The sequence below is a fragment of the Aulostomus chinensis genome, chromosome 15 (assembly GCF_037954235.1).
Source record: "Aulostomus chinensis isolate RoL2024-O1b breed Wild chromosome 15, RoL_Achi_v1.0, whole genome shotgun sequence".
Lineage (NCBI taxonomy): Eukaryota > Metazoa > Chordata > Actinopteri > Syngnathiformes > Aulostomidae > Aulostomus > Aulostomus chinensis.
Genome location: NC_141334.1, coordinates 17,970,285 through 18,110,553, shown reverse-complemented (window position 1 = coordinate 18,110,553; position 140,269 = coordinate 17,970,285). Strand labels below are relative to the sequence as shown.

The window sequence follows — 140,269 nt, the reverse complement described above, 5'->3', positions numbered from 1 at the left end:
GTTAGGAATGTGATGATTCTCATCTATTATACACAATCCAGCACACACCCATCTATCCGCCATGATTTTGTTCTAGCTGGCAGCACGTCCTGTCCACCCAGGCGCCGCCGTGAGGAAGCAGGGAGACGTTCTCATTTTCCATTTCATAAATTGAATATCATGAGTCACTCTGACCAGGTATGATGGCAGTGAAAGGCTGCTGCCTGCTGGTTCATCACGACACCCCCCTCCCCCTCTCTCTCTCTCTCACACACACACACACACTCACACACACACACACACACACCACTGCAGCTCCCTCTACAGCTCTGCTGCTGTTTGAATGCAAATACGGCCACGCTGAGGAGTCAACTGTTTGACGCTGAGGCAGAAACACTCGGTTGATCCTTCCTACCTGCAGTATTTCTGTTTTTGGAGAAGGAAGATTTGAAAACCGAGAAAAACAAAATGTGCTCAGACTCCCCCTTCTGTCTGCTATAAACCAAAGAACACAAGCTAAAATATTCACCAATAATCATTCATCATACATGTTATCTCTCTACAGCTGAGATGTGAGGACAAATGATCCTGCTGGTCTGAAAGATCGGAGAGGATGTGATCTTGTAGCTCAGGATTTTCTGACCTGCTTTTCTGTTCTTGCCTCAAATGTCTCTATTATATATTATACTTATGTATAATAGTATAAATACATGTATCACTCATACAAAGCATGAAGATAAGAAGTCATGGCTGTGAATGAGTTCAAGAAAAATTATTTGAAAAGAGCTGAACAGCTTCTTCCAGTGTCTCGCTCTTTAGGCCCATCCATCCATTTTCTATAATGCTTATCTGTTGAGGGTCGCGGGGGGGGGGGGGGGGGGGGGGTTGGAGCCTATCCAAGCTGGCACTGGGCGAGAGGCGGGGTTCACCCTGAATGGGTTGCCAGTCCAATTGTGGAGCCATCAATTAGGAGCACAGCATCTTGCTCAAGGATACTCCAATATGGTCCATGGGGGAAGTGAGGATCAAACTTGTGACCCTTCGGTTGCTAGACGGCCACTCTACCTCCGAGCCATGCTGCCTCTCTGCAGGCCGTGAACATCTAAATGCCTGAGTCACTCTGGTCATCGACAACGTTTCACATCCGTTCCTTGAATCAGATCTGCTCCACAACTGAAAGGCCTCATCCATCCACCAGGTTTCATGAAAACCAGCCAGGCAGTTTTTCCACAATCCTCCTGACAAATGGACAGAGACACGTCAACTCCTTGTTTAAGTAATAAGTGTAAATGTATAAGTACATGTATGAAAAAAAACAGGCGGAAATACTTAGTCTAGCACAGAATGTACAGTAGTTTTCTGTTTTCTGGATTTAAATAGCAAGGAGACTTTAATCAGAGATGAAATTATCCAGCAGATTTTTTAAAAAAAAAGCCTTTAGTACCCGCTCATTTTTGCTTTAAGGGCTTTTTTTTTGGTGGTGTTTAAATTCATCCCAGGATTTTAACAGGAAATTGCTGTACGTGTCGAAAAGAAGAAGGGAGTCTCATGTTTTTTGTTGTTTTATTGTAATCATCATTAAGTTTGCCTGGCAACCGTGACGTAAGAAAGCGTGACAAAAGATTTTCCTTCACTGTACATCGAAATGGAAAACAATAACAGGCAGTTATTTCTCGTAGCTCCACTTTATTTATGACTTCGTTTGAAGACAGCAGACAATTGCCTCAACTGTTTTAGCTTCTTCTTTTTCTAACTTCAAATTATTCTGGGCAATGATAAACGTACAAACCACTTCTTTTTTTTTTTAAATGCGCATACTTTACAGTGACATCATCATCTGATAACACAACTTGTTTCCCTCCAAGAACATAACTAGTCAACCTTCACATTTGAGGATTGCATGTCTTGACAAATGGGTCTTAACTGTGCAAATTAAACTGTGCAGAAATGGAATTTATAATAACCCAGATTATAAGAGATCTTCACCTTTAGTTTTTTGCAGTTAAATTTGTTTTATTCACCAGAAATTCAGCCTTCACTCTGTAAATAAAACGCAATTGATTGTTCCTCCACTCCGTCTGGTAAAATGTCCTGGTAATATAGCCTCCATACTCCTTATCACGTCATACTTCACTTCTTTTACGTCTCAGCAGTACACGCTGAGTCTGCTTATGTCCATATACAGTATTATTTCCACCGAAAGAAAAAACAGTACATGAATATGAACTAAAATACAGTTCATCCTCACAGATGAGTATTTTACTTTATTCTGATGTTAAACTGAATGTGATATTTCTATGTTACACTGCGCAAGAACACCATGCAGGTTTGGACGTTCATAGTTAGAAGGATCTTTGCTAACATTCTTTACAAAACAAATGCAAATTAAAGTTAGCGAAATGAGTTTTTGTTAAAATTATACACAACACAACCTCAGACGCACACACTCATTTGTTCTTTGTGACTCCAGAACGCAGAAAGAGCCGGCCACAAATATCTAGCTGGAAGCAACAAACTAAATAAAACTTTTCCTGGTTCGGTGATTGTTCAGCAGCACAAAACCAGAAATGTCATTATTATCTTTTTTAACCCAAATCAAAGTGTTTGCGGATTACTGAGCGTGATAAAGAATATGTGGATTTAAGTGGGCACACTGCATTTGAGAGTTTGGAAATTGACATTTTGGGCAGTTTTGCTGTTATTAGTAGTTGGTGCGCCGTTAGCTTTAAGCTCATGTACACGGCTGGCTCTTCCTGCTTTCTCAAAACACAAAGAAGTGATGCAGGAGTGAAAAAACCAGCACTGATATCTTAAGACACCAATTTGTGATGATCTGAAAAGTAAAGTAATACTTTTTAGGTGAACTATTGCTTGAATTTAACCATATTTTTACCATTGAGTTTGTGGTTTTTATGAGTGTTGAGCTGGACAACAATCTGTTGAGAGAAGTTTCTATTATTTGGCCACACTGTCGACATACATGAGAAGAGCAGAATATCAGAAACAACTTTCTTATATAATGTACTCCTCTATAACACCAGCAGGGTTGACTGTATATGCACATACATACACTGTCTAGATTTTAATGTAAATTTGTCACACCATTGTTGTATATGTCGGGGGTCTAATCTCTACAGGAAATGCATTCCGGAGTTTGGTGGCCCTGAGAGTGGACAACGTGGATGATGGAGGATCATAGTGAGCCTTAAAGAGTTCCGTTCTACTGCATATATGAAGGTCCGCTCCAAAGAGTGCTTGAAGTAAACAAGTAACTTTAATAAGACGTGAATTCTTAAATGAACTTAGGAGTGTTAAACTCTCCAGATCAATTCATCTGTAACAATACTCTTCATGTTTCTATATTTTCTGACCCCTGCTGTGACCGCAGGTATTTTGAAGCAGGTCAGTGGCACAGTTGTGTCACCTCTCCTCTCTATGGCAAAGTGCTGTGACGTCTCCCGAAGCTGGTGAAATGTCTGCCATATATTTTTACACCAACTCACCATCTTTCCCAAGGGAGCGAACGCTGCCAGAGCAGCCCGGCGTGCAGGCAGGGCGGGCCCTCACCTCTGACACCTTCTCAAACAAGGAAGGAAGGAAGAAATATCAGAGACTTCCCTCTCTTTTTCTTCCTGTTTGCGGGTTCCTATTAGCGCTGCAGTGACCCATTAAAATGACCGACAGATTCCTGATGGATTGTTCCTCCTCCCTGGTTGAATGAGGGTGAGAGCTGCAGCCCACCAGTGCAGATCAGCTTCACCTTCTTCCATATTTTACACTGATTTAGGCGAGAACTCCATTTTGAAAGGGATATACGGGCAGGCTGGTGGCACGATTGAGCATAGTATTAATCAGTGTGCACACACACACGCGCGCGCATGCACACGCAAACACTTGTTACACGTTTATAAAGATAAAAGGTGGTGGATTTTGTGGAAGGGCAGAAATATGAGATTGTAATTGATGATCTGTTACTGTCTCTTATCAAATGGCTGAATTACCAAATTTCAGAGATTCACACACACACACACACACACACACACACACACACACACACACACACACACACACACACACACACACACAGTTTGTCCAGCAGTTTGGGACACTGCAAGCTTCTCAAATGTCTGCTTTCCCTTCATTCAGCCTTTTTGCTGGTGGCCTGAAGGGGACAAGGGGGCTTCTCTTTCCCCTGCTTCTGCTGACTCTGTGCTGATTTGAAGTGAGGAGTGATGAACTCTTCAAAGAATTCTGCGGGTACTCTGAGGGGTGAATCACTCTCAGCTCCAGTTTATCTGTCCCTGCCCACAAACACCCCCCCCCCCACATACCCCCACCCCCTGCAGCCACATTTGTTTGTTTGTTTGCTTGTGTGATGTGCTGCAAGTGGGTGTCCTCATTCTGCCCTGAATGATGTTGCCCAGTTGTCAGCTTTTTTCAGCATCAGATAGCCGCGTGGATGTTGATCAGTGGATTTGTCGCATCACACAAACCCAATAAGACACTGAAGCCTGCGGGGTTGCGTTAGAAAAGTGACTGTATGATATAGATCCGCGGCGGGGCACGTGAGATACGTTCCGACTGGACGACTTCGAACTGTTGCGACACACTCTTAGAAAAGACAGAGCTCATGTTCCCGCCTGCAGTTTCTATCTTTAATCTCGCACAGGAAATAGAATATAGAGAGTCTATAGATGCATTTTCTCTCAGGTGATGTGCAGTTCTAAAAGGGAAACCCTGCATTCACACTCTCCTGTTCATGGATGGATGCACAGAGAAACATGCGTTCACAGGGCCAGACGAGGACACACACGAGCAAACACGCATGCAAAATTAATAGGTAACTTTCATTCACCTTTTAGCCACATATAGGATGCTTTATATAAACTCTGTCATAATAGGTTGATGGAAAAAAATACACAACCAGGCTAATCACACATTGCTAAAGGAAAATACACTGTTTATCAGAGAAAATAATAAAGATTTCAGATGATTCATTCTATGAATCGTGGGTTTTGACATATTTGGTGTTCAACCCTGCAAAAAGCACCCTTTTCCCGAATCTGTCCCATCTCGTATTTTTCCCACAGCCATGTTGGCCTTTGTACAAGCATGTTTGGGTTTTTCTCTCCCTCAGATCAGCGGCTCTCAAAACATAGGCCCCCTAGATTATTAATATTTATGATTCACACATCCTGCCGTCAATTATTCTCCTGAATGGGATGAGATTTTGTCACAATGTAGAAAAAATGAGATGTTGTTTATTTATAAAAAACAGGGCGCCACTGACGGGGCATTATTTTGCGCCTCACACGTCCTGACTTTGACCTTTGACTCTGTTGATGATGTCATCAATCGTACAGTGTGTTTTCCACCTCACGGCATTCCTGACAGCAATGTACAGCAGGTCACGTAGACAGAACTGAGGCATCTTGCGCAGCTCATTAAGTTGCTTTTTCACTGTGGATGGAATTCTTAATTAGATGTGTGAGAGCCTGTGAGAGGAGGAACGGTTGTGTTCACCCTCTATCTTGTCTAGATCTATTCTCATAGCAGGACGGCTGCCAACCTGCTATAGTTTCCCTCTTAATTTCCATATGAGCCCCATTATAACAGTCAGATATGTTTGCAGGACTGTGATGACCAGTGACAGTAAAACACCACAGTTTAATCTCCATTTTGAAATGGTTGCTCAGCACATCCCCTCATCTGATGCGCTGAAAATTCTGTTGTTAAAGTTTGTCAAATCAACACGCGATGCATTATGGCGGAGAAAGAAATACAGAGTGTGAATGTGGATGGTCAGCTTTCATTAAACTATTTATTGTAACAGATGGAATACAGTTTGGCTTGGCACTGATGGCTCCACTCGGCTAGCAAAGCATAATGCTAAGCTAAACCAGAGATGCTGAGTGGGAACAAGGCAGAACATGAATCCTGGATTATCATTGAGCTGTGTGATACTGAAGGAGAGAGGGAGGGGAGGGTCTGTGGAGGTAAGAGCAGTGTGTGTGTGTGTGTGTGTGTGTGTGTGTGTGTGTGTGTGTGTGTGTGTGTGTGTGTGTCAGCACCATGCCCTTCATGAACTACTGCAAAGTTTCATTAGTTATAGTATTATGATTAATCTTAAGAAATAATTAGCCTTTTAATTTTTCAATTTTTTTCTGGAAATCTTGCCCCCCCCCCCCCAACCCTCACTTTTGGAACCTCTAGTTTAGTAGTTTAGTATAGAATCTGAAATAAAACATTGTACAAGAGGGCTGAAGAAAACAGAACTTCATAACCTCTCATTCTAATACCCAAGTCTTTAATGATTTAAAAAAAGATAGACAAAATATGTATATTTGTGGGCTTTGTGAGTGTTTTTGGTCTATTTTTTTTTCATTTGCTTTGTTATAGTTTTGTTTTATGTCTTTGAGGAGACACAGGTGAGTTCCTGTCCCTGCTAAGCTAAGCTAATGCTACTATCGTGTTCGTTCACCTGTGAGGAGGGTATATTCCTCTTTGGAAATGTACCAAGAAAAACGTGTTGACACAACAACAAACATCGTTACCATTTGAATAGGTTTTCTGTCAGAATACAGAGAAGTGACAAATAAGCTCATCATCCAGATGAATAACAAAAAAACTCAAGATTTATGTCAGTTACACAACGGACAGTCAGGTAGCATGAAGAGGCTAAAACGACATTGGCTACACAAAAACTAGCTTCAGAACATTTTAAAACCACAGTGTGTGTGTGTGTGTGTGTGTGTGTGTGTGTGTGTGTGTGTGTGTGTGTGTGTGTGTGTGCGCGCGCGTGCGTGCGCATTTCCTATCTCTCACCACATTGTTACCATGTTGAGTGACGGCACACCGACATTACTGAGCTCCAAAAAAAACAAAACAAAAAAGGTCCTACTTTCCTCGTTGGATCCTGGTCGTTCTCCCACTTGAGAGGTTACGACCTTCCCCACTAACAATGAACTACATCATTAATACATAACCAATCATCGGCAATATTTTCATCTGATGCCAAGCTAAAGAGCAACATCTCTCACATCTCCTTCCATCAACGTCCATAACGGCAGGCCTGCCTCATTCCTGGAGAACTGACCTGTTCTAATAAATTCTAATAGGCTTTCGACAGCAGCTGTGAATGTTAGCGCACGGCGGAGGATGGATTAGTGTTCAGATGACCTGCAGCGCTGCAAGAGGTTCATTACAGAGTGAGATAAAAAAAAAGAAAAAGCTGCATCTGAGGTTGATAGATTTCACCAACCTTGCAACCCAATAGATTGACCATTAATTATGTATTATCAAGAAGTAATGAATGTTCTGGTCATTGATCAAGGCCTGCACAAAACTGGAGTATATATCTTCAAGAAAGAAATGTTGGTAGCACAAATGTAGCAGTTGTTGGTTTCTGGCTGTGACATCTAGAAGGAGGACAGAGCGGCTCAGCTATGGAGCGCGACACCAAGGAGACGTCGACCACCTCCACGCTCACATGATGATGTTATCACAGTGTTTGTTTTGCTGCAGACCTGAACTGTCAACCCCAACCCCCAGGTCTCCATCCCATTGTGTGAGGAGGGAGAGGGTCACAACCCCACCCGCCACAGGATAACATAGATGGCGAGCGCCTATAGGGACACAGGGTGAAGGAAGGTGACATCACATACACTGGGCCCAGAGGGCAGATGTGAGATAGACACCCAGAATCTTGTTTGCTTTCAGGCCAGGGGAAGTTGGTGAGTAAGCGAATTGGAGACAAGAAAAACAATACATCATCAGCTTATTTCATATCGTTCAATAACGTTGACACATAATTGAGAACCTGACACCTGACAGGCAGCGCACTAATGAAAGGTCCTCCCTCTGCGAGTGCTCAGCAGCTGCAGATGTTCCACTGCGGTTCCTTTTTGTGGGTGGTCTGGGCACCGAGCCTCAACTCTTTCAGGATTACTCTCCTCTTCCCATATTCTATTAGAACCCTTTCCCCCACCACCACCACCACCACCATACCCCCGACCGAAACCTCATGTTGACCACATCCTGCAAGTGTGTGTACGTGTGTGTGTGAGTGTGTATGTGTGTATTTGGGTCTTCTACGTGGTGTCTAGTCAAAAAGATCTCTATACATAGACTGACCCATTTAGTTCTGAACATCATGTCTACATTTCCTTCCATGTCTTCAAGGTGAAGATAAGAGGGGACAGGCTGCAGGTCCTGTTGTGTTAAACCATTGTTGATTCAGATTTATCGCGCTGGACAAGACAAGGTCAGATACCTCACTTCGAGAACTGTGTCAAGGACCTTTCTACGCATCATTTGTTGTGTTTACAGGCTGGATTGGTTATTTATATGCTGGTGATATAACACTTAACACATATGTCATCCCAACGCAGACGAGGTCATGTTTTCACCTCAGTCCATCGGTCTGACTGAACTGAAATCACTGCTCATGAACGCCACCTCATTCTTGCCTGTTATTTGCAGTCCCACTGACCACTCAAGTCTAGAGGACCTTGAAGCTGGCCTCCGAAAATGAACCTGAAGGCACCTTTAGGTAAATTTACCCCCCCCCCCCCCGACAAAGTGCAGGTATAAAAAGATGGACTGCAGATGCCTCTTCATCGGATGAAGACGAGAGCCTGCGTCTTGTTTATGTGTTTTCAAACAGCGTCCATAAAGGTTGAAATTTCTCATTGACAGAAGTGAAATTCTGGGTCAGACGGGTGAGGTTTTCAGTCTGGTCTCATTGATCAGCCTCTTTTCTATGTGGTTTTATTTTTAGGAGCAGATTTGAACATTTGAGCCTGAAATAGTAAAAATTACCCAACAGTTAATTGTTTTTTTTTGTCTGCTGGCGGAGTTGCATGTCGCATGTTCCCACTCACGATCTGAATGTTTCGAACTCAGTACTGAAATAAGACATAAAAATGTAATAAATGCAAAATACACGACTGAGACGTTGTTCTTTCGTCGGGTTTTTTTTGTTTTGTTTGTGGCTGTACGATGTAACTGGTCTGATGACGTGTGTGAGGCTCCCGTACGTTTAAGTCGCTGACTTTAACTGACTGGGTTGTTCAACCTGAGGTCCTGCAGGCTCTTCAAGAACCAACTCAGTTTTCACAGTTTACATGTGAAACTTTCACTTGAACAAACACGAATAAAGTAACTTGGTTCATCGAACTAGTTTTTATATATATCTTGTTTTTATAAAACTAACTGCGTCACAGTTTTCCTTCACTCGCATCCGTTCCTGCTGATATTATATTATATATCTGATTAATTAATTTTTTAAGCTGGAATCTGCGTGTTCTCCTTCTTGCAGGACTGTATAACGCTGGGCAAAGATAATTTAATGGAGTGGACCTTTTTTTTTACATTGACTCAGCACGTAAGCAATTTCTAAAAACATCCCTTCAATGTCTCTTTTAATTTCTGTCAGGGTGTGTCATTGAGTTGGAAATCTGAGCAGCGCACACTTCCCTGCTCTCTTCTCCTTGAGCATAATGAGAAAATCTCTCTTTGACTTTCCCAGACTTTCATCAAGTGACTTGAGTTTTAGTAAATTCCCTGACTACGTGCTCAATATTCCGTCAAATGATCTGACGTGAGGACTGCCAGCATGAAACCACAGGAAGGTGTTGATATATAGTTTGTGTGATGCAGCCTTAGAAAGTGGCCAAAAGGAACACCTTGTCCACTCTGGGACAATGGGAAAAAAAGGTCATGGAACACAAGCATTCAAAACAGAGTGGGACAGGGCTGGGAGGGAGAATACGTCTGCTGAGTCAAGCCAGACAAGTTGTCTGTGAAATATGGCTCGACATGCCTTCTACCGCACGCTGTATAGACCTTCACGCTGCCACTCGCTGCAGCAGGCTGGTGTCCCTGCAGTGCTCTGGCACCGACTTCTGAAGATCAGCCTCTCTTCACAAGTACAAGAAATGAACCGGGAAATAGTTTGTGGCATTGATACTTGAAACAATAAATGAGTGGGCTGTAGTAAAGGAAACTAAACCTCTCAGAGGTTCATGAATAGAACTGCAAATCGGCGGTAGTTTTACTGACCAATGCCGCTGTTTTCGAAATAGATTCTTGCAGAAGAAACAAAAAGGCCTAAAAAGTAAACATCCTGTCCATTTTTGCATTTCCTGAGCCTGATGTGTGTGTTTATGTGTGTGTGTGTGCGTGTGTGTGTGTCCCATTTAATCAAAGTTATTATTTAGAGAGAGTGATTGGGTTTTAGTTTGTTTTTTTTCATCTGCAATTAGTCCCGTCTCAGATTCGTATTTTTTTTAATGCATTTGGTGCAGTCTGATATCACATGACTTAGCAATATCAGGCTAGCTTGCTGTGTCTCTTAGATTAAATAATGTCGTTGTGATCCTGCACGTGTTCAGAAACTTATCAAAAGTAAATCAACTCGGGGGACATGTGGATGTTTATAAAAAAGGAGGAATTCTTCACGGACTGAAGAGGACATGCTTTTGTTCGATTATCTGTTAGCAGGAAAATGCAAAAACTATGAGGCCAAGTCCTCCAACCAAACTGGGTTGAGGAGGGTCGCACGAGCCAAGGAAGAACCCACTGAATTTGGGGACAGAACTGTTTCACTTTGTGAAAAAAAAAATTAAAGAAAGGCTTTTGGCTGAGTGCAACTTAGCAAAGGTATTTAAAGGTCTGATTTAAATGTTTTACTTTTGTCATCATCTACCAAAGGACATTCTTCCCATCCGCACGCGCTGAGAGACGCGTCCTCTCTTCTAGGAGAGGAGAGGTCAGTCTTGGCTGATTGCTGCAGCTCTGAGTCAACACCTGCTGTCACGTGAGCTGCTGAACACTGAGAATTCCACCAGTCTGTGTCACGCACTTTTTCCGAGCAAAGGAATGTAAATGTGTGTGACCGGGGTGCCATGAGAACCGGTCCCCCAGACATCCTCCGTGTCTGTCTCGCTCCTGCTATGCCTCGCAGTTACTCAAGCATAGAAGCAGGAAGAGGGAGTTGAGTGTTTGATTGTGTGCGGGAGCCAAACACTGATCTGAGCTCCTCCAGATCACTGCTTCCCCACTAACACATCATGTCATACACTCTAAAATATACCAACAACAATGAGTGGGTCCAAATACAGTCAATGACTTCGACCACTCAAAATAAAATACCTCCTTCATTTGTCAGTTGTGTTTCGTGTTATTTTTCGAGGTCATGTTAAGGAATGTGACCAGAGTCGGACAACTTTGATGACGACAGACGTGGAGAGCAGGAACACTGGTTTATTTTCTCAGCTGAAGACTCCCTGGATCCCGGTCCACTCTGGAGAACACTGACCCTCACCAGGAGCCCGGACCTTGAAGCAGAACAGCCTTCGCTCTCAGTGGAAAACAGTTCAGACTGAGGGTTTGATGGGAACTAGAACTTGTGGTGATGAACGACCAAACAATGTTGTTTCCCTCCGTTCCAAAGCACCTGTCGGCCATTTCTAACAATGTTAACAATTTCTCTATATTCATGTGTCCCAGTTGACAGTGTGACAGTGCACCTGTGTGTATGCTGCCCTGACACTCATAGACAAAGACAGAAAATTACTATAAATGGATGCTAATGCACCTGATGTCTGCAGGGTGTGGAGACGGGGACACTGGGAGAAGGTGGCTGTTCTGTCAGAGAACCTATTTGTCACTAAGTTTCTTTCTTTAGCTTTAACAAACTAGATCTCAACGAGGGCAACGAGCAGCAAAGTCCGCTTTTTGCAGTTTCACGGCTTTGCACTTCATGTATAATGATGTATCGCTGAGAATGTGTTCAGTTTCATAAGAAAAAAAAATGAAATGATCTAAAATGATGTTTCTTTTGCACGTATTCAGGAAAAAACATACAAAACGAGTCCTCTCGGGGTGCTATAGAATAACAAAAAACAATGCGTATTGTAGTGTGTATGTTCACTTTATCTCCTCTCGTAACACCGTCTAAATATCATTAGAGTAACTAAAGGAGGGCAATAATCTACTGTCTTTTCATGCCAAACTCCTGTTACTCTTCTATGCCCTTTGTATTTACCGTCATTCACACTGGTCACTGCAGCTCACTTTGATTACGGTTATCGTGCCTTTTATACAATATTTTCTATTTGTCATTGTGTGTGTTTTATAATTTCACGTGTATTTTCTTTTTATTGTTGAAGGACCAACGATGGAAATGAACTGTCTGCTACATTTGGTGCACCCATCTTTTTATTTCTAGCAAACAACTAATGGACAAGTGCAGACTCTTCTTTTCCAAATAAATAAAGTTAACTTAATATGATAGAACCCCCCCCCCCCAAAAAAAATAGAAAACAGATCACAGATCATGTGATCTCTGGCCCCTGCTGATGCTGACAGCGTGAGGACAGAGTGTATCTCAACACTATTTTCTGCTTCTTTCCAATCAACTTCAAAGGGACACATCCTGTACTTTCTCTCAGGTCGATTAGAGTGCGTGGTATTTTTTGGCCGTGTGGGGTCCAGTAAACTCCAGCGTTTTTCACACATTAGATGACCTTGTGTGCAGGTCAAAGAGCGTTAACACTTCAGTATTTCTTCATTAAGTGCAGTGACAGTGTGAATTATTCCTGCAGCACCTGCTGAACGGAGCCCCAGCTGCCTGGAGTCGCTTGTTAAAAAAGGGAAACCCTCAGTGCTGCATTACATAAGTACAGATCAGGTCAGTGTATCGCTGCACACACACACACAGACACACACACACACACACACACACACACACACACACACTCTTCTGTCATAATACATGCTGTTGAACATGTTCGGGAAAATGAAACCCCACACCATACACCAACCTCTGCTCTCCGCGCTGAGCTGTTCCCTGGTGCTTCAGCGACGCTGCCAGGTTAAACCACCTCCACACATGCACATCCCTCCTACATCACTTTAATAAGTAAAGGTGCAGCCAGCTCCTTTGTCTTGCCTGGGGAGGGGGGGGGGTCACTGCTTCACATACATGTGAGGTATATATTTAGAATGGTTGCGCATAACGGTGGGTGTTGCGTGGGAGGATGTGAAGAGTTACTTTTAACCCTGGAAGCACTGACCCATGTTGGCCCAAACCAAGCACACACACATGGGCTCAGGTGTGTCAGCATAGACGCACGTGCACCCGCGCGCGCACACACACGCAAACACACAGTCGTGCAGAACGTGAGCAAAGGAGATAAACCCCACATACTCTCGCACCTCAACACAGGAAACCCCAGCATGTCGACACAGACCTGCGTGGTGCTGCATTGATGCATTATTCACTTTTTGAAACACGGATTCTCCTTTTCACAGTTTTGAGAGCTTTGGTGGAAACAAACGCATTCAGCAGAGCACATCCACTTCACAGTCGCGATGTGTTCGGAAGCTGCAGCCGGCGGAACACTTTGATCTCAATGAAATGCTATTTCAGCTCCTCTTCTGGAGCGTTTTCAAGTATTCCTTTGTTGAAGAGGCAGGTGAGAGATCACTCAGCGGGGGAAGCCCTCTTCTCTGTCTCTCTCTCGCTCATCAGCATGCATCCCTTAATTGCTTGCACATATTCATTATTCACCTCCCACAGGCTTTGAATTATTCAACACTCGTATTTCCACATGAGAACAATGAGAAATGCCAGGTTCTTGTCTTTACGATTCTCCCCCTCGGGCTCAGCCTCATGCAGCGTTGTCACTGGAGCGCAACGAGGACAAATAGGAAGAAATCATCCACCTCAGATTCATTTCTAGCCTCAAGGTGTCTGAATGTGGATGAAACTGAAGCTTGTTTTTAATCTTTCGCTGCCAAGCCAAAATCCATCATTAGTACCTCTAAACTCCAGAAGCTCTGCTCATGAGCTCATGAAATCAACAGCATCCCCTCAATACTTTAAAATATCTGCAGTGCTCTATTTATAATAATTCATTATGTAGTCTTTTGATTAATTATTAACAGAAAATTTTGCAGAAAAATGAGGGCAGAAAAAAAAAATCGCAGTGCACAAAACATCATGAGGCATCCATATTCTCAGACAAGGTCACTGACCTCTGCCCTCAGACAGTTAATGGTTATCTGCCCTCCGCCTACGCAGGTAGCTGTGAAAGCCAGAACAGAGAGGATATTGAAGGTGTTTGCCTGCTGCCATCTTGAAATTAGTCCCTGCAGAAATGAACCTGCTCCTCAGGGTCGACTGTGAAAGAGCCGTCAAGTAGTAGATCTTTTTTACTCCGGACAGGGAGAAGATTGCAAATTAAAATCGATCCCTGTGTGGCTGCAGCTCTCACATCTCACACCGTATTATAGTGGCAAGACTCGGCTGTCTATGTTGCCGCGACCACCAGGAGCAGCACGCACCAGTCTGCTGTTATGTCATGTGTAAATAAGAGAATATCAATGCCGAGATGAGATCTAACACACACATTCACAGATGGCAAAACCTACTTTCCTCCTTGAGTTCAAAGTAATCTCTCCAAAGCTGCAACAGAAATAGACAAACTCACTGAAGGAAAAGAGACTCGAATGTGGAGCAGTTCTCTGCTGAGGTGGTAGTGGTGGCTCTGCAGGCTCTTGATCACAGCCGGTGTTTTGGCAGTGTGAAACCCTGGCACAGAGGGAGACGCAGTGGGACTTAAGAGATGGCTTCCTACTCTATCATGCATGCGCCCACACAATCAATCTGCCACCACCGCTATCATACCGAGCTTCCCTGGACCCTCTGTGCAGCTACAGCCTCATTTGGGCTTCCTGCCTCTGGCTTGCACCCATATGGAAGAAACCAAATATCTTTATTGTAATAGATACTTTTTTTTTTGGAAAATTCTCTCATGCACCACCAAAGAAACAAATTTCTTCTTTGATCGAGCAACAGAAACGTGTGCTTTCAGCTGTGAGCTGGTGAGATGAAAGACTATCATGCTGCTTCCGCCATCGGAACCTCTTTAGCAACACATTTACACGTCCATTTATAATGTTCAACTCGTCTCATAATCTATTACAAGCTAAAATTGGACGCAATGGCTCATTAACTCATCAGCCAAGAGGGCATTATCTGCTCAGCATTTTATAACTCAATGAAAATGTCATTAGGTTTAATTATTTTCTTTATTACAACGAGTCGGCGCTGAATGAAGTCTGTGCAGAGGATTTGAAGGAAACAGGAAAGCTGACGGAGAGTTGCCTCTGTGACCGTTCTCACCTTGTAACACATGTTCACTGGGCACACTTTGGAGCACAAGCAGAGAGCCAAAGAAAGCTCTCCTTCCTCCTGAGCTGACTGATATTGGCCAGTGAGGAAAAAACTTGATCTAATTCAAGAATAGCCTGCCTGTCCGTGGACTGAATGAGTTAGTTTGACGCACATTAGCTATGATTGTCAGTAAGATCAAATTCACGGTCTGCATCGCCTGTGCCATCAAAATGTTTAGAGTGGACAGTTGGCAAGGAAGCAGGATGCAGAGAGCACAACAGGAATCATACAAGTTCATCCGCTCTACACTGGAATTAGTTCACTGTTAGCAGGTTGATTCGGTTCAAAATGAAGATTTGATATGCTTTTTTTTAAATACATGAACAGAAAAAACTTGATTGATAGCACGTAAAGGAACGTGCTAACTTTCTGGGAATTATTTGTCATCCTCCACAGAGCCAAACTAGAAGACAGATACCAAAACACCAGCACATTGTATGGCCAAAATAAACTAGGTAGCGCCATGAATAGTAGTGGACGGGAAGTATTAGCACACCTCTGTCTCATCCATCCATCCCTCCATTTTCTTCCGCTTATCCTGGAGCCTATCCCAGCAGCTATGGGCGAGAGGCAGGGTTCACCCTGGACAGGTCACCAGTCCATCACAGGACCAACACATAGAGACAAACAACCATTCACACTCACAGTCACACCTACGGTCAATTTAGAGTATCAATCAGCCTCGTCCCCTCTTGATGTCTTTGGACTGTGGGAGGAAGCTGGAGTACCAGAGAGAACCCACACAGGAACAGGGAGAACATGGAGACTCCACACAGAAAGATCCTGTGATGGAGCTGGGACTCGAACCCAGAACCTTCTTGCTTTGAGGAGACAGTGCTGACCACTGCACCACCGTGCAGCCCTCTGTCTAATAAACTTTGTTCAAAATTGATCTTGGCCTTCCTTAAATTTTAGAAGGGTTGTGTATAACATTCACAGTGAAGTAACTATTCAAAATGATGAAAAATTCCAATTTCTGAACAAAAGATCATCAGAACGACTTTTCTGCTGGTGCAGGGTTTTGATGCAGCGCCTCACATGTCTTCTCTAACATCAGCTAACAAAACAAAATGTTAATGGGCAACTAAAAGAGCAAATACTACTGTTCATCACGGCCAACTTTGTAAGAGAGGGTGAGGAGGGTTCCCTCTGGACAAAACAAGATCCAGAACCTTCTACTTGATATCTTTTCAAGCATGCTAACACTTTCCATCCGCAACCATTCATTGCGTTATGCTAACAGCAATGCAGAAAACCAGCAGTAAGCGGGTCGGGGGGGGGGGGTCCTCTGGTGCAGCACAGAGGCAATTAGCAGACAAGCAAATTTCTCCAAAAGTTAGAGTGCTCCTTTAGCTTTCTTTTAAGGAAGATTATCAGACAGATATATTCAGCTGTTTAGCTTTTGATTGATAACATCATGCCCTTTACACCAAACAATAAAAGTCATGCACCAGACAAAGTGCTGGTAAAGGATGTAATCATGCTCTGGTACAGTTCATTCCCCAAAAAGAACAGAGACCAAACTGATACCTAATCTTCATGAGGTTATAACATGTCCGATAATTAACAACACTGAACATCGATTGAGATAAGGATTAAACAAATCATAATGTCACAATGCACGATACAACTTGCATCTTGTACTTTGAGCAGACTGCTGTACTCTGCACTTTAAACTTACACTTAAGCCAGCAACTAACTTAGTTTAGTTTCTGCTGATCTGGAGTCTGTGGGTTTTGAGGGTTTTTTTTTTTTTTGAGTGGACGACAAACTAAATTTGACATATTTTACTGACCAGTCAGTTGAGTCAGAGCTGACGCCGTCCCTCTCCACCGTTCACCACTGATGCACCAATGACAGGATTGTGAACCACAGATCAGCACATTTCCAGCTTTGAGGAACTGTGCCCCCCTTTATTTTCTGTTTCTTGCTCACTTATCAATAATGCAGGAATGAACACCCTTTCTTTAACTGTAGAGCAGACTGCGCTGTGTCGATTGCTGACAAGAACTTAACTGTGAAAACAAGTTTAACCACAGGTCAGCTATGGAAATACAATAACTAGCACCTAAAAGTGACAGGGATGGTGAGGGGAGATCCATGACAGGTTTGAGCATCATTAGCTGCTGTGGAACCTGAAATAACTTCAGAGAGATGATGGTCAAAAACACGTCTTTAATCCGTGGTGTTTTATCCACATTTGTCTCAGCTTTCAGGATTTCTTGAGCAGACTATTGCATATAAAACAAACCTAGATTTGCTATGTTATGACTGTACAGTACTTCCTAATTATTGCAATTTACAGAACTGTTAGCTACCTGTCTGAAATACCAGTGACAATAACTGACAAAGAGACTTTGTAGTAATTATTGACAGGCCTTTGTTGTTTCAGTGTGACCTCTAACACCTTTTTTACTCAAACCAAGTCATGACTTCTTTTGTCGTGCCTGTGTGTTTTAGCTGCATGCCCAACAACACTGATGCACACATTATTTACACGAAGGAGTCTTTTTTTTTTGGGAAAAATGTAACTTGTACATGCAATGACGAGTGACATCAGACCAATGATGGCGGTGTCCTAAACTGCTGGACAGTGTGTGTGTGTGTGTGTGTGTGTGTGTGTGTGTGTGTGTGTGTGTGTGTGTGTGTGTGTGTGTGTGTGTGTGTGTGTTTGTTTGTGTGTGTGTGTGTGTGTAGGTGTGTGTGGCTGATCTGAGCAGGTTGTTGACGTCCACTCAGAGTCATTCTTGGAGCACATCAGGGCCGTGGGAGTTCTCTGGATATTTTTTTCCAAGATTTTCCAAAATGTGAAAAAAAAAAAATCATTTTGGGATGAAAACATTCACATTTTATATCTTGTGAAATGACAAGTCTCATTCCAGATTGTTGCGGATTTGAAGCATTTTGGGACGATGTAGGATGAGTTACGTATTGCACGATGAACACAATATGATGATCATGAGATGGGAACTGAACTATGATTAACAGCTCTAAAAATAGATTCAAAAGACTTTCGCTTTGAAAGATTCCAAATGAATCAGTGGGGAAATGACCTGAGAGAGACTTCACACAGGAAATGAACAGTGAACTCTCTATTAACCTTGCAGTAATTTTAGGAAGATGGCAGCACTCTGAATTGTTTGGATGAGTTTGTCAGTCTGTGAACCATTTAATGACAAACCTGCTTTATTGAAGATGCACGGGTATGTTTAACTCTGGTTCCAGAGAGCCAAACTTAAAAAAAAAAAAAAAATTCCAGCATTAAATTCTGTTGATCTGATGATATTTGTGTCTTGGGAATTTCAATAAAACAGTATGCAATTTAGGAGACGGGACTATTTTTGATTTAATGAAAAAACCCGCTTCCAGGGAAGGAATCACAGTAAAACATTTCAGAGTGGAGTCGTGAGGTTAAAGAAAATGGTAGGCATAAATCTGGAGAGTAAATAAATAAATAAAACAGCCCCCCTAAAAATACTTTCTGCCTCCTTCTGGGATGAAAAAGTTACGTGGGAAAAGAAAACATACAACAATTTGTGACAATCAGGGATAAGAAACTTACCTGAACAACTTATGAGCTTTGTAAACTAAAACTGTTTGAGTCTACGGTGTTAAAGCTGAACTGGACACTTGTACAATTCACAATCCGTAAAATGTAAACAGAAAATGGAGAGTTGTGGACTTGAGCAGTGGAAGAGTTGAGTATCAGTTACAGACAGAAAGGAAAATCCCTTTAAACTACAAAATAAAAGGAACTTACATAACGTCAGGGTTCTAATCACAGTCTCAGAAAATGGCAAGAAAATAAAAGACTCAGTCTCAGCTTCTTTTGTGAGTTTTAACCATCATACTCTGTCACTTGAAGTGATACTTCACTCAAAAAGTATTTTCCCCGTTCAGGTTCTCACAAAGCGGTGTTGGGAGCTCACCGAGACGTTCACTTCACAGCTTCATGTCCATGTTCCAGCCATGTCCATTTAGCTTGATGCTAACGGCGACTGATGGCTAATAACAGCAAAACTGTCCAAAAAAAACTCTCAAGTGCATCTTTTAATATAATCCAGTAATTCTTCAAACATTTTGATTTGAGCTAAAACCAAACAAGCTGTAACATTTCTTCTTCTTTGTTGTACGGGGGAACAAGCCGGTAGCAACTGAATGTTGGGTGCTGAGATGAACTGGCTCAGAACCGAAAGGGTTATAGTTGATTTGTTTTTAACTAAAAATGATTTTTTTAATGTGAATTACTGCACAATATGGCTGGATAAAGAAGATATGGACTATATCTAATGATGTAATGACATTTTTGGACAGAGACGAGGTTCCCATTAGCTTTGAGCTAAACATACAAGGCTGGCTCTCTGCATTCTGGAGTCAGAAAGAAGTCATGCAGGAGCGAAAAAAGTCTTTGTGAACTGAAGAACTCAATTTGTGAGTAACTGAAAGGCAAAATACACTTTTGGGGGGGTGAAGTTGAGCCTTAAAATCATGGCATATTTCTCTCTGCACATACACAGAATAGTGCCATTACTTCTAGCAGGACTGGAGCGTGCTCGACAAGTGAAGTCCTGAAACAACGTTGGCAAGACAAGGGGGAAGAGAATATTGAGATAGATCCAAATTTGTGTAACACACATCATGTGACATTGTGTGATTCATGCCAACACACACACACACACACACACACACACACACACACACACACACACACACACACACACACACACACACACACAAAAAACAATGTGGATTGTTTAGAGGAGCTGGATTACTAGAAGGCCACAGCCCCCCGCCCAACTCACTCCCCGTCCCTCAGAGGTCATTCGGGTCACAAATTCATTGTTTGTCAGCTTGTTTGTTATTACACAAATGAAAATTGTGTTTTAAACACTAAATCACATTATAACCTCATGACAAGAGCCTTAAAGTGCTGGCCACTGCGTTATTAGGCTACTTCTACTTGTGGAATAGTGACGATATTCTTGATACATATTTCATTAAATGACCACAAACTGGGGGTCAGTGAGAGTTTACAGCTGAACACTGACCCGGAGCCCCTGTAGGATCTCGGGCTCAGGTCAGCTCACTACTGGGGTGAAATCAAATCTAGTGAACCGATGCTTGTCTGTCTGGCGCCATCTAGCGTCGCTTTTGCGGAGTTGCAGCACAATTGAGCGACATGGCGTCTAGTGAGTTAAATGAACAATCATGTTATTAGAAGAGTTTGTTCTTTTGGATTTTTTAATCTGTCCTCGGCTTTTCTTTGACTAAGAGACCAAATGTGCTGTTACCTTCAGACACGTCCTGTAAACGTGCCTGTTAATCTGTTAACTACTACTACTACTACAACTACTACTACTACTACTACCACCACCGATAATAATAAACATCTTATTATGAGCCTGTCATGAAATCCAAGGACACCTTATACATAAAGACCGAGTAGAAATACAACGAAATACAAGATAATCAGATGTGGACATGAAACAACGAAACATCCGTTAAATATGAACAAACAAACAAACAAACAAAAACTTGTTCAGTCTTTCCCACTAACACAGATTAGGAGGCCTGAACAGATTGTGAACAGAAGAAGAAGAAGAAGAAGAAGAAGAAGAAGAAGAAGAAGAAGAGGAGGGGGGGCAGGTGTGGTGATGGAAGGAGGTCAGAGAGGCACGGAGGGGCCACTTCGTGAACGCTTTGTAGGTGAGAGGTTAGATTTTTTATATTTTTGTTGTTGTAAACTAGTTAAAGGAGAACTAACAGCCCCCCCCCCAACTGGTTAGGCAACAGAGGTGCTTGCAGTATTAATTTAACTGCAAATTTACGGATTAATACGCATTAAAACATTGCAGCGGTTTTTGTCTCACATGAACTGATTTCTTTGACCCAAGAAAAACACATCTTGCGGTGAAGTAGATTCCGACAGCCTTTAAATGCAGCATAGGCGCTCTGCGGTCACGTGATTTCCGGGTCTGTCATGTGACTGAATCAGCAGCAGTAACGTGTGTGGTGCAGCTTCATGAACGAACCCAGGTGGTTTTGAACATGTTTCTAGCCGGGGCGGCCGCCGTGCTCCCGGTGCTGAGCCTGTGCGCGCTGTTGCGGGACGCCGCGTGTATGCCGCGCACCGGGATGCTCTTCCCTCGGGAGTCCCCCTCCAGGGAGGTGAAGGAGCTAAGCGGGGTATGGAGCTTCAGGGCGGACAAGTCCCCAAACAGGAACCAGGGTTTCGAGAAAGGCTGGTACAAGAGCCGCCTGGCAGAGGTGAGCAGAGCAGCGGACCTGCTGGTTGATTTAAAGTGACTTCAAGTCCAAATTTGCCGGGGTGTGAGACAAATTTCGCCTTGAAATCATTTATTCAACCTGCAAGCTTTTTTTCTTGATTGTAAATGAAACAGGCGTCTCCCAGAAGATAAGAGGATGTAGAGGCATCATTGTGGGGAAAGAATCTCGGCTTTTATTTCCATTTGAACCAAAAGTGGCTTGTCCAAAATTATTCATCCCTTCTCAAGAATCAAAAGAAAAGCCTTTGTTGGCTGTTACAGCAGTCAAACGCGTCCTTTAATTGCTGACCAGCTTTTTGCTTGCCTCCACTGGCATCTTAATCGATGAGCTCCAGCTCTCCTTGCCGTCAGCCTGATCTGTAGCCCCCTCCACAGATTCAAGTCAGGACTCTGGCTGGGCCGCTGCAGAACGTTCATGTTTTTGTCCGCTAACCATTTCTTCACCACTTTTGTTGTGCGCTTTGTCCCTGGAACCCAGCAGTGTGCGGCGTCCGTTGGACCGTCTGCCTTGGGACGTTGCCACCAGCAGAGCCCAGATTCACCAGGATGGCCTTGGTGGTGATCCTTGGGTTCTGCACCTCTCTCACTATCCTCCTGGCCAGCACACGTGTCACCGTCCTCTGAGATGTTCCACGGTGTGGAACGTCTTGTTTTTTTCATAATACTTTGCACTGTAGCCACTGGAACTTGAAACATGCAGCTATGGCACTATAGCCCTTTCCTGACCTGTGAGCAGCCGCAGGTCCTCAGTGAGCTCCTATGTGTCAGCCGTGACCGTCCACAAACCAACAGCAGACAGCTGCTGTTTTTCACCTGTTGAGTTGACGAAAGCAGCTGTTCCCGATGGATCCGGGTGTCTGGGACGCTTAAGAACAGGCTGGACTATTTGGATGGTCAATAGCTGTGGATTTTCCCTTCGACTGTGACAGTTTGCAAAGGGAATGGATCATTTTGGACATGGACGTTGGACTTTTTGTTCACATGTAAATAAAAGCTGACAGTGAGGCCTCTTTTACATCTTCTTATCTTCTGGGAGACATCAAGAAAAGAAAATGTGGGGTAATTTTGGGCTTGACTGTAATATATATACGTGTGTGTGTGTGTGTGTGTGTGTGTGTGTGTGTATAGATGGATGGATAGATATATTAGTATTTTATAAAGACAACAGCAGGAACGAGGTTTAATCTTTTATTTCATCACCCTCCCTTTGATTATCATGTTCTGTGTTGCTTTTCATCACCATGGTGAGTACAAACCTGATCCTGAAACTAAAAATCACATAAAGGATTTCTTCCCCGTCTTATCCTGCGTGCGTTAGACGGGCCCAGTGATCGACATGCCGGTTCCCGCCAGCTTCAATGACATCACCCAGGACAGCACGCTGAGAGACTTCATCGGCTGGGTATGGTACGAGCGAGAGGTGTTGGTGCCCACCCGCTGGGTGGCTGATGAAGGAACCAGAGTTGTCCTCCGGGTGGGGAGCGCTCACTATTACTCAGTGGTGGTGAGTGTCCAGGATCCCCCTCATCCTGCCGTCACCTGTCCCAAATGTCCTGGCTGTCACCGTCTCTGTCTTTGCAGTGGGTGAACGGCGTGAAAGTGACAGAGCACGAAGGTGGTCATCTTCCCTTTGAAGCGGAGATAGGAAGAGTTATCCGCCAGGACCCGACGACGCCCGTCAGGATCACCATTGCTGTCAACAACACTCTGAATCTGCACACGCTTCCTCCAGGAATCATCCAGCACCTGGACGACCCCACCAAGTAACCCCTGCTCGTCTCATTCTGTCCGCCATAAAACAGCATCTACAAACACATGTGTTTCTAAACACACGCGTGTAGATCTTAGGACCGTGGTTCACTCCAAACTGGATTAGAGAGGTTACATTAGAAAGAACACAATGACGTCATCACTGACACATTAACTCTGATTGGCCGATGTGTGGAAATACATTATTATTTACGTTTTATACCTTTTTAAAAGTAGATTCCTTCCAACTGTGAGTACTTCAACTCTTAATCCTCTATTAATTAGTACTCCAACTACTTCAAGAATTGTTTGGTTTAGATCATATTTTCTTTTTCAAGGAAAAAAAGAAAAACTCTCCCATTCCATCTAATAAGATGTGAATCATTTCTAGTTTCTCTCCGACAAACTGATTGATTTGTGGACATCAGAGGACATCATATTTTCTGACAGTCTATTGATCAAACAACTGATCAGTCAACTGAGAAAATAATCAAGAGATTAATCAGTAGTGAAGGTAATTCATCATCTTATAATCCTGTTCAGCTCTGGTACAGCATTCAGATGCTTCTCTCATGTATGATAAGTGGTTTATGGTTACTACAACACGCTGAACATGCCCCATTTATTCATTGAATACATTCAGTTTTGATCAGTTCTGCTGACAGTAATCAATCTGCCTTACGAAGAATGTCGTTATCGGCCCCCAGACCCCAGCATCGGTTGGGCTCCTCCCCAGTTTCAGCTCCTGCTCATAGCTTCATAAATGCGCGCAGGAAGCTCTTCGGTGCCGTAGAGGTGGATGTCACGATGCAAACATGACCAAGGTGTATCTGCTCATCAGGTATCCTAAAGGCTTTTTTGTGCAAAACATCTACTTTGACTTCTTCAACTACGCCGGGATTCACCGTCCAGTGCTGCTCTACACCACTCCTCAGGCCTACGTGGATGACATCACTGTGGTGACCGACTTCCTGGACAGCACAGGTGAACGAACACAACTGAAAACAACAAAACAGCTTCGCTCTCTTCTTGTCCGTAGATGGTGTCCACCCGTATTTCATTTTCCCGCTGCAAATGTGCCCTCAAATACACATCAAGAGTCCAAAGAAAGCTGGAGTTCACATCTGAATTTGACTTTCTCAGCATTTATGTGCATTTGAGCTTTCAGTCTAGCATTCCTGGTATTAGATGGTGTCTCCTGCGTATCCCAGGTCTGGTCAAATACATGGTATCCGTCCGGAATGCTGCCACAGCCTCCTTGAAGGTCACCTTGATGGACAAAGACAGACACTGCGTGGCGTCCTCCAGCGAGCCATCTGGAGTGCTGAAAGTAGCAGATGTCCGACTCTGGTGGCCGTACTTGATGCACGAGAACCCGGCTTATCTTTACACAATGGAGGTGAGATAAGATGTGGGGGGGTGACTCGCTGATTCAGGTCACGTGACCGCCGCCCAGGGTTATCCTGAGAGCTGCGAAGACGAACGACGGGAGAAAATGATCATTAGTCATAGATCATTAATTCTACACCCGGCTGCAGGTTTAAGGAAGAATAAGACTGATGCACGACTCCCGGTGGTTTAGAGTTCACTGAGCGTGTCGTCCATCATTCTTGAGTTGATTCATGCGTTATTTTACACCTCCAGTCAATTTTACAACTTTCTTCTGTTTTTATTGACATTCAAGCAGCTCGGCTCCATTCAGCACCCGTGGGAAACTATCAGAGAGGGAGAAAAACTGCACCGTTAAAGTCCTATTGTTATTATCCATGGATTCAATGAAGATTGTCTCATCCAACATACGTGATTTTAATGGGGGGGAAACCCACGCAGGCATGGAGAGAACACGCAAACCCCTCGCAGAAATGACTGGAACTCAGGAGGCCAGAACCTTTCAAGCCCCTCAGTGCGAAGCAACATCTGGACAGTCTGTCACCGCAGGACCAGTCTTGGTCTCACGACCACTTTTGATTCATGCGTGAGCAGACGTCCGGCTTCAAATGCAGCCAATAATTGGACCGGTAACCTTTGAACTCTACTAGAATCTTCAACTGTCACAGGACGAAGACGGCAGCTAATTCATCTGTCATTACATTTGACCCTGAAAAATTGCACGCGCGAACAAACGGGGAAAAAAAACACACACACACACTCCGCTGTCTGTAAATACCGCAACTAGAGCCCTTCTGAGACGGTGTCCTGGCTCAGGTCTCGAGTCTGTCCAGCCCTGCCTTAGTCTCAGTCTTGCTTTAGGTCACGGCCCCAGAGACGGTCTCTCGAGTAACCAGCTGACATTTTCAGCGAGCATCTGCCTCTGAAGACTTGGAGCAGCAGGATTAACAGGTTGAAGGAGGGTGTTGCTAAAGTAGCTTCATATTTGGATCCTGTCAAACCTGAACAGTGGAGGATCTTCAGCTGCAGCCCTGCAGTGTGTTCAGTACACCACCAACCTAGCTGTAACCCTCCACGAGACGTGTGGGATCTCTACCTCCTGCTGGCTTGCCCACAGTCCCTAGAACTGATCTCTAGTCTCTGTCTCAGCATTACCTGCCATCCCTCCCCCACCTCCATGCAGGCCCCTCGTGCCTTGCAGCAACATGCAGACGTTTGCCTCTCGCTACCATCAAGCCTCTCTCTTCTCTCTATGAGCTAATAACGTGAAGCGACTTGATCTTTGACTTGACGGTGTGTTTTCTACGCTGAGTGTCGGACGCGCCATCATCCTTCTTTTGCTGTGAGCTGCAGTTTTGTTCAGCTGATGGTGTTTCTCATCAAACAGCAACCATCACTTCCAGTCTCCCAGTGAAATAGAGCCTGAAACAAATCCTCTAGAAGCAGAAGTTCCAGCCCACTGCAACTCTTCCCACTTAGTGGAAAGATTTACATTTATAATTTAACCTGGTTGCTGTTGAACCAGATTGTTAGCTTCAGTTGCCTTCGTCTTTTCCTCCTCCAGTGAGTTGGAAAAAGCTTTTAAGTCGAAGCTCACTTGTAGCGAGAGAAATTATTATCGTAGTGTAGAAAGTCATATAAAAGCGGGAGGGCAAGTACGTGTTCAAAAGATTTCAACTTTTACAAAGACATTGAGGTAATTACTGTTTAGTTCTGTAAAAGCATCTTTTGTAAATAATGGGAAAGTTCGTTGCCATAAAGTTTTAAAGAAGCCTTTATTGTTGTTATTTGATGCAAGGGTTCCTGTCTGTATACCAGGGAAATGTGATTATGAGTATAGTATATTAGTATTACTATATAAGTATTACCAAGTGAGTCTTGAAGTAGAAAAGGTGCAGAACCATTCTTGAAGAAGAATGAGCTGAATTAATTTTATATTCAGCTCAGCCTGTAGAGTTGAAACCTGAGATCTGTTCTCATTTTGACTTTCCTGTCAAGGTTCACTTGACGGCAGCTGATGAGAGATCAACGTACGAGGACTTCTACGTTCTACCGGTCGGCATCCGCACCGTCAATGTCACCAGCACCCAGTTCCTCATCAACAACAAGCCTTTCTACTTCCACGGAGTCAATAAACACGAGGACTCAGATGTGAGTACCAGCAGAGGGAAGCAGACACCAGCAAACACACTCGATCCAGCATCTAGAGCAGAAAACCTGGATCCAGATCAGTAATCAGCTCTTCATCTGTGGTAGATCCGTGGTAAAGGTCTTGACTGGCCCCTGCTGGTCAAAGACTTCAACTTGATGAGGTGGTTAGGGGCCAACTCGTTCCGGACCAGCCACTACCCGTACGCTGAGGAGGTGCTGCAGATGTGTGACCGCCACGGCATCGTGGTGATAGACGAGTGCCCGGGGGTGGGCATCAAAGACATGTAGGTGTCATGGCTCGATCCTCTGGGTGTGGCGGAGGGGGGGTCGGGTGGGTCGAAAGCAGGAACACCACAGTAGACTGAAGACCCTGGACACCGAGTTAGGACTGTAACCCTCCTGTCATATTCAAAGATCCGGCTGAGTCACAGATCGGACTCCCACTTGTATAAATCCCAAAAAAGCAAAACTGCATTTTTATTTGTAGAATAAATTGAATAATACATAGAAGAGTCACAATCTTAGCAGGCTTTGAAGCAAGTAAAGAAATGAAAAAAAATGTGTCAGCTTACAAAAATACAAACTATTGATCAAGTTTCTGGGATAATCTAAAATTAATGGAGGTTAATGTCCTGTGTTGTCCTTTTGAGAAAGAGAAAACGAACAAAAGTAGATAAATTTAAGAGAGTTCCAGTGTGTTTTGGTGTAGCTGGAGATTTATTTCAGTTCAGTCTCAGGAAAACAAAGACGGGAGTGTTAAAACGTCTTTGGATAAAACAGCTGAAGGCTGTAACTTTTGTGCCACCGGTTGCTGCTCTCGCTCGCCAACGTCCCGACAGGTCGATCCAGAATTCTGCTCTTTGTTTCCACTAACATCTTTCAACCGGCTGTGTCTTGTCCAACAATGTAGTCGCAGCTTCGGGAACGCCTCCCTGGCGCATCACCTGGATGTTATGGACGAGCTGGTTCGTCGGGATAAGAACCATCCCTCTGTGGTCATGTGGTCAGTAGCCAATGAGCCGGCTTCTGAGATGCCCCCTGCTGGATTTTATTTCAAGTGAGTACTTAAAAAAAACAAAAAAATTCTCTCTAATGCAAATGACTCTGCAGTGACATACTTGAGCAAACCACGTGGGTGTGAGGTCATTCGCTTCTTGAAAACGTTTTGGTTTTTTTGCAGTATTACCTCATTATCCACGGCTGTGCAAAGACTGCCTGGTGTCCCGAAAGGAGTTTAATTGGAGAAAAAAAACAAAATGTTAAACTTCCCGTAAACACTAAAGAATTAAACGTCCCAGCAGCTGTCAATTGAAGGTGAAGGTACTGCTGCTGAAATGATTCACACAAGCTGACGGCAGGAACGGCAGCTGCTTCACTGTCAGGGCGTTTGTTTACTTGTCTGTTTCCTTCATCACGTTCATATGGAAGCACTCTCTTCCCTCAGTCTTAGCTCGTCAGCGTCCTCATCGCTCACATGGTTTTCATATTTGCTGTATTTCACCACTTCTGTGTCAAATAAATCAAAGCAAAAGAATGCGTTTCCTATCCGTCACAGCTCAATCCGGAATGTAGACATGAAGCTCCCTGAACACAAACACCTGGAGCCCAAGGCTTCAGGAAAGTGTGTGTGTGTGTGTGTGTGTGTGTGTGTGTGTGTGTGGCAGGTATTCCTCATTTTATGACAACACAACATTGTTCAACACTGTCACATTGTTGGGGTTCTCCTTCCTTGTGGGGACAAAAACCATGTAAGGGATTTTAACTCATTTTTAGACTTGTTTTCAGGGAAGGTCAGAATTATAAAGAGGAGTGAGTCTCCAAAAATCAGGAAATGAATACGAGCCACTAACACGAGTGGTTGTACGTGAGCAAAGAGAGAGAGAGAGGTGTTGGCAAGATTCTAGGACACCGCGCACCAGTCCTTTGTTCCACTGAAGTTGTGGCAAAAGCATGATAAGCTGAAATCAACAACATAACATAGCTCATAATTATAACAGATTGGTTTGCTTGTAATTGGGCTTTAATTAGATGTTTGTTTGTTTGTTTTGCAGAACAGTGATAAATCACACCAAAGCTCTGGACCCCACCCGACCGGTCACCTACATCACCAACAGTCACTATGACAGGGACAGAGGGGTGAGTAGTGTGGTGTTGTCACTTGGAACATCTCTGGAGCAATAACACGATGACTTAAAATGAGCCTTAAAATTTAAATCTAGCAAGTGTATACCTGAGGCGACCAGTAAGACCAGTAAGAGCAGCGTTTAGGTCTGCCTGATTTGACTTACTGTGATATCATACAGATGCGAGGTTTTGCGTCACTACCTCTTGATTCTGAACGTGTGGGATCAGCAGCCAGCTAGCAGCTTCTGTCCCTGATAGCAAGGCTACAGTGTTTTCTGCTATATTGGTTATTGGTGATTGAAAGCCATCAATAAATCATAGGTGTAATTCCTCTGTACTAGAAGAGCATATCTGCTAGCACGTGGTGGTGACCGGTGGGAGTCTGTCCGTCACGTCGCCAAGAAGCATCGAAGCCCAAGAAAGGAAACTCCAGTGAATTTTTTTTTTTTTTTTTGACAACAGTGCGCCATCGCCATTTTGGACTGAATGAATCCATTCAGCTCAGAATAACGTGTGGATGACACACAAGAGGACCAAGAAGCAAATGTGGCCAGTATTGTTATGGATGCATCTCTCTGTAGAACTCCTAAACAGAGATGTAGAGGGGCAGTGACAGACCACATGGATAGTGTCTCTGGCTCAGTACCACAAAAGGTACATGGAACACCTGTGAAATAAATGATGTAACGTTCTAAAATTAATTTCTGTAATTGAGTCTGGAACACTGAGCTGGTAGGTACACCACCAGCTGAAACCCTTAAACAAAAATTCCTTCCTTATGTGTTTGTTTCTACATTTCATTCCACTGATTTTTAATCTAGAGCTCCAACTCCGTCGAGGCCGACTTGGCCTGAAAGGTTTGAAGTGTAAAGGGATCCAAAATTCCTTCAAATCACAAACATTCCTCTGAAATATCGAAGGAGTTTCCTGTAAGTGCTGCACACCGTACCACTGGGCTTGACCGAACGTTCTCCTGCTTTAATCTGGCCTTTAATTAATCAGATGCAGCACCATGTGAAAGATAAGAGAGTCAAATGGGAGAATTTTAGGGTTCACATTCCAAAGCTTCTGATGAAGCTGGTGAATCCCTTCTAATGGTTGACAGTCTTCAGCTGGGAGGAATGTCTTTTGGGGTGATGTCAGTAGTTTCAAAGCACTGATTAGCGCACAGCCACTTGTTTGTGTCTGGCCGGGTGAGTTTAGCATTCACTCTTCATGTAGCTAGGAGTTTGACTTCTGCTACTGCTGCTGTCATTCAGAGCCAGAAGTGAGCAGGAAGTTGGGCCTTTGTTGTAATGATGTCATGGAAAAGATGGAAAGATGCATCAGTTTCATGGAAGTAATATCATCTGGTAGAAAGTTATGTGACAACTGCTTCAGTATGATTCCATGAATCCACATAGAATGTGTTTCCGTGTGTTACGAACAGGAACGTTTTGGGAAGTCATATTTGGGTTCTGTCTTGTGTGTCCAGGCTCCCTATGTGGATGTCATCTGCGTGAACAGCTACTTCTCCTGGTACCATGATCCAGGCCACGTGGAGGTCATCCCCATCCAGCTCAAAACCCAGTTTGAGAACTGGTACGGGAAGTACCAGAGACCCATCATCCAGAGTGAATATGGAGCAGATGCAGTGTCAGGGCTTCACAGTGTGAGTATTCACCCTCGCACACACAAACCTACACCAGCCAGTTCCTGTTAGGATTTCGGACATTTCAAACCTTCAGCAACAGTGTCACATGTTGGCAGTGAGAGGTCGTCTTTGACTCTCCAGGACCCGCCCGTGATGTTTACGGAGGAGTACCAGAGCGTAGTCCTGCAGAGCTACCACAACGTGTTCGACCAGAAGAGGAAGCAGTACGTCATTGGCGAACTCATCTGGAACTTTGCCGACTTCATGACAGTGCAAGGTACCTGTGGAGCAGCTGCAGACCTCAGCGACCTGTAGAACCAGAATAGTTTTCTCTGCAGCACTTCTGAAAATCAGGAAATGCTTTATCGTTTTCTGTTGGGAACTTCTGATGTTGCAGTTACTCCACATGCAGCCGGGGAAAAGTGAATTCCACCCATTTTCTGTACCGCTTATCCGTTAAGGGTCGGGGGGGGGGGGGGGGGGGGGCTGGAGCCTATCCCAGCTGACATTGGGTGGGAGGTGAGGTTCACCCTGGACGGGTCACCAGTCCGTCACAGGGCTATCACTAGTAATTAGAGGTTCAGTATCTTGCTCAAGGATACCTGGACAGGGTCACCGGGGGAAGTGAGGATCGAACCAGCGACCTTTCGGTTGCTAGATGGCCACTCTACCACTGAGCCATGCGGCCCCTGGGAAATGTGAGTTAAAGAAGTAACTATTAATGATAGTAATAGAACAGGAAGTATCCTGCTTTTTTTTTTTTTTTTTTAAATATAACATCAACACCAGTTGTGGTTGACGCCATTGAGCGGGGAGATAACACTCAAATTGAGTGCAACATTTTATTTGGCAGCAGGTGATGTGCTATGCTTCAAAGCCATGTCAGTATTCGATATTCCCCTGATATCACTGATACGCGGTTGTTGTAGGTCACCCATTGCAATTCAAAAAACAAAACAAAAGCAAGAAGTTGTTACGTCATTGTCACCTAGAGAATTTCCCTCCCATTCTTGTCGGCAAGAGTCACAATGGGTCATCCCAAAGTTTTCCAACCTAGCATGCTAGCTTTCCTCTGACATAGGTGACGAGTTGGGGCGGACAAACACGAATGATCCTGTGGTGAAACGGGTGAAGCGCGACTCCTGTAAGAATCGGTTGCGACGGGTGTGCACGCAGCTTTCCATTTGTTTGCAACGTTTCAGGGTGTAAAATGTTTCATCTTTGCAAGGGATCGCCATAAGACGAGTGTTCAAACACCCCAGAGCGTGAATTCTAATATTCTATTCTAAACCCTAGCACGTTTGCTCTCGTGCCACCAGCAGGTTGTTTCTTTAAAATGTCAGGATCTACCTGGACTGGCACAAAATTCTTGGTTCCCAGATGATTGTGTGTGTGTGTGTGTGTGTGTGTGTGTGTGTGTGTGTGTGTGTGTGTGTGTGTGTGTGTGTGTGTGTGTGTGTGTATTCAGATGTATCCGACCATTTTTAACCTGTTTTCAAGGCTCCGCTCTTGTTGTTCCTCTCATGTCTGCAGAAGTCACTCGTGTTGTGGGGAACAAGAAGGGTATCTTCAGCAGGCAAAGACAGCCTAAAGCAGCTGCTTTTGTCCTGAAGGACAGATACTGGAGACTGGCAAATGAAACTGGAAGACTTCCTGTATGGACCAAATATCCCTGCCCGCTCTGAAACCCACCAATATGGAGCTCCGTCCCATGTAAGCCCCCGTCTGTTTAAAAAAAAAAAAAAAAAAGCTGGTCAAATTCTTTTTTTCATGTCATTTTTCTTAACTCTTTTAAAATGGAACACTACTTCCTGGAGAATAAACAAAACTACCAACAGTATCAAGTGTTTTTTCCGCAGCATGAACATTTATTCACAACAGCTCCCATGCTAGCAGTTGGTGATTTATTTCTCCAGGGCCTCATCCCTCGTGCAGTCCACCAGTTTAGCTGCTTCATACAGTTTCCTGTGTTCACACCTTAGTGAAGAGGGGAATATCAGGGGGTATTTTCCTTTACCATCATGAAAAGATCTCTTAATCAATATCACCAGGCGATGCAGCATCAAATCACAAAAACACTGTAAAGATTTGGAGATCCGCCGTGATCCCCCTAAACCAGCTGCTACTTGGTTCATTCCATCATCCTCACCACTGAGAGCTTCTGAAACATTCTTGTATGCTGGTTTTAGCCCCCCCCCCCCTTCCCCCTTCTCTAAACAAGTAGGTTTTTAATGACTTCAGTTGTTATCTCCTGCATCACACAGTTCACCTCAGTAACCGTCGTTTTTGTTTTTTCATCTAGTAAAACGAACCTCTCGTTGCTGGTGAGTTCTGGCCTGGTGACGCTGGTGTAGGAGAGGATTGAGGGTGCCTACGCGGTGCCTGTTCCGCCTCCCGTGTGCATCAAAATTACCTGAATATTTTTAATTGCAGTGTGACTTTTGGAATCAAGTATCATCCGTGCAACCGACTGATTATCTCCTCTATTTCTGGTTCTGTTCTATTTCTGGTGTGTGCGTAACGAAGCATCTTTCACCATAAGCACATATTTTGTTTAGTATTGGGTTTGTTTTTAGACACCATCATTAAAAATGGGTCAGTTCTCTGCTAGTTTCAACCAATGTGTTTTAGCTTTTACTTTTTAAATTTAACAGGAGGAAGATGACTTACGGTCAAACTGTCAATGTGAACAACAATGCTGAATCTAAATGTTTATTTTTTATAATCATTTGAAAAAAAATACTTTTGATATACGTTGAATAAAATGCAAAGCACACAATCAAATAAAAAGGATTCTTTTGGAGTTAGTTTTCAATCGTTCAACAGTGCAGTCTTATACATTCACGGTCATGAAAAAGCTGGAAAAGTCATGGAATGAAAACCAGGTCGGGGAATGAGTTTCAAAAATAAATGAAGCCAGAACATTTTTGAAAAGCCAGGTACAATTCCTTTTGAGATACCTGAATGTTCGAGCATTCGTGGTTCAGTTCAAATCAACTGAGAAAAATCGTTTTTGGTTCATATTGATTTACTTTGACACTTGGTTATGCTTGTATCAAACCACTAAGCTTGTTATTAGTATACATGGCTACACTCAACACCTGAGAAAAGATGTTTCAGAGAATTTATGGTCCTCCGAAAGTCGTGTCAACTTAGTGGTAAAAACGTATTTACCAGTTTCTCCTGAAGTCGTCGCGATCAGTTTGTAAAAGGACTCGGCCTTCTTGGAGGGTGAATTGACAGCTCGTTGTTGTTATTGTGGTGTTTTGACCAATCAAATTTCGCTGTCAGTGTCAGGCTCAAATCGCATGACTGGCCCAGATCAGCTTCAACAAAATATATTCAAGTGTAAATCAATAAATATCCAAATTGGCAGTTGTATGGCGGTACATGCTCTTTATACTCTTGCTGAGGAGCATAACTGACTTTGTGTTTATGGTCGCTGTTACCTCACATGATGATATTTAGGGAACTTCAGCAGGAATTTCTTTGAATTTCACCCCCCAAAAAAAAATCTACTGTGATTTTGGTGGTCAGAGGTCAAGGTCCCAGTGACGGGTGTACAACCAGACTGACACATTTCTTATTTGATTTCCGGAGCTGTAACTAAGAGTTTTAGTTGGTTTTTAGCTCTGGTTGTTACTGCAGCTGTTGTCAGCCGTCAGTCACCATTAGCTTTAAGCTAAAGAGACCTGGTCGGTTATTTCTGCATTCCGGAGTCACAAAAAAAAATGAAGAATAGGGGGAGAGGGGAGGGAGCTCAAGGCCCTTATTTTTGAATACCTGAAAGGCAAAATACACTTTCTGGCTGAAGTGTCTCTTTATTGTACCCACACTTCCCCGTCCTGCTGACGGCAGCTGCATCATCGTTTCCACTTCTTGTTTTTTTGACCAGCAATTGTTGATTGTTCCTTTCATGCAGTGTTTCCAGACCTCTTAGCTGCCCTGTTGTTGGAGGCCTGCTACTAAAGGGTGATGAGCAGGCAGGTCATCAGGTCCATCAGTGCTGAGAGAGGAGCTTTAAAACATCCCTGCTGAGTACAGAAGAGTTCATGTTTCTGGGTGGATTTTACAGTTCATTCCTCTGTTCTGCCCCTCAAACGGTTGAGAATTTTTTCATTGATAGATAGATAGAATATATGGAGGTGTCCTGTTCAAGGGAGTCATGGGTTTGTCAAACCAGCCAATGAACCCTCAAGACAAATACTGAGGTGAGAGGCAACTTACCACACAGGCACTTGAGGTCCCTCCTGTCAGGAATTTGAAGAATTCAGTGTGTACGCTAGAACACTGGATCTGTTGTAGTAGCCGCTAGAACAACTGGATCTGTCGTAGTAGCCGCTAGAACAACTGGATCTGTCGTAGTAGCCGCTAGAACACTGGATCTGTCGTAGTAGCCGCTAGAACACTGGATCTGTAGAAGTAGCCGCTAGAACACTGGATCTGTCGTAGTAGCCGCTAGAACACTGGATCTGTCGTAGTAGCCTCTGGAACACCGGATCTGTCGTAGTAGCCTCTGGAACACCGGATCTGTCGTAGTAGCCGCTAGAACACCGGATCTGTCGTAGTAGCCGCTAGAACACCGGATCTGTCGTAGTAGCCGCTAGAACACCGGATCTGTCGTAGTAGCCGCTAGAACAACTGGATCTGTCGTAGTAGCCGCTAGAACAACTGGATCTGTCGTAGTAGCCGCTAGAACACCGGATCTGTCGTAGTAGCCGCTAGAACAACTGGATCTGTCGTAGTAGCCGCTAGAACAACTGGATCTGTCGTAGTAGCCGCTAGAACAACTGGATCTGTCGTAGTAGCCGCTAGAACAACTGGATCTGTCGTAGTAGCCGCTAGAACAACTGGATCTGTCGTAGTAGCCGCTAGAACAACTGGATCTGTCGTAGTAGCCGCTAGAACAACTGGATCTGTCGTAGTAGCCGCTAGAACACCGGATCTGTCGTAGTAGCCTCTAGAACACCGGATCTGTCGTAGTAGCCGCTAGAACACCGGATCTGTCGTAGTAGCCGCTAGAACACCGGATCTGTCGTAGTAGCCGCTAGAACACCGGATCTGTCGTAGTAGCCTCTAGAACACCGGATCTGTCGTAGTAGCCGCTAGAACACCGGATCTGTCGTAGTAGCCGCTAGAACAACTGGATCTGTCGTAGTAGCCGCTAGAACAACTGGATCTGTCGTAGTAGCCGCTAGAACAACTGGATCTGTAGTAGTAGCCGCTAGAACAACTGGATCTGTAGTAGTAGCCGCTAGAACAACTGGATCTGTCGTAGTAGCCGCTAGAACACCGGATCTGTCGTAGTAGCCTCTAGAACACCGGATCTGTCGTAGTAGCCTCTAGAACAACTGGATCTGTCGTAGTAGCCTCTAGAACAACTGGATCTGTCGTAGTAGCCTCTAGAACAACTGGATCTGTCGTAGTAGCCTCTAGAACAACTGGATCTGTCGTAGTAGCCTCTAGAACAACTGGATCTGTCGTAGTAGCCTCTAGAACAACTGGATCTGTCGTAGTAGCCTCTAGAACAACTGGATCTGTCGTAGTAGCCTCTAGAACAACTGGATCTGTCGTAGTAGCCTCTAGAACAACTGGATCTGTCGTAGTAGCCTCTAGAACAACTGGATCTGTCGTAGTAGCCTCTAGAACAACTGGATCTGTCGTAGTAGCCTCTAGAACAACTGGATCTGTCGTAGTAGCCTCTAGAACAACTGGATCTGTCGTAGTAGCCTCTAGAACAACTGGATCTGTCGTAGTAGCCTCTAGAACAACTGGATCTGTCGTAGTAGCCTCTAGAACAACTGGATCTGTCGTAGTAGCCTCTAGAACAACTGGATCTGTCGTAGTAGCCGCTAGAACAACTGGCTTCTGTCGTCTGATCAGCCACCAACAAGCTCATCTGCTCTTGTCCTGTATATCCAGTCAGAACTACATTATTTTATCATGTGTTCCAACCTTCAAAGACGAATTCTACACATCAAGACATCGAGCCACGTGTCTTCTGTCAGCCTTCCTGCCCTCGTTGTGACGGGACTTGTTTTTTGAGAAGCAGCTTCTGAGTCCATAGCTGTCACGCAGAACACGTTTTACGGAGCTGATAGATTCCGCAGAAAAACTCTGACTGTGCTGACAATACAGACACATGGAAGACATCCACATCTTGAGGTAACTCTTGCGTTGCCTGTCATTAAATAAATACTGATTGAGGTTTTTGCAGTCGGAGGATATTTCAAACGGAAGGTTTTGGCACTGCTTCCCATCTATAGGGGAGACCAGGGACAATCTCTGATAACTGGAAAGTCATTTGTTAAGGAATATCCACCTCTGTTCAGCTGAAAGAACGTATTAAAGCAATTTTATAAAATATGGACAATTGTTTTCAAGAGGGTCTCAAATAGCCATAAGGCTTTCCTCCGCTCCTCTGTTTATATTTTTACTTTCGAGGTTCATTTCTTCACTTTTTTTCCAGCCATTTGTCGTCTTCACACATTCAACGTTATTTTGGTTCAGGCAAATAACTTAATGACAGGTCGTGTCAGAGGGAATGTTTTAATGGTAGATCATTTCCACATGACTATGACACAATTAAAAATGTTCATGTTTTCCAGTTTCCCTTCATGTAAGCTGGATTTGAGCCATTTTGATTTTTTTTTTTTTGCATCCTCCAACCATTCATGTAACACTTTTCCATGTAAGAAAATACAGCATTTTAAAACATATTTGGCAATACAGAAGCAAACCCAGTAAGTTTTCCTCCCAAGAAATTGAATTTAACATTTGATGCTGACACATGGATTCCAAGCCCTCCAACCCCTCAACTTTTTTGTTTTTTTTATATACTAAAATAACCCATTATATTAACAGTCTATACAGCTAAAGGGCATACTTAATGATGACAAAAGAACATTACAATCTTGCAGTTGAAACAGAGTGCTAACAAACATGTCCTAGCTAGGTCAAATAAGGAGAATTTTAACACGGAGTTTCGTAATTAAACGATTGGCCGTTAATTTGAAGGGGCTTTTTGATTGGACTGTAATTGCACCAGATATCAAATCTTTGGGAATGACCAAATTTATCAGATTACATCTTCAAAAGGCAAGCACAAGTGCCCGTTATCGTTCTACATCTCCAAGGCTTTTACTGTCTTTTGCTCAAGGCCTAGTGATCCAACAGAAGGCACTTTAGTTGGCATTGGTGATGCAACTAACATGGCAGTTATACCTCAGGGCCTAAATGAATACTTATGAAATGCAGTATTAATCCTTGTGACCTTTTTTTTTATTATTATTTCAAATTAAATCATCACAACATTGCAAACCTTTAACCAGCCCAAGATTTTTTTTTAAACTTCAGACCTAATTTCCAAATTCCTTCCCCATCGCATCAACTAGTGTAAAAGCTTCACTAGGCAGGCTACCTAGTACTGTAGTTCAACCGTCTTTACCCACAGGACCCAGAATTGTTGCCTTAAAATCTTTAAAGTTCTGTCAGTTTTACTTGTCTGTCTTTAAAAAAAACAAACAACATTTTAATGTGCAAGTGAATCCATCGCAGACTTGTCTCACACCAGTGCACAGACTTCCCAAGAAAGACCAAAACAGTGTGGTTGTGATCTCAAAAGTTGAGATTAACGAAAAGAACCTGATGCAAGTTTCACAAGGCAATACTGTAGAGGAGGAGGGTCGTCACGGTGACATGCTAAGAACAAAACAAACATGTAAACCATTCTATTACAGCCCGTACAAGTGGCTTGCATGTTGTTGTCGGTTTTCTCCTCATCGCGTCACCCCGTTTCCAAAGCGATCCCCAGTGTCTGCACGGCGATTAAAAACACCAAATCTGAAAGGTCTCAGGATCGCTGATGTTGGTTTACACACCAGAGTGACATCTAGTCTGAGGTACATCACGTCAGCCACCACTGCTGCTGGGACTCAACCCCAGCATACTGACGTGAGCTGGGCTAAAATATCATCATCCTGACACGCTACGCTAAAATATTAATCTTCATTAAAAGAGACGTTCAACAGATTCCCAAAACAGCACTGTGACAAGCTGATGATCGTACGTGTGTTTTTCAGTGAATAAATACATAATTTCCTGCTTTGAGGAGTGTTTTTTCCTTCAGAAATTGTGACGTACCATGGATTAACGCTTTGAATGGCTTCATGGTTACGAAGGCACAACTGTTTTATAAACAGAACAGGGAACACTTTGGAAACCGTGTGTGTGTGTGTGTGTGATCAGGAGTAACATGGACCAACAACATGCAAGGACAGATGAAGAATTTGACAGTATCATAGGGAAAACAAAGTCAGCTCACTTTCCGTTTTCATACGCAACTAGTGACTTCTTTAGTTCTTACAGAAAGCGCATCACTGGAATTACTTAATAGTCGCTATCGTCAATACTTGAAAGTTCCCTCAACTTGACCCCTCCCCTTACCCCCCCCCCCCCCCCACACACACACACACACACAAAACACAACTGGCCAGGACAAGCTTGAATGTGATGGAAGGTGAAGGGGCGTGGCCTGCGGAGACCAGCGATGACTGACCGGCTTCAGCACCACAGATGGATCACGTTACAGTTCTTTAGACAGTGTGTGGAGGACTGTTGCTTGAAAGCCAGGGAGACGGTGTACCATGCATCTAGGAAGGATGCTTTAAATGGTGGGTGGAGAGAAGACCGTTTCCCTTCAGTAACCTGGTGGATTTTCCTAACAAAGCCACTGCAAGCTGTGGTTCCCAGGACCGCAGTCCACCTCTACCAACTATGTTACATCAGCTGCTCATCTGAGAAAACTATCAGCAACCTGGACATCATCCCCATCGACTCCATATGGCTTAGCACACACTTGAGATATCTTGAAGAGTCTTACGTACGGTTACGCTTGTGCCGTTGGACACATTTCCCCAAATTTTGTTTGTCCACATCCTGCAAAGTGAACAGTAACTCAGCTTGGCAACATCACCGTTACTGTTTAATTGACATCAAATGTACAGGCCCGGACAGACAGTGGACAAACAGCCAGATGAGCGGACGCTGCCACTCGACCTTTGAGCAGACAATCACAGTGTAGCAGCCTTCGCTACTTCATGAGAAACACTTCACTGGTATCGGAGTTTACAAAACTGATCATAAAAATAAAGCCTTGGACCTGTGACAGCAAAATAAGAAGAAAAAAAAAACAAAAACTGGTGTTAACATGGCATTTGCCCCACTACAAGTAAAAGAAAAATATCAAATTAACAATCCTTTAGGCACGTAAGTCTTTATGGATCCCACTGGTGTGGTGGTCAGGAATGCTTTTCACACAAAACGCGGTAGAGTGTTGGTGCTTTTATGCAAATGTGGTGAAAAGAACCTTTTAGTTTGGAGTAAAACGTTTGTGTCTGCGGCTTCAGGTGAAACAATAACCACTTATAACAAAGGAATCCACGCTGCACCTTCATCCTCGTCCGCCTGACTGTGACCTCGGATCACGGTTTGTTCCAGATTCACTGATGTTTTTTCCCTTGGTTTGTTGTTGTTGTTGTTTTTTTGTCAACACTAAATCACAATCTAGCCTGGAATATTGCTCAGCAGCTATTTACAGAGTCGCGAAACAAGACTGATCTACACACGATATCTCACATTGCCCTGTGTTCATTTTAGTGGTCCTCTTTAAGAAGAAACTTACTACAAAGTGTAAACATGGGAAATTAAAAAACAAAACAAAACAAAACAATTCTGTAGAAACATTAATCATTTTGAACACCACCCTTCCCCCCACCCCCGTCCCCCAAATTGCCCTTTAACCTCATCTGCAACCTGCTGCATAACCTAATGTTTGTTTCTAATTCTGGGACCCCTTAACTGACTTGTAGTGCAGATCTGCTGTGCAGTAACAGGACTTTCCTACCTAGTTCAAGTACACACTTCCATGTCCCACAATCCATCTTGTTCACACGTGAGCTGCCCTCGTTGTTCTGCATCGTGACCTTACGCCTCTGATAACCCCCGATGTAAAAAGAAAATTAGCTTTCACTTATAAATCCTTCCATGTTTGCGATCAACATTGAGATGTCAGGCCCAACATTTAGGTTAAATTTCTTCATGTTTTTTTCTCTTTTTTTTTTTGGAACACACAGCAGAATAAACATTGTTTGGAAGCAAAGGTCTCCTGGTGGCAAGTCAAATGTTCAGAGGTCACATTTCTTTTCTCTCTCTCTCTTTTTTTTAATTTTGTTTTGTTTGTCGCTTTTTTCCCCCTCCTTGCCGTTCTTGACAGCTTTAGTCCTGTTTGGCCTGGAGCTGCTGCTTCCAGGCCTCATTCAAGTAAACCAGTCGCTTGTAGTTGAGAATAAAGAGAATGAAGTTCAGCGCATATGTGGTGATGCAGATGATGCAGAAGTCCTTTAGGACAAAGTAGAGGATGTAGCCCAGGTAGAGCGAGCCCACCACCGACAAGATGGATGTCGTCATGAGAATAAGGGCGGCCATTGCACTGACAGTCATTCCTACGGCGAGAAACAAAAAGTAACTTTAAAAAGACACGATTTTGCAACACACAAGCAGCCTAGTGAGTCGGCTCTTTCTCGGCCTCCAGACAGTTCTCTTTTTATGTGATCGGCCCCCTCGTGATGACAGTCAGTTTCGATCCTGGGTAGATGGGTCATGTTATTGGTAGTCACATGTGGGTGCAGTCAGAGCTCCCAGCCTCACTTCATGAATGACAAAGGTTGCACCAAGTTGAGAAACTATTCAATTGGGATTGTTTAGACTGGTAGAGAGACTAAAACCATTTGTGATCTTAGAGGGAATTCGTGTCGTTCTTCTCATTTCCGTTGAAAAACCCCACTAAAATGATAGTGGTGTGGTTTTTGTGGAGCTCTGAATCCCACAGAAATGTTTTAGAATGCGATGTCTAGGCAGGACATCTCGGCAGCACCACAGTGATGCATCTGAAATGGTATTTTGACGCATAATCAGACTAATCAGGCATATGAGAAATAAAGACCAGATTCTAGTCCTCACATGTGCGGACATGTGAGGACTAGAATCTGGTGCCTTTACTCCAAAGATCGGCTGACTTCGTGCACCGATCGGATATCGGAATAACGGTGCCGATCCACACACCCATCCAGATTCCGTTCCATAGCTCCGCTGCGCTTGCTTTGAAATATACATTTCAATGTAATCCACTGTTCCCCTTTTTAACAAGAAGACGTTGCTGTGTGGTTTACTACAATGATATCAAAGAGAGAAGTCCTCTGGTGTAGAAATCCGTTTCAGCAGATGTGTAGCGGATTGGAACTGTGAAACGGCAGATGGGTGCACCTCAAACACAGGGAGGACACGCTTCTTTGCTTCAAAGGTCTACAGTGAAATACAATTTATCCATTTGGAATAAAAGTCTAATGGTGTAAGATGAGGACTGTGCAGCGGAGCTACCTGATCTTCTTGGTCTAGTTCGCAAACCGGATTGATGAACTGATGTTTCTTTGCAGCACGAATAAACCGAAAAACTGCTAGAGAAAGATTCTCATTTCTCCCAGTTTAACGAAAGTTTCATCAGGAATTAGTGGAACAACAACGTGGACAATGTCTTCTTATTGACAAACAAATGTTTTGTACAGTTGGTTGACAAAATGCGCAAGTGCTTTGGCCAAAGGTGCCACCTTAAGGACACCCACAACTTAGTTACCTGGCTGAATTCTGGAGGAGGCAAGTGATTCTGCACAAAAGCCCAAGGATAGTTCCAGTATCAATGTCATCATGTCAACCAACTGTAGCTGTCTGCTTATAAATTTGAACACTGGGGGTGAATTAAGTTGAAATGTGTTGTGGGTAATGACGGCGTCGGGGGAAGGAAGGAAAACATGGAATAAAAGAAATGGAAAAAAGAGGAGTTCTTTGGTTGATCCATTATGGCCGAGTTATTTGGAGTGCAGAGCCAATCTGTGCTTTACAGCTTCTATGTGGGCGTCGCTCAACTCACGAGATCACGATATTCAGTTTAATCCTCGTTTAGATCCGAGTGTGTTGAAATAAAGGATGTTATTCATAACTTCCTCGTCCAACTCTCTTCCTGACAAATAATTACATTCGAAGAAAACTACACTGTTCAAAGCTGCCGTACACGAGCAGACGGATGAGGCCTCGCCACGGCACCGATTTCATGTGTGTGAATATTGAGTCCAGGGGAAAAGTCAACAGTGGACCCCAACAGTGGGCGGATATTAATCAAAGATTAGACTCTGGCTTGTGCAGACTCCAGAGTCATGCGTGCTCACAAATATTGGACGCGAGAAGCTGTAGGAATAATGGAAGTCCTGAGACGGAGTGGTCTCGTCTTTAATATGGAAATCTCGCCCCGCTGTAGCAGTATGGCTGGACTGGGCTTCTATTGTGTCGATCAAATGAGTGGTTAGTGCTGCGGCTAAAAGGACCTCTTGTTCTGCTCCAGCGCCAGGTGGCCAGGCAAACCTACGGGCCACTCGGCAGGCGAACATGTCAAACCCGCATGACTGAGTCAGCAATATCACCGGAGTGCTGAGGGCATAAGAATGTGACTGGGAACGAAAAACCTTCAAATTAGAGAAACAGGACCGACGGGTGAGCAGCAGCGGGGGTTTTTTGTCAAAGAAATCTTTAAGAAGCACCTTCTCCCAGAACAGCAAACATCACCTGGGGATCACCTCACCTACCGCTGCTAGAAATGAACTTAACTGTGAATAAAAAGAACAAATAGCCTATTGGTTGCAGTTTGGTTGGGTGATTTAAAAAAAAGCAAACAAACGATGTGCCTGATATTTATTCACAGCCACTAAATATGATTTAACAGTCATGTGAGTCAGGCGGTCAAATATAGCCTTGGCAGAAGGTTAACTGTTGTCTCGGGACAAGTGGAGCTATGTTAGGGGGACCGGTCACCTGAATCTCCAACACCACAAACGGGTCACTCCTAATAAGTTGATATCTTACCTAGTAGAAGCTGAAAAGCATAAAAGACAATTCCGTAGACACTGTTTGGCTGGTTCAGTGCACTGTCATTTCCAAAAATTGAGCCCAGCAGTCCAAATCCTCGACCCCACCTGAGAAACACAAAAAAAACATCTGTTTAAGGTATACAGAAGAAAAAGAGCACAGTGGATCCACAGGGAAAAAGTGAAAAAAAAAAAAGATTAAAGTAGCATACAATAAATCAAAGGCCGAATAAATCCAGTGCAGCTGCTTCAAGAAATATAATACACAATCAGTTCTCAGTGTCGCGGAGCTGCAACAACTGAATACTTCAAATTAACCTGCAGGTTTGAGTCAGTGTATTACAAAATATCACAAGTGCCGAAGTTCGAGCGGCGTCTTCAAATGTCTTGTTTTCCTGAACAGCAGTCAGAAGCGGGAAATGATCAGTTTGCGATTTAAAAGCATCAGCGCTTAATTTGTGTGTCAACGGCTCAGTGTCACAGATCGTGTCAGAGAACTACGACATTTAAATGCACAACGGTCACAATCAAGGTGACATAACCCCAATGTTACCGTTACACTTCTGTTAACGTGGGGTTGTCACAGAAGCCGTGTCATCCTGGCCTGTTCACGCTATTTTTAAATTAAACTTAGGTGACACACAAGCTGCCACATTCCAGCTGGTACCCAAAAGAAAATGAAGCTTTTTGCCGGCCGTGAAGCAGTCGGACGGTCTATCGATTGAACATTTCCACGGCAGGTTTACGTGCTGATAAATTTCCTTTCAAGAAGGCCACGCCGGCGAAAAGATAAGAGAGTATTTGTATGACTTGATCCCAAACTAGCCTGGAAAAGTCCAACGTATCCGGCAAATATACTCATTGCTCGATCGCATGACACACCTTTCTTATATTCTTCCTTTATGTTGCCACTAATTTGTGATCTCTGGGATTTACCATGACTTGGACAACTGAAAATGGTCAAATAATTAAAAAAAAATAAAGTGTTGCAGTTTCTGTTGTGTAGCATAACATTGAGAGAGAAGCTCGCTGGTTTACCATCACTGTTACTGTCTTCAGGACAAGTGGGGGTCACAGATAACTTCATGCGTGTGTAGAAGGATGTGACGTTAAGTAATCTCATCTAATTCTTCTCTTATCATTTTTTTTCTGCAAACAAAAGGCAGTTTCAGGGGCTCTAGTTTCAAGGCATTTAAAGAGGCGTGAAGAAAGGAAGCCTTTGAACCGATATAAATACAATTTATAGCACCACAAACAATGTCTGCAGCCCTCGATGGCACAGCGATGCCACAACGATGGACAGAGGTCTTCACAAATATTAAATCCGGATTAAGTATCATCAAATACAAAATTGATGCTTTGTGACTCATTCTGGATTACAACAGCAAGACTGTCTAACACAGACTGTCACTGCTCAGATATGCAAGTAATCCTAGATAGGTTGCATTCCATTTATACTGCGTTATTTCGTCAGGCCACAAATGGTGAGTTTCAATAGGTGGGGTTTTTAATCATAATCGCCACCACACAAACACTGGTACGGCAATTACACAAATATGGTTTTATACTTCAAATAAAATATTAGTAATGCAAACAGAGGTTATTTCCAGTGACTCATTGACAGCACAATCATTGTTTAGAGTCCAGTAACTGATTTATCTGGTAGTCTTATAATCCTCCGGCACCAGATGATAGTGAGGAGCAGCAGTAAAACTTTCAGAGAGCCAACACTGTTCTGGTCCCTGCGTTATGAGCACCGTCCAGCTAACAGGAGCTCACAACTGAACCTCTAGGTATGAATGACGAATGACAGCTAATGACAGCAGTGTGACAGCTAACGTGGTTGCTAGCTTAAGGGGTAACAACTTAACCTTAACTATCAACAATGAGACAGGTAACGAAATAACCAGATGTCCCGGCGCTGGTCAATGCAAGATAGCGGTAACTTACAAGCTAAAGTTGCTGTTACAGATGGGTTTCCATTGACAGACCTGAGTAGGACCAGCAGTTTCACCTAAGATTAGCATGTCACCGTCCACCGTTTAATAGTACTGAGGCTTCTCCATTGATAGCTAACAGGCTACTAACGTGAACAAATGGGCTGTGTTAGCTCATGGTTAGCCAAATTAGCTTCGTCGCGCTCGATAGCTTCTCGTATACTTAATAAGGCTAATAGTTAACCTATTTCAGACAAGAATCAAGTAGCTCTAAACAAGCCAGCGGGCTTTGCGGTTAGCTTGAGTGATAGCGGCTAGCCAGCAAATGTTAGCAGGGCATTTGACAGTTAGGAGCGCGCAGCCCTTCCCAGATTGCTACAATAGCAGTCGGCTTCATTGAGCGCTCTTTGCTGAATTCAAATTACCTTGAGCTGAACACTTTTGAACAGCTGATGGAGCTGCTGACGTCGCACATAGCCTTATAACTCGGATCCCGACCCTTTTCCCTCTCGACATGAAAAGCATAAAGAGACAACAGTATGCCCAACAGGCAAACTAAGAGCCTGGCTATTCTTTCCCACCGAGGGGTGGACACTCTCAGGACGGGCGCCGCCATCACTCCCTGGCCTAGCTGGAGACACGCATATACGCAGCTAGTCCGCCGCCTATGAGACACGACTGCGACGTGGAGACGCGTCAGGACGCGCCACACCAGGAGGGGCGGGCCGCCGCCGAGCCCAGGAACAAAACAGTCAGCCAAACATGTCTGTGTATGCGGACAAGATTTACCATGCAGTCTCATGAACCATTGTCTGGCCTCAGACCTAAACATGTCCATGAGACGGCGGTGTTGTACTGAGCTCCTAACAATGTTCTGCTAGCAAACTATGTGACTACAATATTCACCGGGGTTTGTACCCAAATATAAAGCGGATCCACAGTTGCCTCACCCTGGAAGATGTAAAACTGAATTTCATGTAATTACATTCCTTTTGCCCAGATTGATTCGAACTACTAAAGGTCCAATATTTACTCCCACACAGGACAAGTATGCAGCATCAGCAACATCGTTATTATTACTAAAAGCTGCACGGTGAAGCAAAATGTCATCCAAAGAGGTGCTATATTTGCTAAAGGTTAAAAAACAACAACTCCTAAATGAAGATATTCCAGCATAAAAATGGTTTTCGCTGCAATATGAAACCAGGTTTATTTTCATGACTGATGTTGTTTCTTTCGTCATGCAAACATCGCGCCATTAAAAATAAAGGAGAAACATTTAAATATATATAGTGTTTTGCAAAAAAAAATGATACTCTAAATTACTTGTGAGTAGCATATATGTAGTGGATATGTAATTAGATAGACTGTATAGTCGCTATTTCCATATGCAGGAGCGGCACGGCTCTGATCACGTGGGCGCTTGTATATAAACACACGGTGACATCATCTGTTTACTCGCTCGGAGTTCTGCCTGCGAAGAACCGCTGGTTCATCTTGATCCCAAATGGCGACTGACATGGAAAGATTCGTGTCGTTCGAGGAGGCACATTATGATCAATACGACTACTACAACTTGGTTGAATACTCGGGCCACGGAGGCAAAGGGAGAACCAAGAGGGAGATGGAGCTGAACACAAACCGCCATTGCCCTGCTGGACACGAGAGAAAGATCGCGGGGAAGTATCACAACAGCGAGGTGAAGCGCAGGAGAACCAAGAGCGCGTCGTCTTGATCGAGCAGGTAATAACGCGTCTTTTTAAGTTTGCGGGTTGTAAATGTGGTGCACCGTCCAAACAGCCGTTCTCAAACGGTGCTAAACTAGTCGCCGCCTTGGTATTTACATGAATTTTGCCGTCTCGTCAACAGTCACCTCCCATTAATGCGAGGTGAACAACGCCTCCGTTGTTCTTGCACGGCGAAGCAGGTCGTGGTGTTATTTTAGATCCCTTTCTGGTAGGTAGACAGGTTTTATTGCACCTATTTAAGAACACAACAACGCAACCCTATTTTTGTTAAGATGCAATAACTGGCGTAGTACTTCTGAGCCTTAAAATTAGATCAGTAACTCAGGCCAGCATAGTCAAAATCGATAGTTAACTGAATCAGGGAAAATTACGTCAGTCTTTGGGTGAAGAATAGCGTTTGGGTGATGCGTTTGCTTTACAAACATTTGTATGATTTAGCGGGAGAAAGGGAATTAATTGAGAAAATAAAATTCGAATCAATCAATGTGGAAAGCTATTTTAAGCACCTGAATTGAATATCTGCAATTCCATCAGGGCTTCTTGACCCAATAAAATATGATGTAATAAGTGGTTTATCTGAAGCTCAAAACAGCAAAATGATTTATGGGGATTGTTCTTGTGATTTCCACACAGAACTGACAAATGCTAGACTTCCCATGTTGACTGTGGCCAAGTGTCTCTTCCTTCCTTGACCCAGTGACTGGAGTTCTTTGACAGCAGGAACATTTCCAAGAGTCCTTCACGAGACAGCTCTCCATTCCACACTCCACCCCGGAACAAGATCTGCCTCTCTCAAGTTACAGCTGTGCAAAAGTAGTTTGTGTTGAGATTTATAGGTCAGTGGTGTGTGTGTGTGTGTGTGTGTGTGTGTGTGTGTGTGTGTGTGTGTGTGTGCTAGATAAAGATTTATAAAGGTTAAATATAGTCATTTCTGTTGGTGGAGAAAATATTATTCTGTATTTTAATTCAATAAAATTTATGTTGACCAAACTGTCTGGTGACAAATTATTTTTATTTGATTACTTGCATGATATTTGCAAGTAAAACTCTGGTTAACATTGGCTGCACTAACTGTGTAATAGTTTATAATTTCTATTGGAAAAAAAAAAAACTTTCCTTTCCTCTCTAAAATTATTAATAATTTTCTACACTTGAGAGGGCCCACCTCTGTTCCTACTCTCTTTGAGTTCTACTGTGCTGTGTGTCCGTTCATGATGACACCCAGCGCTGTTTCCATTTTTATCCTAGAGAAGCCCCAGGATCCATTTTTACTGCTGTATGGATTTGAATTTCATTTGACCTAATGTAGACAGTAGCAGCAAACCATGTCAACCCGATACACTCAAAGCTCTTCTAAGACATAAATAGTAGACAGCAGTGGAAAAGTAAAAATATCAGCAGCTGGGGGGTTGTTGAATGCAGTATATTTCGACCCCATCAAGATACGTAGAATAAAGCTCACCTCTTATTTTGAAGGGCAAGCTGCCCGGAAGTAATGTTACGTATTTCCACGTCGGTCTCGCAGTCTGAGGGAGTTAGTCGAAGAAGAAGTTAATCAATTTAGCCATCATTTATTGTTTTTGTTGTTGTCGGGTTTGTTTTTAACAGTCAAGATGCAGATATGTAACGTGTGCAGCGAGGAGACACCAAAATACCGATGTCCAGCCTGCAAAATAAGATAGTAAGTGACTTAAATAACGTTAATTTCCAGTTTTTAGCTTTACATTTATTTGGCTAGCTTTTTCCTGAATGTACGCAGAATCGCTGACGTGAACACAAGCAATCTTGACACGGTGGATGGCATCGTAGAATAGGATTTTTTTTTTTTTTTTACCTGAGTAGAACAGTAAGAGTGTGCGACCTAATAAGTATAGTGAGTTGTAGCAGTGTTATTCAGACAGAGCTAACGCTTAAGTACAGCTGCGAACACAACGTTAAAACTGCTCGTAAAAACCCACAGGCGTCCCTGCGTCTCTTTAACAACGGAATGTTGTAATCACTAAGTTCATTAAGGTAAATATGGACCGACTGTCGAGATGTACAAATTCCCATGAACGTCCCTGAAGTTGCACACGATTCACGCTCCACATGTGACGGCAAGGCAGGCGGGTCAAACCGTTCAGCGATTTTATTTTGTAGGTAAATTTGATCGTGGGATTTCATCACTTAATCGTAAATTTACGTTTATCATTTCACTTACTCTTAGTTTGAATTCGGTATACACGTGTTTATCACTTATAGTTAAATCAACCAACTCACTCTCACTCAAGCACCAGATAGATTTTAACTGAGGTGGCCGGGAAAGTAAAACTATTCATAAACACGTCTGGACATTACCGATGTCGACAAATGCCAAAATTAAAAAAAAAAAACACAGACATACAAGCACACACATGCAGTCATGCACAGATACAGATAGAAATACAGCTATAGAAATGCATACATGTGAAAATACACGACCAAAATGTATTTATGTTTACTATATTTCTACCTCACAAAAAAAAAAAATCAATATGCTTTTCTCCTTGTAGTTGTTCCTTGGGCTGTTACAAGAGGCACAAAGGTAATTGAACTTGATCTCTTTAGCTGTGTGTGTGTGTGTAATGTGCGATGCGTGGGCGAGTTTTGATATTATTTCTTATTTCCCTCCATAGACACTTGCCTTCCTGTGAGGCAGACTGCGCCCACTGTTCCTGAATCAAGGGATGCTTTCATCACCGGTAAGTTTCCACCACCAACCTTGTAAATATTAAGTGTACAAACCCAGCAGCGACACCACAGATGCTTACAGTCTTAACGCGCGTGATAGGACTCTGGATTATTTCAAACATTTACCTTAATTATGATTAATGAACCATTATTTTATACACGTTACAGCACTGTCCTAATAGTTCTGACAAGCGCTGTACTGGATATGCTGAACGCCTAAGGGGGAGTATTAACGATATTAACTTTTATGAGCTAGCGGAATTAAAGCTAGAATTTTCCGGTGCGTTGTTTGAAAAACCCTTGTCTCTGCAGAGCTGCTGAGCGAAGGCGTCCTTCTGAATGAAGAGGACATCACTGATAAAGTGCCCCTGCAGAGACTCCAGCTGTTAGGTACTCTGGCTCCTTTAAACGGTGAATTTCCTCCGTCACCGTGTCTTCATCCACCACTAACTGAGTTTTGAAGAGTCAGATGTGAGTAGCTGATGTCTTCCATCTTATTCTGCAGGCCAGTCAAAAGACCTGAGAGATCTTCTTTGTAACCCCCATCTGAGACGGTTACTGAAGTCCATCGACGGTGCTGACAGCAAAGAGGAGGCGATGAAGGCTGCCATGCAGGAGCCCCTGTTTGTGGAGTTTTCAGATCAGTGTTTGAAAATTGTAGAAAATGAAGAAAAATCCGGGGTATCCAGTAAAGACGGGGATTTGTGAACTCATGCCAGCATTCCTTTCTTAAATGATCTTTTACTACTTTTGGAAGGTACCCACTTTGTATTTATTTTTATATCAACTTGAATAGACAGAGAAACACATGTTTTACTACAGGTTTTTTTTGTTGAACTTTCAGTCCAGTATCACAAAGAAATGCTAAACCGTGTAAATTGTATGACATTTATTTCAATAAAAGAGTTAAATATGAGCACAATTCCAGTTCTTGTACATGGATCTCTTTGTCGCGCTGTTGGTTTGAGTATGAAGATTCTAAATCGGATACTTCTGTTATGACAAATCTTTAAAATCATCTACATCTGGAAAATGAACTAGTGGAATAGATCCGGGGAGCAAAGATGATACGGGGGGTTCAACAGAGCAGTCTGTGGCTGATATGAGGACAAGTATCAGTGGACAGGAGGTGCTCCGACCCTCTCAGCGCGCTTTTTTTTTTTTTGTGAAAAACAAAAGTTATTCATTTGTGTTTTACAAATAGAAAAATATCTATAAAATCACATTTGTTACGTTTGTTATATCATTCAACACTGTAGTGTAAAAAGTTGGTTCAACAATACTTGGCTCGCTTTGGATTTCAGCTAATAATCAACATAGAAAGCCCCTTGATCAAATACTTTGCTGATGTGTGTATTACAAATAAGAAGCAAACTGAATAAACCCGGGGAAATCCTCTCCCTGTTTATCACTGTGTGGTTTTTAAATGTGCAATATGTGCTTTAAATGTGCAATAGTGGCTTGACTACATCTAGTGTCCACAGCATGAAGTACACTCAAATGTTCGATGCTTTCTGTTTTAACCACCAGTGTGTTCTTACACCCGAATGAATATAAAACATTACATATAAATTATCAAAAATAAATAGGAGGTGAACAACCCGTTAGTGATTTGTGTTGATTTCTAGACAGGCACTTGTCATGGTCCTACGTGGAAACTGAGATAGAACTGACTCCTTTCTAACTTTGCGACGGGTAATTTTGTATTGACAGGCAGACACAAAGATGTATTCTAAAAGCAATCCTGTGTTTGTCCTGTCCTGCAGTGACATCACACCCCCTTCAAGTTTTTTTTACATGCGGGACTCACACATTCCCTAAAACTTCCCTGCTTCAGCTAAAATCTGAGGTGATCTGAGTCAGTAGGGATGGAAGTGAGCTCCGTGCTAGACCTGGTGCAATGGTGCACATTCCAAGCCTTTCCACCATTGTGTAACAGAGTGAGATGAACTTTGGCATTATTAAAAGTCAACAGGAGAGGTATGTGATCAGTTTAAAGCGATATTTTGAAAAATGCATAAAAAATTAAAATGGTTCCCTCTGTGTCAGATTTAAGATGCTGCTTCACTACCAACACAACCCAAACAAATGATCTGTGTCCATGACCTCCAGCTTTAGCGCCTCTCTCCTTACAGAGTTTTCTCCAGCAGGATCTCGTTGAACCCCGTCACATCGGTCTTCCTCTCTGGCTGCCTGTGAGCGTAGAGAAGTGGAGATCGCTGGTAGTGCAGCTTTACAGATCCCTGAGGAGGAAAGAAGACAAGTTAATGAGACCATCCAAACAAACCGCTGACAAAAACTAGAAGAGTGATAGCATTTCTGTGGCCTCACCCTGGGTTGAGCCCGTATTGAGGCGACCCCCTCTGTACACTGGTTGGTCTCCACCTTGTACTCCCCTCTCCTGGAGGGCAGGTTGAGAGAAGCCATCATAGACATCATCTTCTGGAAACCTGTGGCTGTCAGAGACACGGTGATGGATGGAGCCGAGGCCAGAGCCAGACCCATGGGCCATCCTCGCACCGTCACGGGCTCCTGGATGGAATCGAGCTGCACCGAGCCTCGCTCCCTGACAACAGGGTTCAATTCTGGCACCTCCTCCTCTGCCAGGTCCTTTGCATCATCGAGTTCCACTTCAGCCAAGGATTTCAGCAACACCTTCCACAAGAACCAAAGTCACTTACACATTATTATTATTACTACTACAGTAATATTCATGACGTTGCATGAACACCTACACGTCTCACCCTCCAATTTCTCCACGTGCTCTGGATGAGCCCCGCCGCTCTGTCCCATCTCTGGATCTGCCTCCTGACAAGCCAAGAGCGCACCGCTACAAAGCGCAGAAAACACCTATCTACGTCATTCTGGAAGTTTAATCTGTGTTTAGTTCACAGCAACATGGAGTGTTCATGTGCTAATTGAGGCGGAAGTATCAAAAGAACATGATTAACAGCTAATCAGATGAGCTGTTGCTTCTGAAGGGATAATGAATGTACAGACTCAGCCAGATGGTTCCTGTGGGCTAGACAGTCAGGTCAGAGCCAGCAGACAGAGATCATACACTTACACCTGGCCAGGTCATCAAGAGTTTATACCTGCTTGGATGAGAGTGGCAGACTGACGCCGGGTGTTGCGTCTACGGCGCTGGTACCGCATCCAGCAGCACTGAATCGAGAACGCACACTGAGAGAGGATCTTCTTCCTGTGATCTTCCAGCAAATCGAGCTGTGGGCCAGAGCCAGGCAGGTCAGCGTTCCAAAATAAGACCAGAACAAGTCACTCAACATTTACAGGATCCAGTAAGAACCACACAAGACTTTAGAAGGTAAACTCGCAACTTATTATTCTCCTGCATTTATAAATGGCTCACCATTGACTGGGTGAGAAAAACCTTCGTGCGTCCACAATGCACCAGAGATTTAAGTTTTTCACTGTCAGAACTGTGTGAGGGGTCAGAAGTCTGGCTGTTTAACACCACACCGAGAAGCTTCTGTACTTGTTGCAAAAGAATGTCACTGCTGTCAGCCTCCACACCTAAGACAGAGAGACAGTTGGGAATGACAGAGTCAAGGACTAGAAGTCTGCCTACAAGATCAGTTTTACCACGTGACAGTTTGAGCGTGAAGCATGGCAAAATCCTTCGGAATCAACAGCACAGATGGCACACATCCACACGTTATGTTTCATGTATTCAGATCTTAATAACATGAACATAAAGAGATGAGAAGAGTCGAACTGAACTGTGGCAGCATTCGGGATTAGTGAGCTGTTTCCTTAGACACAAAAGACGCATGTGAACAGTGAGTTAAGACCACAGCAAACTCAAGCAAGACAAGAGACAGTGGAGAAATAAGAAAAGACATGCAGAGCGACATGCAGACAAGCTGGTGTTTACCTGGAAAGTTCAGAAGAAGTTTGGTTAGAAATTCCAATTTTTATACACCAAATTGAAATGTCCCAAGGAGAGCAGAGAACTGAGGGTCAGACTGACTAAGAGAACAAGTGAAGGTGAAGGAGAAAAAACCAGAAGACCTAAAGAGAAGAGAGAAAATCACCGTTTGCTCACAGATGACATGCCAAAATTTACCTTTAACTGGATCCAGCAACAAATTGAACTCACCAGTATAATGAGCCTCTGACTTGAGCTGGGAATATCTCAAAATCAGTCCATAGCGTTGGATAAAGCTTTGGAAAGCAATCCTGCAACGGAAATGACACGTCAACCAAAACACAAGAGAAAGACAGCGATATATGAGTGAATAAGGGGGAGGTATTTCACCGTATTGGGAAGCCAGCAGCACTAATATGTATGGTCTCCACAATCCCACAGGCCTCCAACTGTATGATCACCTGGCAGCAGACAGGAAATGACATCATCGTGTTTCACTCTCATGGAAAACATCATCTTCACATCACCAGTTTAAAAAGAGAACCTACCTCCTCTTTTTTGAAGATCAGAGGCTTGCAGTCGGGATTGGGTTTGATGCAGCGTGTGTAGTGAGGAGTGGTGGCATGGAGGATCCTCATCAGGCTCTCCAGAGAGTTCTGCAACAACATCATCATCATGATCATCAATGTCACCATGACAACTACGAGTCCCATCAAGCTAACTGGTCTTAGAATCGTCAGTCAACTCCCACCTTGAACTTGGAGACGACGGTGACTTTACTGAGCGCCTTGCTAGAGGAATTGTCTGTTTCCTTGTCAGCAAAGATTTGCTGAAGCAGCGGATCATCAGACTTCTGAAGCAGGCGGATGAGCTCTGGTTGAACTGGATCCTGGATCACAACAAAAGGATCACAACAAAAGGATCACACCCAGCACAGACAGATTGGCCTCTGGTAGCCCTCTACTGTAAATTAATCTACTGCACAAACCTAGCCGGTCATTAAAATCTTCTATTGTACAAAAAGAACAAATTAACTAATTTGTCTGACCTCAATATATTGCCTATGTGCGTTTGTTACAAAAAATGTCACCAACATTTTTTAAATATATCTTTATGATTAATTGAGGGTGGCACGGTGGTGCAGTGGTCAGCACTGTGGCCTCACAGCAAGAAGGTTCCAGGTTCCAGTCCCGGCTCCATCACAGGATCTTTCTGTGTGTAGTCTCCATGTTCTCCCTGTTCCAGTGTGGGTTCTCTCTGGTACTCCAGCTTCCTCCCACAGTCCAAAGACATCAAGAGGGGACGAGGCTGATTGATACTCTAAATTGACTGTAGGTGTGACTGTGAGTGTGAATGGTTGTCTGTCTCTATGTGTTGGTCCTGTGATGGACTGGTGACCTGTCCAGGGTGAACCCCGCCTCTGGCCTGAAGGCCGCTGGGATAGGCTCCAGCCCCCCCCCCCCCCCGACCCTTAAAGTCTGGTTTATGCTTCTGCGTCGCGGCGACAGCGTAGGTCCTACGCAGTCATTGAGCATTCGAAGTTCTGCGTTGAAGGAACGAGTTGCTCTGCAATTCACCACCAAGGCGCTAGGGGGGTGTGGCTGTGTCTTTGTATGGTTTCGGGGGGCTCTTGTCAGATTCCAAAACAAAACTATTTACAACAGAAAGTCATGTGCTTTTCTTTGAACTACTGTTTGCTTTCATGAATCAAACTGTAAACTTTGAACATGACAAACATGACTTCTTGTGACCATTTCCTTCCAGAGACGCACGTATTTGTCGCGGAGGTTCTTCCACCTCTTCATGCATTCAGCGACCTTCTCTGAGCGGACCAATCACACTCCTTGACGTTCACGTCATGACATGTTGACGCGACACGTAGTCAGGATTTTTTGGAGGTGCACGTCAGGCTATGGCGTAGGGTCCGTGACGCAGAAGCATAAACCAGGCTTAACAGGATAAGCGGAAGAAAATGGATGAATGGATGGATCTTTAATTGATGCAGGAAATGTCATATTGTCATATCAGTGCCATTATTTGGCAATAATATTGTTAATCACAATCATTTTAAATCATTCACCAACAAATTTTACGGGGGCAGGCCTATTGATGCACACCTTTTTGTCCACTGGAAAAAAAAAAAATTACTAATTTACTTAAAGTGAAACTTTAGAGTTTATTTGTCAAACACTAACAACTGCCAGTGTTCCAGCAGCTCTATCAGAGTGATCGTATCTTTTTTTCTTTCTTGCTAGATGACACTGAACTTCATTAATTTTTACCAAGGAAACAAGGCTCTTTGTCCTGGAAAAGTGAGCTAAGAGTAGAGGGAGTACATTTTAACCTAGAAAGGAAATTAGTTTTAATGCTGTCAAGCCTGCATTAGACCAGGGGTGAAATTAAGACTGGCGCAACACTATGTAACAGGTGTGAGTGGAAGACGAGTGGACAGATCTGAAGACAACCTTGACGAACTCAGTGTCCTTACACACCTTGTTTTTCTCCACCATGCCCTGTATCTGGTAGTTGACTCTGCCCGCGTAATGGGCCACAGCGAAATGTGGCACCTTGCTGAATTTATCCCAGCTTATGCTGGCGTTTTCGCTGAGCTCCTTCTCCAAACGAATCCTCAACATCTTGGCGTCTGAGACTCGATTGAGACGGCTCTCCTACAGGCCAGGCAGGTGAAAAGAGTGAAGGAATACATCACTGTAAAGATCAATTTATACATTTAACAGATATAAAAGTGAGCAGCACACCTCGTCAAGAAGAGAAAACACACTGATGGGGCTTCCTTCCAGGAGATCCAGACAGCTTTGATTGTCTTGGTATTTAACAAAGGACCACTCCAACCCCTCAGACACATATTCCTCCTGGGAGAAGCAAAAATAAACATTTATATGCAAATTCAAAATCCAGTTTTCAATTTACAGCAGAGGCCAGGGAAGTTGTTTTCCCATCAAAAAAATATTTGATAAAACTTAAAGGAGCCTCGTTCCTATCTGAGCCCCGATTGGTGCGATGAGCAGTGAGCCATCAGAAAATGAAGGGATCTCCACATAGAAAAGTGAAGTCAATAGACGCTACCTGCTGAGCTCTGAGATAATGGGCCACAAAGTGCTGCTGGAGCTTCTCATTGGCGTAGTTGATGCACAGCTGCTCCAGACTGTTGATCTGGAAACATTCAAAGCCATACACATCCAGGACACCTGCAGGAGGAGGTCTACGTCAGCATGTGAGACTAAATCCTCTCCTGCACTGATTATCTGTCCATCATCTGATCAATTAATGGAGTTGTTGTGTCCCAACGGGTTTGTGTTCTAAATGGAGAAATAACAGAAGGCCTGTACCTATGAAGTTGCACCAAGTGGACTGGTCTGCACATATGCTGTTGTTGATAAATGTAACCAGCCATTCAAACAATCTGTTGAGGAGAAAAGAAGACATTCACTGTAACAAAGAGCTTAAAAGACATTAACAGACGTATCACCCTCGCTGTGTACTGTAAGCAGAAAGGCATGATGGTTTCCCATTTGAGTGTTTGATGACAGCACAACAAAAACAAGCTCCAGCACAAAGGACAATGTTATCATTTGATGATAAAATCCTCGTTCTTACTGGGCGTAGATGACCTTAGCCAGACAGTCCCTCCTCATGCTGCACTCCGCCTGGGAACAGGGTTTGAGGACGCTGTGCTTCCCTGCCTTCAGCATCCTCACTCTTAGACAAGTGTGAAGCTCCTCCACGGGGACTCGCAGCAGCTCTGCAGCCCACTGCACCGACTCTAAAACCCAGGGAGCAGAGGGATGAGTTGCCAGAGTCGTGGAATTTACCGAACAACTTCCTCTGGAGTCATACTGTTGGTATCCATGTCAGCTTTACATATGATAGATGAAAGATGTTTGATGACACCACCTTTGCACTGTTCTGTTATGTTACAAGGTTGCGATTCATCTGTTGGACAGGAGAAATTTACGTTCCCCAGGTGGAGAATCCCTGCTAATATCTGAAAAACATCAGTGCAAACAGAGAGGTAAATGTTGCAAATAAAAAAGAATCAAAAATAAACACTCAACTAGATTCAAAGTTGAAGCTCAATACTTTACCCTGAATATCTGCCTCTGCCTCTCTGCGTGGAGGCCCAGTGTGATCATCGCCTCAACGGTCTCCTGAAAACAATCTTCTAGATAACATTCAATGACAGCTAGTTAGTTGAGATGGTCTCTGTCCAAAAATGAATCTTACAAAAACATTGAAAAAAAAAAAATTCAATTCAAAGAAAAAAATAAACACTAACCCTCTACTGTTTTTTTAGCATTTGGCAGCCAATCAAAATGTTGACCCTGTGGCATCCTCCACTCCTTCCTCTGCTCAGAGGAGGCTCCCTTCAACATCTGAAAAACAAGACGCGCTCATGTTAAAATGATGCACATTTTAAACGAGACTGTTGACTTCTTTAAATATTTGTTTGATGTTTAAAGAGTAAAACTTTACTTAGAACAGTCACCTGGTAAAAGATGTGGAAGTTCCTCTCATTCGCTGGCTGGTAGGCGACTCTGGTCTTCTCCAGTAAATACGTCTGCACAGACGCCCCCACTAGCAGCTGGCGCCTTCATGTGAAACAAAGGTTGAATAGATTTACCTGCCCAGCAACAGTCACTAGCTCATGATGCAGGAAGTGCAGTTACCCATCAAGTTGGAGCTGGATGTACTTTCCAAAGCGGCTGCTGTTGTTGTTCCGTAGCGTGCACGCGTTGCCTAAAGGGAGGATATGTGGGTGTTGACTGTGTGTCCACCAGAGTCACTGCCGACAGACAACAATGATCTTATCTCACCAAAAGCTTCCATGATGGGGTTGGAGTCCAGCACCCTCCTCTCTATCCTCTCCACTGTGTCCTGGCTCTTCACCACCGAGGACGAGGCTGCCACGGTGGCGTAGTATTTCATCAGGCAGCGCGATGTCCATGTCTGTAAAAACATTTTTTTTAAAAACAAAACTATCTTGCACAGTAAGTAGACTAGATCTCTACCTGACTAACTAATCATCTGCCACGTAAGTCTTTCTACCACTGTTGAGTACCATTTCAGGATTTTTTTCCCTCCCCCTTCTGTTTAGACTCTCTTACATGACACATTAAATCAAACAGCAGATGATGAAAATGTAAGATAGACTCGTCACTTCCTATCAGCAGCTTAAAAATCCCTTCCAGACGTATTCTAATATACTCTCACTGACACATGCAGGAAATACACGAATATTGTTCACTTCAAAGTTCAGAGATTTTCCTCAGTAGCACATGTGCACTGGAGCTCTCAAGCTTCATCACATTTGTGTTATATATTTGGACCATGACTTGTGACTATAATATATTTGATTACATTTTCAATTGCAGTGGGACAATGCTCTTGCACTGAATGACAAACATTAAGAAGAATGCAAAGCACATTTTTTCGCTGCCAGGTACTAATCAGCTGAGTCCATACACGATAAACTGTCAGATATTCCAACTTCAGTTATAATAGGCCTTGAAGTGGTTTACCTTTCCAGCGCCGCTCTCACCACTGACCACCAAGGACTGATTTACTGGCTCCAACTGACCCTGCAGGTTCCTGTAGGCTTGTTCCGCCACGATAAAGACATGTGGTTTGGAGTCCTGTTGACACAAATACAGTTTTATTAAACGCTGCTCATCCTTGGAGGTGAAGCCTCAAGAAGATTCTGGAATTCAATGTGTACACATGACGAGAGGTAAACCACTACACTGATGACATTGTGGTTCTGCGTTGTCTTCCACAACCCATAATCTATCCACCACGGTGACCACGTAAATACCTGAGGTTGAGCAGCGCAGTGATATTCCTTCATCACATCCAAAGAGTAGAGGTCTGGAATGGGTTGGAAGGGGTTAAGAGCCACCAGGGTGCAGCCAGCATGGGTGTAAAACACCTTCATGCTGTACCTGGCCTGCAGGCATCTCAGCACTGTCACAGAAAAAAAAAAAAGATGACATATTCTTGAGCATTAAAAGGATGTATTTTCCTTCCTGCCCTCAGTTCTGCCACTTAAGTTAAACTTGCTCCCTATCGTTGTGTGCACTGTGTTAATGCTGCGTTTATCAGCCCAGCACATTTTATCTTCATGTTGGTAAATCCAGAAAATGTGGCAACCCAAGGTGACATAGGTTTTGTTTGTTATGCAACAAGTTCAAGACCCATTGACACCAGCAGATTTATGACAAGTGGATGAAACACATAATAGACGGATGATTATTAAACAACAGGGCATCACCCCAGAGCCTCCAGTGCAGCTCTTCTTGTTACCTGTTGATGGGGTGACTGGGTTGACTTTGGTGAGATCATCGTAAGTGTATAGTTGGTCTTCATCAGCGAGGAAGGCCTGAATCTCTTCCTCCAGCGAGTCATTCAGGCACCGGTCAGAGGAACAGACTTTCTGGACAAATCCTTTCACCTGTGAGGATGAGGTGGACACATGCTGAGAGATCACCTCCAGAAGTAAGAGCACTGATGTCATGTCAAGTCACAAAAAGAGAGTCTCTGAATAAATCTCCTCTCAACACAACAGGATAGTAGATCTGGATAAAGCACACCCTGCAGTATGAATACTGTGAGGTGAAAGAAGTGAAGCAACGCAGCTGAAATACAAAAACTTGAGAGCTAAAATAAGCAGAAAGATGATGAAAGTGGAAAATGTTTCATCACTGGCATGTGGGACAGCTGAAGACTCCAGGGATATTTAAGATTGTGAAGGTTTTGAAGATTTTCTCCTTGCATTGCCAAAATAAATCTAAATAACATTTTAACAAGCACAAAACTGTGTCAAGGAATTTGAGGTCATTTTTTTCCTGTCTATCTGTAGAAATGTACACAACACATCAATTTTATGCGACTCTATAACGACTCTGGTAGCATTCCCACAGTAAAGTGTTTAATAAAAAAGGTCCTCGGACAGCTGTTCATCACAAAACGGCCATGAATCAAGTCCAACTCTCACATAGCGTTCATCACATCGGTTTATATGACAGCCCCATAGTCTTAAGCAGATAATCGCTGGATGCATTTCTGCAGAACCACATGTGGCTCAACGTGTCATGTTAAATCCATTTAATCACAATCACTTCCGCCTGACAAAGGGAAGTCTCCTTTATCCCCGCAAGATCACGTGGATTGAACCTGCTGCTTGTCCAAAGACCGTCAACAATCAGGTGCAGGGACAGATTTAATCCAATAGAAGTTAGGTAGCCTACATTTGATCAGTCTGTACAGTCATTTAAACCATGGTAATCTGTTAACCATTCATAGAAAACATCTTTGGCACACAGGTGGACTCAGCTGTTGTATAGAGGCATCAGTATGTTATACTCTGGTCTCGCAAGGCACTAGATGGCTCTGTATTATAGAGAGTTAGAATATCAAGTATAGATAGAACAATCCCTGACGCCTGATCATCTTTCTTTTCTGCATACCGCACTCAAGTCCAAACAAAGGCAAAGAATGTGCAACGTTACAGCCACATTTAGACCATGGTGAATGTGAATGCATCACGTTTAAGTTGCAAATACAAGACAAAAAGAGCATTACCGCAACTTGCCAAGTTTTAAGTCACCTTCTTCAGCACGTGTTGCTGTTTTTAAAAAGACTGAAATTAGTTTTGCTATGTTTGATTAAAAAAAATAAAAAATAGTCATGAGAGGTACAGCTGTCATTTTCACCTGACTGTTCCGACACTTGATTTTGTGGGGTATCTGACTCTTTCCTTTTCACCACATATTCAGTCAGTGAATCTGGATATCACGATTCACAATACTTTGAGGATATGAGATCACAATTACAGGATGCTGGACATACATCTATATACAGCCCTGCAATACTGGGAATCATTTCCTCCAGGCACAGGTATGACTGCCTACATCTGCAGCAGTATCAAATATATTACTTTCCTAAGTCATTTCACGTTGTGAATATGAACCAGTCAGTCAGAACTCAGCCACAACAGGTTCTCCACGTCATAAACATTTACAAACCAAAAGACTTGAACGCCCACAGGGAAGGTCCCGACCCCTTGTTGGAGCTTCACTCACCCTCGTCCCCTCTCCCTTGCTGTAGCCTGCTCGTCGGTGGTTCGTGGAAGTCATTTGTTAGCCGTGACAGTCAGCCGAAAACCTGTGACAAAACCTCTGTCTTTATCACCGCAACGCTACGCTGCTCTGTAAGGAGCATTAGTTGTTTCCATTCGTGTCAGAAATTCCTCAAGGACGACTTCCCCACACCGCCAACCGCCTCTGCGTCCAACCGCCTGGCTCCCACTGTTCCCGCCCTCTTCCTGGTGACGCCATGACGTTTTACGCAGCGCATTTGGAGTACGGCGCTGAGCGCTTACCAACTTCCAGCGTTCTTTTTCTAAGGTTGGGGGTTTCGTTTTTGGACTTACATTACAGATAACTATAACCATTGGATAAACAACATTGTCCTCGGTGAGCTCTTCACCATCCCGTGGGATCATTTATTTTAAAGTGGTCGTGGTTGTCAAGAAAATACAAATACTACCAAGGAAAATATGAATACTACTAAGGGATGTCCCATTTAACACAATTGTAATACAGTTAAAACTTTTTTTTTCTCCACAGGGATAAAATGGAATTACATTATATTTGTGTGTTTTCTAATGAAACTCTGACACATGTCCTCTGTAACTGCTCCATTCTTTTATTTTGTCTAATTTGAAAGATTTCCCTCCATTTAAACAAGTTTACCAATCTCCCTTGATGAAAAATGTTATTTTCATGCAGTTTGGACAGTAGTTATCAATCTAAGTAAATATATGGCATTCATGATTAATTTGTTAATAATGGTAAATATTTCTTATACCTATTTCATAAACCTAAATTGAAAGCAATACATGGATATTTAGAAACATAAACTGACAGTCTAAAATATAGCTCAGACTGCAAATCTGTCAAGACTTCAAAATCACGGTATCAATGAATTTAGCTTGACATTTGTAGGTATAGTAACCACTGAGCATCCCCTTACCTTTTTTAAACTATTGTTCTGTGATTGAACTTTAAGCTGAACGAACAAATACATTTTTAATTTAAGCTTTAACACTGAATTGTTACATCGTGACCTTTATTTAAGGTTAAAACTACAATTTTAAGGTTATGTATGTTTACTTATCCTTTCAGTCCATCTTATCTCCATGTCATGATATTCAGTTCATCAGCTTTATTATACATGCATAAACCATAACCGTTATATTTATTCAAATCCATAATTCACATAGTAATATTTAACAATATTTTTGAAACGCTCAAGCAGGCTAATCTGGTGAGTGGGGAGTTTTCAGAAGTCCTAGCTTTCCTGAATGCACCATGTGACAGAAGACGGAAGCAAGCGTTTTGGGGAGTTTGGGGTCTGCAGGCTGTTGTCCGTCTGCGCTGTAAAAGTAGTATTTCTGTTCACCTGCGATACAATCAAACCTGTGGTAAGTACAAGCGACAGGACACGTATTTAACTCACTTCGTTCACTTCGTGACGTCATTTACCGTCGTTGTGTCACATCCAGTGATTTCGCTGGTGTTGGTTAACGCTTGTGAGACTCCAGGGGAAACGGCATTTTCATGTTCAATGTAATTTTCAATTTATTTCTTTTAAAAAAGGGCAATGCTTAATAGGCATTCGCTTGTGAACATGCGAGATAATAGCGAAAGACGTTTGAATATTCCTCCGAAAATGTGCTTGTAAGCTAAGGCTAATACTTAGAGACTTGCTTTATTGTCATTCAACAAACACACCATCCGTGCACATATCAAACAAATGTCCTTGCTGTTGGCGCACAGGGTCGACACGTACAGATTTGTCTACACGGTTTCAGGTGACGTTTTTGGGAGGTCATCATTTGCAAAACTTGGGGGGCTTTAAATTTGTAGTTCAGCTTTGTTTTATATCCGGTATTTAGGCTTCCTACACTGCTGTGAATTCAGCATGGATGCGCTTTTCAAGTGTTTTAGAAGTTGTTTTTAAAATTTTTAATCTAGTCTCCGGTGTGTCTGACATAGCAAACGACTGATTGCGCAATCATTTGTGTTTTGCAGGTCATGTCTCAGAAGGAGCTGAAGGAAGCCTTCATCAGTAATCTCAATGGGACCAGTATGGAGGAGGTGGCAGTGGGTTCATTTCTCAGCCCCCTGTGCGTCATCAACCGAGGACTCGTTCTGATCCTTCACCATCAGGCCAGAGGGCATCTTCCTCTTCCTCTTCCTCTGGTTTCTCACCTGCTTCTAGATTTCTCCGTGCTGATCCTTCCCCTCATATTGTCATGCACTGTACTGAGTGACGTTCTCCACCAGGTGGTCCTGAGTTTTACCGTGGCTTTGACTTGCGTTCTCATCTACATCTACCGGACCAACCGCCAGACCTCCTTCGGCACCTTCCTGCAGAGCCACGTGCGGTTCAAACACATTCCCTTTGTGACTATCTTTAGAGTGATGGTGAATGTGAAAACAGCCATCAGTATTCTCGCCGTAGACTTCAGAGTCTTCCCGAGGCGATATGCCAAAACAGAAACTTATGGAACAGGAGTTATGGACTTTGGTGTGGGAGCTTTTGTCCTTGCGAATGGCCTGGTGTGCCCGGAGGCCCGGAGGAAGGACTTCTCTGGATCCAAGCTGAGTTATATCTTAAAGCAGCTCCTGTCCGTCTGGCCCCTGGTTGCTCTGGGTACGGCAAGGCTGGTGTCTGTCAAAATGGCCGGCTACCAGGAGCACGTGACGGAATATGGCGTCCACTGGAATTTCTTCTTCACACTAGCCATCGTGAGAGTCGTGACTTCGATGCTTTTAGTTGTTCTACCTGTCAGCAAGTCCTGGCTCTTTGCCCTTCTGATCAGCGGCTCGTATCAGTTGGCTCTGGAGACGACGGGGCTTAAAGCTTTCTTGATCCATAACAAAGACAGAGGGAAGGACCTGCTGCACGCTAACAAAGAGGGGGTGTTCTCCTTGGTGGGCTATGTAGCCATCTACATGGCTGGAGTTCAGATTGGACTCTACCTGATGCAGCCCAGATCCCAAATTCGAGAGTGGCTCAAAGCCATTTTTAACCTCTGCATGGGAACTTTAGTGCTGTTTGCTGCTTTGTGCACCTGTCAGACACTTGTCGAGCCAGTGTCTCGACGCTTAGCCAATCTACCCTTCTGCCTCTGGAGTGTTGCTCAGTCTCTGCTCTTCATATCATGTTTTGGTATCGCTGACATGATTTTGCTCTTTTACAAAAGTTCATCAGGCTGTCACTCTGTACCATCATCCTGGAATTTATCTGAATCAGCCGCTGACAAGCAGACAGACGAGACGGAACGAACCTGCCTTGTTCAAGCAGTCAGCAAGAACCAGTTGTTATTTTTCTTGCTCGCAAACGTATTGACCGGACTGACCAACTCGGTCGTGGACACACTCAGTTGTGACAGTTTATTTTCAGTTTGTGTTTTGATGGTGTACATGTTCTTGAATTGCTTTGTGGTATATGTTTTAAACCTCAGTGGTATAACAGTAAAATTTTGGTAAACTGCATGTGAATAATTTTTGAAGGGTTTAAGTGGCGCCACTTGGGAGAAGAATTGAGGAAGATTAAGAAGTTTTATGATCCGTGGTGATGAAGATGGCAGCTACGCGATGACTTGAAGGTATGCCGTTACCTCCTCTCACTCCCGCTCTCATGAACGTGGTATGCATCCACTGCACAGTGCCAAACACTCCACCCAAATGAGGCTAACGGGCCACAAATGATGTATATTTAAGTTCGAGGTATATTTATATGAATCAGCGCGCGTTATATTGTGTACATCTGCTCTGTCTATGTTGTTACACCATGATTTGTCAATTCTTCTCGGAAAATAAATAACTAACATTGTTCATTAAAAAAAAATTAAAGTTTACTGGAAGTAGAAATGATGAAAAAGATTTAGCAAGAAATGAAAAGAAATATATATATTTTATTTAATGTTACTTGATAGCTTTATATGGATGATTTGATATGACAAGAACAGTGAAATGCTTTATCTCTACTGGACCAAACAAATAATATCAAAGATGCCGTCAGTGGTCTCTAAATAGTCGTACGACAGGTTCTACCTAGTGGTGAAAGTGGATTAAAAGCCTTGCCGGAACTGTACGCACGCGTTTAGCGCCGCCGCCACCAAAGTTTTATGGTTTTTAATTGGTTTTGGGTGATTTTTATTACAGTTTTCGGGTGTCTATTCCCCACACAACTGCAGCCCCCAAAGCCCCACAGTCACACCTACTGTCAATTTAGAGTATCAATCAGCCTCGTCCTCTCTTGATGTCTTTGGACTGTGGGAGGAAGCTGGAGTACCAGAGAGAACCCAGCAGGAACAGGGAGAATGCCTTCCTCCCACGCGTTCAGAGTGAAACCACCTTCAGACGTCGGGTTTTTTTTTAAATTTAATATGGGATTTTGACAGCTCCCTTCTCCTCCTTTTTTTAAACGGAACTCCGTTCCGGCCGTAAATATTTAAATTTCCTTTAAAATAAAGGGATTATGAAAGAAGAGGTTTGTTGTCGACTTATTTAGCGATGTTATCTTGAATTGAATTGCAGTCTCAAGGAATATCACATTAATATATAGAAGAGGAGATTAAACTCCAATACACAGGTTTGTTTCCGTGGTCCATTCTTCTCATATCTACATGACTTGAAACAATAAAGTGAGATGTGATGGTTTCATGAATCATGGCGAAACATCAGCATGCAGCAGCCCCTCATAAAGCTCTGCAATTTTCCATCGCTGGGGTCGCTTGTATGCAGTGACAAAAGTGAAGGAGAATCGGATGAAGCCCCTGGGAAAGATTGTTCAAGTGTAACGTCAGTAAAGTAACTGCCAGACCACCTGGAGGAGCAACGTTTCATGAGTTTTTTTATTATGTTGATTTGTTTTGAAGAAAAAATGAATACGTTCCTGGATTTGAGCAGGGCCCCCACACTGCCCAGTGTTCGGGTCCTAACCAGGAAATATTTTAACTTCCCAATCAGGCACTGAGCTGAAACTGCTTCCTTGACTGGGCGGTGATTTGGTACCAGAAAAATCCCAAACAAAGCATTTGTTGATGACTAGAAATAAAAAGTGTGAACCCAATAGACCCAAGCAATCCAAGCTTCAGAAGGTATTTGCAGCATCAAATGATATAAGATGGGCATATTTCTAAAGTTACATGAAAAATACATGAATGCTTATTAAAAATCTTACTACTGCATGGAGGAAATAATGTCATATTTGGAAGCATGGACACCGCAGGGAGTTGAACCCCATTCCAGTTGTATGGAAGTACCTCTACCAGTGTCTTTTGCTTTTTTATGACATTTGGGGAAAGAAAACCTTCATTAGCAACAGCATTTGATGTTAATATGCAAATGTCTATTCTGGTGTAGGAGGAACTCACAAGTGTGTTAAAGCTACATAGAAAGGTGTGTGTTTTGTTGTTGAATGTCATTAAAATGGATGGAAATATGCTGTTGCAATGAAGGAAAAAAGAACCCCTGGAGTGCTAAAGGAGAAGATTTTGGAGGACTAAGTTCTTGTAGGTTTAATGTGTTTAAAACATTTCTGGTTTAATATAAAAAGATGAAATAGAAGTCAAAGGTTCTATTCATCCCCTTCTGCTACTGATTGTGCTAAGCTAACTAGCAGTGAGCTGGTCTCTACTGCAGGACACAAATGTGTCTGTCTTCTTGTCCTGCTCTTTTGATGAAGGGCCATAAAGTGTATTTTCTAAAATGTTGCCATGTTACATGCAGGTGTGTATTTAGCTTGTTGCCATAGTAACATGCTAAACATTACTTACCTGAAGAGACCTGCTCCACCAAGGCTACACCCAGATATAAAGGCTGGTCTACCTTGGTCTCTTTGCATCGGTCTCATGAGTGAACAGGGTCAAGCATCGGCAGAAGGACCCTGACGTTGCCTGACCACACCCCCGCGCAAGATCTTGTTGCCACCCGAGGAGAAGAGAGGGATGAGGAGGTGGGGGGGCTCTCACGCTTGACTAGGGAGGAGAAAGACAATGCAGGGTTGAGTTTATTCCCTCATCATCCAGCATCCTCATCTCATTAAAAACATCATTCAAACAACCGACACTCCATCCATCAATCAAATCCACACTTTAGTTAGGAGTTCCTACCTGGAGGTCCTCTGTCCCGACATCCTCTGTCCCCGTCATCAGCCACCAACACCAGTGACCTCTGGGTCTCTGAGGTCGTGGACTCTCCGTGTCCCGTCCCAGTCTGCCTCCTCCTGTGCTCCTCTCTCCACCCAGAGGTGGGCTGTACCCGTCACCTCTGGGTCTGTGAGGGACTGGATCCTGCTGGGTTGATGTCTACAGCTGCCGGTGAGCAGCTGAGACCAGCAGCTTCATCAGGATCTTCATCCCATCGCTGTCACTCAGGTGAACCTTCACAAACACCACACTCAACGTAAATGGACAAAAATCAACACTGGACTTTGAAGACATGAACTTTTACTGTCAACTATAAAGAGATGCAAGTCACATTTCCTGCTGCCATCACCACATCGGGTTTACTTACGCCATCTCTGCACCACAGCTCACGGCGTTGCAGGGGGAAGTGCTCAGCAACAGGCACGTACTTCACACCTGAAATAAACATCACAATCACTAATCATTAGAATGCCTGCACAGATCGTAGAGACACTTTTGGTTCTGCAAAAGCTGATAATGTGTTTTTGAAAGATGGCTCAAAAAACAATGTAACTATGGAAATGTGACTTCCACAAACTGTAACCAGCAAAAGGCAGTAAATCATCAAATACCAGTAAGTTTGATTTCCTAGATACGTGCAGGTGTTTCTGGATGAACACATCAACTGTCACATGCAACTATTAACAAAGACTTCCTATTGATCCAGAAAAGTAACATGATTCAGTTCCACTAATCAGACACAAAGAACCCAAATCCCTCAACCAAGAAAAATCACAAATAAAAAAGTAGCCCAATTTACAAACGTACTCACCCATTCGTGCAGCCACGTGCTGAAACTCCCGGCGCAGAGCTTCCTGGTGAGCCACGTCAATGTTGAGACGTGGAGGGAAGTCAAGAACAAAGACCTAAAAAAACAGCAGATGAAATCAAACTGCTCATCGTACACATTTAAATATTCTCTATGCATGTCTAAAAGTGTGTACAACCTACCACATTTAACCCTATGATAAATGACTAAAAACAAACAAACAAACATTAAAACCAGCTACGTACATTCCTCCAGCGCCTGCAGACGGAGGTCAGGAGCAAGCCGAAGTCTGCTCCTGCCTGGCTGATGGTCCTGCTCCTCGTCAAATTGTTGCTAGGAGCCAGGAGGCAGACGACCTCGGGTGAACGGGGCACCACAGCGTGGAGGACCTCAGTCCTCAGCTCAGCGGCGCTGGCCCCTGGTGTTGACATCACACCGAAGGCCAGTCTTCCCTCAGGCATCCTAACGAAACCATCAACGACTCCTCGCAGGTGGGAGTCTCCAACGATCAGTCCAAACTGAAACAAAACAACCAGTTGCTTGGAAAAATAAACACTAAATAATGTTGACTTGGACTGATTTCATTTCAATTCCACATCACTTCTACCTTCTGGTGTGGAGACTCCACTGGAAGGATCAGCTTGTGGCTTTTTCCCGTCAGCTCTGAAACTGGCCATTTCTGGACAGCGTGCCGGTAGCCAGTACCGTAGCCTGTCAGGAACCAGTGGAAACACACAGATTTAACTAGGAGACATTCTTGGTAAACCAGGGCTTCTACAAACAGGGAGTATAACAGGCACCTTAAATAAAAGCAATGTTCCATGGAGTCGCTGGTACATACGTGCATCATGGTGGAAGCGAGGCTCCTGTGGCTCCCAGGTCACAGTTGACCAGGTTGTAGCCCGAGAGCGATGGCCACGGCCACGAGGCATCTAGAAGAAGAAGCCCTGACATGAAATAACTCAAGCAATCACAAAAAACTTGTTGATGCGTTTACATACTTGGTCCAAACCAAGGAGCCACAAGAAGCTACGTGACAATCACCTCAATCAAATCAATATTCATGAACCTGCATTTTAATATCATTCCTTCTGAAATTCTTCATGATCGCGCTTGTAGTGCTGCTTCTTTCACAAATTACTACATGCCATCAACAAGTCACGCTCCTGCATGTCTGTGCAAAAAATATCCCTGATTACAGATGGTTGTTTTAGAGAAATCTGCAGAGTTTCACCAGGAGCCACACATCAGCAAATCAACGGCAAGAAAGAGGCTCATCATCGAAAAGGCAACGCAATGTAGGCCCGGTAATCTACTGAGACCAAGTAGGATTCTATAGCATTGAGAAGGGTTTAAAAACAACATCCTGCTGGCACAACATGCTTGTACATTTTGGTGAATTAACTTTGTATTAATTCAATAATATTAACTTCAAACACAGGGGTACACTGAAGAGCAAACACACTCACCAAAGTCAGAACAAACCCCAACCAGCATTAACTTGCATTCGTATTTACGTTCTACATACATTCCTCTCTGTTATTGACTCCGTTGAAAGACGAAGTCAAGCAGTGTTGTCCATTATTTAACTCTACAGAAGTTCACATCTGTCCTCCCGCTGCCAGCCAACGAGAGAGAAGCGCTTCTCCCTCCATGCGCGCTTTAGGAAGCTGGAACTGCAGAGGCTAGCTAGTTAGCTTCGCGTAGGTTAGCATTAGCGCTGGAGTTAGCACAATGGTTGATGTGAAGTTCCAAAACCAGTCGGTGCCTCTGTTGTTGTATAAGAGTTCGAATACATACATTTCTTAAATCTTTTCAGCCTCTTGAAGTGGATAAAAGTTTTGCTTTACTGGGCGCTGTTTTAGTTTGAAGGTGCTCGGTCAATCACACAGTAAAATAGCTCTCATTGTGTCTGATTATAAAATTGCATGAACACGACGCTAAAATGGAATCCTAATAAATGCAAGAAAAAATCGTTGAAGAAGAGGCTGTTTTTCGACAGTTGTTGAAGGCGCGACAACACTCACTACTGGCATTCACAGTGCTAAGCTAACCGACAGCTAATAGACTTTAGCAGGTGTCTCTGGGTATTTGTCTCCTTGTTTGCTGGTAGGATAGACAATAAATATATATTTCTCTCCAAAAATACTTTGAATGGCTTCATTATGCTAATAATTCTTCACACAAACATTTAGGGAGCTCTACACACTGGATGAGATCCAAGATTCGCACAAGCTTCTCAATTTGTTAGCCACTTACCTTGTTCAGAAAGGGTTTGGTGCTGAAGAGAGGAAGAAATAGCAAAGAATGTCTCTGTGTCTCTCAATCGTTTTCAACCAAGGTTGAAGCAAAGAAGTAGGACACTTCCCGAGCTTATATATAGCAGCTGAGTTCATAAACAAACAACTAATGTCATAGCCAATAGGTATCAAGAATCCCCGGCAGCATCCGGTGGTTTGGGCGGGGCTTACCTCCAGGGGGCGGGGCCAGAAACATGGCAGGAAGTATACATTTAAACAAATATGAATCTGGAAATTAAATGAAAATTCTGTTTTTCCCCAAGTCAGAAGTTTACACAAACAAAATATATATATAAATAAATATTTTGGTCAGTAGTCGATAAATGGATACTGAAGTAAATTACTGATAAACCAAAAGAATTTTTCTCAAAGCCACATATAATTTCAGACCGTAGGCTTGGGATTTGAGATGGTTTTATATTTTCTTAATGATCTTTCCTCAAGTCCTGGAAAAGTTGAGGAAAATAGTCTTCCCAATAATCCTCCAATAAAAGTATAAAATTTCACTATATTTTACGTTCACTTATAAGTTATTCTTATGTGTCAACAAATGTTTTGGAGAATGAACTCTACGTCACTAACAGTGGTATTAAAAGGATTTTGAAATACATGTCCTAGTGTCGAGATTTTTAAAATAAATTCAAAATATTGAATTTATTCATTCTAAACTCTCTGCCTCTGCGATGGCTCTCATTCATCCAATTATGGTGCTTGCTTATTCTAAAAAAAGCAGTGCAATAAGAAATAAATAATCTTGAATAGAGTATAGAATAACGAACTCCATCGTCATCTTCCGCTTATTCCTACACATTAAGGGTCGCGGGGGGGCTGGAGCCTATACCAGCAGCCTTCAGATGAGAGGCGGGGTTCACCCTGGACAGGTCACCAGTCCATCACAGGACCAACACATAGAGACAGACAACCATTCACACTCACAGTCACACCTACAGTCAATTTAGAGTATCAATCAGCCTCGTCCCCTCTTGATGTCTTTGGACTGTGGGAGGAAGCTGGAGTACCAGAGAGAACCCACACAGGAACAGGGAGAACATGGAGACTCCACACAGAAAGATCCCGTGCCGGAGCCAGGACCCGAACCCGGAACCTTCTTGCTGTGAGGCGACAGTGCTGACCACTGCACCACCGTGCAGCCCAAAAACGAACTCAAAATTGCTAAAAATCTCTTTGTCTTTCTCTCTCTCTCTCTCTGATATATATATATATATATATATATATATATATATATATATAGGATCATATTTAAACTCCCCTCCCAACTTTACAAATGTAATTGCCCTATTTAGCCACAAGAGGGATGTGTTGTACACTCCAACTCTCTCAAAGTACAGTTTAACTGCAATTAACCTACAAAAGGGTTTTGTTTTTTTTTTAAAAAGGAATTGTAGATCACTACACAAGTGTTTTCCAGTTTTTTCTTTGACCTCCATCATAGCAGGAGGGACGCATCCTTACACCCACTAGATAACTCTCGTCAGTATGAAAGGAAGCTGACTCGTCTCTCAAATCTCACACGCACGCCAAAGATATTGGGCAAATTGTGTCACAGGATCTTTAAACAGTCAAGTCAGTTTTGTCGGTGTCGCGTCAAATCACAGCAAAAGTTCTCTCAAGACTCTGACAAGTAGAGCAGACAGAACAGAGTAGAAACCCTTTATTGTCATTATAAACAGGACAATGAGATTTGATGAGCATCTCCATTAAGGTGTACACATAATTGGCACAATATAAAATACTGTACAGTATAAATATAAAAACACAGTAAAAGACACAAACAGAAAAACAGAACATTATGAGCACAGATTTGAGTCCAAAAGGGCGACTGAGAGAGCATTAAATGATAGCGGTAGCTGATGTCAGGTGGTGCAGTGGTCAGTGCAGTTTACATCAGAGCAAACTGGAGGTCAGCATGGTGACAGCTTTGGGGAAGAAGCTGTCCCTGAGTCTGTTTGGGTTCAGAGTTGCGGGGGGCTGGAGCCTATCCCAGCGTCTACGGAGTTCGGAGGAGCGCCATATCCTCTCTAGTTTTTGAGGTTTTTTTTATTTTAAGCTGCGTGGTTTCAGAATTGTTCCAAGGTGCTTGTTTCCTTGGATTCATAGTCTTCTTTTTTAATGGGGAAGTAGAGTCCAAAGTTGTTCCAAGGATGCCTGTTGCTCTGTCAATAAAAGGATCACTTTGGGAGGGACGAAGGTACACAACACGGTCCACTGTTAGGATGGAACATGACAATGAATTTAGCACCAATAGAATCGCTTCCCTAAAGCTACGGCGTGATCAGACATCTGGAAACTACATTTTTCCTTGGTGAAATGTAGTCAATTATTTCGGTGGTCAGATAAAAGTTCTGAGTTCTGTGGAAATACAACCAGATGTTCGTCTTTCAAAGAGCAGAGGCGCTCCCATTCTTCTGAGGACTCTCCACACAATCATTTCCACACTTGGTAAAAATAGATAATAACAATAATAAATGATAAAAACCTCTATCAAACATATGTCCAGCATCATTTCTGCTCCCTGACACTCCTCTACCACTTCTACTGGACCGTCACAGTTGAAGCACCAACTGATTTAGCTTTTAAATCTCTACATAACATCTAATATTTTAAAGTCCAGCTGGTGAACCTGAGTCGCCTTGGACAGTCGACCCATCAGCTGCTCACCACAACTGTTTATCATGGAATACAGAGTGTCCATGTCATCCTCCACCATGTGACATTTTCTTCATCATCATGACAATCTAACAGTTATCAGGTTAAAACATGAAATTCACGACTGAATGAGGAAACAGAAGTTGGAAAGTTTCATCAGAACTTCTTGGCTCTTTAACTTGTGAGTGAAAGGCTGCCAAAGAACAAAGGACACCTCCCTTTTACAGCAGTAACAGAGGAAACAACCACAGCTGTCACGACCCCTGTCTCCTGTTCCTGTTGTACTCCGTGGTCGTGTCCTGTCCTCCTGTGCTCCTCCCTGTGATGACCTCACCTGTCTCACCTGTGTTGATTGCACCACCTGTGTCTCCTTTCCTCCAACCTATTTAACCTCTGTTTCTGTTTGTCTGTGTTGGATCGTTGTTGCTGTCAGCGGTCTCAGTCTCATGGTGTCTCCCTCCACGTAGTGATGGGTCGATGAGGCGTCATGAAGCGGTTCGACACATTGACGCACTGTGTTGAAACTGTGTCACTGAATACTGACACCTGCTGGACTTTACACATCCCTGCAGGCAACCGACCTGACAGACTGAACTGACACCGATTCGATGACCGACCAGGTCCTAGGATATACAATCATATTTTAAACATTTCAAACTTTTGTTCAGGTTGAGATGAATTACCAATTAATTTATAATAGAACCCATTTATTATTGAGGGGCAATCAGGATCAAACTTTAAAAACTAAATGTCATAACTAGCATTATTTCAAAGTTTTATTCAGGTTGAGGTACCAATTAGTTTATGCACCTTTCTACACTGACTTGTTAGAGGTGGGAATCACCAGAGGTCCTTGATACAACACCACGATACCCAAGCCACTACATTACTGCCATTTTCAATATTTTGCAATGAGAGTATTGTGATACGATATCTTGCAGCATGATGTGATTTATTACCCTTTTTCAACTTGAAATTATATCTAAAGGAAAACTATCTGAATTCATCTGTTTTATAATGTAAAAGAAATTGAAGTGAGATGAACAAATTGAACTTCATCATTTTATTTAGCTGACTTGACAGTGTTTTTACAGTCCAACTTCAATGAATACAAATGTGGGAGGCCTGGGCCGTATTATCAGCTATCACAAGCATTTTGAACAATACAACTTGAACCAAACAAAATGCAGCTCCTTCACCAGATGGGGAATTTTGTGAAGTGAATCACTGTTAAATTGACAAAAAATAAAATCAAACATTGGCATCCTCTCAAAGTACAATGTGAGGCTGTTTGCTGCTGGCCTTGGGGCCGACCAGGTTCAAGGACACTGAATGTCTGACTGTCAGAATTCCTGCTCAACATAACCTGATGTCAGAGTGGTCCTCTGTGCTGTGACAAATGATGAACTGGACTGAGCCGGACCGCGTCTGAAGGATCACAAGTACTGTCAACAATGCAACTTGACCAAAAAAAAAAAAAGAAGAAGCTGCTTCAGCAGCTGTAAATTACTGTTAAATTGAAAAATAAAATAAAACATGCACTTTTACATTAAAATACAGTAAATAAACTGTGCTGCTGTTTGCTGCCAGCCGTGGAGCTCAAAGTTCAAAGGCATTTGGCCACTGAACGAACGTCTGCATTCTTGCTCAGAAGGAGGAGCTGATCAACACGTCCTGATGTCAGAGCGCTCCTTTGTGCTGTGCCAGTGTCTCCAGCAGTTGAGAGGACTCTTTCTGCTGGGACGCTAGGACCTCGGATATGGAGGTTTCTTTTTGCCAGCATGGCCAGTAAAGAATAGACGTGCTCCTTTACTTTCCACCAGTTCAGTGGGTCTCCTCCACGCCCCAGCGGTGTGACCCCCTGGTGTCTCTTCACCTCCTCTACAGCTATGGCAGATCATTTTTGAGTGTGGCTCCTCCAACAGCTCCATAAGTCTGACCAAGCAAGTCTACCAGCCCACAGGATGCCTTCCTCATCTTGGCTGGTATGGCAGAGGGTCTGGGACCATCAGGTTCCTCCTGATGTTCCTGGGCTTCTTGTTTCTGATGGTCTGCTGCCTCTTTTGTTCCTGTAAATCACACAATACATATCTTAATATATGCAGCAAACAAGTTTGAAGACATAAATGAGCTAGACAGTGGTACTTTTATCTCATCGTAATACATTGACAGTTCATTTCTATTTCCTTAAATCTTCATTACTATTAGACTACAGAGGAGAGGTGTTTCTTTTTTTCCAGGATGGAAAACATTCAAGGATTTTTTTAAACGTTTGTTTGCCTGAAGGGTTCCAGCCTCAGCAACCAGATTTCCTCTGTGGACAGGAACGGTCGGCCACTTCCATGGACTTCAAGGCCCGGCATTCCCAATGTCCGTGTCATTCAGGGCAAATTGATCCGTGCTGTTGTTCCTCACATTGGGGGATGGCTGCTGCACGTATGACGGGCTGTTGGTCGAGGAACCGCTGGAGCCTTTCATCAGCTCTGTTCCATCGCGTGCTGCCATCAGTCTTGAGCTCATCTACAGGCACTTCCCACTTCTTTTTCTGATTCTCTCTAGAGTGGTTTGCCACCGTGCGTCTGTCGAGAAGAGCCAGTGCTGCGACGCAGTCTCCCTGGAAGCCCGGCTGCGGCTGACAGGTTTGACGCCCCTTGAGAGGCCAAGGTGAAGGAGTGAGCGAAGAACTTCACATGCAGGTATCCTGCTGACTGCATGACAACGATCATGTTGGACCCGTTGTCTGCCTCAACTACAAAGTTTTTTCCGCAATCCCCCACTTGTGTGCCGCTTTTGAAAGCAGGTTTACGATGTTTGCGCCAGTGTGACTTTTATGTGCGGCTCGTTTCTGCAATCCTCCGTGATAAGATGTGCGGTTACAGTCACGTGTGAATCAACTGCCCGCGACGTCCACGCATCACACGTTCATGCAACTCTTTCTGCTGTTCGTGAAGTCTCCTGAACCTCAATCTTAACCTCTCTGTGCAGTTTGGGAAGCGGTGTGTCGGTGACATAGGGTGGCCATACGTCCGGATTTAGGCCGGACAGTCCGGAATTTAAATGCCTTGTCCGGCGTCCTGTGCAGCCTCAAGCCGGACGCTTATTTGTCCTCCTTTTTGGAGTTGCACTTGAAGGAAACGCTGCAAATCATCCAATGATGTAAGACTTTCAGTGATTGGTTTAAAATATGATTGGCTAAAAGCGGTGTCACTCAATTCCCTGATTTCTCATTGGTTGAAAATGTAAACAAGCCGCCCCCTGTTCCCATGTGTTAGCCGCTATGTCGTCTTGTTTCTAAATGTTAGCATGCCGAAAAGACGGACCTCATTCAACGCGGAATGGTCAAAGGAGCTTACATTCATAAGCAAAAGTAGCAAAGACGATCTGATGTGTCGCTGTGATGTGGACGTCAGCACACGTGCTGGAGCGGTATCTGAAACTGTTTTCCAAAGCAGATGGACCACTTGTGAATCTCAGGAAGGTCAGCTCCTACATTTTCTCCATCCCATGCAGCAACGCACACACAGAACGAGTCTTCTCAATGATGGCATCTGCATGGAGAAACGAGAGGAATCGTCTGGATGTGGACAGCGTTAAAGCAGAGCTCCAAGTTTGTGTCAACTTCACCTTTCCCTGCACAAGCATGTACCAGAAGTTCCTTGGAAACAAAAAACTCTTGGATGCTGCCAGAAAAGGCCAGAAGTATTTCAGATAGAGGATCAATTATTTGGTGAGTACAAAATTATCATCTTTTGTTTGTTACTTGTGTACTATATTTAATTAAACAAATATACACTTAACACTTGTAATGCAACATTTTGATTCTATGCATGGGCTTTATAGTTAAGAAAGGAACTTCTGCATGGGCTTTATGAAATGAATATGTACTAGATTTAAAACAATACAGATTTTTGAAGGTTGATAACAGTATTTTTGCTATGGTTTTAGTTGCAGTGCAGGCTTGGCTATGATGAACCTGAAGGTGCTGTTGTCTCCTGAGCTGCTGCAGCAGCTGAAGGTGGATTTTGCTGAGGGCTGAGGCCATAATGAAGAACAGGAAACTGAGAACAGGAAACTGAGAACAGGATACTGAGGACAAATCAGTTAAAATACAGGTGGACTGCTGCACTCACACATACATAAACACAAATATGTTACATTTTTTACACATTTTTCAGGTCGATATTCACCTGTTACATGGTGTTTTTTCTCAGTCTTTTGTTGTTTACATAAAACAAATGTTCTTTATGGTTGTTAAGACCTGGGATGTGTATTTTTTGCATTAATTAATTTATTTCTTATGTCAATTTAATGCCAAATATGCTTTCAAAACATGTGCACTTGAGGATTTTTACTTATTTAAGAACTGGAATGTATTTTTTTAACATTTATTTATTTTTATGTAAATTTATTATTTGCACATTTCAGACCATACATGTTCTGCTGTTCTGGCACTGCACTTTGAATGATGAACGTATTGAATAAATTCAAATAGTGTGAACAAAGACCTTTCACCTTTCACTTACACATAGACATACATCATGATATATGATAGATAAAATTGTCTTGTGATGAACAGCGTACCTCAGAATCACTGTGGTATTGTAAATTATATTGTAGTGGGTAGTACACTAGAGTTGTATGTTGCGATTTTTCTTTTCTCACTAAATGCCGCAAAGTGTCCTCCTTTTTGGTGTTGTGGAAATGGCCACACGGCCTACGGTGACATCGCGCTGGGACGGAGTCACAGAGCAGGACTCTAGCGTCTTTAGCATGTAGCCGAAGCCTTCGTTTTCCACAACAATTTAAGGCATGAATGTTTTCTTCTCCCCTTCCGCCCTTCGACTTCAACCCCCCCCCCCCTTCCCATATGAAGACAGCAGCAGCATGTAGTTGACTGAATAATTGATGTTATGTCCAGCATTGAAACGTTTTTTTAACAATAATGATAAAAGATCCATACTTACCTGTATCGACACAGCGTTGTCACGTAAAATATCGCGATACTATGCTGAATGTCCCGCCCCCCATGTCTTCGCCATGATATTTTTGCCATATCTTATAGTTCTCTGACCAGTGTGTAGACCCTCAAGTCCTCACAAATACATTATTTTTTGAAATGGGGGAACATCATAATAAATCTTTAAAAACAGAAATTAAAGGCTCAATTGCCACCACTCCTCCTGGGGTGGTTTTATACCTGATACTTCCCACCAGAATTTTAGAACTGAAGAAGCTTCTTGGATGAGAGGCAAAACGTCTTCACGAGTCCAGTTGCCTAGTTTGACCTTTTTTTGAGGATTCAAATGACAACATCTATACATTCTAGTCAGTCGGTGTTTTGCTGACATTTGCTACTCTACAACACAACAAACCACATAGGGTCAGAGTTGGAATAGCAGTAATTAGAGATAATTCATGTGGTCCTACTCATTGGAAAATATTCCATAATGTTTTCACACTAACAATAGCATCAGAAACCTGTCAGAGGCTAAAGATTCTAACTTTAGCTAGCGAAGTTAGAGAACGTTAGCTTAGCTGTCCAGTAGAAAAATGGTGATCAACATGGCTTCTCAACCTGCTTGGACCACCTTAGAAATGCTGAACCAACACCCTGACCCTTGTTTTGCTCTTTGTCGGTCAATTGGAGAAATATTTTAGCAAAATTAGACAGTTTTTATGGGGGCCATTTTTTTGTTTCCATTAACACTGGGAGACAGCTATTAGATTTTAAGATCTGGGGACAAAGCGAGTATTTGTAGATTCCCATTTTTGCGCTGGAAAAAACAACCTACCGAACCACTTACCTGTTCATGATTAGAAAACAGAGAGCTATTAACAGTGTGAATTACAACATTTCAATTTAACAAAATTCTAATTTCATTTCGTCATAGAATTTTTTTCCATCTGACATTTATGCAGCTTTGCTGTATCTAAATTCGATGAAATTCTCCTTAATTTCTGACTCATCATACAGGCAAGCCTAGTTAAACCTCCAGACTCGTTGCTCCAGAGTGTTCCACCGTGGTACCTGCCAACCAATCAACCCCATCAGTGTGAACTAATCACCCCAGGGCCAGAGTGGACACACCAATGGAGATCCTTGTGTTCGAACATGGTGTTGAACAAACTGTGACTCGCACAGAAGTACAACAACTTAACACCACTTGGTTTAGGTCAGGCCTGATGTTCCTCTTAATTATGCCTCTCCAGGTCACTCCGTCATTGGCCACGTCAGTATTGAAGTCCCCCACTAGGACAATGGAGTCCTCAGTTGGGGGGCACAGATCAACAAACACAACCCACTTCCATATGTTTGAAGGTAGAAAACAGGAATTACATCATGACTCCTTTATAATTAAACAATCCAATACAAAATGATGAATATCAGGGTTTTTTTTTTTTATAAATAACTATTTACAAAATTCACATACATTCACAAACACTGAACTATTAATGGACATCGGACACCAAATGAAAAGTTCCATGTTGTCCTTCTGGTCAAAGATGAAGAAAATGGGGCCCTGACTTTGTCCCCTCCCCTTCGTTCCCCTCATATGTGGCCAGGTCAGGCCAGGTGTTGTCTCCTTCCATCTTTGGTATCCTGGGTTGGACTGTGAGCCCCAGGAAGAGGTGTCTGCTGGGCTCAGCTCCACAAAGGCCTGGTGAAAGTCCTCCATCACTGGTGCTTCCTTTTTTAGAAATGAAATACAATGGAAATTCATGAAGACAATCTTCTAATAATGATAATAGACTGGATCTGTTCTGGTTGTCACATACACATCTCAGCAGTCCAGTCCAAAAGGGGGAAATTAGGTAGATTATTCATTCAGACATATTCAAACTTTCACAGGTCCAGCCCTAAAATCTCTTACCTGGTCCTTTTAGTGAAGAGGTTTTCCATGTCCGTCTCTCTGAGCTGCCTCCCAGACCAGGACCCTTGAGCCTGCTGCAGGTGTTGAGCCAAAGCTCTCACAGCTAAAACAGGGTCCTGGGTTTCCTGAGACTTGGGACATGGCTGGAAGTTTTCAGAAGCTCGATCTCCTTCTTCAGGTCGAGCAACTGTTTCCTGTGAGCAGAGGGTTTCACCTTCATCCTCTCATGCTCTTGTCGAGCCTGGATTTGTGCCAGCCTCAACGCAGATGCTGCCTCAGCACGTTCGGCTTCCTTCAGCCGCGCTTCTCCGTGCTGATACATTTCAGCAGCCTCCTGGCTTAGTTTCTCCCCCTCCTTGGCTTTTTTCATGACCTCCAGGGCCATGTTTGTCACGCTCTCTTTCTCTCTGTCCAGCTCCTCTCTCTGTTGCTTCAGAGTCTCTCTCTCCTGTGCCACAACCATCTCCTTCTCTCTCAGCTCTTCAGCACGACGCCTCAGTCCCTCTTGTTCCTGTGCCACTCTGCTGGCCTCTTGTTCAGCCTTCTGACGTCTTTCCTTTTCCTTGGCATGGAAGTTCTTCCAGTCTTCTGCCAGCTTCCTCTTCTCCTCTGCCCAGTCTTGCATCACTGTCCTGTACTCTGCTGTCACTTCTCCAAGCTGCTGCTCACTTTCACACAGCTGAGCTTTCACTTTTTCCAACTGGGCGGAGACATCGTTGCAGGTCTCACGCAGTTGTGTGTTGCTCTGGGCTGCCGACTCCTCAAGACACTTCACATTAGCCTTGTGTGTCATTTCCAAGACTTCTACGTCCTTTCTATGCTGCTGCTGGACACTCTGGAGCAACGTCTGGCTCTGGTCTCGCTCCAGTTGCAGAGCTTTTACCAGTTCCTCCAGCTGGAGGATACGAGCCTGATCCACTTGTCGCTGTTCAGTCAGTTCCGTGAGCTTCGACTGCATCAGCTGCTGTTGTTCTAACAGCTGCTGCAGATTTAAACAGCTTTGTCCTGGAACTGCTCCCTGGGCGTTCTTTCCTGTGGCAGGAGAGGCGTGATTGGTTGGGCTGGGTTGTTGGTGGCTGTTGAGGAAAGGAAGAGGCTTTGATTGTTTGGCCGTGTGTGTGGAGGTCTCCTGGAGGAACTCTCCGGCATCGCTGGCAAGGAATTCTTCCAGCCGGTGTCTTGTATTGCGAGATCGAGTAGAGGTGTTGTGTCTTGGTGCTTTGTCTTGGCCGACAGTCTTCCGGCGGGGAACGATCCCTGCAGGGGTAGCAGGGGACTGACCAGGTCCACTTGTAGGGTTGTCATTTGACAGAGTCTTCTCTGAGCCACCCTGACTCCATTTTCCTGGCAGTTTTTCTTCATCCTTAAATAAACTATGAATGAACTCATCTGAAGCTGTCAGACTCTCAGATCCCTTCTGGTTGTTCGTAGCAGGCTTGTTGGGGCTCATCTGGAAGCCACTTCGTCCAGTATTCTGAAAATAAGTTAAAGAAGGACAATAAACACTCACTGCTTGAACAGACTGCATAAATATTATTTGTAACGAGTATATTTCACTTAAAGTACACTTCAATAAACGAGATGTTAGTGAGAACAAATAGAATGTTGCTTTTTCTCCAGGTATCTTTGTCTGTCTGCTAACATGGGGGTTTAAATGGGTCAGAATTACCGGGCGCAGCTGCCCTGGCAGATTCAGCTTGTCTTCTCCGTCCTCTCTCACTTGTCCTCTGGAGACCTCTGGCTTTGTTTGTTTGGCCGTGTGTGTGGAGGTCTCCTGGAGGAACTCTCTGGCATCGCTGGCAAGGAATTCTTCCAGTCGGTCTCTTTTGTTGAGGGATCGAGTGGAGGTGTTGGGTCTTGGTTCTTTGTCTTGGCCGAACACACTGTCATCATCCATCTTAAATCTGACAGTCTTCCGGCGGGGAAGGGTCCCTGCAGGGGTTGCAGGGGACTGACCAGGTCCAGTTGTGGGGTTGTCGTTTGTCAGGGTCTTCTCTGAGCCACCCTGACTCCATTTTCCGTTTCCTGGTTCTGCTATTTTTTCATCATCCTTAAACAAATTATGAACAAACTCATCTAAGGATGATAGACTTTCAGATCCTTTGTTCTTGTCCTTCATAGCAGGCTTGTTGCTGCTCAGCTGGAAGCCATTTAATGCAGTATCCTGAAATGAATTAAATAATGTAAGTTAACAGTAATAACATAAAAAGAACTGTATTCTTTGTGTGTGTGTGTGTGTGTGTGTGTGTGTGTGTGTGTGTGTGTGTGTGTGTGTGTGTGTGTGTATGGGTCAGTATTTACCGGGCACTGCTTCACTGTCAGATTCTTCAGCTGAGGCTTGATTGTCTGCTGTTGTCCAGCAAAAACCTCTTCGGTTTTCTTCCCTCTGTCAGGGGTGGGTTGCTGGTGGGTGTGGCTTAATGGACCCACATGTTCTCCCAGGCCTTGAGCCTTGTCCTTGAGGCCTGGCTTGTCAGCGCTGGCTGACTTGTCTTCCTGAGGCTGTTTCTTAAGGCTTTTGAAGACCTTCTGTTTCACGTGGCTTTCAGGTTTTGTGGACCTTGTGGAATTCTCATTCTCAGGTCGAGTGGAAGTGTTGGCTTTTGAACCTGAAACACGAAACAGCCTATCAAGTAATTCTTTATTGGGACCTCCAGGTCCTCTCTTCTTGCTGCCTTTGGACATGTTGAAACTTTGAATCAGTTGCCTTCAAAGTTGTGTGAGGAACTGTTGATCCTGCATTTCTGGATCCGTTGTCTCATACATGACATCACAACATCAGAGGTTTTGCTGTCACCTGCCAAGTCAGTCTGTGATGTCGTCTGTCATTTTTCTTCACTGACAAATCACTGCCAGTGATGAGTCAGCAAATTCTGACACAGATGTCTCACCGTTTTGGTGAAGTAATGCAGCGTTTTAAATAACGGTGTTTAAGCAGCAACTGATTTACTTTTGGTTGTCCCTTTTTCTCTCTCTTGGTCCTCTGATGGTTTTGTTAAACGCCAGTAAAGTTTCTCTTCGGTCTCTGACGTCCTCGACCCTGGAGTGCAGATCCAGGCTCATTCATTTTTCCCTGTCCCAACTGTGTGACACCATCATACCAGTTTATCTCAAGCTTTAATGTTGCTGGACCACATGTGAACACATAAATCTGACATTGAACAAGCCGTCCCCAGTGTAATTATATGTGTGAATAATATGTGACAATAACTTTCTTTAACACCTTTAACAAGTGGAGTCTGCGTATCTTCCCTGTGCCTGCAGTGAATGAAGTGATTTATGAGAGTGGTAAATATAATCTATGCAAACTGTATAAAATTAACTCGATTATTGTAGTCAGCCAAGGAATTACAAAGTTATGGGTAAATTTGACCTCTTCACGAATATTAACAATTGTTCGTGGAAAAATAGGGGAAAATATCCCCCAAAGTCACCAGTGCTGTGCTCCAATTGCGCATTTGTCAGACTGCGTTTTTTTTTCAGCGAGCAGGACAGAGACCTGACTGATACCTTCCTGTTGCTCCCGCTGCTGTCGAGCTGCAGAAGTGAAGGTAGCTATTTCCATACGGCTATTGCTGTGGATAGCGTGAATGCAAGTGGTACATCATGAAATGATGAAATACGCCTCGTCACTTGTGTTCGGCGTGCGTCTGTGTTACGTGCCATGACTTGAAGTGAACGTTTGAATCCGTCCCTGGCGGCACCATGGCTGGTTTGCCCGGACAAGTCGCTGCTTGGAGAAAGAAACATAACTCAGGGCTCTCAAGTTTTGTGAGATTTTACCGGCCACGACGGGGATTTTGTTGAGGTGGGGATGGATGTCTGACAAACGACGCATAAATTCATTCAAACAAAAATATTTATTGACTTTTTCCTGTGTGTTCACACCTAACGCAAATTCGCACAAACAGTTTCCATTCAAAGTCTATGCAAATGTGCGAATGATGCGAATTTTCAGTCGAGCAGGTGCGAATGAGGTTGCGAATTCACGAGGCGAAATATTAGCCATTTGCGCAAGTTGAAAATATTGAACTTTGGCGAAAAATTCGCGTCAAGACAGCCAATCAGCTTCGAGGATGTCCCAATGTCTGCTGACTGTGACTGACAAGATGGCGGACAAGCTGATTGTGGCAATGTGTGGAAAACCAGGTGCTATATGACACTACGTATCAAAATGACAAGAACCAGTTGAATAAATTGGTGTCCATTCGTGAAATTCTGTCACCGATCCTAGCTGGCAGGTTGTCAAACTGGCCAGTCGTCATCCAAAAATACCGCTTGAAGCGGCGGTTATCCACACGGAGCCCCTGGAGGAGCTCGGTTCACTGAGCGGTGAAGTTCACCGAGCTGAGCTCGCCTCTACATGGTGTTGATAACCCAGATACCACGGCGTTTAGTTTTCCGACGTATTTCTGCCTTCCACGGCAGGTACAACGCAACAGTTCTGTGAATATTCATGGTGAAATGACGGAAAGAAACGTTGCAGGAAATACTTGTTACTTGGGCAGGAGAGCAAATTAGCGTATTTGCGTGAATGACGCGATGCGAAATTCACATTCGCATTTGGTGTGAAAACGGCGTTACATTTCACATGAGCATTTTGCTGCTTGTGTATGTGTGTTAATTCAGTGTGTGTGTGTGTGTGTGTTAATTGTAAGAGTTTGTGGCTTGCTTTGAGGCCTTTAGGTCAGGGGTTGGTGGCTCCTGCTTGTAACACTGGCTCTAAACCAACCATTTCTTGGTCTTGTTTAGACCAACCATGGAGAACACCCTCCCAGCATCAGCATTTTAATGTGGGAGGACAAGCACAGATGTGGCGATCTTTGAAAGCCTTCCATACTGCCTCAAACCGCTCACCTTTAAAAAAAACTAACCAAGAGTGTCTATTGCTCCAATGCTTAGCTTTTCTTATGTTTTATTGATTATACACATGGTGTTGCATAATATTTCTCCCCTTGCTCTTTGTTGAGGAAGTACTCCCCCACAACTCCTCAACACTGATGGTGGCAGGTTCTTTGGGCATGGGGATGTCCATGAGCTGGTCGTCCAGGAACTCCTCGCTCACTTTATCCTGTTCCTGTGGCCCATGGAACGGAAGTAGTTCCAGAAATTTTAAAAAAAAAAAAAAATCACCATGTGTGAAGAATGAATGAATTTTTTTTGTGACCATGATAAAAATTGAACTGAATACTTAACGTATTAAATATGTGAAATCCTGGAAAATGTGGAGACCCTTGCCTGTCTACAAAGTAGAGGCATCTTCCTCCCCACACTCATTCCTCTGCTGGACATCAACAAATCCAGCATGTCTCAGAAGGGCCTCATTGAAGGGGGGTTCTTGAGTCCATACTCCACTGCCCGTACTAACTGTAACTAACCCAAACCCTAAAAAAACTTAAAAACAACTTTATTTCATTCGATTTTATTCATTAACAACATCTCTTCACACATTTCATACACACTCATTCCACAACCATGTCATTGATGTTTATTGCTCCAGAAAACACATTGGCAATCTTGGATGGCTTTGATGAACGCCAATGGGGACACAGAGGCATTTTTTAGGATGGATGACATCCATGTGGCTGTCCGTCCTGCCTATCTGGATGACAGTCACGACATGTCGTTCAAATACGACACCGATGGAGTGGTTTTGGAGATAAATAAACTCCATATGCTTCAGGCAAGACTCCACTTCCTCTTTCTACCTGAGTTTTTGCCACAGGGCTCTCAGAGACAATGGCCAGTGTTAAAAAAGCATATTCACTTACAAGAGTATTCGGCTAGAGTGCTTAAAGAGTGGAAAAATGCGCATGGGGTCCTGTTGGCCTACGTTGATGGGGGTAAATCTTTCCTTATCTGAATCAGTAAGAGTTACTGATATTAACTTTTATTGGTAATTATCAGGTCTGACCTACGAGCAATTAAGAGATAATTTTTACCCAATTTTATTAAGTAGCTGTTGAATATACACATAAATGTGTGGTAAATTTGAATTTAAATGTCCAAAGGCGACAAGAAGAGAGGACCTGGAGGTCCCAATAAAGAATTACTAGATAGGCTGTTTCGTGTTTCAGGTTCAAAATCCAAATCTTCCACTCGACCTGAGAATGAGAATTCCACAACAAGCCTGCTATGAACGACCAGAAAGGATCTGAAAGTCTGTCAGCTTCAGATGAGTTCATTCATGGTTTATTTAAGGATGATGGAAAAACTGCCAGGAAAATGGAGTCAGGGTGGCTCAGAGAAGACTCTGTCAAACGACAACCCCACAAATGGACCTGGTCAGTCCCCTGCTACCCCTGCGGGGATCGTTCCCCGCAGGAAGACTGTCAGATTTAAGATGGATAATGACAGTGTGTTCGGCCAAGAGAAAACACCAAGACCCAACACCCCTACTCGATCCCGCAATACAAGAGACCGGCTGGAAGAATTCCTTGCCAGCGATGCCAGACAGTTCCTCCAGGAGACCTCCACACACACGGCCAAACAATCAAAGCCAGAGGTCTCCAGAGGACAAGTGACAGAGGACGGAGAAGACAAGCTGTTTGGAGCTGACAGACCAGGCCTCAAGGGTCATGAGGAGAGAGAGGACAAATAGACAGCAAGAATATTTGGACTGAAAAATACGCCGTCCAAGAGAGAGGACAACACTCTTCCGTTCCTCAACAACCACCAACAACACAGCCCAACCAATCACGCCTCTCCTGCCACAGGAAAGAACACCCAGGGAGCAGTTCCAGGACAAAGCTGTTTAAATCTGCAGCAGCTGTTAGAACAACAGCAGCTGATGCAGTCGAAGCTCACGGAACTGACTGAACAGCGACAAGTGGATCAGGCTCGTATCCTCCAGCTGGAGGAACTGGTAAAAGCTCTGCAACTGGAGCGAGACCAGAGCCAGACGTTGCTCCAGAGTGTCCAGCAGCAGCATAGAAAGGACGTAGAAGTCTTGGAAATGACACACAAGGCTAATGTGAAGTGTCTTGAGGAGTCGGCAGCCCAGAGCAACACACAACTGCGTGAGACCTGCAACGATGTCTCCGCCCAGTTGGAAAAAGTGAAAGCTCAGCTGTGTGAAAGTGAGCAGCAGCTTGGAGAAGTGACAGCAGAGTACAGGACAGTGATGCAAGACTGGGCAGAGGAGAAGAGGAAGCTGGCAGAAGACTGGAAGAACTTCCATGCCAAGGAAAAGGAAAGACGTCAGAAGGCTGAACAAGAGGCCAGCAGAGTGGCACAGGAACAAGAGGGACTGAGGCATCGTGCTGAAGAGCTGAGAGAGAAGGAGATGGTTGTGGCACAGGAGAGAGAGACTCTGAAGCAACAGAGAGAGGAGCTGGACAGAGAGAAAGAGAGCGTGACAAACATGGCCCTGGCGGTCATGACAAAAGCCAAGGAGGGGGAGAAACTAAGCCAGGAGGCTGCTGAAATGTATCAGCACGGAGAAGCGCAGCTGAAGGAAGCCGAACGTGCTGAGGCAGCATCTGCGTTGAGGCTGGCACAAATCCAGGCTCGACAAGAGCAAGAGAGGATGAAGGTGAAACCCTCTGCTCACAGGAAACAGTTGCTCGACCTGAAGAAGGAGATCGAGCTTCTGAAAAGTTCCAGCCATGTCCCAAGTCTCAGGAAACCCAGGACCCTGTTTTAGCTGTGAGAGCTTTGGCTCAACACCTGCAGCAGGCTCAAGGGTCCTGGTCTGGGAGGCAGCTCAGAGAGACGGACATGGAAAACCTCTTCACTAAAAGGACCAGGTAAGAGATTTTAGGGCTGGACCTGTGAAAGTTTGAATATGTCTGAATGAATAATCTACCTAATTTCCCCCTTTTGGACTGGACTGCTGAGATGTGTATGTGACAACCAGAACAGATCCAGTCTATTATCATTATTAGAAGGTTGTCTTCATGAATTTCCATTGTATTTCATTTCTAAAAAAGGAAGCACCAGTGATGGAGGACTTTCACCAGGCCTTTGTGGAGCTGAGCCCAGCAGACACCTCTTCCTGGGGCTCACAGTCCAACCCAGGATACCAAAGATGGAGCGAGACAACACCTGGCCTGACCTGGCCACATATGAGGGGAACGAAGGGGAGGGGACAAAGTCAGGGCCCCATTTTCTTCATCTTTGACCAGAAGGACAACATGGAACTTTTCATTTGGTGTCCGATGTCCATTAATAGTTCAGTGTTTGTGAATGTATGTGAATTTTGTAAATTGTTATTTATTAAAAAAAAACAACCCTGATATTCATCATTTTGTATTGGATTGTTTAATTATAAAGGAGTCATGATGTAATTCCTGTTTTCTACCTTCAAACATACGGAAGTGGTTGTGTTTGTTGATGGGGGTCTATATTCTCAACACAGCTCTGAGTGGTTCGTGCTGATCCAGAGTCAGTATTTATTAGATCAGCTTCTCCACTCCAAAAGATCCTCAGATTTTTTTTTTCCACTGAAGAAATGTGATTTAGTAGAAATCACTTGTTTGATCTGAGCCTCAAAACATACATGACATCAATCGTACTCATGAAGTACTGATATCAGTTCAGTTGTTTATTAAGAATAGAAAACTCTTGAACAGGGGACCTGCATGGATCAAAACCAATCCATGCATCCAACATTTTAATATTTGTGAAACCAATGCAAAGAAAACCAAGCACTTTCAAGGGGATGTGAACGGAACGTGGACGGCGACTGTTTCTGCACTGATGTCTTTTTTTTTGGACACTTTTTGATGTGAAAACATTTTAGACCTTTTGGGTAAAACATGAACTTTGCCTGACACCCACGAATGTATTTGTGAAACTTTTATTCCATTTGTGAAAATGCCAAAGGGGATATTCCTCCATTTCTGTTGTATTCCTAGACCTCATAAAACCAGGGCCAGATGAAAAACCACTGCACCTAGACTTGTCAAATCTGGACTGGATTATCCTGCAGAGGTGGCAGACTCATTAAAAGACAGTCTCTGATTCGTGAAACCTTTATTTGATGTGTGAAAATGCAATAAAATCACATTTCACTGCTTTTTTTAGGCATATAGACCACATTAGACCAGATCTAGATGAAAAACCACTGAACCCAGACTTGTCAAATCTGGACTGGATTATCCTGCAGAGGTGGTAGACAAATATAAAGACAGTCTCTGATTTGTGAAACCTTTATTTGTGAAAATGCAAGAAAGTCACATTTCACTGCTTTTTTTCCTCATCTAGTCTCCGTTAGACCAGGTCCGGATTAAAAACCACTGCACCTAGACTTTTCAAATCAGGACTGGATTATCCTGCAGAGGTGGCAGACTCATAAAAAGAAAGTCTATGATTTGTGAAACCTTTATTTGATTTATGAGATTGCAATAAATCCACATTTTACTGCTTTTTTCCTCATCTGGTCCACATTAGACCACGTCCAGATGAAAACCACTGCACCTAGACTTGTCAAATCTGGACTGGATTATCCTGCAGAGGTGGCAGACTCATAAAAAGACAGTCTCTGATTCGTGAAACCTTTATTTGATGTGTGAAAATGCAATAAAATCACATGTCACTGCTTTTTTTTAGGCATATAGACCACATTAGACCAGATCTAGATGAAAAACCACTGAACCCAGACTTGTCAAATCTGGACTGGATTATCCTGCAGAGGTGGTAGACAAATATAAAGACAGTCTCTGATTTGTGAAACCTTTATTTGTGAAAATGCAAGAAAGTCACATTTCACTGCTTTTTTTCCTCATCTAGTCTCCGTTAGACCAGGTCCGGATTAAAAACCACTGCACCTAGACTTTTCAAATCAGGACTGGATTATCCTGCAGAGGTGGTAGACAAATATAAAGACAGTTTCTGATTTGTGAAACCTGTATTTGATTTTTGAAAATGCAATAAATCCACATTTTACTGCTTTTTTTCCTCATCTAGTCCACATTAGACCAGGTCCAGATGAAAAACCACTGCACCTAGACTTATCAAATCTGGACTGGATTATCCTGCAGAGGTGGTAGACAAATATAAAGACAGTCTCTGATTTGTGAAACCTTTATTTGATTTGTGAAAATGCAAAATCACATTTCACTGCTTTTTCTTTCATCTGGTAGGGTTGCGTCTCTTACCCGTACAATTTAGAGAATGACTCATCTCCACAGATCATGTTCTGATAATATGAACACGTTGAAGCATCCCGCAGCAGGAGCCAACGACCCGAGCCTTTGATTTGAGGGTTGTTACAGTGTTTTTTCTGTTTGCTTCTGCTTCTTCATTTGATACGTAGTTACAGTTACCTTGGTTTTGGCTGCATGACATCACAGGCTTCCAGACTCCTAAGTGTCCTCTTTAAGTTAACAGTGCACTAAACATTTTGAAGAATAAAACTTTTTGGGGCGATCCATAATGACCCGTACTTCTTTTTCTTTTCTTTTTTAAGACATTAAATAACTTGGACAAACAATTTAACTAGCACTTGGATTATTGGGGGGGGGGGGGGGGGGAATTAAATATGTGTGGGTGCAGCCCCTCGGCAGAATCCTGGGTGCTATGGTCGCGTATATATGCGTGTATATGCTATGGTCGCGTATATATATATATATACATATATATATATATATATATATATATATATATACATATATATATATATTAGTGGTGTCAACAATAATCGATTCGGCGATGCATCGTAATGCGGGGCATGGCCGATTCAGCATCGATGCGGCAATGTGCCTGAATCGATTATGTCGCTATTTGTTTTCGGGCCTCGAGAGAACAATAAAGTTGTCAAGTTTCAATTACTTCTGGTGGCATTTCCGGAGCAACGTCGCGATGTAGCCACATGCTCAGCGGCGGCGCTAGCTAGCGCAACAGCAGCACTGTAAGCATGGCTGAAGCGCGGAGAGATGACCGCGAAAGGCAGGTGATTAAAAACGCACCCAAAGTTTGGAAAGCGGACTTATGGGCACACTTCGGATTCTATGAAGTTGATGGGAAACTAGACAAGACTTATGCGGTGTGTAAAACCTGCCACATGAAGATTAAGCACGTTGGAAATACAACTAACTTCACGAACCATGTTGATCGTTGGCATCCTGAGTTGGCTTCAACAACAACACATAAAGTCGACACATCCCAGCCAAGAAGTGACGAGTCACTGGTGTCAACATTGCCACACAACTCCGAGAGAGCCAAGAGGATCACACGATCGGTGGCGCGCTTCATAGCGAAGGATCTACGACCCTATTCTGTTGTGGAAAATGCGGGTTTTCGCCACATGCTTAAAACAATTGAGCCCCGGTATAAGCTACCGACAAGAGCTACCTTCACCGATTCTGTGCTTCCCGCATTGTACAAAGAAACCAAAGAAAAGGTAATGGAATCCATGTCAGTCAGAAGCCAGTCGTGTAGCAGTTACAACTGATGCCTGGACTTCAGTAGCAACAGATTCCCATGGAACCATTACTGCACATTATGTTAGCGAAGATTGGCAGATTGTATCACACGTGTTCCAGACAAGAGCAGTTTACGAGAGCCACACTAGTGCTCATATGGCGAGTCTACTCTTGGATGTTGTGGAGGAATGGCAGCTAACAGATAAAAGTGTTGTGCTGGTGACGGACAACGCCGCTAATATGATAAGTGCTGCTGAAATTGGGAAGTTCCCTCATGTTAAGTGCTTCGCGCACACGTTGAACCTCGCTGCACAGCGGGCGCTTCAATTACCGACGGTCTCCAGGCTTCTGGGGAGAGTCCAACGTATCTCGGCATACTTCCACCGCAGCACAAAGGCAAAGCACCTATTTGAAGAAAACCAGCGAATCGTTCTTAAACTGACACGTCCTCTTAAACTGATAACCGATGTCACCACAAGGTGGAATAGTGCTCATGATATGATGGAGGGGTTTTTGCAACTGCAAGCTGCAGTGCATGCCACCCTGCTGTCACCTGCCCTCAGTGTAGAAGAAAGTGACATCGTGACTCTCAGCAGAGCAGATCTGGCTAACGTGGAGGAAGCAGTGAAGACATTAAAACCATTGAAGGATGCCACTGTTTTTATGTCAGAGGAGAGCAGTCCTACAGTCAGCCTCATTGCACCAGTATATGCCCAACTCCTCCAGAGCATGTCAGACACTATTGGAGACCAACCACTGATCCGCGATGTGAAGAATGCCATCAAAACAGATCTCCTTAAGAGGTACAACAGTGGGGCAGAGAAGAAAATTCTTCACACATGCTCTGCCCTTGATCCTCGCTTTAAGGGGTTACCTTTCCTGACAGAGGAGGAGAGGTTGGATGTCTACGCAGGAGTGACTTCAGAAGCTGCATCCCTGGAGGTAATTAAATTCTTCTTGTAAAACTCACATAATAAATGTAATAATAAATGTTAAATAAGAAGCTACATAGTCAGCAAAATGTTAAGACTGAGAAAAATAGTTATCTGTTGTGATGTTAGCATTGGCTGAGAAAGTGCTGCTAACTGCTGTTTTTTGCTCTTATTTATTTGTTCAAACACAGTCTGAGAAGAGACATAAGACAGAAGTAGATGAAGCGGCTCGTGAAACAGAAAGTTCAGGAATCAAGGAAGAGTTGCTGTCTGTGGATGATGTGTCCGACTCAGCAGGCCCCTCTGCTCCCAGAAGAAGGGCCTCATCGCTGCTTTTGAGTTTGCTGGGACCTGCTTTCAATGACATCGGTGAACCTGCATTCAATGACATCGGTGAACCTGCAGTACAAAGTAAGACTGTCGATGCCAGTGCTGAGGAGGAAATGGACTTGTACTGTAGATCCCCATCTGTGCCTCTCTCTGAGGATCCCTTGGAGTGGTGGCATCGCCATATGGGCACATTTCCTCTCCTCTCTAGGTTGGCAAAGATATACTTGTGCGTCCCAGGGACAGGTGTGTCAGCAGAGAGAGTGTTCTCCACTGCAGGAGATGTTATCACTGCAAAAAGAAGCACTCTCAAACCGGACCATGTTGATCAGCTTGTGTTCTTACACAAGAACCTTGAAATTCCCAAATGCTGAACTCTGAGAAGTTTTGATGCAGGCTCAGGTCAAACTATAGATTTTCTCACTCTGAAACAGATTGTTGATGATGTACTTAGAAGAAGTTATTTGAACAAATTTGTTAGTAGGCTAAGCCTACTCAATCAATTTTTGGTTTACTTTACAAGGCATTTCACATCTTGATATTTTGTTGTATGCAACTGATGTGATTGCCAGATAGGATTCTCATCTCAGGTATATAATTTCCATTTTCATAAAGCTGCTAAGCTTCTGTTTTGTTAAGAAATGTTGCACTTGACTTTACTACTTGAAATAAAGTTTCAAAGTAATAAGTGGTTACTGTGTTTAACTGAATATTTTTATTGCTGGGTGCCTGTTGTTACGGTAGTGTAAGTGTAATTACTGATTCATGTTTGCACAGGAGTTCAGGAAGTGCCTTGTCTTAAAGCTGCTTTTTTACTGTGTGTGAAAAAGCACTTATGGTCAGTAGAATTTTGATGCATTGCAATGCATCGCAATGCATTGTAGAATCGAATCGAATCGAATCGTTACCTGCTGAATCGTAATCGAATCGAATCGTGAGGGCAGTGCCAATGCACACCCCTAATAAATATATATATATATATATATATATATATATATATATATATATATACATATACATATACACATATATACAGTATATATGTATTTATATATATATACACATATACATATATACAGTATATATGTATTTATATATATATATACACACACACAGTATATATGTATATATATATGTGTGTGTATTCACACATATACATGGCATATATATGGTAATGAAGGGGGGGGGGCACAGAAAAATTCAATATTTGATAAATACTGACAGCACTCAGATAAATACTGATCAGCCCCTCCCTGCAAAAAAAAGTTTGCATGTGAGCACTGTTTTCTACTCCAAGTTACCATTATAAATGCATGTTTCTTTCATTACTAAGGCTTCAAAATGAAGAAATTAAGAAGAGGTCAGAGACACGGCCTTCCAGATTTATGGACAGAGTCAGGAGGACAGGACCAAATCCTCACTGAACTGTCAGCTTTTGAAAATCTTACTCAAAAGATACGTTGGAATCACCCCAAGTGGGAAATGTGGGCAGGAAAAATATTCAAGGACAAGAATTAAAAAAAAAGAAATGGCTGTACACTGTATGGCACAGTGACGGAAGGTTCATTAAAACAAGGGTGTTGTTGAGGCAGAAAGAAAGGAATACATGTACTTCTCAATACTATGAAAATGATCAGTGTGATACAAGGGAGCACAAGCAGTTGGTATGAACAGAAAGTGACTCTGGTGAAAAGGCAACTGAGGAAAAAAAGAGGGTGAGGAAACAAGTGACAGACTCTGAGATGAAGGAAAGACTTGAAGAAAATTAACAAGAAGATGAGGAAAAAAGACACAGACTCTGAGATGAAGGAAAGAATTGAAGAAAATTAACAAGAAGATGAAGAAAAGCAGTGGTCAGCACTGTGGCCTCACAGCAAGAAGGTTCCGGGTTCGAGTCCCGGCTCCAGCACGGGATCTTTCTGTGTGGAGTCTCCATGTTCTCCCTGTTCCTGCGTGGGTTCTCTCTGGTACTCCAGCTTCCTCCCACAGTCCAAAGACATCAAGAGGGGACGAGGCTGATTGATACTCTAAATTGACCGTAGGTATGAATGTGAGTGTGAATGGTTGTTTGTCTCTCTATGTTGGCCCTGCGATGGACTGGTGACCTGTCCAGGGTGAACCCTGCCTCTCGCCCGTTGACGCTGGGATAGGCTCCAGCCCCCCGCGACCCTTAATGTGTAGGAATAAGCGGAAGATGACGATGGATGGATGGATGAGGAAAAAAGACAGAGTCTGAGATGAAGGACAGACTTGAAGAAAATTAACAGGAAGATGAGGAAAAAAGACAGAGTCTGAGATGAAGGACAGACTTGAAGAAAATTAACAGGAAGATGAGGAAAAAAGACACACAGACTCTGAGATGAAGGACAGACTTGAAGAAAAGGAACAGTATGAAACTGAAGCAGTTCAAGAGGAGACCCATGTGGATCCCAGTGTTGTAAAAAGCATCAATAATGACGGTGCCTGTTAGTAGAGATGTTGTGAAACCACTGGAAATGGAGGAAGGCATAAAGAAAACACACGAAGAAACAATGGTTGTGACTGAAACCAGTGGAGATGAAATGTCTGAGTGCATTCAAACTGACAGCATTTTGTTTGTGGATGACACCTTATTTTGTATTTGTTGACGGCCAAATGATCCTAATGAGCCGTCTGCCCAATGGAGCCTGCAAAGACTGGTGTCACCCTGTTTGTGTTGGCTTCCAAAGTATTCAAGACATTGCTGCCATATCCCCATGGCACTGTCCTTCATGTACCACAGATACCCAAACCTCAGAGTTTGGAGATAAGGACCAGGTGAAGAGACGGTTATCTTTTGGAAAAGAATTGCCCTCTTGCCCGCAAGAGTTCAGTGTAAGCCTGACAAGAACGGAGTGGGCAGCAATTCAGCCAGCTGACAGAGGAGGACACAGAACCTTGAAGGAAGGCTGGCTGATGTTATGAGCCACAAAATAGGCTCTGTAAACAAGTTTGGTGTCCTGTCCTTCAAGACTAATAAATAAAATGCAGTCCAAGTCCAAAAACTGAAAGTGTCTGTTGGAGGGGTAAGGCTGTCTGCAAGTTTTCTGGTTGTACAACTTACTTCCTGTCCATAGAAGAAGACCCTGATGATACAGAAGGTGATATACCTGTAAATGTCAACGTCCAGGGAACAATTAAACACAGTTGCCATGAACAACACACCCCACACTGTCGCCTACCTGAACGCCTCACACTCAAAGGACTGCCTGGTCAATGGTCTCCCATGCTGGTCCATACAAAGCAACTGGTATCCACGGATGAAGACAAACTTCTAGCAGGAAATCTAAATGATGTGAAGTCTGTCCCAGTGCTACAAAAGATCCATCCATCCATTGTCTTCCACTTATTCCTATTAAGGGTAAATTCTTGTGGCTAAACACCATTGGGCGCTTCAAAGGGACCTCATGGGATGCGTATGGACAGAGGAAGACATGGTTGCACGTCCTCTTGAATTCCTCACGACAGTAGAAATCCTGCAACGGTGCAAGAATGCAGCTTGTCCTGTCGTGAGAAGAAGAGTCAACTGTGTTGACGTGGTGTAAGGATTTTTTTAATCTGGAGAATTAAAATGTATACATGTGTTTTGTAAATCAAATGACTGGACTTAATTTATTCTAAAACACCAAATACAGTCCTCATATGTTAACAAATATAGAGACTGGTCATATTTAATGTCATCTACATAGCTTACAAGCGTTTTGTTTATTTGTTTCAAGGTGTGAGGACTTCCCTACTCTACAGGTGGATATTGACAGGTGGATGACTGCATCCCTTCCAGCTCCTTGTAAAAGGTCATTCTCCAGTCTGCAAACTGGTGTTTCATTCCTACAAATCCTTCTCAAATGCAGTTCCACAGATCTACTCCCTATTAATCAGTTTACTAGTGTTTATTCTGTTCTACCTTTCATCTCAACAGAGGTCCTGTCCCGTGCACTGAAAGGACAGTGCAGCGTGTCTTTGTGAATGGACAGCCATGTCTTCTACTGGTCTCAGTGATACACAAAGACAAGCTCAGTCACAAGCTGCATCCTACAACTTTGTCACTCCTGGTGACAATTCTTGGTGGGAAGTAAGTACTGGAAAGACTTTAAAGTTTACTGTGTCACACTTAGGATTATATTAGTATTATATACAATAATTTATTGTCACTGGTTTGACTTATTTATGTATTTATTTTTGTTATGTTTGAATTAATTTGTGACTGTTCATCCCATTTTTCCACTCTACTCTCACCATCCACAAAGGTACGAGCCAGCTGCAGTGACGTACCGTCTGGGAACAAGAAATCCCTTTGTGGCATTCCACAAACGAGGCCCTGAGAAAGGCTGGCATTTTTTTGATGCCCTTGAAGAACTCGTCAAGCCTGGCAAGGGAGAACTTGTCAATGTTGACACATTTATGAGGAAGAAACTTAAGGCTGAGTGTAATGTCAGCCACATTGTCATGATCAGGGTAAGCATGGACCGCTAATTGTGGCATCAGACTGTCTTGACTTCTAAAACTGTTTTTCCTTTAATTTCCTCTCCTTTTTCCAACATAAAATAACAACATTCATGTCTATTGGTTCACAATGAAGAATTCTAACTATAACGACTGTTGATCAGATTTGCTCAGCTTATTGCTTCTACCATCTTCAAACTCTGGTGACATTCACTGATGGAGAAATTTGGTTTTAGTAGAAAAATAATTGGTATTTCTCTCGCTTCAGGACAAAGCAGCAGAAGCAGTTGAAGCCAGGTGGCAAAAAAAGGAAGAGCTTGTAACCTTCATTGTGGACCACAGTGGTGTAGATCAGTGGTCCCCAAACTACGGCCCGCAGGCCGGACACGGCCCGCCTCCACATTTGGCCCGGCCCCCTGAACAATACCAGCGACGCATTTTGATTTTTTTTCCATATGTGTGTATTTGTATTTGATAATAAAATTGATAGCGAGCTAGGAAGTATTTTCAATGTTAACTATTAAGATGTGTTCACACCAAACGTGACGTGAATTTTCACGTTGCTTTATTCGCACGAATTTGATCGCTGGATCAATATGTTTATATTCGCGTCATTTGCCAACAAAGCGACACGACAATTCGCATTGCCGTTTGGTGTGAACACAGTCAGTCAGTCACTATTTCATACACGCATAGAACGTGACATTCTCTTCCACCCTTCTGCAGTCTGTGCCCCTATCTGGCAACCCCCAGAAAAGAATCCTAGACCCAGAGAGGGTGATTTGGTAGTGTCATCATATATTTCCTGACTTTTTTTCTGTGAAGAACCCATTTTATTTGGTAGTGTGGCTTTCTGGAAAACAATACATTTTTACGTTTAGGCACCCCTGCGATCTTTTTCTGTTACAAACTGGCCCCCCATCAGAGAAGGGAAAAGTTATGTGGCCCTCACAGAAAAAAGTTTGGGGACCCCTGGTGGAGATGATAAACTAAAGGGAAGTCTCTACTTGACATGTAATAAATTTACCATTCCTATGGAACATTTTTGCAACAAAAAATGATCAAATTACAGGGAAACACTTAACCTGATCCGTTTAAAAAGTGAAGGATCACCTTGTGATGTAAAGTCATGTGATGTATTTAACACCCATGAACCAATTATGGAATCAGAGAATTAGAGATGCTGACTGCCTTGAGGAAAGCCTTCTTCTTTTCAGAAGCCCCACTTTTCTTTGAAAGGCCGGTGGGTCCCAATCATCTTTGATGATGATATGCAGCTGGACAGCATTGTGAAGGACCTGTCAGACTTCCTTGACAGCTGGGACACCCTCTCTCCTGAAGTCTGCACCATGGTGTCCTCCGACAGGATCAAATATATCCGGACCATAAGGCTTTCAGAGGAAGGTCAGTGGCTATTTGACTTACATTTAGGAACATAAACACATGAATGACAGTATTCCTGTTCCTTGTGCACTACAATTAAGAGAAGTGTTGGTCGTTGAGATTTGACCTCAGAAGATGTTACATTTCCTGTTCTATGAAGCACATATATTTCTGTTAGTTTCCATCTTTCAGTGCAGTACACTTGACAAGTTACGCCCCCAAAAACCCACAAGATGTGAGTTCTCGTAAAAAAACAACATTTTTCTATCTATCTATAAATGTTGCCTTCAACATAAAAGCAGAATCACAGACTCATGAAAATTAAGTATTAGGAACTTAGTTGACTTTGTTCGAAGGAATTGTACAAGACACCAACAAACGGAACGGCTGAAAGGTCCAAGCAGGCAGGAAGAAGCTCTTAAAAAAACTATTGAACAATCTTTGTGACAGAGGGGCAGAACCAAGGGGCAGCAGCCTCACATTATAATACATAACATTATGCTGTTATGCTATTGATGTACTTGTAACACACCTTTCTAAATGAAGAGTAAAGCTATCAAACATCTGAATTAATTTCCTTTTTGTAAAGTATGTCTAGGTGACACAGTGCAGTGTGTTACTCATGACTTGCAGGTCTACATTGTAAACTCTTGATCGTGGGGTAGAATCAAGATCATGTCTGCAGGAAGGCAGGAGGTCAGGTGGCGAGCAAAGGAGGGAACACAGGACAACTGGTGGCTCGGAAAAGGAGAGCAGGGTCTGAAATAACGGCAGATGTTAGGAAAACCAACAAACTGATCACTCATCAAAGATTCATGAGTTTGATGAGTACTGACAGAAAAGGTTCCCTGTACATGTCCTCATATTGTTCCAATGAAAACCAAGCACACTCACAGCTAAAGGGGTTGTAACACAGGCAACAGTCAAGGCTCCACAAGAGGTGAGAAAAATGACAGTGTCGGAAGCTGTGGGAGCGGTGGAACGTGGGCCGATGGAGCAAAGGAGAGGGCGCATCCTAATGTTGGGAGGTACATCTCCAAATGACCACCGTGTGAAGATGTGTTGAATGTTTCTCAAGAGAGAAACATACATTTCTACTGTTGTTTTGAAGTGAGAAGGAAGAACTATACATGTTTCTCCCAAACAAGATGGAGAGACGGGTGATAGAAAAATCCGGTTCTCGACCTGGACTGAAATGCACCTTTTTGGCATTCATTCATCGTATTCTGCTTATCCCTTACTATAGTAAGGGTCGTGGGGGGGTGGAGCCTATACCAGCAGCCTTCAGGTGAGAGGCAGGGTTCACCCTGGACAGGTCACCAGTCCATCACAGGACCAACACATAGAGACAGACAACCATTCACTCTCACAGTCACACCTACGGTCAATTTAGAGTATCAATCAGCCTCGTCCTCTCTTGATGTCTTTGGACTGTGGGAGGCAGCTGGAGTACCAGAGAGAACCCAGCAGGAACAGGGAGAACATGGAGACTCCACACAGGAAGATCCCTGATGGAGCCGGGACTCGAACCTGGAACCCTCTTGCTGTGAGGCGACAGTGCTGACCACTGCACCACCGTGCAGCCCATTACATGTTCCATACACTACTAATTTACTCACTCTTTGTCTTTGTCCATGCTAACAGTTTTGAACGTACATATTCCCCTGAGTGAATTTACATGCAACAGGGAGAATGCCTTCCTCCCACACGTTCAGACGTGGTTTTCTTTATTTAATATGGGATTTTGACAGCTCCCTTCTCCTTTTTTTAACGGAACTCCGTTCCGGCCATGAATATTTTACCAGAACTGCGTTACGGCTCACTTTCACCCCTGTATATATATATATGTGTGTGTGTGTGTGTGTGTGTGTGTGTGTGTGTGTGTGTGTGTGTATGGATGTGTTGATTCAGAGTCCGTCGGTCACATGACATGGTACCTACTTGGAAAATCAATTTATTTAGCATTCAAAATTCCTTTAAAATAAAGGGATCATGAAATTATGAAAGAAGAGGTTTGTTGTCGACTTATTTAGCGATGTTATCTAGAATTGAATTGCAGTCTCAAGGAATATCACATTAATATATAGAAGAGGAGATTAAACTCCAATACACAGGTTTGTTTCCGTGGTCCAGTCTTCTCATATCTACATGACTTGAAACAATAAAGTGAGATGTGACGGTTTCGTGAATCATGGCGAAACATCAGCATGCAGCAGCCCCTCATAAAGCTCTGCAATTTTCCATCGCTGGGGTCGCTTGTATGCAGTGACAAAAGTGAAGGAGAATCGGATGAAGCCCCTGGGAAAGATTGTTCAAGTGTAAAGTCAGTAAAGTAACTGCCAGACCACCTGGAGGAGCAACGTTTCATGAGTTTTTTCATTATGTTGATTTGTTTTGAAGAAAAAATGAATACGTTCCTGGATTTGAGCGGGGCCCCCACACTGCCCAGTGTTCGGGTCCTAACCAGGAAATATTTTAACTTCCCAATCAGGCACTGAGCTGAAACTGCTTCCTTGACTGGGCGGTGATTTGGTACCAGAAAAATCCCAAACAAAGCATTTGTTGATGACTAGAAATAAAAAGTGTGAACCCAATAGACCCAAACAATCCAAGCTTCAGAAGGTATTTGCAGCATCAAATGATATAAGATGCGCATATTTCTAAAGTTACATGAAAAATACATGAATGCTTATTAAAAATCTTACTACTGCATGGAGGAAATAATGTCATATTTGGAAGCATGGACACCGCAGGGAGTTGAACCCCATTCCAGTTGTATGGAAGTACCTCTACCAGTGTCTTTTGCTTTTTTTATGACATTTGGGGAAAGAAAACCTTCATTAGCAACAGCATTTGATGTTAATATGCAAATGTCTATTCTGGTGTAGGAGGAACTCACAAGTGTGTTAAAGCTACATAGAAAGGTGTGTGTTTTGTTGTTGAATGTCATTAAAATGGATGGAAATATGCTGTTGCAATGAAGGAAAAAAGAACCCCTGGAGTGCTAAAGGAGAAGATTTTGGAGGACTAAGTTCTTGTAGGTTTAATGTGTTTAAAACATTTCTGGTTTAATATAAAAAGATGAAATAGAAGTCAAAGGTTCTATTCATCACCTTCTGCTACTGATTGTGCTAAGCTAACTAGCAGTGAGCTGGTCTCTAATGCAGGACACAAATGTGTCTGTCTTCTTGTCCTGCTCTTTTGATGAAGGGCCATAAAGTGTATTTTCTAAAATGTTGCCATGTTACATGCAGGTGTGTATTTAGCTTGTTGCCATAGTAACATGCTAAACATTACTTACCTGAAGAGACCTGCTCCACCAAGGCTACACCCAGATATAAAGGCTGGTCTACCTTGGTCTCTTTGCATCGGTCTCATGAGTGAACAGGGTCAAGCATCGGCAGAAGGACCCTGACGTTGCCTGACCACACCCCCGCACAAGATCTTGCTGCCACCCGAGGAGAAGAGAGGGATGAGGAGGTGGGGGGGCTCTCACGCTTGACTAGGGAGGAGAAAAATACAGGGTTGAGTTTATTCCCTCATCATCCAGCATCCTCATCTCATTAAAAACATCATTCAAACAACCAACACTCCATCCATCAATCAAATCCACACTTTGGTTAGGAGTTCCTACCTGGAGGTCCTCTGTCCCGACTTCCTCTGTCCCCGTCATCAGCCACCAACACCAGTGACCTCTGGGTCTCTGAGGTCGTGGACTCTCCGTGTCCCGTCCCAGTCTGCCTCCTCCTGTGCTCCTCTCTCCACCCAGAGGTGGGCTGTACCCATCACCTCTGGGTCTGTGAGGGACTGGATCCTGCTGGGTTGATGTCTACAGCTGCCGGTGAGCAGCTGAGACCAGCAGCTTCATCAGGATCTTCATCCCATCGCTGTCACTCAGGTGAACCTTCACAAACACCACACTCAACGTAAATGGACAAAAATCAACACTGGACTTTGAAGACATGAACTTTTACTGTCAACTATAAAGAGATGCAAGTCACATTTCCTGCTGCCATCACAACATCGGGTTTACTTACGCCATCTCTGCACCACAGCTCACGGCGTTGCAGGGGGAAGTGCTCAGCAACAGGCACGTACTTCACACCTGAAATAAACATCACAATCACTAATCATTAGAATGCCTGCACAGATCGTAGAGACACTTTTGGTTCTGCAAAACCTGATAATGTGTTTTTGAAAGATGGCTCAAAAAACAATGTAACTATGGAAATGTGACTTCCACAAACTGTAACCAGCAAAAGGCAGTAAATCATCAAATACCAGTAAGTTTGATTTCCTAGATACGTGCAGGTGTTTCTGGATGAACACATCAACTGTCACATGCAACTATTAACAAAGACTTCCTATTGATCCAGAAAAGTAACATGATTCAGTTCCACTAATCAGACACAAAGAACCCAAATCCCTCAACCAAGAAAAATCACAAATAAAAAAGTAGCCCAATTTACAAACGCACTCACCCATTCGTGCAGCCACGTGCTGAAACTCCCGGCGCAGAGCTTCCTGGTGAGCCACGTCAATGTTGAGACGTGGAGGGAAGTCAAGAACAAAGACCTAAAAAAACAGCAGATGAAATCAAACTGCTCATCGTACACATTTAAATATTCTCTATGCATGTCTAAAAGTGTGTACAACCTACCACATTTAACCCTATGATAAATGACTAAAAACAAACAAACATTAAAAGCATCTACGTACATTCCTCCAGCGCCTGCAGACGGAGGTCAGGAGCAAGCCGAAGTCTGCTCCTGCCTGGCTGATGGTCCTGCTCCTCGTCAAATTGTTGCTAGGAGCCAGGAGGCAGACGACCTCGGGTGAACGGGGCACCACAGCGTGGAGGACCTCAGTCCTCAGCTCAGCGGCGCTGGCCCCTGGTGTTGACATCACACCGAAGGCCAGTCTTCCCTCAGGCATCCTAACGAAACCATCAACGACTCCTCGCAGGTGGGAGTCTCCAACGATCAGTCCAAACTGAAACAAAAACAACCAGTTGCTTGGAAAAATAAACACTAAATCATGTTGACTTGGACTAATTTCATTTCAATTCCACATCACTTCTACCTTCTGGTGTGGAGACTCCACTGGAAGGATCAGCTTGTGGCTTTTTCCCGTCAGCTCTGAAACTGGCCATTTCTGGACAGCGTGCCGGTAGCCAGTACCGTAGCCTGTCAGGAACCAGTGGAAACACACAGATTTAACTAGGAGACATTCTTGGTAAACCAGGGCTTCTACAAACAGGGAGTATAACAGGCACCTTAAATAAAAGCAATGTTCCATGGAGTCGCTGGTACATACGTGCATCATGGTGGAAGCGAGGCTCCTGTGGCTCCCAGGTCACAGTTGACCAGGTTGTAGCCCGAGAGCGATGGCCACGGCCACGAGGCATCTAGAAGAAGAAGCCCTGACATGAAATAACTCAAGCAATCACAAAAAACTTGTTGATGCGTTTACATACTTGGTCCAAACCAAGGAGCCACAAGAAGCTACGTGACAATCACCTCAATCAAATCAATATTCATGAACCTGCATTTTAATATCATTCCTTCTGAAATTCTTCATGATCGCGCTTGTAGTGCTGCTTCAGTCACAAATTACTACATGCCATCAACAAGTCACGCTCCTGCATGTCTGTGCAAAAAATATCCCTGATTACAGATGGTTGTTTTAGAGAAATCTGCAGAGTTTCACCAGGAGCCACACATCAGCAAATCAACGGCAAGAAAGAGGCTCATCATCGAAAAGGCAACGCAATGTAGGCCCGGTAATCTACTGAGACCAAGTAGGATTCTATAGCATTGAGAAGGGTTTAAAAACAACATCCTGCTGGCACAACATGCTTGTACATTTTGGTGAATTAACTTTGTATTCATTCAATAATATTAACTTCAAACACAGGGGTACACTGAAGAGCAAACACACTCACCAAAGTCAGAACAAACCCCAACCAGCATTAACTTGCATTCGTATTTACGTTCTACATACATTCCTCTCTGTTATTGACTCCGTTGAAAGACGAAGTCAAGCAGTGTTGTCCATTATTTAACTCTACAGAAGTTCACATCTGTCCTCCCGCTGCCAGCCAACGAGAGAGAAGCGCTTCTCCCTCCATGCGCGCTTTAGGAAGCTGGAACTGCAGAGACTAGCTAGTTAGCTTCGCGCAGGTTAGCGTTAGCGCTGGAGTTAGCACAATGGTTGATGTGAAGTTCCAAAACCAGTAGGTGCCTCTGTTGTTGTATAAGAGTTCGAATATACACATTTCGTAAATCTTTTCAGCCTCTTGAAGTGGATAAAAGTTTTGCTTTACTGGGCGCTTTTTTAGTTTGAAGGTGCTCGGTCAATCACACAGTAAAATAGCTCTCATTGTGTCTGATTATAAAATTGCATGAACACGACGCTAAAATGGAATCCTAATAAATGCAAGAAAAAATCGTTTAAGAAGAAGCTGTTTTTCCATTGTTGTTGAAGGCGCGACAACACTCACTACTGGCATTCACAGTGCTAAGCTAACCGACAGCTAATAGACTTTAGCAGGTGTCTCTGGGTATTTGTCTCCTTGTTTGCTGGTAGGAGAGACAATAAATATATATTTCTCTCCAAAAATATTTTGAATGGCTTCATTATGCTAATAATTCTTCACACAAACATTTAGGGAGCTCTACACACTGGATGAGATCCAAGATTCGCACAAGCTTCTCAATTTGTTAGCCACTTACCTTGTTCAGAAAGGGTTTGGTGCTGAAGAGAGGAAGAAATAGCAAAGAATGTCTCTGTCTCTCTCAATCGTGTTCAACCAAGGTTGAAGCAAAGAAGTAGGACACTTCCCGAGCTTATATATAGCAGCTAAGTTCATAAACAAACAACTGATGTCATAGCCAATAGGTATCAAGAATCCCCGGCAGCATCCGGTGGTTTGGGCGGGACTTACCTCCAGGGGGCGGGGCCAGAAACATGGCAGGAAGTATACATTTAAACAAATATGAATCTGGAAATTAAATGAAAATTCTGTTTTTCCCCAAGTCAGAAGTTTACACAAACAAAAAATATATATAAATCAATATTTTGGTCAGTAGTCGATAAATGGATACTGAAGTAAATTACTGATAAACCAAAAGAATTTTTCTCAAAGCCACATTTAATTTCAGACCGTAGGCTTGGGATTTGAGATGGTTTTATATTTTCTTAATGATCTTTCCTCCAGTCCTGGAAAAGTTGAGGAAAATAGTCTTCCCAATAATCTTCCAATAAAAGTATAAAATTTAACTATAATTTTACGTTCACTTATAAGTTATTCTTATGTGTCAACAAATGTTTTGGAGAATGAACCCTACGTCACTAACAGAGGTATTAAAAGGATTTTGAAATACATGTCCTAGTGTCGAGATTTTTAAAATGAATTCAAAATATTGAATTTATTCATTCTAAACTCTCTGCCTCTGCGATGGCTCTCATTCATCCAATTATGGTGCTTGCTTATTCTAAAAAAAGCAGTGCAATAAGAAATAAATAATCTTGAATAGAGTATAGAATAACGAACTCCATCGTCATCTTCCGCTTATTCCTACACATTAAGGGTCGCGGGGGGGCTGGAGCCTATCCCAGCAGCCTTCAGGCGAGAGGCGGGGTTCACCCTGGACAGGTCACCAGTCCATCACAGGACCAACACATAGAGACGAACAACCATTCACTCTCACAGTCACACCTACAGTCAATTTAGAGTATCAATCAGCCTCGTCCCCTCTTGATGTCTTTGGACTGTGGGAGGAAGCTGGAGTACCAGAGAGAACCCACACAGGAACAGGGAGAACATGGGGACTCACACAGAAAGATCCCGTGCCGGAGCCAGGACCCGAACCCGGAACCTTCTTGCTGTGAGGCGACAGTGCTGACCACTGCACCACCATGCAGCCCAAAAACGAACTCAAAATTGCTAAAAATCTCTTTGTCTTTCTCTCTCTCTCTCTCTCTTTATATATATATATATATATATATATATATATATATATATATATATATATATATATATATATATATATATATATATATATATATATATATAGGATCATATTTAAACTCCCCTCCCAACTTTACAAATGTAATTGCCCTATTTAGCCACAAGAGGGATGTGTTGTACACTCCAACTCTCTCAAAGTACAGTTTAACTGCAATTAACCTACAAAAGGGTTTTGTTTTTTTTTTAAAAAGGAATTGTAGATCACTACACAAGTGTTTTCCAGTTTTTTCTTTGACCTCCATCATAGCAGGAGGGACGCATCCTTACACCCACTAGATAACTCTCGTCAGTATGAAAGGAAGCTGACTCGTCTCTCAAATCTCACACGCACGCCAAAGATATTGGGCAAATTGTGTCACAGGATCTTTAAACAGTCAAGTCAGTTTTGTCTGTGTCGCGTCAAATCACAGCAAAAGTTCTCTCAAGACTCTGACAAGTAGAGCAGACAGAACAGAGTAGAAACCCTTTATTGTCATTATAAACAGGACAATGAGATTTGATGAGCATCTCCATTAAGGTGTACACATAATTGGCACAATATAAAATACTGTACAGTATAAATATAAAAACACAGTAAAAGACACAAACAGAAAAACAGAACATTATGAGCACAGATTTGAGTCCAAAAGGGCGACTGAGAGAGCATTAAATGATAGCGGTAGCTGATGTCAGGTGGTGCAGTGGTCAGTGCAGTTTACATCAGAGCAAACTGGAGGTCAGCATGGTGACAGCTTTGGGGAAGAAGCTGTCCCTGAGTCTGTTTGGGTTCAGAGTTGTGGGGGGCTGGAGCCTATCCCAGCGTCTACGGAGTTCGGAGGAGCGCCATATCCTCTCTAGTTTTTGAGTTTTTTTTATTTTAAGCTGCGTGGTTTCAGAATTGTTCCAAGGTGCTTGTTTCCTTGGATTCATAGTCTTCTTTTTTAATGGGGAAGGAGAGTCCAAAGTTGTTCCAAGGATGCCTGTTGCTCTGTCAATAAAAGGATCACTTTGGGAGGGACGAAGGTACACAACACGGTCCACTGTTAGGATGGAACATGACAATGAATTTAGCACCAATAGAATCGCTTCCCTAAAGCTACGGCGTGATCAGACATCTGGAAACTACATTTTTCCTTGGTGAAATGTAGTCAATTATTTCGGTGGTCAGATAAAAGTTCTGAGTTCTGTGGAAATACAACCAGATGTTCGTCTTTCAAAGAGCAGAGGCGCTCCCATTCTTCTGAGGACTCTCCACACAATCATTTCCACACTTGGTAAAAATAGATAATAACAATAATAAATGATAAAAACCTCTATCAAACATATGTCCAGCATCATTTCTGCTCCCTGACACTCCTCTACCACTTCTACTGGACCGTCACAGTTGAAGCACCAACTGATTTAGCTTTTAAATCTCTACATAACATCTAATAAAGTCTAATAAAGTCATAACATCTAATAAAGTCCAGCTGGTGAACCTGAGTCGCCTTGGACAGTCGACCCATCAGCTGCTCACCACAACTGTTTATCATGGAATACAGAGTGTCCATGTCATCCTCCACCATGTGACATTTTCTTCATCATCATGACAATCTAACAGTTATCAGGTTAAAACATGAAATTCAGGACTGAATGAGGAAACAGAAGTTGGAAAGTTTCATCAGAACTTCTTGGCTCTTTAACTTGTGAGTGAAAGGCTGCCAAAGAACAAAGGACACCTCCCTTTTACAGCAGTAACAGAGGAAACAACCACAGCTGTCACGACCCCTGTCTCCTGTTCCTGTTGTACTCCGTGGTCGTGTCCTGTCCTCCTGTGCTCCTCCCTGTGATGACCTCACCTGTCTCACCTGTGTTGATTGCACCACCTGTGTCTCCTTTCCTCCAACCTATTTAACCTCTGTTTCTGTTTGTCTGTGTTGGATCGTTGTTGCTGTCAGCGGTCTCAGTCTCATGGTGTCTCCCTCCACGTAGTGATGGGTCGATGAGGCGTCATGAAGCGGTTCGACACATTGACGCACTGTGTTGAAACTGTGTTACTGAATACTGACACCTGCTGGACTTTACACATCCCTGCAGGCAACCGACCTGACAGACTGAACTGACACCGATTCGATGACCGACCAGGTCCTAGGATATACAATCATATTTTAAACATTTCAAACTTTTGTTCAGGTTGAGATGAATTACCAATTAATTTATAATAGAACCCATTTATTATTGAGGGGCAATCATGATCAAACTTTAAAAACTAAATGTCAGAACTCGCATTATTTCAAAGTTTTATTCAGGTTGAGGTACCAATTAGTTTATGCACCTTTCTACACTGACTTGTTAGAGGTGGGAATCACCAGAGGTCCTTGATACAACACCACGATACCCAAGCCACTACATTACTGCCATTTTCAATATTTTGCGATGAGAGTATTGTGATACGATATCTTGCAGCATGATGTGATTTATTACCCTTTTTCAACTTGAAATTATATCTAAAGGAAAACTATCTGAATTCATCTGTTTTATAATGTAAAAGAAATTGAAGTGAGATAAACAAATTGAACTTCATCATTTTATTTAGCTGACTTGACAGTGTTTTTACAGTCCAACTTCAATGAATACAAATGTGGGAGGCCTGGGCCGTATTATCAGCTATCACAAGCATTTTGAACAATACAACTTGAACCAAACAAAATGCAGCTCCTTCACCAGATGGGGAATTTTGTGAAGTGAATCACTGTTAAATTGACAAAAAATAAAATCAAACATTGGCATCCTCTCAAAGTACAATGTGAGGCTGTTTGCTGCTGGCCTTGGGGCCGACCAGGTTCAAGGACACTGAATGTCTGACTGTCAGAATTCCTGCTCAACATAACCTGATGTCAGAGTGGTCCTCTGTGCTGTGACAAATGATGAACTGGACTGAGCCGGACCGCGTCTGTAGGATCACAAGTACTGTCAACAATGCAACTTGACCAAAAAAAAAAAAAAGAAGAAGCTGCTTCAGCAGCTGTAAATTACTGTTAAATTGAAAAATAAAATAAAACATGCACTTTTACATTAAAATACAGTAAATAAACTGTGCTGCTGTTTGCTGCCAGCCGTGGAGCTCAAAGTTCAAAGGCATTTGGCCACTGAACGAACGTCTGCATTCTTGCTCAGAAGGAGGAGCTGATCAACATGTCCTGATGTCAGAGCGCTCCTTTGTGCTGTGCCAGTGTCTCCAGCAGTTGAGAGGACTCTTTCTGCCGGGACGCTAGGACCTCGGATATGGAGGTTTCCTTTACCAGCATGGCCAGTAAAGGATAGACGTGCTCCTTTACTTTCCACCAGTTCAGTGGGTCTCCTCCACGCCCCAGCGGTGTGACCCCCTGGTGTCTCTTCACCTCCTCTACAGCTATGGCAGATCATTTTTGAGTGTGGCTCCTCCAACAGCTCCATAAGTCTGACCAAGCAAGTCTACCAGCCCACAGGATGCCTTCCTCATCTTGGCTGGTATGGCAGAGGGTCTGGGACCATCAGGTTCCTCCTGATGTTCCTGGGCTTCTTGTTTCTGATGGTCTGCTGCCTCTTTTGTTCCTGTAAATCACACAATACATATCTTAATATATGCAGCAAACAAGTTTGAAGACATAAATGAGCTAGACAGTGGTACTTTTATCTCATCGTAATACATTGACAGTTCATTTCTATTTCCTTAAATCTTCATTACTATTAGACTACAGAGGAGAGGTGTTTTTTTTTTCCAGGATGGAAAACATTCAAGCATTTTTTTAAACGTTTGTTTGCCTGAAGGGTTCCAGCCTCAGCAACCAGATTTCCTCTGTGGACAGGAACGGTCGGCCACTTCCATGGACTTCAAGGCCCGGCATTCCCAATGTCCGTGTCATTCAGGGCAAATTGATCCGTGCTGTTGTTCCTCACATTGGGGGATGGCTGCTGCACGTATGACGGGCTGTTGGTCGAGGAACCGCTGGAGCCTTTCATCAGCTCTGTTCCATCGCGTGCTGCCATCAGTCTTGAGCTCATCTACAGGCACTTCCCACTTCTTTTTCTGATTCTCTCCAGAGTGGTTTGCCACCGTGCGTCTGTCGAGAAGAGCCAGTGCTGCGACGCAGTCTCCCTGGAAGCCCGGCTGCGGCTGACAGGTTTGTCGCCCCTTGAGAGGCCAAGGTGAAGGAGTGAGCGAAGAACTTCACATGCAGGTATCCTGCTGACTGCATGACAACGATCATGTTGGACCCGTTGTCTGCCTCAACTACAAAGTTTTTTCCGCAATCCCCCACTTGTGTGCCGCTTTTGGAAGCAGGTTTACGATGTTTGCGCCAGTGTGACTTTTATGTGCGGCTCGTTTCTCCAATCCTCCGTGATAAGATGTGCGGTTACAGTCACGTGTGAATCAACTGCCCGCGACGTCCACGCATCACACGTTCATGCAACTCTTTGTGCTGTTCGTGAAGTCTCCTGAACCTCAATCTTAACTTCTCTGTGCAGTTTGGGAAGCGGTGTGTCGGTGACATAGGGTGGCCATACGTCCGGATTTAGGCCGGACAGTCCGGAATTTAAATGCCTTGTCCGGCGTCCTGTGCAGCCTCAAGCCGGACGCTTATTTGTCCTCCTTTTTGGAGTTGCACTTGAAGGAAACGCTGCAAATCATCCAATGATGTAAGACTTTCAGTGATTGGTTTAAAATATGATTGGCTAAAAGCGGTGTCACTCAATTCCCTGATTTCTCATTGGTTGAAAATGTAAACAAGCCGCCCCCTGTTCCCATGTGTTAGCCGCTATGTCGTCTTGTTTCTAAATGTTAGCATGCCGAAAAGACGGACCTCATTCAACGCGGAATGGTCAAAGGAGCTTACATTCATAAGCAAAAGTAGCAAAGACGATCTGATGTGTCGCTGTGATGTGGACGTCAGCACACGTGCTGGAGCGGTATCTGAAACTGTTTTCCAAAGCAGATGGACCACTTGTGAATCTCAGGAAGGTCAGCTCCTACATTTTCTCCATCCCATGCAGCAACGCACACACAGAACGAGTCTTCTCAATGATGGCATCTGCATGGAGAAACGAGAGGAATCGTCTGGATGTGGACAGCGTTAAAGCAGAGCTCCAAGTCTGTGTCAACTTCACCTTTCCCTGCACAAGCATGTACCAGAAGTTCCTTGGAAACAAAAAACTCTTGGATGCTGCCAGAAAAGGCCAGAAGTATTTCAGATAGAGGATCAATTATTTGGTGAGTACAATATTATCATCTTTTGTTTGTTACTTGTGTACTATATTTAATTAAACAAATATACACTTAACACTTGTAATGCAACATTTTGATTCTATGCATGGGCTTTATAGTTACGAAAGGAACTTCTGCATGGGCTTTATGAAATGAATATGTACTAGGTTTAAAACAATACAGATTTTTGAAGGTTGATAACAGTATTTTTGCTATGGTTTTAGTTGCAGTGCAGGCTTGGCTATGATGAACCTGAAGGTGCTGTTGTCTCCTGAGCTGCTGCAGCAGCTGAAGGTGGATTTTGCTGAGGGCTGAGGCCATAATGAAGAACAGGAAACTGAGAACAGGATACTGAGGACAAATCAGTTAAAATACAGGTGGACTGCTTCACTCACACATACATAAACACAAATATGTTACATTTTTTACACATTTTTCAGGTCGATATTCACCTGTTACATGGTGTTTTTTCTCAGTCTTTTGTTGTTTACATAAAACAAATGTTCTTTATGGTTGTTTAGACCTGGGATGTGTATTTTTTGCATTAATTAATTTATTTTTTATGTCAATTTAATGCCAAATATGCTTTCAAAACATGTGCACTTGAGGATTTTTACTTATTTAAGAACTGGAATGTATTTTTTTTTACATTTATTTATTTTTATGTAAATTTATTATTTGCACATTTCAGACCATACATGTTCTGCTGTTCTGGCACTGCACTTTGAATGATGAATGTATTGAATAAATTCAAATAGTGTGAACAAAGACCTTTCACCTTTCACTTACACATAGACATACATCATGATATATGATAGATAAAATTGTCTTGTGATGAACAGCGTACCTCAGAATCACTGTGGTATTGTAAATTATATTGTAGTGGGTAGTACACTAGAGTTGTATGTTGCGATTTTTCTTTTCTCACTAAATGCCGCAAAGTGTCCTCCTTTTTGGTGTTGTGGAAATGGCCACACGGCCTACGGTGACATCGCGCTGGGACGGAGTCACAGAGCAGGGCTCTAGCGTCTTTAGCATGTAGCCGAAGCCTTCGTTTTCCACAACAATTTAAGGCATGAATGTTTCCTTCTCCCCTTCCGCCCTTCGACTTCAACCCCCCCCCCTTCCCATATGAAGACAGCAGCAGCATGTAGTTGACTGAATAATTGATGTTATGTCCAGCATTGAAACGTTTTTTTAATAATAATGATAAAAGATCCATACTTACCTGTATCGACACAGCGTCGTCACGTAAAATATCGCGATACTATGCTGAATGCCCCGCCCCCCATGTCTTCGCCATGATATTTTTGCCATATCTTATAGTTCTCTGAGGAGTGTGTAGACCCTCAAGTCCTCACAAATACATTATTTTTTGAAATGGGGGAACATCATAATAAATCTTTAAAAACAGAAATTAAAGGCTCAATTGCCACCACTCCTCCTGGGGTGGTTTTATACCTGATACTTCCCACCAGAATTTTAGAACTGAAGAAGCTTCTTGGATGAGAGGCGAAACGTCTTCACGAGTCCAGTTGCCTAGTTTGACCTTTTTTTGAGGATTCAAATGACAACATCTATACATTCTAGTCAGTCGGTGTTTTGCTGACATTTGCTACTCTACAACACAACAAACCACATAGGGTCAGAGTTGGAATAGCAGTAATTAGAGATAATTCATGTGGTCCTACTCATTGGAAAATATTCCATAATGTTTTCACACTAACAATAGCAACAGAAACCTGTCAGAGGCTAAAGATTCTAACTTTAGCTAGCGAAGTTAGAGAACGTTAGCTTAGCTGTCCAGTAGAAAAATGGTGATCAACATGGCTTCTCAACCTGCTTGGACCACCTTAGAAATGCTGAACCAACACCCTGACCCTTGTTTTGCTCTTTGTCGGTCAATTGGAGAAATATTTTAGCAAAATTAGACAGTTTTTATGAGGGCCATTTTTTTGTTTCCATTAACACTGGGAGACAGCTATTAGATTTTAAGATCTGGGGACAAAGCGAGTATTTGTAGATTCCCATTTTTGCGCTGGAAAAAACAACCTACCGAACCACTTACCTGTTCATGATTAGAAAACAGAGAGCTATTAACAGTGTGAATTACAACATTTCAATTTAACAAAATTCTAATTTCATTTCGTCATAGAATTTTTTTCCATCTGACATTTATGCAGCTTTGCTGTATCTAAATTCGATGAAATTCTCCTTAATTTCTGACTCATCATACAGGCAAGCCTAGTTAAACCTCCAGAGTCGTTGCTCCAGAGTGTTCCACCGTGGTACCTGCCAACCAATCAACCCCATCAGTGTGAACTAATCACCCCAGGGCCAGAGTGGACACACCAATGGAGATCCTTGTGTTCGAACATGGTGTTGAACAAACTGTGACTCGCACAGAAGTACAACAACTTAACACCACTTGGTTTAGGTCAGGCCTGATGTTCCTCTTAATTATGCCTCTCCAGGTCACTCCGTCATTGGCCACGTCAGTATTGAAGTCCCCCACTAGGACAATGGAGTCCTCAGTTGGGGGGCACAGATCAACAAACACAACCCACTTCCATATGTTTGAAGGTAGAAAACAGGAATTACATCATGACTCCTTTATAATTAAACAATCCAATACAAAATGATGAATATCACGTTTTTTTTTTTTAATAAATAACTATTTACAAAATTCACATACATTCACAAACACTGAACTATTAATGGACATCGGACACCAAATGAAAAGTTCCATGTTGTCCTTCTGGTCAAAGATGAAGAAAATGGGGCCCTGACTTTGTCCCCTCCCCTTCGTTCCCCTCATATGTGGCCAGGTCAGGCCAGGTGTTGTCTCCCTCCATCTTTGGTATCCTGGGTTGGACTGTGAGCCCCAGGAAGAGGTGTCTGCTGGGCTCAGCTCCATAAAGGCCTGGTGAAAGTCCTCCATCACTGGTGCTTCCTTTTTTAGAAATGAAATACAATGGAAATTCATGAAGACAACCTTCTAATAATGATAATAGACCGGATCTGTTCTGGTTGTCACATACACATCTCAGCAGTCCAGTCCAAAAGGGGGAAATTAGGTAGATTATTCATTCAGACATATTCAAACTTTCACAGGTCCAGCCTTAAAATCTCTTACCTGGTCCTTTTAGTGAAGAGGTTTTCCATGTCCGTCTCTCTGAGCTGCCTCCCAGACCAGGACCCTTGAGCCTGCTGCAGGTGTTGAGCCAAAGCTCTCACAGCTAAAACAGGGTCCTGGGTTTCCTGAGACTTGGGACATGGCTGGAACTTTTCAGAAGCTCGATCTCCTTCTTCAGGTCGAGCAACTGTTTCCTGTGAGCAGAGGGTTTCACCTTCATCCTCTCTTGCTCTTGTCGAGCCTGGATTTGTGCCAGCCTCAACGCAGATGCTGCCTCAGCACGTTCGGCTTCCTTCAGCCGCGCTTCTCCGTGCTGATACATTTCAGCAGCCTCCTGGCTAAGTTTCTCCCCCTCCTTGGCTTTTGTCATGACCGCCAGGGCCATGTTTGTCACGCTCTCTTTCTGTCTGTCCAGCTCCTCTCTCTGTTGCTTCAGAGTCTCTCTCTCCTGTGCCACAACCATCTCCTTCTCTCTCAGCTCTTCAGCACGACGCCTCAGTCCCTCTTGTTCCTGTGCCACTCTGCTGGCCTCTTGTTCAGCCTTCTCACGTCTTTCCTTTTCCTTGGCATGGAAGTTCTTCCAGTCTTCTGCCAGCTTCCTCTTCTCCTCTGCCCAGTCTTGCATCACTGTCCTGTACTCTGCTGTCACTTCTCCAAGCTGCTGCTCACTTTCACACAGCTGAGCTTTCACTTTTTCCAAGTGGGCGGAGACATCGTTGCAGGTCTCACGCAGTTGTGTGTTGCTCTGGGCTGCCGACTCCTCAAGACACTTCACATTAGCCTTGTGTGTCATTTCCAAGACTTCTACGTCCTTTCTATGCTGCTGCTGGACACTCTGGAGCAACGTCTGGCTCTGGTCTCGCTCCAGTTGCAGAGCTTTTACCAGTTCCTCCAGCTGGAGGATACGAGCCTGATCCACTTGTCGCTGTTCAGTCAGTTCCGTGAGCTTCGACTGCATCAGCTGCTGTTGTTCTAACAGCTGCTGCAGATTTAAACAGCTTTGTCCTGGAACTGCTCCCTGGGCGTTCTTTCCTGTGGCAGGAGAGGCGTGATTGGTTGGGCTGGGTTGTTGGTGGTTGTTGAGGAAAGGAAGAGGCTTTGTTTGTTTGGCCGTGTGTGTGGAGGTCTCCTGGAGGAACTCTCCGGCATCGCTGGCAAGGAATTCTTCCAGCCGGTGTCTTGTATTGCGGGATCGAGTAGAGGTGTTGTGTCTTGGTGCTTTGTCTTGGCCGACAGTCTTCCGGCGGGGAACGATCCCTGCAGGGGTAGCAGGGGACTGACCAGGTCCACTTGTGGGGTTGTCATTTGACAGGGTCTTCTCTGAGCCACCCTGACTCCATTTTCCTGGCAGTTTTTCTTCATCCTTAAATAAACTATGAATGAACTCATCTGAAGCTGTCAGACTTTCAGATCCCTTCTGGTTGTTCGTAGCAGGCTTGTTGGGGCTCATCTGGAAGCCACTTCGTCCAGTATTCTGAAAATAAGTTAAAGAAGGACAATAAACACTCACTGCTTGAACAGACTGCATAAATATTATTTGTAACGAGTATATTTCACTTCAAGTACACTTCAATAAACGAGATGTTAGCGAGAACAAATAGGATGTTGCTTTTTCTCCAGGTATCTTTGTCTGTCTGCTAACATGGGGGTGTAAATGGGTCAGAATTACCGGGCGCAGCTGCCCTGGCAGATTCAGCTTGTCTTCTCCGTCCTCTCTCACTTGTCCTCTGGAGACCTCTGGCTTTGTTTGTTTGGCCGTGTGTGTGGAGGTCTCCTGGAGGAACTCTCTGGCATCGCTGGCAAGGAATTCTTCCAGTCGGTCTCTTTTGTTGAGGGATCGAGTGGAGGTGCTGGGTCTTGGTTCTTTGTCTTGGCCGAACACACTGTCATCATCCATCTTAAATCTGACAGTCTTCCGGCGGGGAAGGGTCCCTGCAGGGGTTGCAGGGGACTGACCAGGTCCAATTGTGGGGTTGTCGTTTGTCAGGGTCTTCTCTGAGCCACCCTGACTCCATTTTCCGTTTCCTGGTTCTGCTATTTTTTCATCATCCTTAAACAAATTATGAACAAACTCATCTAAGGATGATAGACTTTCAGATCCTTTGTTCTTGTCCTTCATAGCAGGCTTGTTGCTGCTCAGCTGGAAGCCATTTAATGCAGTATCCTGAAATGAATTAAATAATGTAAGTTAACAGTAATAACATAAAAAGAACTGTATTCTTTGTGTGTGTGTGTGTGTGTGTGTGTGTGTGTGTGTGTGTGTGTGTGTGTGTGTGTATGGGTCAGTAATTACCGGGCACTGCTTCACTGTCAGATTCTTCAGCTGAGGCTTGATTGTCTGCTGTTGTCCAGCAAAAACCTCTTCGGTTTTCTTCCCTCTGTCAGGGGTGGGTTGCTGGTGGGTGTGGATTAATGGACCCACATGTTCTCCCAGGCCTTGAGCCTTGTCCTTGAGGCCTGGCCTGTCAGCGCTGGCTGACTTGTCTTCCTGGGGCTGTTTCTTAAGGCTTTTGAAGACCTTCTGTTTCACGTGGCTCTCAGGTTTTGTGGACCTTGTGGAATTCTCATTCTCAGGTCGAGTGGAAGTGTTGGCTTTTGAACCTGAAACACGAAACAGCCTATCAAGTAATTCTTTATTGGGACCTCCAGGTCCTCTCTTCTTGCTGCCTTTGGACATGTTGAAACTTTGAATCAGTTGCCTTCAAAGTTGTGTGAGGAACTGTTGATCCTGCATTTCTGGATCCGTTGTCTCATACATGACATCACAACATCAGAGGTTTTGCTGTCACCTGCCAAGTCAGTCTGTGATGTCGTCTGTCATTTTTCTTCACTGACAAATCACTGCCAGTGATGAGTCAGCAAATTCTGACACAGATGTCTCACCGTTTTGGTGAAGTAATGCAGCGTTTTAAATAACGGAGTTGAAGCAGTAACTGATTTACTTTTTTTGGTCCCTTTTTCTCTCTCTTGATCCTCTGATGGTTTTGATAAACGTCAGTAAAGTTTCTCTTCGGTCTCTGACGTCCTCGACCCTGGAGTGCAGATCCAGGCTCCCTCTTCATCACTCTTACACAGTAAAACGCATCTGAACAACTTTGTCTACAAAACAGTGAATTACCTCATGTCAGACAGTCATTCTGCGTGATGTGACTCAGGACATTACACACGTTTCCCAGCCACTCTTTTTATCAACTGTGATCCAATTCAGTTGCTGAAACACAGGAAGTCCAATGTGAGTGTGTGAAGGAAGCTTTAACACACTGTAATTAGTAGCTTTGTCTCTGATGCACTGTGATGGACCACCAGCTTCTTCTTCCATTCAATTGCTGCTGAGAACAGAAAGATGTTATTTCCCATTAAAGACTTCAGTTTGAATGGACGACATCCATGGAGTTTATTCTGGTCAAATAACACACTGTAATTTCTTTGTTTCTGATGTGCTGTGGTGTTCCAAGTGTGTCGCCATGGCGTACCAGCAGGTGGCTGCATAGTCAAAGTGGCCTTGAGCAGGTTGAGAGACCTGAGTGACCACCAGATCCTTCACCAGACGGTGGGGCTCCAATGTCAAGTTTGAGTTCAAGCACCCTGACCCTTCACCTTTGACTATCGGAACTTTACCCCCCTGTTCAGACTCAAACTGCTCAGTTTGGTTTTTAACCTTTCGTGTTTTGAATTTGTGTTTTTTTTATTTTGGCTCAAATCACAGAATATCAAGCAGTTGTGTTCGTGGTGTGTTCACGGTGATTGATTAATTTTTCATGTCATTGTCAGGTTATTTTGTAGATTTTACAACTATCAGAAGAATTGTTGTTTTTCCAGTCATTTCAGTTTCAGGAAATTCTTTTCTTTTATTCATTGAAAGATAAAAGAGTTTCGGTAAATAACCTTTTTTTCTGTGTTATTATGAAATGTTGTGTTTCGATTGATGATGTGATACATGAATGTAATCAATTTGTAATCAAGTCTATGTAAAAAAAAAATGAAGTTGTTGGGAACAAATGAAGGGCTCTGAATATTTGAAAAACACATCATCCATTTTTAATGTTCTGTTCTTTCCCAGGAGGACATTTTAATCCATTCATCTTCAATAAGAAACAATTTTTAAAATTAACATCTTTTTGTTTAGTTAAATCAAATTCATCCATCCATCCATTTTCATCTTCCGCTTATTCCTACACATTAAGGGTCGCGGGGGGGCTGGAGTCTCTCCCAGCAGCCTTCAGGTGAGAGGCGGGGTTCACCCTGGACAGGTCACCAGTCCATCACAGGACCAACACATAGAGACAGACAACCATTCACACTCTCAGTCACACCTACGGTCAATTTAGAGTATCAATCAACCTCGTCCTCTCTTGATGTCTTTGGACTGTGGGAGGAAGCTGGAGTACCAGAGAGAACCCACACAGGAACAGGGAGAACATGGAGACTCCACACAATAAGATCCTTTGATGGAGCCGGGACTCGAACCAGGAACCTTCTTGCTGTGAGGCGACAGTGCTGACCACTGCACCACCGTGCTGCTTTTGATCAAATCCATATATCTATATATGAAAAGGCTTCATTCAAAATAGGAAATTGTGCTTTCATTCAAATCTTAAAAACTCTTTCCATGGACATGAATAAACTGAGGTAAGTTATTTATTTTCATTGGTTCAAGCTTTAAGTTATGAAAACAAGATATGTTACACATTTAGAATCTGAAATGTTTTTAGAGCAAAAAGAAATGCAGGAACTTGTGTCGACAGGGAAACTCAATGTGTTCTTGTGGAGAAATAAAACCCGTTCAGTTAAAAGCAAATCCCAGTGTCCGCCGGAGTCTCTGGCTGCAACATAATCAGTCCCAAACTCTTTGTTCACACGATAAAATGCTTCTCCTTTGTCAAAGTGACGTCATTTGGTCTGGACAGAATGAGGGCCTGCAGTCTTGTTCATGCTGACCTCAAGAGTTCAGTGAAAAATCTTGAAAATGGCTTAGACAGGGATGCTTTCATGGAGTGTTTTCAGATTCAGCAAAAGCAGGATGTGGACAATCCCAGCTCCAAGATGAAACAAAGTGGCATTCAATATGTTGCCATGTCTCCTTTTGTTGTTCACACTTATTCTGCATCACAGCTGCAGATTCTTCATGAACCACAGAAGAAGAAGAATTGTTTGTTATACATGGATGCAACTGGCAGTTTAGTTGCAAAACCTCACCCCTCCAGCCAGTCAGTACTGAACTATGCAGTTTGTGCACCATGTCAGTCCACAACCAAAACTGTGGTTCCTGTGGCAGAAATGCTGACCTCAGATCAAAGTACTGCAACCTTTCCACACTGGCTGACTTGCCTGCGTCGAGACTACAAGCTGTTCAGGAAACACTTGAAGCCACAAAAAGTTGAAACTCATTTCAGTCGGGCCCTGATCCATGCAGTTGTTCAGGCGTTTAACCCTGTCAGCATTCAGGAGTATCTGCAGCTTTGTTTTCAGGTGTGCCAAGAGTGCAAATGACTGTGATACACCTCTGTGCTGCTCACATGCTTAAGCTCATGGGTATGAAACTGAGCAAAGTGCAATGCAGAAAAGAAATCGACCATTTTTTTCTGTACTGCTTTGCCCTTCTCCAAAAGGCCTCAGAGTTTTGTGTGATCTTGTCCATTGTTAAGTCTGTAGTGTTGTTTTTTTCCTCAAGGACTGAGACAAAAGTGTGCCTGGAACATCTATCATTTTTCCTTGAATTTCCTCTCCCTTTTCCAACATAAAATAACAACATTCATGTCTATAGGTTCACGATGGCGTGTTCATTTTGCTGTACGTGAGTGATTTTGTTAATATTTGTTACGTAGGTTAGTGTGGTTAGATTTTTTTTTTTCTGTCCTGTGGGGGGTTGTTGCGGTGTTCCTCTTGGCACACTGTCTTAAGGTGGGGGGTGTTATGTCCCCTAGGGGCCTCTTGGGGTTGCTATAATGTTTTTCCTTAGCTGGACCTAATGTGGAACCTGGAACACCCCTGGCGCCTGCCTTTAAATGGGCCGCTCCCTCTTGCTCTCGTGGTCTTTCTTTGTCTCCTATTTGGTCCCTTGCGGTCACCCTGTTTTTAACCTCCCTCTGCTTGCTCCCTCACAGGACCCCAGGTTCCTCAGTCTTTAGTTTGGTTATGTTGGTTTCATCTTATACTTCGTTCCACACCCTTCAACACTCGCACCCACACTCAGTCTCATACATGCACACCTACACTACTGATCTTACTGATGACTCATTTGCATATTGTGTGTACTTTAGTTTGCATTATTTTTGATTTGATCTAATTTGGTTTGATTGGTCCAATTTGGTTAATAAAGTTATTCTTTGTTAAATCGTATCCATGGTGTCGTTCTCCTTTTGTTGTGTGACCTTTGAGCCAGGTCATAACAGCAAATATGTTTGGAAAAGTGCTCTTCAGATACAGGGTTTTGTTATCATGATCAAAGGAAACACTGTGCACTCGCTTATTCCGATACCATAGTGGTTAAGTTTGTTAGTTTGAGAGTAAAGCAAGTTTCATTGTTTAAAGTTTTCAAGCCCCATTTGTCCACTGTGGACAGAGAGCCACTATTGGGGAATTCTGCTCTGTTGCTGTCAGTGGAACTGATGAAACAGGCTGACTGGAGACAGGGCTCAGACCACCACTGTGGACTTGCTGTCCAAGAAGAATAAACTTCATATTACATGCATCGAGGTTTCATTATTTCCATAATTCCGATGTTTCAGACCATTCTTTCCAGTGATGAGAAGCCCCACTTTTCTTTGAAAGGCCGGTGGGTCCCAATCATCTTTGATGATGATATGCAGCTGGACAGCATTGTGAAGGACCTGTCAGACTTCCTTGACAGCTGGGACACCCTCTCTCCTGAAGTCTGCACCATGGTGTCCTCCAACAGGATCAAATATATCCGGACCATAAGGCTTTCAGAGGAAGGTCAGTGGCTATTTGACTTACATTTAGGAACATAAACACATGAATGACAGTATTCCTGTTCCTTGTGCATCGTACAATTAAGAGAAGTGTTGGTCGTTGAGATTTGACCTCAGAAGATGTTACATTTCCTGTTCTATGAAGCACATATATTTCTGTTAGTTTCCATCTTTCAGTGCAGTACACTTGACAAGTTACGCCCCCAAAAACCCACAAGATGTGAGTTCTCGTAAAAAAACAACATTTTTCTATCATTTTTCTTTAATAAATAGTAACTACATGTGGTCGAAGAAAAATGATAAAATAAAAGGAGGAGTGATATCACATTGGAACAGAAAAAAAAGCGAAGGAAAATAGGAAATAACAAATCCATTGATTGAAGTGAGAGAACTGCAGGAATGTGGAACAGAGGAGAAAGAGAAGGTGGAGAGAGTAAGATGATGGAAAACTTTAAATGTTGCCTTCAACATAAAAGCAGAATCACAGACTCATGAAAATTAAGTATTAGGAACTTAGTTGACTTTGTTCGAAGGAATTGTACAAGACACCAACAAACGGAACGGCTAAAAGGTCCAAGCAGGCAGGAAGAAGCTCTTAAAAAAACTATTGAACAATCTTTGTGACAGAGGGGCAGAACCAAGAGGCAGCAGCCTCACATTATAATACATAACATTATGCTGTTATGCTATTGATGTACTTGTAACACACCTTTCTAAATGAAGAGTAAAGCTATCAAACATCTGAATTAATTTCCTTTTTGTAAAGTATGTCTAGGTGACACAGTGCAGTGTGCTACTCATGACTTGCAGGTCTACATTGTAAACTCTTGATCGTGGGGTAGAATCAAGATCATGTCTGCAGGAAGGCAGGAGGTCAGGTGGCGAGCAAAGGAGAAAACACAGGACAACTGGTGGCTCGGAAAAGGAGAGCAGGGTCTGAAATAACGGCAGATGTTAGGAAAACCAACAAACTGATCACTCATCAAAGATTCATGAGTTTGATGAGTACTGACAGAAAAGGTTCCCTGTACATGTCCTCATATTGTTCCAATGAAAACCAAGCACACTCACAGCTAAAGGGGTTGTAACACAGGCAACAGTCAAGGCTCCACAAGAGGTGAGAAAAATGACAGTGTCGGAAGCTGTGGGAGCGGTGGAACGTGGGCCGATGGAGCAAAGGAGAGGGCGCATCCTAATGTTGGGAGGTACATCTCCAAATGACCACCGTGTGAAGATGTGTTGAATGTTTCTCAAGAGAGAAACATACATTTCTACTGTTGTTTTGAAGTGAGAAGGAAGAACTATACATGTTTCTCCCAAACAAGATGGAGAGACGGGTGATAGAAAAATCCGGTTCTCGACCTGGACCTGTTCTGAAATGCACCTTTTTGGCATTCATTCATCGTATTCTGCTTATCCCTTACTATAGTAAGGGTCGTGGGGGGGTGGAGCCTATACCAGCAGCCTTCAGATGAGAGGCAGGGTTCACCCTGGACAGGTCACCAGTCCATCACAGGACCAACACATAGAGACAGACAACCATTCACTCTCACAGTCACACCTACGGTCAATTTAGAGTATCAATCAGCCTCGTCCTCTCTTGATGTCTTTGGACTGTGGGAGGAAGCTGGAGTACCAGAGAGAACCCAGCAGGAACAGGGAGAACATGGAGACTCCACACAGGAAGATCCCTGATGGAGCCGGGACTCGAACCTGGAACCCTCTTGCTGTGAGGCGACAGTGCTGACCACTGCACCACCGTGCAGCCCATTACATGTTCCATACACTACTAATTTACTCACTCTTTGTCTTTGTCCATGCTAACAGTTTTGAACGTACATATTCCCCTGAGTGAATTTACATGCAACAGGGAGAATGCCTTCCTCCCACACGTTCAGACGTGGTTTTCTTTATTTAATATGGGATTTTGACAGCTCCCTTCTCCTTTTTTTAACGGAACTCCGTTCCGGCCATGAATATTTTACCAGAACTGCGTTACGGCTCACTTTCACCCCTGTATATATATATATATGTGTGTGTGTGTGTATGGATGTGTTGATTCAGAGTCCGTCGGTCACATGACATGGTACCTACTTGGAAAATCAATTTATTTAGCATTCAAAATTCCTTTAAAATAAAGGGATCATGAAATTATGAAAGAAGAGGTTTGTTGTCGACTTATTTAGCGATGTTATCTAGAATTGAATTGCAGTCTCAAGGAATATCACATTAATATATAGAAGAGGAGATTAAACTCCAATACACAGGTTTGTTTCCGTGGTCCAGTCTTCTCATATCTACATGACTTGAAACAATAAAGTGAGATGTGACGGTTTCGTGAATCATGGCGAAACATCAGCATGCAGCAGCCCCTCATAAAGCTCTGCAATTTTCCATCGCTGGGGTCGCTTGTATGCAGTGACAAAAGTGAAGGAGAATCGGATGAAGCCCCTGGGAAAGATTGTTCAAGTGTAAAGTCAGTAAAGTAACTGCCAGACCACCTGGAGGAGCAACGTTTCATGAGTTTTTTTATTATGTTGATTTGTTTTGAAGAAAAAATGAATACGTTCCTGGATTTGAGCAGGGCCCCCACACTGCCCAGTGTTCGGGTCCTAACCAGGAAATATTTTAACTTCCCAATCAGGCACTGAGCTGAAACTGCTTCCTTGACTGGGCGGTGATTTGGTACCAGAAAAATCCCAAACAAAGCATTTGTTGATGACTAGAAATAAAAAGTGTGAACCCAATAGACCCAAGCAATCCAAGCTTCAGAAGGTATTTGCAGCATCAAATGATATAAGATGCGCATATTTCTAAAGTTACATGAAAAATACATGAATGCTTATTAAAAATCTTACTACTGCATGGAGGAAATAATGTCATATTTGGAAGCATGGACACCGCAGGGAGTTGAACCCCATTCCAGTTGTATGGAAGTACCTCTACCAGTGTCTTTTGCTTTTTTTATGACATTTGGGGAAAGAAAACCTTCATTAGCAACAGCATTTGATGTTAATATGCAAATGTCTATTCTGGTGTAGGAGGAACTCACAAGTGTGTTAAAGCTACATAGAAAGGTGTGTGTTTTGTTGTTGAATGTCATTAAAATGGATGGAAATATGCTGTTGCAATGAAGGAAAAAAGAACTCCTGGAGTGCTAAAGGAGAAGATTTTGGAGGACTAAGTTCTTGTAGGTTTAATGTGTTTAAAACATTTCTGGTTTAATATAAAAAGATGAAATAGAAGTCAAAGGTTCTATTCATCACCTTCTGCTACTGATTGTGCTAAGCTAACTAGCAGTGAGCTGGTCTCTACTGCAGGACACAAATGTGTCTGTCTTCTTGTCCTGCTCTTTTGATGAAGGGCCATAAAGTGTATTTTCTAAAATGTTGCCATGTTACATGCAGGTGTGTATTTAGCTTGTTGCCATAGTAACATGCTAAACATTACTTACCTGAAGAGACCTGCTCCACCAAGGCTACACCCAGATATAAAGGCTGGTCTACCTTGGTCTCTTTGCATCGGTCTCATGAGTGAACAGGGTCAAGCATCGGCAGAAGGACCCTGACGTTGCCTGACCACACCCCCGCACAAGATCTTGCTGCCACCCGAGGAGAAGAGAGGGATGAGGAGGTGGGGGGGCTCTCACGCTTGACTAGGGAGGAGAAAAATACAGGGTTGAGTTTATTCCCTCATCATCCAGCATCCTCATCTCATTAAAAACATCATTCAAACAACCAACACTCCATCCATCAATCAAATCCACACTTTGGTTAGGAGTTCCTACCTGGAGGTCCTCTGTCCCGACTTCCTCTGTCCCCGTCATCAGCCACCAACACCAGTGACCTCTGGGTCTCTGAGGTCGTGGACTCTCCGTGTCCCGTCCCAGTCTGCCTCCTCCTGTGCTCCTCTCTCCACCCAGAGGTGGGCTGTACCCGTCACCTCTGGGTCTGTGAGGGACTGGATCCTGCTGGGTTGATGTCTACAGCTGCCGGTGAGCAGCTGAGACCAGCAGCTTCATCAGGATCTTCATCCCATCGCTGTCACTCAGGTGAACCTTCACAAACACCACATTCAACGTAAATGGACAAAAATCAACACTGGACTTTGAAGACATGAACTTTTACTGTCAACTACAAAGAGATGCATGTCACACATTTCCTGCTGCCATCACCACATCGGGTTTACTTACGCCATCTCTGCACCACAGCTCACGGCGTTGCAGGGGGAAGTGCTCAGCAACAGGCACGTACTTCACACCTGAAATAAACATCACAATCACTAATCATTAGAATGCCTGCACAGATCGTAGAGACACTTTTGGTTCTGCAAAACCTGATAATGTGTTTTTGAAAGATGGCTCAAAAAACAATGTAACTATGGAAATGTGACTTCCACAAACTGTAACCAGCAAAAGGCAGTAAATCATCAAATACCAGTAAGTTTGATTTCCTAGATACGTGCAGGTGTTTCTGGATGAACACATCAACTGTCACATGCAACTATTAACAAAGACTTCCTATTGATCCAGAAAAGTAACATGATTCAGTTCCACTAATCAGACACAAAGAACCCAAATCCCTCAACCAAGAAAAATCACAAATAAAAAAGTAGCCCAATTTACAAACGCACTCACCCATTCGTGCAGCCACGTGCTGAAACTCCCGGCGCAGAGCTTCCTGGTGAGCCACGTCAATGTTGAGACGTGGAGGGAAGTCAAGAACAAAGACCTAAAAAAACAGCAGATGAAATCAAACTGCTCATCGTACACATTTAAATATTCTCTATGCATGTCTAAAAGTGTGTACAACCTACCACATTTAACCCTATGATAAATGACTAAAAACAAACAAACAAACATTAAAAGCATCTACGTACATTCCTCCAGCGCCTGCAGACGGAGGTCAGGAGCAAGCCGAAGTCTGCTCCTGCCTGGCTGATGGTCCTGCTCCTCGTCAAATTGTTGCTAGGAGCCAGGAGGCAGACGACCTCGGGTGAACGGGGCACCACAGCGTGGAGGACCTCAGTCCTCAGCTCAGCGGCGCTGGCCCCTGGTGTTGACATCACACCGAAGGCCAGTCTTCCCTCAGGCATCCTAACGAAACCATCAACGACTCCTCGCAGGTGGGAGTCTCCAACGATCAGTCCAAACTGAAACAAAACAACCAGTTGCTTGGAAAAATAAATACAAAATCATGTTGACTTGGACTGATTTCATTTCAATTCCACATCACTTCTACCTTCTGATGTGGAGACTCCACTGGAAGGATCAGCTTGTGGCTTTTTCCCGTCAGCTCTGAAACTGGCCATTTCTGGACAGCGTGCCGGTAGCCAGTACCGTAGCCTGTCAGGAACCAGTGGAAACACACAGATTTAACTAGGAGACATTCTTGGTAAACCAGGCCTTCTACAAACAGAGAGTATAACAGGCTCCTTAAATAAAAGCAATGTTCCATGGAGTCGCTGGTACATACGTGCATCATGGTGGAAGTGAGGCTCCTGTGGCTCCCAGGTCACAGTTGACCAGGTTGTAGCCCGAGAGCGATGGCCACGGCCACGAGGCATCTAGAAGAAGAAGCCCTGACATGAAATAACTCAAGCAATCACAAAAAACTTGTTGATGCGTTTACATACTTGGTCCAAACCAAGGAGCCACAAGAAGCTACGTGACAATCACCTCAATCAAATCAATATTCATGAACCTGCATTTTAATATCATTCCTTCTGAAATTCTTCATGATCGCGCTTGTAGTGCTGCTTCAGTCACAAATTACTACATGCCATCAACAAGTCACACTCCTGCATGTCTGTGCAAAAAATATCCCTGATTACAGATGGTTGTTTTAGAGAAATCTGCAGAGTTTCACCAGGAGCCACACATCAGCAAATCAACGGCAAGAAAGAGGCTCATCATCGAAAAGGCAACGCAATGTAGGCCCGGTAATCTACTGAGACCAAGTAGGATTCTATAGCATTGAGAAGGGTTTAAAAACAACATCCTGCTGGCACAACATGCTTGTACATTTTGGTGAATTAACTTTGTATTCATTCAATAATATTAACTTCAAACACAGGGGTACACTGAAGAGCAAACACACTCACCAAAGTCAGAACAAACCCCAACCAGCATTAACTTGCATTCATGTTTACGTTCTACATACATTCTTCTCTGTTATTGACTCCGTTGATAGACGAAGTCAAGCAGTGTTGTCCATTATTTAACTCTACAGAAGTTCACATCTGTCCTCCCGCTGCCAGCCAACGAGAGAGAAGCGCTTCTCCCTCCATGCGCGCTTTAGGAAGCTGGAACTGCAGAGGCTAGCTAGTTAGCTTCGCGCAGGTTAGCGTTAGCGCTGGAGTTAGCACAATGGTTGATGTGAAGTTGTTCCAAAACCAGTCGGTGCCTCTGTTGTTGTATAAGAGTTCGAATACATACATTTCTTAAATCTTTTCAGCCTCTTGAAGTGGATAAAAGTTTTGCTTTACTGGGCGCTGTTTTAGTTTGAAGGTGCTCGGTCAATCACACAGTAAAATAGCTCTCATTGTGTCTGATTATAAAATTGCATGAACACGACGCTAAAATGGAATCCTAATAAATGCAAGAAAAAATCGTTGAAGAAGAGGCTGTTTTTCGACAGTTGTTGAAGGCGCGACAACACTCACTACTGGCATTCACAGTGCTAAGCTAACCGACAGCTAATAGACTTTAGCAGGTGTCTCTGGGTATATGTCTCCTTGTTTGCTGGTAGGAGAGACAATAAATATATATTTCTCTCCAAAAATACTTTGAATGGCTTCATTATGCTAATAATTCTTCACACAAACATTTAGGGAGCTCTACACACTGGATGAGATCCAAGATTTGCACAAGCTTCTCAATTTGTTAGCCACTTACCTTGTTCAGAAAGGGTTTGGTGCTGAAGAGAGGAAGAAATAGCAAAGAATGTCTCTGTCTCTCTCAATGGTGTTCAACCAAGGTTGAAGCAAAGAAGTAGGACACTTCCTGACCTTATATATAGCAGCTGAGTTCAGAAACAAACAACTAATGTCATAGCCAATAGGTATCAAGAATCCCCGGCAGCATCCGGTGGTTTGGGCGGGGCTTACCTCCAGGGGGCGGGGCCAGAAACATGGCAGGAAGTATACATTTGAACAAATATGAATCTGGAAATTAAATGAAAATTCTGTTTTTCCCCAAGTCAGAAGTTTACACAAACAAAAAATATATAAATAAATATTTTATAGAGTTTTTTTTAAGGAATTCCTAGTTAATTATTCAATATCATTTATTCCTCATTGCACTGCTTTTTATAGAATAACAAAGCACAGTAAATGGATGAATGAGAGCCATTGCAGAAGCAAAGAGTGTAGAATTAATAAATTAAATATTCTGCATTCATTTTAAAATCTAGACACTAGGACATGTCTTTCAAAATCCTTTTAATACCTCTGTCAGTGACGTAGAGTTCATTCTCCAAAACATCTGTTCACACATAAAAATAACTTATACGTGAACATGAAATCAAAGTTAAAATTTATAAGTTTTGTAGGTGAATTTTTAAGTATATTTTTTAGTGATTTAGAGTTAATTATTCAATATTTTCTATTCCTTATCACACTGCATGTCATAGAATAACTTAGTAAAGTAAATTAATGAAGGAGGACCATTAATTAATAATAGCATTAATAAATTTAAAATTAAAATTTATTTTAAAAAATCCAGGTAACAGAATATGATTTATGAAAAAGTCTTTTTGATACCTTTGCCAGTGACTGGGTCATTCACTGCAACATCCGTTTCACATCAAAGTGAACATTAATTTTTACTTAAATTTATCTGAAGCCTTGTTGGTCAGTAGTCAATAAATGGATATTACAGTAAATTATTAATAATCCAAAAGAATTTTTCTCAAAGCCACATTTAATTTCAGACCGTAGGCTTGGGATTTGAGATGGTTTTATATTTTCTTAATGATCTTTCCTCAAGTGGAAAGTTGAGAATGAGAATCTCCAGTCCTGGAAAAGTTGAGGAAAATAGTCTTCCCAATAATCTTCCAATAAAGCATAAAATTTCACTATAATTTTACGTTCACTTATAAGTTATTCTTATGTGTAAACAAATGTTTTGGAGAATGAACTCTACGTCACTAACAGAGGTATTAAAAGGATTTTGAAATACATGTCCTAGTGTCTAGGTTTTTAAAATGAATTCAAAATATTGAATTTATTGATTCTAAACTCTCTGCCTCTGCGATGGCTCTCATTCATCCAATTACGGTGCTTGCTTATTCTAAAAAAAGCAGTGCAATAAGAAATAAATAATCTTGAATAGAATAATGAACTCCAAATTGCTAAAAAATCTCTTTCTCTGTCTTTCACACTCTCTCTCTCTTTATATATTGTTACGTCCCCTAGGGGCCTCTTGGGCCCCCATAGCCCCACCCTTCCCGCGCGACCCCTGGAAATGCTCTGACAACTGCTTTTTACAGTAACTGCCCACTGCAGTGCTAACAACAGGGAACAGGCAGACATGCAAAAACAGATCATCAGTATCACTCAATGATTCATTCTTCTTGCAGGCTCTCACTGGCAGACTCCTCAGAGACAGTCTCTCCCTGGAACTCACTCTCATCAATGAGTGGCTCTGAGTCTGAATCTTCCATGGGCAGGGGCGGATCCAGAGTTTTTCGGGGGGGGGGCGGGGCAGGGGGTACCAACACTTACTCTGGGGTGGCCAGCGTCACCTTTCCGGAGGCGGTGCTGCCAAAAATTTTTGGGGGGGTTTAAACCCCTCAGTACCCCTGAAATGCACAGTAAACTACATTTTGGCACAGTTATACTGATCCGGATGGTCTCTCCCTTGGTGCACGTGGACGTATTGATTGACATACAGTACGACTATTTTATTAAATTAATTAGCTAGATTTTTATTTCATTTATACTTCTTAAGGCATAACATGTAGATTATCAAAGGCATACTATGAAATATACTACAATGCCATCAGTTTAATTTAATTTTGTAATTAAAAGTCAGAAAATTCGCAAAACAAACTACATTTTAAAACATTTTTTCCATGCCTGTAAGTTCACCTGAGCGAGGTTGGTCCGACTCCTTATTGGTGTTTTCTTCCACACCTGATCCGGATGGTCTCTCCCTTGGTGCATCTGGAAGTATTGATTGACAAACAGTCCTACTATTTTATTAAATTGATATTTAAGTTGTATTTTCTACACTTGCACTACTGTATAAAGTGCAGATGTTAAACAAAGGCATGCAATTAAAAAGAATACACTGCACACATCAGTTTTATTTAGTAATTAAAAGTAAGTAATTTAACAGTAAAATAATTCAGAATAACAAAGAGTAATATGGGGTAAGTATGACAAGATTTCACGTCATTTTCACCTGGAGGTCCATCGGTGCTGTCCCCGTTTTCAAGCTGTGGCGTCTCAGTCCCCCTCCTCTTGAAAAAACTTATAATGTCTCCTTGTTTTCTTTTCATCGTGGCCCCAAGACAGAGTGTCAGAGGGACCAGTCACCTGGCCAAGAAAATACTAATAGTGGCTACTTGGCTAGGCTACTGTTACTGGTAAAAACAGACACTGAATGAATTGGTACAGTAAGGTCACTACGTTAGTTTTCAGAATCAAAACCTTGTTAACTTATAACTCAATGAGTCATAAGTTGACAATCAAAACCTTGTTAACTCATTGAGTCATGAGTTAACAAGGTTTTGATTTTGAAAACTAACGTAGTGACCTTACTGTACCTTCTTCTCTGTTGAGAGAGTGAAATGAACGGAGTTGTAGTGTATGACAACTCCGTTCATTTCATGGGGTCGCTTATGGCGGCTCTTCTACATGGACTTGTATGGAGAATGGGGACAACTCTCCGTGACAACCACAGCTGTTTTCTTCCCCCTCAACATCGCTTCTACTTGATGGTTCTGCTCTGAGAAAATGAAACGGTGTTGCCAGATTAAGAGAGAGAAACCTGCAACCAGGTACGGAAACCTGCCCAATCGACAACATGAGCGCAGAGCCGCTTAAATAAAGTAGATTTGGCAACACCACTTGGAGCGCTACAGAGGATGATTGACGACAACCCGAGCCAATGGAAATGGGGTAGCACACGGGGTGGCCAATAATATTATAGGGGGGGGCGGGTGCCACCCTGTGTCACCCCTGACCCACCGCCACAGTCCGTGGGTCTAATTTTGCTAACTTTTTCTCTTGCTTCTTCAACTCTGTCACATTTTCGCTTAAACATGTCACTTATTCTACGTTGCATTGAGCCAAAGCAGGTCGCCAGCAGCCTACAGTAGGTCTTTGATTTTGCCCTCTGTTTTGTTTTCTTTCTCTTTTTTTCGTTCCGTGAAAGCAGAACGCGTGTGGTTTTAACCAATCAAAACTAACAATGCTGGTAACGTGACCCACGTGTCCGTCTGTCAGCCAACCAGAAACGCCTCGCATGTGGAGATGCGCTCATGGGCACGACTCCGTGTCAAGGCGGTTTCAAGCTGAACGCGAAAGACGCAGGCTGCGCGGGGGAAGTCCATTCACTGTGAATGTGGGCGCGCTGTGACGTCACATGAGCGCAAACCAAGCCCAGCAACTTGATAGCGCTGCGCGTGCTTGCGCCCCACCCCGGGCAGCGCGCCGCGTCTGCCGCGTACAGAGTGAAACCGCCTTCAGACGTTGTTTTCTTTTTTTAATATGGGATTTTACAGCTCCCTTCTCCTCCTTTTTTTAATGGAACTCCGTTCCGGCCGTGAATATTTTACCGGAACTGCGTTCCGGCTCACTTTCACCCCTGGTTCTAACGATTTTGGATATCATATTTAAACCCCCCTCCCAACTTTACAAATGTAATTGCCCTATTTAGCCACAAGAGGGCTGCGTTGTACACTACAACTCTATCAAAGTACAGTTTAACTGTAATTAACCTAAAAAAGGTTGAAAAAAAAGGAATTGTAGATCACTACACAAGTGTTTTCCAGTTTTTTCTTTGACCTCCATCATAGCAGGAGGGACGCATCCTTACACCCACTAGATAACTCTCGTCAGTATGAAAGGAAGCTGACTCGTCTCTCAAATCTCACACGCACGCCAAAGATATTGGGCAAATTGTGTCACAGGATCTTTAAACAGTCAAGTCAGTTTTGTCTGTGTCGCGTCAAATCACAGCAAAAGTTCTCTCAAGACTCTGACAAGTAGAGCAGACAGAACAGAGTAGAAACCCTTTATTGTCATTATAAACAGGACAATGAGATTTGATGAGCATCTCCATTAAGCTGTACACATAATTGGCACAATATAAAATACTGTACAGTATAAATATAAAAACACAGTAAAAGACACAAACAGAAAAACAGAACATTATGAGCACAGATTTGAGTCCAAAAGGGCGACTGAGAGAGCGTTAAATGATAGCGGTAGCTGATGTCAGGTGGTGCAGTGGTCAGTGCAGTTTACATCAGAGCAAACTGGAGGTCAGCATGGTGACAGCTTTGGGGAAGAAGCTGTCCCTGAGTCTGTTTGGGTTCAGAGTTGCGGGGGGCTGGAGCCTATCCCAGCATCTACGGAGTTCGGAGGAGCGCCATATCCTCTCTAGTTTTTGAGGTTTTTTTATTTTAAGCTGCGTGGTTTCAGAATTGTTCCAAGGTGCTTGTTTCCTTGGATTCATAGTCTTCTTTTTTAATGGGGAAGTAGAGTCCAAAGTTGTTCCAAGGATGCCTGTTGCTCTGTCAATAAAAGGATCACTTTGGGAGGGACGAAGGTCCACAACACGACCACAACTACATTTTTCCTTGGTGAAATGTAGTCAATTATTTCGGTGGTCAGATAAAAGTTCTGAATTCTGTGGAAATACAACCAGATGTTCGTCTTTCAAAGAGCAGAGGCGCTCCCATTCTTCTGAGGACTCTCCACACAATCATTTCCACACTTGGTAAAAATAGATAATAACAATAATAAATGATAAAAACCTCTATCAAACATATGTCCAGCATCATTTCTGCTCCCTGACACTCCTCTACCACTTCTACTGGACCGTCACAGTTGAAGCACCAACTGATTTAGCTTTTAAATCTCTACATAACATCTAATATTTTAAAGTCCAGCTGGTGAACCTGAGTCGCCTTGGACAGTCGACCCATCAGCTGCTCACCACAACTGTTTATCATGGAATACAGAGTGTCCATGTCATCCTCCACCATGTGACATTTTCTTCATCATCATGACAATCTAACAGTTATCAGGTTAAAACATGAAATTCACGACTGAATGAGGAAACAGAAGTTGGAAAGTTTCATCAGAACTTCTTGGCTCTTTAACTTGTGAGTGAAAGGCTGCCAAAGAACAAAGGACACCTCCCTTTTACAGCAGTAACAGAGGAAACAACCACAGCTGTCACGACCCCTGTCTCCTGTTCCTGTTGTACTCCGTGGTCGTGTCCTGTCCTCCTGTGCTCCTCCCTGTGATGACCTCACCTGTCTCACCTGTGTCGATTGCACCACCTGTGTCTCCTTTCCTCCAACCTATTTAACCTCTGTTTCTGTTTGTCTGTGTTGGATCGTTGTTGCTGTCAGCGGTCTCAGTCTCATGGTGTCTCCCTCCACGTAGTGATGGGTCGATGAGGCGTCATGAAGCGGTTCGACACATTGACGCACTGTGTTGAAACTGTGTTACTGAATACTGACACCTGCTGGACTTTACACATCCCTGCAGGCAACCGACCTGACAGACTGAACTGACACCGATTCGATGACCGACCAGGTCCTAGGATATACAATCATATTTTAAACATTTCAAACTTTTGTTCAGGTTGAGATGAATTACCAATTAATTTATAATAGAACCCATTTATTATTGAGGGGCAATCATGATCAAACTTTAAAAACTAAATGTCAGAACTCGCATTATTTCAAAGTTTTATTCAGGTTGAGGTACCAATTAGTTTATGCACCTTTCTACACTGACTTGTTAGAGGTGGGAATCACCAGAGGTCCTTGATACAACACCACGATACCCAAGCCACTACATTACTGCCATTTTCAATATTTTGCGATGAGAGTATTGTGATACGATGTCTTGCAGCATGATGTGATTTATTACCCTTTTTCAACTTGAAATTATATCTAAAGGAAAACTATCTGAATTCATCTGTTTTATAATGTAAAAGAAATTGAAGTGAGATGAACAAATTGAACTTCATCATTTTATTTAGCTGACTTGACAGTGTTTTTACAGTCCAACTTCAATGAATACAAATGTGGGAGGCCTGGGCCGTATTATCAGCTATCACAAGCATTTTGAACAATACAACTTGAACCAAACAAAATGCAGCTCCTTCACCAGACGGGGAATTTTGTGAAGTGAATCACTGTTAAATTGACAAAAAATAAAATCAAACATTGGCATCCTCTCAAAGTACAATGTGAGGCTGTTTGCTGCTGGCCTTGGGGCCGACCAGGTTCAAGGACACTGAATGTCTGATTGTCAGAATTCCTGCTCAACGTAACCTGATGTCAGAGTGGTCCTCTGTGCTGTGACAAATGATGAACTGGACTGAGCCGGACCGCGTCTGTAGGATCACAAGTACTGTCAACAATGCAACTTGACCAAAAAAAAAAAAAGAAGAAGAAGCTGCTTCAGCAGCTGTAAATTACTGTTAAATTGAAAAATAAAATAAAACATGCACTTTTACATTAAAATACAGTAAATAAACTGTGCTGCTGTTTGCTGCCAGCCGTGGAGCTCAAAGTTCAAAGGCATTTGGCCACTGAACGAACGTCTGCATTCTTGCTCAGAAGGAGGAGCTGATCAACATGTCCTGATGTCAGAGCGCTCCTTTGTGCTGTGCCAGTGTCTCCAGCAGTTGAGAGGACTCTTTCTGCTGGGACGCTAGGACCTCGGATATGGAGGTTTCTTTTTGCCAGCATGGCCAGTAAAGGATAGACGTGCTCCTTTACTTTCCACCAGTTCAGTGGGTCTCCTCCACGCCCCAGCGGTGTGACCCCCTGGTGTCTCTTCACCTCCTCTACAGCTATGGCAGATCATTTTTGAGTGTGGCTCCTCCAACAGCTCCATAAGTCTGACCAAGCAAGTCTACCAGCCCACAGGATGCCTTCCTCATCTTGGCTGGTATGGCAGAGGGTCTGGGACCATCAGGTTCCTCCTGATGTTCCTGGGCTTCTTGTTTCTGATGGTCTGCTGCCTCTTTTGTTCCTGTAAATCACACAATACATATCTTAATATATGCAGCAAACAAGTTTGAAGACATAAATGAGCTAGACAGTGGTACTTTTATCTCATCGTAATACATTGACAGTTCATTTCTATTTCCTTAAATCTTCATTACTATTAGACTACAGAGGAGAGGTGTTTTTTTTTCCAGGATGGAAAACATTCAAGGATTTTTTTAAACGTTTGTTTGCCTGAAGGGTTCCAGCCTCAGCAACCAGATTTCCTCTGTGGACAGGAACGGTCGGCCACTTCCATGGACTTCAAGGCCCGGCATTCCCAATGTCCGTGTCATTCAGGGCAAATTGATCCGTGCTGTTGTTCCTCACATTGGGGGATGGCTGCTGCACGTGTGACGGGCTGTTGGTCGAGGAACCGCTGGAGCCTTTCATCAGCTCTGTTCCATCGCGTGCTGCCATCAGTCTTGAGCTCATCTACAGGCACTTCCCACTTCTTTTTCTGATTCTCTCTAGAGTGGTTTGCCACCGTGCGTCTGTCGAGAAGAGCCAGTGCTGCGACGCAGTCTCCCTGGAAGCCCGGCTGCGGCTGACAGGTTTGACGCCCCTTGAGAGGCCAAGGTGAAGGAGTGAGCGAAGAACTTCACATGCAGGTATCCTGCTGACTGGATGACAACGATGATGTTGGACCCGTTGTCTGCCTCAACTACAAAGTTTTTTCCGCAATCCCCCACTTGTGTGCCGCTTTTGGAAGCAGGTTTACGATGTTTGCGCCAGTGTGACTTTTATGTGCGGCTCGTTTCTCCAATCCTCCGTGATAAGATGTGCGGTTACAGTCACGTGTGAATCAACTGCCCGCGACGTCCACGCATCACACGTTCATGCAACTCTTTCTGCTGTTCGTGAAGTCTCCTGAACCTCAATCTTAACTTCTCTGTGCAGTTTGGGAAGCGGTGTGTCGGTGACATAGGGTGGCCATACGTCCGGATTTAGGCCGGACAGTCCGGAATTTAAATGCCTTGTCCGGCGTCCTGTGCAGCCTCAAGCCGGACGCTTATTTGTCCTCCTTTTTGGAGTTGCACTTGAAGGAAACGCTGCAAATCATCCAATGATGTAAGACTTTCAGTGATTGGTTTAAAATATGATTGGCTAAAAGCGGTGTCACTCAATTCCCTGATTTCTCATTGGTTGAAAATGTAAACAAGCCGCCCCCTGATCCCATGTGTTAGCCGCTATGTCGTCTTGTTTCTAAATGTTAGCACGCCGAAAAGACGGACCTCATTCAACGCGGAATGGTCAAAGGAGCTTACATTCATAAGCAAAAGTAGCAAAGACGATCTGATGTGTCGCTGTGATGTGGACGTCAGCACACGTGCTGGAGCGGTATCTGAAACTGTTTTCCAAAGCAGATGGACCACTTGTGAATCTCAGGAAGGTCAGCTCCTACATTTTCTCCATCCCATGCAGCAACGCACACACAGAACGAGTCTTCTCAATGATGGCATCTGCATGGAGAAACGAGAGGAATCGTCTGGATGTGGACAGCGTTAAAGCAGAGCTCCAAGTTTGTGTCAACTTCACCTTTCCCTGCACAAGCATGTACCAGAAGTTCCTTGGAAACAAAAAACTCTTGGATGCTGCCAGAAAAGGCCAGAAGTATTTCAGATAGAGGATCAATTATTTGGTGAGTACAATATTATCATCTTTTGTTTGTTACTTGTGTACTATATTTAATTAAACAAATATACACTTAACACTTGTAATGCAACATTTTGATTCTATGCATGGGCTTTATAGTTAAGAAAGGAACTTCTGCATGGGCTTTATGAAATGAATATGTACTAGGTTTAAAACAATACAGATTTTTGAAGGTTGATAACAGTATTTTTGCTATGGTTTTAGTTGCAGTGCAGGCTTGGCTATGATGAACCTGAAGGTGCTGTTGTCTCCTGAGCTGCTGCAGCAGCTGAAGGTGGATTTTGCTGAGGGCTGAGGCCATAATGAAGAACAGGAAACTGAGAACAGGATACTGAGGACAAATCAGTTAAAATACAGGTGGACTGCTGCACTCACACATACATAAACACAAATATGTTACATTTTTTACACATTTTTCAGGTCGATATTCACCTGTTACATGGTGTTTTTTCTCAGTCTTTTGTTGTTTACATAAAACAAATGTTCTTTATGGTTGTTAAGACCTGGGATGTGTATTTTTTGCATTAATTAATTTATTTCTTATGTCAATTTAATGCCAAATATGCTTTCAAAACATGTGCACTTGAGGATTTTTACTTATTTAAGAACTGGAATGTATTTTTTTAACATTTATTTATTTTTATGTAAATTTATTATTTGCACATTTCAGACCATACATGTTCTGCTGTTCTGGCACTGCACTTTGAATGATGAATGTATTGAATAAATTCAAATAGTGTGAACAAAGACCTTTCACCTTTCACTTACACATAGACATACATCATGATATATGATAGATAAAATTGTCTTGTGATGAACAGCGTACCTCAGAATCACTGTGGTATTGTAAATTATATTGTAGTGGGTAGTACACTAGAGTTGTATGTTGCGATTTTTCTTTTCTCACTAAATGCCGCAAAGTGTCCTCCTTTTTGGTGTTGTGGAAATGGCCACACGGCCTACGGTGACATCGCGCTGGGACGGAGTCACAGAGCAGGGCTCTAGCGTCTTTAGCATGTAGCCGAAGCCTTCGTTTTCCACAACAATTTAAGGCATGAATGTTTCCTTCTCCCCTTCCGCCCTTCGACTTCAACCCCCCCCCCCCTTCCCATATGAAGACAGCAGCAGCATGTAGTTGACTGAATAATTGATGTTATGTCCAGCATTGAAACGTTTTTTTAACAATAATGATAAAAGATCCATACTTACCTGTATCGACACAGCGTTGTCACGTAAAATATCGCGATACTATGCTGAATGTCCCGCCCCCCATGTCTTCGCCATGATATTTTTGCCATATCTTATAGTTCTCTGACCAGTGTGTAGACCCTCAAGTCCTCACAAATACATTATTTTTTGAAATGGGGGAACATCATAATAAATCTTTAAAAACAGAAATTAAAGGCTCAATTGCCACCACTCCTCCTGGGGTGGTTTTATACCTGATACTTCCCACCAGAATTTTAGAACTGAAGAAGCTTCTTGGATGAGAGGCAAAACGTCTTCACGAGTCCAGTTGCCTAGTTTGACCTTTTTTTGAGGATTCAAATGACAAAATCTATACATTCTAGTCAGTCGGTGTTTTGCTGACATTTGCTACTCTACAACACAACAAACCACATAGGGTCAGAGTTGGAATAGCAGTAATTAGAGATAATTCATGTGGTCCTACTCATTGGAAAATATTCCATAATGTTTTCACACTAACAATAGCATCAGAAACCTGTCAGAGGCTAAAGATTCTAACTTTAGCTAGCGAAGTTAGAGAACGTTAGCTTAGCTGTCCAGTAGAAAAATGGTGATCAACATGGCTTCTCAACCTGCTTGGACCACCTTAGAAATGCTGAACCAACACCCTGACCCTTGTTTTGCTCTTTGTCGGTCAATTGGAGAAATATT

General features: G+C 43.2%; 11 protein-coding genes and 2 long non-coding RNA genes across 19 annotated transcripts; 7 read left to right on the top strand and 6 right to left on the bottom strand.

Moving 5' to 3' along the window:
* Nucleotides 1-21,191: 21,191 nt before the first annotated feature.
* Nucleotides 21,192-33,359, top strand: gusb (glucuronidase, beta). The gene is made up of 13 exons (XM_086225989.1): nt 21,192-21,490; nt 22,829-23,014; nt 23,092-23,273; nt 24,101-24,243; nt 24,471-24,658; nt 26,647-26,799; nt 26,905-27,083; nt 27,710-27,856; nt 28,851-28,935; nt 30,398-30,574; nt 30,698-30,833; nt 32,090-32,269; nt 32,859-33,359. The coding sequence occupies exons 1-12, from the start codon at nt 21,272-21,274 to the stop codon at nt 32,239-32,241; spliced, it is 1,947 nt and encodes a 648-aa protein (XP_086082115.1). The 5' UTR covers nt 21,192-21,271; the 3' UTR covers nt 32,242-32,269; nt 32,859-33,359.
* Nucleotides 33,360-40,154: 6,795 nt separating this feature from the next.
* Nucleotides 40,155-46,155, bottom strand: vkorc1l1 (vitamin K epoxide reductase complex, subunit 1L1). The gene is made up of 3 exons (XM_086227071.1): nt 45,890-46,155; nt 43,526-43,635; nt 40,155-41,058 (listed from the first exon to the last, which is right to left on the bottom strand). Exons 1-3 carry the CDS (start codon nt 46,078-46,080, stop codon nt 40,832-40,834), a joined length of 528 nt encoding a protein of 175 aa, XP_086083197.1. The 5' UTR covers nt 46,081-46,155; the 3' UTR covers nt 40,155-40,831.
* Nucleotides 46,156-46,892: 737 nt separating this feature from the next.
* LOC147249035 (nuclear protein 1-like) lies at nt 46,893-48,174 on the top strand. Its single transcript, XM_086226550.1, has 2 exons — nt 46,893-47,207; nt 47,846-48,174. The coding sequence occupies exon 1, from the start codon at nt 46,972-46,974 to the stop codon at nt 47,197-47,199; it is 228 nt and encodes a 75-aa protein (XP_086082676.1). The 5' UTR covers nt 46,893-46,971; the 3' UTR covers nt 47,200-47,207; nt 47,846-48,174.
* A 152-nt stretch (nt 48,175-48,326) lies between these two features.
* Nucleotides 48,327-51,268, top strand: znhit3 (zinc finger, HIT-type containing 3). Of its 2 annotated transcripts, none has more exons than XM_086226548.1 (5): nt 48,327-48,893; nt 49,744-49,775; nt 49,867-49,932; nt 50,234-50,332; nt 50,427-51,268. In XM_086226548.1, the coding sequence occupies exons 1-5, from the start codon at nt 48,826-48,828 to the stop codon at nt 50,627-50,629; spliced, it is 468 nt and encodes a 155-aa protein (XP_086082674.1). In that variant the 5' UTR covers nt 48,327-48,825; the 3' UTR covers nt 50,630-51,268. The 2 variants fall into 2 exon arrangements, with proteins under 2 accessions (XP_086082674.1, XP_086082675.1); XM_086226549.1 differs by having other exon boundaries at nt 48,494-48,893; nt 50,234-50,311; nt 50,427-51,259.
* myo19 (myosin XIX) lies at nt 50,612-62,161 on the bottom strand. 3 transcript variants are annotated; one of them, XM_086226545.1, is made up of 24 exons: nt 61,910-62,161; nt 60,132-60,279; nt 59,644-59,792; nt 59,351-59,464; nt 58,646-58,778; nt 58,499-58,568; nt 58,318-58,420; nt 58,108-58,204; nt 57,917-57,993; nt 57,726-57,816; nt 57,429-57,594; nt 57,161-57,234; nt 56,898-57,019; nt 56,570-56,683; nt 56,303-56,479; nt 54,562-54,699; nt 54,359-54,466; nt 54,201-54,271; nt 54,042-54,121; nt 53,292-53,455; nt 53,017-53,146; nt 52,657-52,751; nt 52,253-52,576; nt 50,612-52,164 (listed from the first exon to the last, which is right to left on the bottom strand). In XM_086226545.1, the coding sequence occupies exons 1-24, from the start codon at nt 61,961-61,963 to the stop codon at nt 52,051-52,053; spliced, it is 2,913 nt and encodes a 970-aa protein (XP_086082671.1). In that variant the 5' UTR covers nt 61,964-62,161; the 3' UTR covers nt 50,612-52,050. The 3 variants fall into 3 exon arrangements, with proteins under 3 accessions (XP_086082671.1, XP_086082673.1, XP_086082672.1); XM_086226547.1 differs by having other exon boundaries at nt 52,666-52,751; XM_086226546.1 differs by having other exon boundaries at nt 57,917-57,990.
* A 1,034-nt stretch (nt 62,162-63,195) lies between these two features.
* pigw (phosphatidylinositol glycan anchor biosynthesis, class W) lies at nt 63,196-66,489 on the top strand. Its single transcript, XM_086226505.1, has 2 exons — nt 63,196-63,312; nt 63,923-66,489. Exon 2 carries the CDS (start codon nt 63,926-63,928, stop codon nt 65,384-65,386), a length of 1,461 nt encoding a protein of 486 aa, XP_086082631.1. The 5' UTR covers nt 63,196-63,312; nt 63,923-63,925; the 3' UTR covers nt 65,387-66,489.
* A 13,750-nt stretch (nt 66,490-80,239) lies between these two features.
* LOC147249031 (uncharacterized) lies at nt 80,240-83,418 on the bottom strand. 3 transcript variants are annotated; one of them, XM_086179138.1, is made up of 4 exons: nt 83,001-83,418; nt 82,369-82,863; nt 80,700-82,173; nt 80,241-80,516 (listed from the first exon to the last, which is right to left on the bottom strand). In XM_086179138.1, the coding sequence occupies exons 1-3, from the start codon at nt 83,382-83,384 to the stop codon at nt 80,803-80,805; spliced, it is 2,250 nt and encodes a 749-aa protein (XP_086035264.1). In that variant the 5' UTR covers nt 83,385-83,418; the 3' UTR covers nt 80,241-80,516; nt 80,700-80,802. The 3 variants fall into 3 exon arrangements, with proteins under 3 accessions (XP_086035262.1, XP_086035264.1, XP_086035263.1); XM_086179136.1 differs by having other exon boundaries at nt 80,240-80,516; nt 80,700-82,863; XM_086179137.1 differs by lacking the exon at nt 80,241-80,516 and having other exon boundaries at nt 80,568-82,863.
* Nucleotides 83,419-87,352: 3,934 nt separating this feature from the next.
* LOC147249030 (uncharacterized) lies at nt 87,353-88,857 on the top strand. The gene is made up of 2 exons (XM_086226785.1): nt 87,353-88,447; nt 88,631-88,857. The coding sequence occupies exon 1, from the start codon at nt 87,490-87,492 to the stop codon at nt 88,342-88,344; it is 855 nt and encodes a 284-aa protein (XP_086082911.1). The 5' UTR covers nt 87,353-87,489; the 3' UTR covers nt 88,345-88,447; nt 88,631-88,857.
* A 3,182-nt stretch (nt 88,858-92,039) lies between these two features.
* Nucleotides 92,040-93,966, top strand: LOC147249029 (E3 SUMO-protein ligase ZBED1-like). The gene is made up of 2 exons (XM_086226885.1): nt 92,040-93,007; nt 93,189-93,966. Exons 1-2 carry the CDS (start codon nt 92,222-92,224, stop codon nt 93,696-93,698), a joined length of 1,296 nt encoding a protein of 431 aa, XP_086083011.1. The 5' UTR covers nt 92,040-92,221; the 3' UTR covers nt 93,699-93,966.
* Nucleotides 93,967-97,313: 3,347 nt separating this feature from the next.
* LOC147249028 (uncharacterized) lies at nt 97,314-99,768 on the top strand. Its single transcript, XR_015119519.1, has 3 exons — nt 97,314-97,414; nt 97,590-97,797; nt 98,054-99,768. It is a non-coding gene; the product is annotated as an uncharacterized LOC147249028 (long non-coding RNA).
* Nucleotides 99,769-102,888: 3,120 nt separating this feature from the next.
* On the bottom strand, nt 102,889-104,493 carry LOC147249027 (uncharacterized). The gene is made up of 6 exons (XM_086179121.1): nt 104,481-104,493; nt 104,251-104,354; nt 103,888-104,160; nt 103,650-103,743; nt 103,206-103,273; nt 102,889-103,072 (listed from the first exon to the last, which is right to left on the bottom strand). The coding sequence occupies exons 1-6, from the start codon at nt 104,491-104,493 to the stop codon at nt 102,998-103,000; spliced, it is 627 nt and encodes a 208-aa protein (XP_086035247.1). The 3' UTR covers nt 102,889-102,997.
* A 5,274-nt stretch (nt 104,494-109,767) lies between these two features.
* On the bottom strand, nt 109,768-113,489 carry LOC147249026 (uncharacterized). Its single transcript, XR_015119539.1, has 3 exons — nt 112,307-113,489; nt 112,036-112,230; nt 109,768-110,752 (listed from the first exon to the last, which is right to left on the bottom strand). It is a non-coding gene; the product is annotated as an uncharacterized LOC147249026 (long non-coding RNA).
* Nucleotides 113,490-115,058: 1,569 nt separating this feature from the next.
* LOC147249025 (uncharacterized) lies at nt 115,059-118,311 on the bottom strand. Of its 2 annotated transcripts, XR_015119538.1 has the most exons (4): nt 117,833-118,311; nt 117,209-117,703; nt 115,540-117,013; nt 115,059-115,356 (listed from the first exon to the last, which is right to left on the bottom strand). XR_015119538.1 is itself a non-coding variant. In XM_086227029.1 (3 exons), the coding sequence occupies exons 1-3, from the start codon at nt 118,214-118,216 to the stop codon at nt 115,643-115,645; spliced, it is 2,250 nt and encodes a 749-aa protein (XP_086083155.1). In that variant the 5' UTR covers nt 118,217-118,311; the 3' UTR covers nt 115,059-115,642. The 2 variants fall into 2 exon arrangements, 1 of the variants encoding a protein (XP_086083155.1); XM_086227029.1 differs by having other exon boundaries at nt 115,059-117,013.
* Between the last annotated feature and the right edge of the window lie 21,958 nt (nt 118,312-140,269).

What these genes read in the sequence shown, in the direction of transcription:
- LOC147249030 (XM_086226785.1), top strand. Translation starts at nt 87,490, where the DNA reads ATGCAGTCGAAGCTCACGGAACTGACTGAACAGCGACAAGTGGATCAG.
- LOC147249027 (XM_086179121.1), bottom strand. An exon ending in GCACGTGGCTGCACGAATGG is followed by an intron (nt 103,274 to 103,649) that starts GTGAGTGCGTTT and finishes TGTTTATTTCAG; the next exon opens with GTGTGAAGTACGTGCCTGTT. An exon ending in AGCTGTGGTGCAGAGATGGC is followed by an intron (nt 103,073 to 103,205) that starts GTAAGTAAACCC and finishes GTGTTTGTGAAG; the next exon opens with GTTCACCTGAGTGACAGCGA.
- LOC147249029 (XM_086226885.1), top strand. Translation starts at nt 92,222, where the DNA reads ATGGCGAGTCTACTCTTGGATGTTGTGGAGGAATGGCAGCTAACAGAT. An exon ending in CAGAAGCTGCATCCCTGGAG is followed by an intron (nt 93,008 to 93,188) that starts GTAATTAAATTC and finishes GTTCAAACACAG; the next exon opens with TCTGAGAAGAGACATAAGAC.
- vkorc1l1 (XM_086227071.1), bottom strand. Translation starts at nt 46,080, where the DNA reads ATGGCGGCGCCCGTCCTGAGAGTGTCCACCCCTCGGTGGGAAAGAATA. An exon ending in TCAAAAGTGTTCAGCTCAAG is followed by an intron (nt 43,636 to 45,889) that starts GTAATTTGAATT and finishes TGTGTTTCTCAG; the next exon opens with GTGGGGTCGAGGATTTGGAC. An exon ending in TGCTTTTCAGCTTCTACTAG is followed by an intron (nt 41,059 to 43,525) that starts GTAAGATATCAA and finishes TTCTCGCCGTAG; the next exon opens with GAATGACTGTCAGTGCAATG.
- gusb (XM_086225989.1), top strand. Translation starts at nt 21,272, where the DNA reads ATGTTTCTAGCCGGGGCGGCCGCCGTGCTCCCGGTGCTGAGCCTGTGC. An exon ending in CTTATCTTTACACAATGGAG is followed by an intron (nt 24,659 to 26,646) that starts GTGAGATAAGAT and finishes TTTCCTGTCAAG; the next exon opens with GTTCACTTGACGGCAGCTGA. An exon ending in CCTGCTGGATTTTATTTCAA is followed by an intron (nt 27,857 to 28,850) that starts GTGAGTACTTAA and finishes TTTGTTTTGCAG; the next exon opens with AACAGTGATAAATCACACCA.
- znhit3 (XM_086226548.1), top strand. Translation starts at nt 48,826, where the DNA reads ATGCAGATATGTAACGTGTGCAGCGAGGAGACACCAAAATACCGATGT. An exon ending in AAGGGATGCTTTCATCACCG is followed by an intron (nt 49,933 to 50,233) that starts GTAAGTTTCCAC and finishes TTGTCTCTGCAG; the next exon opens with AGCTGCTGAGCGAAGGCGTC. An exon ending in TACTCTGGCTCCTTTAAACG is followed by an intron (nt 50,333 to 50,426) that starts GTGAATTTCCTC and finishes CTTATTCTGCAG; the next exon opens with GCCAGTCAAAAGACCTGAGA.
- myo19 (XM_086226545.1), bottom strand. Translation starts at nt 61,963, where the DNA reads ATGACTTCCACGAACCACCGACGAGCAGGCTACAGCAAGGGAGAGGGG. An exon ending in CCGTCGTCTCCAAGTTCAAG is followed by an intron (nt 54,467 to 54,561) that starts GTGGGAGTTGAC and finishes ATGTTGTTGCAG; the next exon opens with AACTCTCTGGAGAGCCTGAT. An exon ending in TTTTTCTCACCCAGTCAATG is followed by an intron (nt 53,147 to 53,291) that starts GTGAGCCATTTA and finishes TCTGGCCCACAG; the next exon opens with CTCGATTTGCTGGAAGATCA.
- LOC147249025 (XM_086227029.1), bottom strand. Translation starts at nt 118,216, where the DNA reads ATGTCCAAAGGCAGCAAGAAGAGAGGACCTGGAGGTCCCAATAAAGAA. An exon ending in TGACAGTGAAGCAGTGCCCG is followed by an intron (nt 117,704 to 117,832) that starts GTAATTACTGAC and finishes AATTCATTTCAG; the next exon opens with GATACTGCATTAAATGGCTT. An exon ending in TGCCAGGGCAGCTGCGCCCG is followed by an intron (nt 117,014 to 117,208) that starts GTAATTCTGACC and finishes ACTTATTTTCAG; the next exon opens with AATACTGGACGAAGTGGCTT.
- pigw (XM_086226505.1), top strand. Translation starts at nt 63,926, where the DNA reads ATGTCTCAGAAGGAGCTGAAGGAAGCCTTCATCAGTAATCTCAATGGG.
- LOC147249035 (XM_086226550.1), top strand. Translation starts at nt 46,972, where the DNA reads ATGGCGACTGACATGGAAAGATTCGTGTCGTTCGAGGAGGCACATTAT.
- LOC147249031 (XM_086179136.1), bottom strand. Translation starts at nt 83,384, where the DNA reads ATGTCCAAAGGCAGCAAGAAGAGAGGACCTGGAGGTCCCAATAAAGAA. An exon ending in TGACAGTGAAGCAGTGCCCG is followed by an intron (nt 82,864 to 83,000) that starts GTAAATACTGAC and finishes AATTCATTTCAG; the next exon opens with GATACTGCATTAAATGGCTT.